The sequence below is a fragment of the Ambystoma mexicanum genome, chromosome 4q (assembly GCF_040938575.1).
Source record: "Ambystoma mexicanum isolate Mex_15411 chromosome 4q, UKY_AmexF1_1, whole genome shotgun sequence".
NCBI lineage: Eukaryota > Metazoa > Chordata > Amphibia > Caudata > Ambystomatidae > Ambystoma > Ambystoma mexicanum.
Window position 1 is genome coordinate 1,047,632,232 of NC_090928.1, and position 144,179 is coordinate 1,047,776,410.

Here is a 144,179-nt window from a genome sequence, read left to right on the forward strand (position 1 = left end):
AGTGCTATTCTTTTTAGTTTGGGCAATTAGGTATAAGCTGAAACTATTGCATTAGAGTAAAGACAGGCAGAAATGGCCTATGAGGTGGCACACGCAGGTGTTGTTTGGTTATTTACCCACCCATTGACAGCCCTTGCCCATGCTAATCTTTATGGCCATTCCTGTCCAGTTCCTGCCCCTTCCTGCCCAAAACACCTTCCCACGGGAACTCTGAGCTTGTTTAAATCAAGCCTTGCTATCAAACTTTGCACTCAAAGTGCCTGCAATTGCTCTTTCAAAACAGTCTTCTGAGACTTCATTACATAATTGGAGATGTAAACGGGCTACTGGTGTAATAAAAAGGTCTTAACGAGGTCTACCTTCAGCCAGTTGATTTATGAGCACTATGCGTGTTCTTGACTGAAGTTAAAAGCAGGCATTGGCAAAGTGAACACTTTTGGCTTGCGTAGAAGTATTAGGATTTGCCAGGCACTGCTATTAGTTGGCCAGGTACACCATTTTGCACCTGCTACCATCAATGGACAGTTAATGCAGCTATGACAGTCACTGTCAAGTGCCTTTCCCGTGCCTACACAAAAGTCCAAACTGTTGGCATTGCCAACACTTATTTAAACGTATGCTGCATTTGTTTGCATGTGTCTGTACCATTGTGAGGAATTCGACCATCCACACGGTGGGTGTGCGCTTGCCTGGGTTTTTTCATATTTTAAAAGAAATTGAATGATGGTAGCCCCTAGTCCAGTTCCACATACTCCCGAGTTGCTTATTCCTACAGGAGAGGGGCCAGTAGCCACTGAGGACCCTACTTTGGAAGAAGGGGACTCAGTGACTTCAGAGTGGTCTGGCGCAGCACAGGAACCTGAGGTGGAGTGTTGTTTTTTTTTTACGCGGTCACACTCAACTCAGGGAGTTCCTTTCCCCCCAGTGAATGTTGCGCACAATAATGCACTATTAGTTTGTTAAGGTTCACTTTGGTAAGGCTTTCAACAAGTCTCACACCCAACCCCAACAAATACCTGGTGCCACAATGGACTAGGAACCAGGCCTGTGTGTAGTACCAATATAGATTAATTTATTTAAACTAAATTTGACAAACAGATGAACATCAGCCACCAATGCCTTAGCAACACAAGAACAAAACAGACTTCCGTAATGGCACCAACACAGAGATAATACTGAGATATGCAGTCACAATTTCCCAAAGCTTTATTTTCAAATCCCACACCAATGCACAAAAAAATCAAAACACACTGTGATTGCTGATTTGGTTATAATACTTTTCTCCCAGCAACCCCCACCTTCCAAAAACCAATTAGATTTGGCCCTTTTGACTTGAAGGTCAGTGGCACAGAGTGGGAACACAATGAGAAAATCGTTTTGGGATTCTGATCAAATGCACTTTTTGGAAAAAGGCATCCAATGGACAAGAACAGGCAATGGTTTTGGTCAGAGGAAAATGGGAACAAAGGAGGAATTTTGTTTTGCACCCTACACACTCACGTGGAAACAGGGTTTTGTGATACATTTTTTGGGCAAATCTTTATGTCTGCACCAGATCAAAATACAATGGGAAGAGCTTGTTAGTTTTGAATGCCAACAAAACACATCCTGTGATTTCTATGGGGGAATTCATTGATTTACTTTAATTCAATATGCTAAGGATCTACACAGACAAAGAGGATATTTTGCTAAGGGGAAATAGCTAGAACAATACTTGAAAAAGGCAGGGTCTATACAATCTGTGGCTCTGGGGACAGCAAAAATCTCAGTCCAGGATAGTCCCCCCTGGCTCCTCTAAGGAGTCCCAGTCAGCTCCTAGGTTTCCTGGTGCCTGTCTCCAAGATTTGGGGCCTCTCTGCTTGGATGTTTCTCACAAGAGTTCAGCAACAGGTTACCTCCCGGAATAAGTCGAAAAAGCCCAGTTCTGATGCAAACTGGTTTACTTATATTGAAAGATCAAAAGAAATATCGAGGCTTAATACCACCAAAAATGAAATGCGCCAGTCATGAGTTCAAAAGTACATGTACAGCTTATTAGTCAGATAGCTATCTGGCTCTCAACGCCTTGCAGTGTGTACGAGGAGACACTGTGAGAGAAGAGAGAGCTGGACATTACAAAGACACAGGTTTTTATATTTTTTCCACAATCCTGGTTACATTGTCCACCCCCTCTTCGTGTTATTCATTAATTTTAGGGTTCATATCGGAAACTGTGGAGCAACAACCTTATTAATGCCGCACAAGTCAGTAATGAAACGAAAAGGAATCACAATATCCCCTTTCTTATAAACTGGTAGAATCAGACTATTACACACACTCCCTGCAATTTCCTCAATCACACCTATGTGTACAAAATCAGAAATAATACTCTTCAAAGCCTGTTCACCTTCAACCAAAATCTTATACTGCGGAATACGTGGCATTTTAACACCTGGTTTCAGCACAATTTTAACTGTTTCAATTTGTAAAATTCCAATGTCATTATCATTAACTGCCCATAAACATGTCAGAACCTTATTCAATTCAGTTGGTAAAGGTCTAGACAAAAAGTGTGTAATGGAAGTTTGTTGAGGCAAAATCGTTAAATGCACTCCATCCGGAGAATAGTTATTCACAGCATTCAACTTCTTTAATAAATGTAATCCCAACAAATTTTCGCCACAATTTGTGGTCGACAGAAATGGACAAGAATCAGTAAATGGTCCCTGTGAAATCGGTACCGGCTGAGAGACCGGACTAACCACTGGCATACCAGAGAACCCTACAGAAATGTTTTTCTGCCCTGACAGTGGAATATCGTCAACCCGTGAATGGTCAATAGAACACTTATGTGCTCCTATATCTATCAAGAAGAGATGCTCACTATTCCCCACCTTCATTTCAATGTAGGGCCTTTTGTGATCGAAGGGAATAGGTACTGGTTCCAGACCTTGCTTCGGGCTGTCCTGATGGAACATTATATCGTCAAATGTAAGATCCTCTGAAAAATAGACAGTCGAAGGATTATTGAAAATGTTCCCACTATTAACACTTTGTTGCTGATTATCTTGCAACGGTGCCTGTTGATTCTGTGCAAACTGACTTTTACCAGGACCGCCTATCCCAGGACCGCCTCTGGATCGTCTACCCATGGCACCATACGTGCTATTTGATCTCTTTTGAAGGATCGGGCATTGTGCTCGCCAATGACCTTCCTGTCTACAATATGCACATTCGTTAATGTGTACAGGAACCAGATGTGCAGTACCCTGTGGTGTAAATTGGCTTCTAAATTGTGTATTCCCACCTCTGGCTCTTCTAGCTATTTGATGCAATAATACTTTAGATTTCAAGTCTCCCTTCTTCTTTTCTGCCTTCTCCTTCTCTGTATTAACCCTATTTTCATAGTACTGAGCGATATGTAATACTTCAGATTGTGATTTCGATTGCCAAGCACTCTCAGAAGTCATAATCTGTGATTGGATTTCAGGCAACATTCCGTGCACAAACTTGTCTACAACAACCTTTTTCCTGACTCTATACTTAAATCTTGACCACTAAAATCTAAAAATACTTGCTCAAATCGGTTAAAATACTCAGTTGCACCCTCTGACTTCAATTGTATGCAAGCCGTAAGTTTATCCCATATGATTCTTTTCTCAGAGTTTTCAATTTAGTCACTATTCTGTCTGGCAACACTAGTATTACTTGTGGTGGTTTCTCACCAGCATTCCTTTCCCCATCTATTCGTACCAAGGCATCCCATATATCACCCATCCCTGCCTGACTGTCTACAGTTCTAATCTGCTTCCACAAATCAGCAGAAAGGATCACGGGAAACAACAAATCTATATCACCCAGCGTAAAAACTGATGAATGCAAAACAGATTCAATTTCTTTATAAAATCCTGTTGGATTATTCCTAATATCTGGAATTGATTGCCTAATGGTATTCACTTCCTGTCTAGAAAATGGTATATGAACAAACTGGGAGACATAATGTGCTTCAATAGAAGTGGCAGGTGTACCTGCTTTGGCATTAGCTGGAATTTCTACTTTCGGAACAAATGTCGGAGGAACCTCCCTCATCGGCAATTGTAATATAGGCAAATCTCAGCGTCTATTAGGCAACAAAGTTAAATCAAGCGGCAAAGTAGTCAAAGCAGTATCGGGCTAAAATGCTCTGTTACAAATGACCATTAAATCTGTGGGACAACATACCTTTCTCTTCATAAACTCATCTTGTAGATACTCTACTATCACCTGTAACACTTTCCTTTGCATTGCCAGAGCATACTGACTAAACGTGTCATGCACTTCAATGGGAGAAATTGAAACATCCGAAATCCATCTAGGAGCATCTCCTGTGCAAATACGCAATTCTTCACTCATTGGTTTCAATGGAGGAAGAAATCGTTTCTGCACATATGAAGCTTTCTGTCCATTATCATCCATTTCATCTTTCTGTAACCGATCTAGCTCCCTCTTAAACTCAAAAACCTTCTATACATGCTCATGTACTTTCTCCACAGTGTCCCTTGAGCGGGCAAGGACATTCAAATCCCTGAACCCCTGTGGGACATTCATGTCTGTTAAATCACTCCATATATCAGCTAAATGCGTTCCCATCCGGTCTTTCAAAATAGTCTGTTCAGGAATATCCCCTTGTATAGAAATCACAATTAAAACAGCCAATTCATTGCCCTCTTCTATGTACTTTTTAGCCCACGAATACAATTCTCTTATTCTAGCTTTAGATACTGTACCACAAGTCACTATTCTTGAATCAGCTCTCGCCCCTTCAACCACTATAGGTGGGCAGAACCACTTGGTAAAGTGAGTGCAGACAAATCCTGTTCAATATGTAGCAGAGAAAATACCGCTGGCGGTGCAGACGGAATCAAGGAGACAGCAACTGTCGGTAAGGGTGGAGGTGCAGGAGGAGGAACAACAACAGAAAGAGGAAAAACAATGGCAAGAGGAGGAACTACAACAGGAGGAGGCACAACAATGGGAGGAGGCACATAAGGAGGTGGTGCAGTTAAAACAGTTCTACGTTCATTCAATAATTTATTAAGTAACTCATCTGATGTATGAAAATCCTGAGAGGGATATATCTTTTGCACATCAAGTTGAAAAGCCATATCCATACCTCTAATAGATTCTGACCATTTCTGCTGATCATGCAATAATGCTTTTTCAGCATTCGTCATGTGTCTACATGCAAGCTTTTCTTTACTTCTGAGTTGCTGCATAGCTTCCTTTCTCCAGTCTTTAACCGCATCAAATGCTGCAGGCCTAGCCTTTTTTCTCAACAATACGGGTTCCAAATGCTGTAGGTGGGCACTTTCAAAACTACCATAAACTGGCCACTGAAGTTCGGAAAAATGTGTATTCTGTCTGTGTCAAATATCCTTAAATACGATAACTCCCTGGCCGTACTTACAATACATAAAAAAAGCTGGTGACCCGTCTGGTGGCGCTGGTTGGCCTTTTCCCAAAGATTGTCTATCTCTGCGGAATAACACCCTGAAACAGGATGACAATTTCCCAGGCATATCAGAACACTGGTGTTACCTGGCATTGTTTGTATTTGCAATTCCAAAGCTGCAACCAGTATCAGGATTCTTAGGAATCGGGGCACGACTCACCAGATTTCAAAATACTAAGGGTCCGATTGGATTTCAAAGGATCGTCGTTGCTGGCGATTTCGATAAACAGTCCTTGATGTGGGGACCGTCATCAAGATGTCCTCCTAAATGATGCTCACCCTCTAGAGATTGGGTCGTGCAGTACTGCGGAGGAACGCGTCTCACTTTGCAGGGGCCCCGTCACTCTTCGATCCCAGTCCGGTAGCCTTGTCTTTGTCTAGCAATGTGACATCAATCTTGAGGGTCCCTATTCGGGCGCCATCTGAAAGATCAAAAGAAATATCGAGGCTGAATTCCATCAAAAATGAAATACGCCAGTCATGAGTTCAAAAGTACATGTACAGTTTATTGGTCAGATAGCTATCTGGCTCTCAACGCCTCGCAGTGTGTACCAGCAGACACCGTGAGGGGAGAGAGAGCTGGACATTACAAAGACACAGGTTTTTATACTTTTGTCCCACAATCCCGGTTACATTGTCAAGCCCCTCTTTCTGTTATTCATTCATTTTAGTGTTCGTAGCCAGTTCACATAACTAATACAGATTCAAATAACTATACATTGTTCAATGTTTTCCTCAAACACTAGACATGTTTTTCTATACATAAAACACAATAGTAACAATCTTTGCTTTACTTGGTCATGTCGGTTTTTCATTTGTTCTCGAGCTTAAAATTATTCCAGTTTCAAGGAACATACACACAGATTTCTGCAAAGGCACACGGTTTCAGCTATTCAACATTCCGTTCCATTGTTTGAACGAGGAAGATGCTATTTATACAGACAATCATCTAAATTACTGTTCAGATCAACTCTAGTTTAGCTCAAAGGTTTCTTAGTGCAGGACAAACAATCCACTTTCAGCAGCCTCAACATGCTTATCTACGTTGACACAGTCCAATGTTCATTTTGCTCGGCTTGAGCTGAAAACACTAATTCTGGCATGGGACAGAAAGCAGGAGGTAATCAAAATGGCGTATAATTTAAGATGGCGGCATAGACCGCCTGTTTTCAGGTTCAATCAAATACGATTTACAGTACGATGCGAATGCGCTTAGGCCAATGTTCATTATCAGGCGGTATATGTGAAATATACTTTAACAATAGTGCAGACTACATCACAAACCTGTCATGAATCCCGCAAAAGGGATTGGTTGGTATTCTCTACCCACCTCCCACTGTGTGCTAATAGGACAAGGAGATGAGGGGTTTGATTTAGGAAAGCTGTGGGAGGAGAAAGCTTTGTCTTTCCAAACTGAAATGTGGACTTGGAATGTTCAAAACTCTGAAAATCTATCAATATGGCAAGTACCGTAATTTTTCAAATCTTTCTATGTATGGACATCTTTTTAAGAACTCCATTTAAAGGCAAATCAGATGATGCTAATCTGAAGTCAGCACGTCCTTCCTATGCATAGATATGTTTTTTCTTCATTTACTCAGGAGCCGTATCAGTGAACAATAAGCCACTTCATAGTTCCCATGTTCATTTTGTCCTTCACCCTCACACCAACTTTCAAATCTCTCGGAATCAAAGGAAGGTCCTTATCAAATTGTCATTAATAACTTTAGTTATGTTTATCACACAAAAATCATGTTAGCATGCTTTAAAGGGGGGTGACTGTCACCTTTAATAAACATCTGGAATGGCCATTGTAGCATATGCACTGCCCCTTATATGCAATGATATGTATTTTTCTGTTAACAAAACTCCATTTGTTTTCTTTATTTGCTTTCGGTTTAATTTTCCCTTGAGCATGTGATCATCCAGAGGCTGGCTCATGTCTACCTTCACCTCTCCCTTCATGGCATGCGATGGCCCTGGCTGCAACTCTAATGGACATGTTATGGGAATTGTGACCCCAAGGCCACTTCTGATGAAAGAACAGGCGTGGCCTTATCTGTTTCCACTGTGGTTTATATCTAGGCAGTATATTTCTTTCTATATTTTTAAGCAATGGCCCTGATTGATGGTTGACCACCAGACCACTCTCTCCAGGATAAGCAGAGGAAAGGTCTTGGAGGTCAAGTGTCATCTTTAGGAGAAATGACTGGCTGCATGTAACATTCTGCAAGCATTGACTTTTAAACTTGCCTACAATACATTTTACATGACATTTTATAAGAGACCTGGGCCTTATATTCATGTGTAATGTTCTTCGTTATTCTCACAGTTTCAAAATACATGAATATCACTTCTGGATTGAACTCTGAAAGTGTAGTGAGTACGTCTCTTAACATACTTTCATTTGAATGAGGAAAAAGGAAGTTCTTATATTTCTTATAATTACAATGAGCTCGGTTTCACTTGAGACTGGAGCACAATCTGGTATTACATTGAGGATAATGTACACAATGCTATCTGTCTCTTTAAGTAAAAGTGCAGCCCTCCATGGATTTAGTAAAAAAGCATTGTCAGCCACATGTCTTTCTTTTTCTTGCTGAAATGCATTGCACATATCTTTACATTTTTTAGATTCAAGCACACTTTCTTTCCTTTGAGATTTAGGCCTGTTTTGGTTCAATATGCCTCATGTCTGACATAACCATTTTTAAGCTGGCCTTATACTTCAATGGGACTTCCCAAATCACTCTGGCCACTTTATTTCTGGCATTCAGGGGCTATATTTCACCCCACGGGTCCCCCCTCCTGGGTCTTTGATTCCAGTGAGACAAAAAGAAGAACAAGGCGAGAGTGGTGGTTTTGTTTCCTTGTGGCCTGGGTTCATTCCAGGAATCTCCATTAGAGGATGTCTGCTATTTTCCCCACCCTGAGGAAGTTGCGCTCTGGTCTGCACCCCACTGTTTTCGGATTTTGGGGTTTTGGTACTGAACCCCTCCCTTTCCGGTAGCTCCACCTCTGGCCTTTAGAGGAAAGGAGATATTTAATCTGCCGAGAATAAAAGGAAGGTTCAGTATTTCATACAGTACTAATTTCCCCGGTATGATCGAAAAGCAAATTGACAACAAAACAATGAGTTACACTGTACTTTTCACTTGACATCTACAATTCAGAGAATAACAATTACTCTTGATACATTCCTGATAAGTATAAATTGTTCTACTCCCGTAAATATGTGATTTTCTCCATCCGAGTTCACATTCTTTACTTTTATTCTTCGGATGGTTCCTGGGCTCTACCCTCACTGGGTTCTTCAATCAGTCACAAAGTCTGTTTGGGATGACAGCTTTTCAACTGATTAATATGGATCCATTTCTCTTCCGTCTGTTCTCCTTTAGGGATGCAGATCTTATAGGTGACAGGTGAGATTTTGTCAACAATTTCAAAAGCACCTCACCAAGACGGGAGGAACTTCTGCTCTTTGGTCTGGTTCCTTTGCAAATTGTACAGGTAGACCCTGTCTCCTATTTCATACTCTTTCTTGGTGGTCTTTAAGTCGTAGTGGGTTTTCTTCCCCTCTGCCGACTTTTTTAAATTGCACTGAGTGTAGGGAAAAGTGTGCTGAAGGTGTTTTTGTAAATGTTCAATGTACTGTATGAGTCGTGGACGTGTTAATCAGGATCTGCTCTTGAGTTCTATGGAGCACATGCTGAGGTAGCACCATTTTTCATCCAGTCATGAGCTCGAATGGAGACATTTTGGGGAAGGCAGAAATGAGACAAGATGTGATTGATCATTAGAGTGGCAGCTATTTTCGCCTTGCAATCTGGGACCAGAAGACATTCCACCCACTTGGTAAACAAGCACATCACGGATCAACATGTCCTTGTTTCCTCTAGAGGAGCGAATCACTGGCCCGATGAAATTGACTTGCAATTCCAACCAAGGCAATGCAATTTCCCTGTTCTGTAGGGGGGCTCAATGTGTGAGGGTACTTTGCTGAATCAGAGCACACTCAAGACACCCCTTTAAGTATAGGTTGAGGTCCTGACCAATGTGTGGCCAGTATGCAACCTCTCCCAAGATTTCTAAGGTTGCATGAAAATCCCTATGACCGGCACTGGCCGCGTCATGGGTGTTATTTTACATCAGGCTTCAGAATGCGGTAGGTACCACCCACTGGTCACACCCAGATATGGATCTCCGTACCAACAAACTGTCTTGGATTCAGAACATTTTGGAAAACTTCATCAACACCCAGAGATCCTCTTTCCTTATATAATCGGATTCTGTCAGAGGAAAATTCACGGGATCTTCAAAATGTTGATAACATTTCCCAATAATCGGATCCTCTTTTTGTGAAGTAATCAAATCTGCATTTGGGGTTTCTTTACTCCACTATGCAGTTGAGAGTTCATTTTGGGCATGTGGTTTGGACCTGGTGACAGCAGCGACCTGGATTTCCCCCAGTAGAGATTCAGTTTCTATGAGATCCCTGTGGATGGCTCCAGTTTTGACCAACTGGTCAGCCAAGTCATTTCAAGTTTTTTCTGGTCCCTCTTTTTTGGAGTGACCTCAGATCTTTTTACAATAGATGATCATCTCATTCAAGGTGACCAGATCATCAATTGCTTGGATTAATTTCCTGTGCTTGAGCGGTTTGTTATTGGCACACATCATGCATCCATTTTTTCAATTAATCAGATGCTCCATGAACCCATTCCTGACATAAACTGAATCCGTGTTTATGACCAGTTCTTTGAGTTTATGTTGCATGGGGGTGAGGATAGCTTGATGTACCACCATCAACTCTGCCACCTGACTACTTCAAGGACCTATTTTGTACCCAACAGAGGGCTCTGGGGCATAATTCACCCGGGCATTCCCAATGCCAGCCACTAGTTATTTTTCCCCATTATTATCACCAAGGTAGGAGCATGCATCCACATAAACTGTGGGTATCCCCTGGCACGTGTCTTCTTCATAGATTTTGTGTAGGGAAGTAAGGTACACCTTCATATTGTCTTTGGTATTTAGATTATCATCCTCAAGACAGTTTTCTTGAGCACAGTCATGCAAGTCAGCCACGCCTTGCACTTGGGGACTTTTTTTGTGTTGGCCATATCTGACCTCCACAGAAAAGCCTTGCATGTACAGAATCCAGGAAGTCATTCTAGAATTACTCACATTCCCTGTTCGTATTCGGTCACTTTGGAGATATTGCAAGGGCTGTTGAGGATTCTCGACAATGATGTGCCCCCCTGGATGAATGAGCAGTAATTCTTCAACACCGACACCATTGCCATTTTTCCTCCACAGAGGACAATGTCTTGCTCGTGTATGAGATTACTTTGTTGACCTTGTCCTGCTTTTGGTATAATACTGCTGTTAAGCAAGTATTTGAAAACCCGTCTCCAAGAATAATTCCTTGTTCTTTATGGGGTAAGCCAAACAAGGCACTTAGGAAAGGCTTGTCTTTAGTTGTTTTACTGCCCCAGATTGTTCTGGACCCCACTCCCACGTGACCTGCGTAGTCTCCAATGAACCTTCTACCATAATTGGTGAGTCCAAGAGGGCTTTTTAGTTCTCGGAGAGTGGTAGGGTCTTTTAATTTAAATAATTCTTCCACCTTTTTCACCTGTGGACTGAGCCCCTCAAGAGTGATTTCATAGAAGTTCACATGGGTTTTATACCACTGTGCCACCTGAAAGGACAGTTTTGCTCTGGCTTTCTGCAACTGGGTTGGAACATAGCGTATTTCAGCTATATGTTCCTCCACAGTTGAGCTCTTGATTAAGACATAATCTACATAGGCTTGGTTTCCCCTTTCGCCTAAATCGGGCATAGCCTTATGTAGGAAGAAATTACATTTGTTGCCAGAGTTTATGTATTCAAAGGGGGTTTGGGTCCACATGTACTGCTGCCCCCTTAAGGTAAAGGCAAGCTTGTACTGGTCTTCCCTACTCAGGGGTACGGTCCAGTAACCGTTGGTCAGGTCAATGGCGGTATACACCTTTGACCCTTGGATCTGGGCCAGTTCCTGATTGATGTAGGGAAGGGGCCATCTAGACATGTGGGCCCATTTATTTAACCCCCTATGGTCTGCGCAAAGTCTCCATTGACCATTGGGTTTGAGTATCCCCAGTACCTGGTTGTTAAAGGTACTGTGGACTGGACAAGATATCCCACAGAATTTTAATAATCTCAGTGAGTGACTCCATAGACAGGAGAGGCAACCAATATTGCTTCACAAACACTGGAGCCATCTCAGGCTCCGTAGGTATGGTGGTTGAATGTATCTCTGTGCATCCACAGTCTTTACAAATCCACGACAAAGATATCCTGAAAATCCCAAAACACCTGTTTCAGCTTCTGCTTTTGTACCTCGGTCTCACAGGCATCAGCAATATTGAATTGTTCTTCGGCTGTCTGCTGAAAGCCCTGAAAGACCTCAGATTTGACAATTTCGGCAGTATCCTCCAGTTGGGTGGAGAGATCTCTTGTTATGGTGTTGGCCTGGACATGAGGTTTCAAGGATGGGAGCTAGTCACTGTTGACTTGAAATACCACCTCATCATTCCTTATGTCACAGGTCACCTCCTCCCCAGCATTAGGGCAGGAGGAGTACATTAAGAAATCCCCCTCTTGCCGGGTGAAAATCTTTTCGTGAGGGATATCATCATAAAAATTGTAACAGTCATTTGGAAATGGTCTGATGATCTCTTTACCTAAGTGAATAGAATAATGTTGGGCATCAACCGCCATTCCAATAAAGGTGTCTGTACCCAAAGTGATACTACTAGGATTGCTGTTATCCACCAATATGCTGAGTCAGCTAGGGATGTCTGATGCAAATACAAACCTTGCTGTTGGAGGTGATAATTCAAATTTATGTAAGTATCCTTGTTTTTGAGGTTCTGTCCTCGTTTAATGTTTAGGGGGATTGTAAATTGTCGCACCTGTCCTGGTATTGTGACCTCTTCTCCCATTTGAAATTCAACCACATACGGCAGCAATTGAGCTGACCAAAATGCTTTCTCAGTGTTGTCAAAGCCCATGGGGTTGACCTCCAGTCGGGACCGGCTTTGTAATGAATTTTGTCCAAATTAATTGCGAATCGATTGAGAATGTCACTGCCTAAGTAAAAGGCGGAGGGGGCATCTCTCACAACCCAACAATTATGTTCTATGCTTTTGTTGCCAATGGAAATTCTTGGATTGGCCGGTTAGATCCAGAGGTTCTTGTTCACGCAGTCAATCAGGGGTGATAACCTCCAAAGGAGGTAATTACACAGTAGATAAGGTGTGCCCTCTGGAGTGACCACTATCACCGGGTGTTTCACTATATGTCGACCAATTTTGATCTCGATATCCACAGTCCCTTCGACGGAAATATCAATCCCATTGACATTTTTGGAGTTGTCCAGGAAGAGGTGTGAGGGAAATTTGGTGACTCTACCCCCTTCCTGAATTCATTTAGTGAAAGGCCTTTTTGGACAGGAGGGTGTCTTGGGATCCAGTATCCGCCAGTACTGATAATGCACAATGACCTTGCACCTTGATGGATGCATACAATCTTCTTTCTCTCTCTTCAAGGGGACAAAGAAAATGTGCATTTTTTGCCAGCTTGGCAGTTAAATCATTTTATATTGAAATCCAAATCTGCGTGATCTTGGACAGTTTTCTGTGTCGGAGTCCAGGAATCTGTAAAGAAGATTTTGCACCCAGATATCTGTAGGATTAGGAAATCCCTTTTTTCCCCCTGATTCTTTGCTGTCCCCCTTTTCAAGGAGACCGTTACCCAAACCTGTTTGGGGGGAGGATCCCTTATTACCTTCAGGGTCATCGAGGTGACATTGTTGGGGTTCAAAAATTGGTTGTTCTGGCTAAGTCTCCATACGTACCCAGTCTAAATCAAGTTATTTCTGGACCAACCTTTCCTTGGGAGAGATGCCTCCATCCCTGAAAAAGAAGATTTTCTTCCTTGAATCCTCCAGGGATTCTTCCCCTTCGAAAGGGATGATGTGGACTTCCTCCACAAAGTGGGTTCTCTTTGGCTCTTGATTTCTCCTACTTACCCTATGTTCCCTAGGTTCCAGCTTTTCGGGGGTAGAAGATTTGTGTTCAGGTTTAGAGGTTTCCAGGGGCTTTGTTCTGGTGAGAAAGGAAGCTTCCTCTAGGGCTTTTATTTTTTCATTTTTATTTATGTGTGTAGACAGTTATCAAACTTTTACACATATTCCAAACAGAATAACACAGAACAAGAAAACAAACAAAAGAATTACATATTCAGAAAATGTAAGTCAAATCATTAACAGTTAAGATTCTTGATGTACAAAATGAAGATAAACATATTCAACTGAGTATCAATAAACCACAGAATGCAATTATACAATATATACTAGTATACAAAATACTCAATATAAAAATTGTCAAAAAACCCTACAAACTATCTAAAAAGAATGGCAAAAAGAAACATAATTTTCAGCATTACCTAAATATAAATTAAACATCTGACATAATCTTTACATCTTCCTAAATTTCAGTAGGGATCATTTCACCCTTTTCCAAACCTGTGTAATAGCAATTGTTAAACCAAGGCTATAGCCTGACAAACATCTTAGCCAGAATATTTTGCTGGAGATTAATTCAAAATTCTCCACATGGTTGATCAGACAACATTCATAGACTGGTCTCATAGTAGGACATGAGGCCAGAACATGCCTAGCTGAATCAATTACTTGCACATCATTACAAATTCTACAGTTCCTGCCTTCAATCGCGATACCCATCCAAGCCCCTTTGACCTCTAAGATATCTAGGCGATTAAGCCTTATATTCATAAATATTCTGTAGGATGGTAAAAGTCTAAAATAGGCGTGTGTTTGTTTATAGGAAAATAACATCTTAGAGAACATATTCAGGGACTTCATAATGGCAACCTTTTCATGGCTCATCACCCAATCCCATTTTTCCACACACACAGTTTTTAAAGGTTTTTAACACAGTGCCTTTGCCATACTCCCAATTGGGTTCCCAGCCAATCTTAACAACAAATGTCTCATTTTTTGTTTTTAATTTCTGCGAGGTAACACAATTTTACCAGCTAAAGAGGATTTCAGGATAAACAAGAGAGAATTGGGTTCAGCATACAGGATTTTGATATATCATTTTCCTCTATTCAACTCAATGAGGGTACACAGCGCTATTAGCCCCATCTCCAATTGTACAACTTCAAATTGGGTGTAGTTAGTAATTCCCAATATCCTTCTCCAAATTAACCCCTCCATACGATCAGATCAGTTAGACCAGTCTTCGTAAGATGTTTCTAGGGCATATAAAAAGGCTGCAGATAGTTTCTGCTTATATATATTCAAAATGCCAAGCCGACTGTACCCAGCAGTCCTCTTTGAAAATGACATGACAGAAGCCATAGTTCATAATATTCTAATTCTCTTATTTTGCTAAACTAAATTATTCTCCTTTGTTCTTCCAGATGTAACTTCATTGCCCAAATACTTATACCAGACGACCCTTTTGATGTTGCCAAGAGGACAGGCTTTGTCATCTTTTTACATAATTTCCATCAACAGCCACGAATTGTGTTTTTTCCAGATTTATCTTCAGGCCATTCAATTCCACATAGGTGAATACAGCCATAACACTATGACAAATGGCACTAAAGGTATTATCTAAAATGATCAGATCATCGGGATAGCCAATCCATCCCACTTTATTGCTTCTGCTTTTTGCAAATGCATTCATTTCTTTAACGAAGATACTGCTGAAGTCGGCAAGGAACAGGTTAAATAATATAGGCGCAAAGGCGCAGCCCTGTTTGACTCCCTTTCTAATAGGTATCTGTCCGGACATCAAACCTAGTTTATTTAGCCTGACTCTAGCAGTCTTACTTTCATACATCATTTCAAATGCATACAGTAGGTGTTCAGGCATACCCATCTTTTATAGTTTTGCCCAGAGTTTTGATCTATCAACCATATCGAAAGCGGACGAGAAGCCCACAAATAATAGGTAGAGCAGCAACTCAACATAACATTTGACTTGCTCAATCAGGGCGTTTATCATAGAGATGTTAAAGCTAGTAGAGCAGCCCCTTCTAAAGCCTGTCTGGGATCTGTCAAGTAAATTATCTGTTGCTATCCAGGCATTGATCTCCTCCAGAATAAAAGTGCAAAATATTTTACTGGGGACATCGGTTAGAGCCAGTAGGTGAAAATTCTCAGGGAGATCTCGAGAGCTTTTTTTAAACACGGATAAAATATGTGATGTACTCCACGAATTAGCTATCACACCAGTGTCTATTATCTTTCCAAAGAGTGTTACAAAGATGTCAGACCAACACTCCGGTCTATTGTAAAATGTGAGATTTTTTCTTTTTCTACAGATATGATACTTCACCAGAGAACTTATCAATGAGATACTTTTCCCATGTTGACCCATCCATACTGCAGATGAGTTAATGCTGATCGTTGTTGGTGACTCTCTTGTAATTAGTCCAGAATTTTGTAGCATCCCCATCAAGCAATATTCTTACCATTTTTGCCAATTTAAATTGTCTTCAGAGGCACAGTGTTTTCTAAGCCAATTCCTATATGCATTTTTTATTTTTAGCTTCTTAGGAATAGCTACATCTGAATGCATATTAATGTGATCAATCACTCCAATTTCACTACACATGTTTTTCTTTTTTAAACATATCATTTTATCAGAAAGACCCAGACAATACAAGACCTGATTCCTGGGTAGGAAATGTTTTCCCGTAGGCATAAAACCATACATACAAGAGTATAACCAACTAACTATCTCATCTGCAGTTGCCATAGACGTGTGTTCACCACTCAGGCCTCTGCACCAGATTCTAGCTTTATCCTAGTTTTTATCAGTCCAACCCAATCTATTGCCATTAGGCATCACAGTTACCTCACCAATATTATCAAAAGCCTGTGTCTTGTTTATTGCTAAAGCAAGTCTACAAACCAGCAAAGCATGATCACCAAATTGATTAGAAAAGATTTGGAAAACCATTATCAAAGAATATATTTTTTCACTGACACATATATAGTCCAAAGTAGATGAACATACACAATTGGTCCATGTAGTACCAGTAGATGGATTATCCTTTCTAAACCCATTCGCAAGCTGTAAGTCAGCAACAAAAGTTTTCCATCTCTAATTTTTTAGATATCCTCTAGTGAGAGCATCATTATTACCATTGGTAAGTTAGATATCACCAATATTATTAGCATTCAGATCTCTTCCAACTATAAGTTTGACGTTTCCACATGTTGCGTAATTGTCAGTTACACATTCAAAGATATTAAGCTGTATTTCCACTGTGGAGTCATCACCAGGAGGGTCATAAACATTCACAAGTAACATTTTGAAATCTTTTTCCAACTGAATTTCTACCATTAGTACATTATAGTTGCTCACTAGAGAGATACACTCTTAGGAGTGTATATCGTTGGCAACCAGTGTAGCTAGGCCCCCGTATGCTCTACCTTTTTCATCTTTATTGGTGTGACTGAAATAAGAGGTATATCCATCAAATCGGACCGAATCCAGCAACCAAGTTTCCTGCAGAAATATGATTTCAGCTTTATCCAGGAGACTATAGGAGCCAGTGTTGCCAAAAAGATGTCTATGGCCACGCGTATTCCAAGAGATGATTTTTATATTACCTCATTTATGAGTGGTTATGGGAGGTAGAAACGAACTGAGCCACTCCCAGTGTGACTTCACAGAAGCATTATTTATAGTGTTGCAGTCAATTCTGACATGTTGTTTGGCATCATCTTTCTTCTTACTATTCCATTTGCAGGCTCATTTACAGTACAACTCCAGTCCAAGTCATAGCCACTTTTATTCAACTCCGGGGCAAAATCCGTAATTAGAGCAACAACTGCTTCTGAGAAGCAGTGTACCTGTGTTACAAGGTTTGAGCATTGTTCAATGAATTTAAAATCACTGCTTTTAATGATCCTTAATGGTAGATGATAATTAAGAATCTCCAATAGTTTGCTTCTATTTATGGGTTTTTTCCTTCTGTTAATAGTATTCGAGATGGTAAACAATTTTGTTGGTAGATAGCAGTACTTATCACCTAAATGTTTATCCCTTTCCTTAGATACATGGAGATTCTTAGACGGGACAAACTGGGCCCAAACTGCCTCCCGTCACTAATTACTTTTGGCACAGGAGATTTAATTGATATTATACTGGTCTTGAATGTAGAACTAGTACAATCGTTAGAACTGATGCAGGAATCCACTTCAGCAGCTTGGGGGTTGCACTTTGGCTTTAACTTTCTGTGCCGATGATCCAATCAACCAAGTTACCGGATTTAAGCACCCTTGTTTTTGCTCTTCGAGCCGCTTTCTTTCTTGCTCGTTTAGAGAGGCGTTGAATGATAGGGATTTGCAAGGAGTCATTCTTATCCTTGGCTCCAGCATTTAAGGATGTCTTAAGAATAGCACCAGTTTTTAATTACAGCTTCCTTCGTCGCTCCCTATTAGTCAACAGGCATTCATCATTATCTTAATTTTCACTTTGCGCCAGAACCTCCACTTGAGTGGATTCCAAGTTCTTCGGTTCACAAACCACTTGCTTAACTTTTGGTGGCACATCCTTATTGGACATCTGTATTTCAGCATTCTTGTCGGGAGCTTTACTAACCCTAGCGTTAGTTTTTGCCATTTCTATTAGTAGTACAGTTTTTTTCTCGACTTGACAAGAAATACTGTGCGACAATTTTAAAATTATTTTTAGGGAAAAAACTTGCGGCAATATTGTGGGTTTACAGATCTTTAAACTTTCCACCATACGTGCAATCAGCACAATGCTGATTATCCAGTAAAGTTATCTGCTTTTGGCTTTCTGTACTCCTACTAGGAGTTCCGTCTACCAACCCTATTAAACAAGGGGAGCAAGATAAATGCTCAGATACAGGTAGATTGACATTTACAGATGCATCATTAGAGGTAGTTCCCTCTGTATCAGACGTCTTGTTGTTACACACTGTTGCCTTAGGAGGCAATGCACTTTCCATATTTGAGATTTGCCCCTCCAAACTATAGCATAGATTCAGAAGGGAATTGTCAAATTCAGCAAGAGTAGATGCAGCATCATTAAGAAGAACAGCATTCTCCCATGTACTTGCACGATCTGAATGTCACCTGGCCTAGTAAGATCGTTGCCTGTCTTCCCTCTGTTCCCCCTCCCTGGCCTCGTCACGCCTTGAAACACATGTGTATAGGCGCGTTATAAATGCCATATCATATCATATCATATCTTTTCATTAGTGGCAGGCTCTTTGTGTATTTCAATAACAGCATACTGACCAGCGAAGAAGTCTGTGATCTTATTAGCCCTAGCTCTTATCAAGTGTGGATTCACTTCTCCCGTGGCAGAAGCAACTGTTCCAGAGCCTTTGTTTTAATTTACTCTTAATTTGCTTCTTAACTTCATAATGGTAGAAACTGTTCAATGTTGTACCAAAAAAGATCTGCCACCATGCAGGGCTTGATGAAATTTCACAGGCAGCTCAAAGATATAGATCCGCAGTCACTGCGTGTGAAATAATGTGAATAGAATCAAAAGCTGGACACGCTGTCGTTGGAATAAGTTAATTAGAGACAGTTTTTGGAGATCACTCACTCGGCGGTCAGGCTCCGTGAAAAAGCAGAGTTACAGACGTGCCTTTTAGTTACAGTAAAGATATATCAAAACTGTGTGAACAAAGTGTGTTCTTATTTACTTCAGTGTGCTTGTGAATAGCACATGCCACGTTATGGAATTTTCAAAAAAGTTCAGAGCACTACAGTCAGGGTTCAAAGGGATATGCCCGCAGTCACCCCGACTGTTCATAAGAGAGACTCGGTCTTTAAAGTGCAGTGACCAAATGCAGTCCAACCGCAGTGAAAGGTGCGGGTAAAAACAAACCCAATTGAGGGATAAGGAGGGTGACGTTGAAATCTAATAATTGAATGTGATGAGACTTATTTGTGCAGTCGAACACAGCCAAACACTTCTGTGCACTTCAATACAACGCAGGTCCCCTCTAGCACCCCCAATGGACCACAAGCAAGCCAACGCTGCTTCAAAGCACTGCTGCTATGATGCAGCGCACACAGAACCAAACGCCACTAGAGGAACGGACCTAGAGATGTGCAAAGTATTATAGTAAAGTGTGTCAAGCCGCACTGTATCCCACAGCCACTTCTGACACAAAAGGATTATGACTTCAAAGGTGTAGGGCTTTGCATCTCCCTTCCCCTCTGCCCTCCCTGCCCCTCTGCCCCTGTGGAGCCTGTTGGCTGTCGGAGGTTTCTTCTTGTCATTGCTCCGGGGCACTAGACCCGGATGTCAAGCTGTTCTGGGCAGCAATTTCCATTTGAGGGCTCTGGTGGGCCCTAAACATGCAACCCAGGTCTTGTGTTAAATGTTGGACGTGGCGCTCCAGTTGAGACATTCTTTCTGGTTGGTAGGGGGGTCTGGATTCAGACTTTTTCTGCTCCCGGAAATGGTAGCTGTCCCGCATGAAAGTAAGTGTTAATGAATGTTAGGAAAGATTTCGTAATTGTAGGTAATTTTCCTTCCATGTGGCAACCCCTAAACTTTTTGCTGTTGTTTTTCACCTTGTTCTTGACTTTGCCAGAGAAGTGCAGCCTTCTGCCGCACTCCTCTGGGCTTTCGCTCCTTTCTTACGGGGAAACTGACATGCCCTTAAGACAGTCAGTACCGGGGAACGCTGTTTCCCGTAGTTTCTTTTATCATGTTGCGGCTTTCGTGCAACATGACACAAGAGGGCACTGTAAGCTAAGTTACAGCTCTCTTGGGTCTCTAGCCTTCTACAGGCCCTAGATACTCGTTTAGGATGGTATCTGATCGGTGCAAGTGATTCAGGGACGGGAATGGTGGCAGCGATCGTTTCTTGTGTTTTGAGCTCCTTTTGGCGTTCTAAGCGCGTTTTTCGCGCTTGACCCAAAAGGGTGGCCTGGCTCCCAAAATGGCCAGACCACGAGGCTCCTTTGTCCTGTCCGCTGTCCGTCTTGCTCCCTTCACCTTCCCCGGGTCGAGCCGACCCGGGGCCTTCCTTATTTGGGCATGTACTTTCCCGCGAAACACGGATGCTTTCGCGGGCTTCGACATGTCTTGTGGGTGCCTCCAGGATGTGGGCTGGGATGTCTGGTCCCAATACACATCCTGGGTGCCAGAGAGTCTAGGGTGGTGTGAATGCCTGGGACCACCGTGGTTCGTGATTGGTCCACGAATGGTGTGAGTGTTGATGAGCGGATCTCCCATTGGGTCCCCTCCGTTTTGGCGCGAAGGGAACCGTGGATAAGAGGGGGCTGGAAACACCACTACCATGTCGATCTCCTGAGTTCTCACGAACGAAGGAATACAGGAGCCAAGTATCCTGCAACCACGAGGCTGGACCGAGGAATCGCTGGTGACCCGCTGAAGGACTTCTCCTCTGCACTGCTGTCGCCTTGTGAAACCCTTTTCACCTTTGATCGAACCAGAAGGCCTGTACTGGTACTTCGACCCTTGGAATAGCGGGAACAGCTATTCTCGGCATCTTCACCATCTCCTGCCAGTAAGCCTTCGGAAGCGTCTCTGGGCCATCCAGCTGACTGACCAGCTTACACGGGAGTCTTGCTCTGTAACCGCCGCCAGGTTGTGTAGTATTTCGAGTCCTTGTCACTCTCACACGCTTCGTACACTTGGCGTTCCCAGGTCTGAAGTGAGTAGTGTACATTTGGCTCAGATACACACGGCCGCTCCGTTGCCCTGCTGTGGTAACAAACTGTGCGGGTTTCTTCGATTGGGACGTCTTTTTACTCAACACGACGACGAGGCGTCCCCTGCTCTTCTGAACCTGCCAGCTGCTGAAACTGACGCGGAGAAGCCTGGGTCTGCTTGCATCGGGGACCGGTGAGTAGCATAGCTAGGATCTGGTCGCCCTCCTGCAGGAGCCCATTGCTTTTCCCCGCTGTATCAAACAGCACCCTTGTCCGTACTCGCGCTCTGCTTCTGCCCAGTGTGGAGGCTGCGCTTTAGTCGCGGAACTTGTTCTTCTTCTTTTGTGCACTAAACTGAACTGCCTGAATCCCCTCGAAGAGCTTCTTCTTTTGCCCGTTGGCACCAGCGCGTGCAGGTACTTTTGAGCACAAGGCTCCACTCTTCGCAGGGCTCGGACTTCCATCTAGTTAGGTGCCTCTGAAGGCGAACTGGGTCTAAGCATTATTGCGCACTGCCTGTTTTCCTTCCCTTTTAGGTGGACTACCCATTTCGTGCATCTAACGCTTGAGACTGACGTATTTGTATATATATTGTGTTGATATGGTATGTGTTGGTTTACTATCGTTATATTGTGATTTTCTCGCTACGGTCATTGTTTTAAAGGCCTTGAAATAAATGTGTATATATTTTTTGTATAACAACTGTTTGGAGTAGTTTGTAAGTGATCTTGCTTTGTGTGCTCATTGCGGGCTTTCAGTCACCCTCACCCCTCTTGAGACCTAGTCTTGACCGCCGCGATCGCTACCTTGATTGGTCTGGCTCGTCCAGAGGTTACCCTGTTCCAAGTAATTAGGTTTGCCTTCTGAACTTCTGCACCACCAGGACAGAGTTCAGAAATCCGTCTTAACAAATTGGTGTACAGCGGTGGGATACGACTGAAGGTATCCAGTGTTGCACACGAACTAAGGCATTTCAGGTTATTCCAACCAGGACACGTAGTGAATTGTTGTAGTATAACTTTAAACAGGCCATAGTCCTATCTAACAGTATGGAAACAAATACCTTGTTAACTTTAAATGCTTCCAAATCAGAAACATTGAAAAAGATGTGTGTGGAGAGAGGTGTTTCCTCTCAAGGCACGAAATTGGAAATGATCCAAAGAATCGTGGCGTGGCAAGAAGCGCAGCTTGACGCTATAACTTCTGAGGACAGGTCGGAAGGAGGTGGGGCTGCTCTCACTGGTAGAACCGACGGTTCTGCCGCCGCACTGATCCATCGCGACCACGAGGACAGGGAGGACGAGATGTCTAATGTTTCCTCTGCCAGTGCTGATGGGGAGGCTATGCTTGAATTCAAGAAGCAAGAGCTGCGGTTTAGGCTGCAGGAGCTTGAATTCAGCATAGCCAAACTAAAAATCGAACAGGCAGAGAAACAAAAAGACAGGGATCACCAGTTGGAACTGGCCAAGCTTCAGTTTGCAAATGGGTCCAAGGGTCCTGGACATGGGTCTGGGGCCTCCTCTCATCCACGGTTTCCGAAAGATCTGCTCAGTGTATATGAAGAAAGGAATGACATTATGGACTGGCTGAATGCGTTTGAGTATGCATGCGAAGTTCAACAAGTTGACAATGCTGATAAGATTGCCTGGTTACTCAGTAGACTGCCCCATTCTGGCTGTAGTGCCATTATGGAAATGTCGAAGGCTGAGCGAGCTGATTTCGCAATGTTAAAGCAAACTCTCATTTTAAAGTTTGGGAAGACTCCGGCCCAATATTTGAAACGTTTCAGAGAGTATAAGAAAAAGGAAGGTGGTACTTGGGTATCTTATGTCACTGAATCCTTGAAAAACTTAACTGGCTGGGTCGAAGGTTATAAGGTTTCTACCTTCGAAGGCATGATAAATCTTGTCATGCTGGAACACATTTTTGCATCTTCTTCCCCGGAGCTTAAGCAGCATTTGGCCGATTCGAAGGAGATAGATCCTAAGAAGCTGGCCATTGCAGCCGACTTATGGGTGTCACATCGAGTATCCCATAAGGACAAAACTCATCCTGGTAAGCAGGAGGAAGGGAAAAAGTCCAAAGATATGGAGGGTGGAGAATCTGATAAATCTTCTCATAAGGGCCATAAAAAAGAAAAGTAAGGGTAAGACACAAGAGAACTCACAGGGTAGTGGAGGTCAGCCTCCGAGACAAAACTCTGGTTACAATAAGCCTCCCTATGTAAACAGACCCAATGGATCTTGTTTTGCTTGTGGAGCAACTGACCATGTGAAGGGGGATCCCCGGTGTAAGGTTAGACCTTTGGGGGTCCACTCCGCTAATCTGGCCTTCTCCTCCTACGAGGAAGAAGAGATTACAGGAGCATCCTTCTCCTCAGACTCATTTCCCAGCGGGGTAGAGGCTGAGGTAGTTTTAGTGTCCCTGGGTTCCTGGGAGCCTAAAGTCGCAGAGGTTTATGCTAGGATTCCGGATAATACCAAGCACTACTTTAAAGACAGTGTGCTGATCAATGGAGTAGATACTCCAGCTCTTAGGGATAGTGGGTGCAGTCGCACTGTAGTGGATTCTACCTTGGTAGACTCAGAGGAAGTTGCCAGAGCTACTCTGATGCCCACTAAGTTGGCTGACGGCCCACTCCGTATGTTCCCAGTAATACCTGTAAATCTTACTTTAAATGGTACAGCAGTCAGGATTCCAGTGAGCATTCAGAGAAACGTCCCGGTAAAGGTCTTGTTAGGTAATGATCTCAGAGCTTTAGGGCTCATAGGAGACACTGCTGAAAGACCCTACACATGGTCTCAAGCACGGGCAGCATTGGCCAAGACCAATACGCTGCCCCAGCCGAAGGGGAAACCCAAGGCGAAAGGAGTCGACAAGTCAAGACGAGGGAAAGAGAATATTCCCCCGAGCTCGCCTACCACTGCGGTGGAGGAAGTTGGTCAATCGCCCGGGCCTGACGAGGAGGTGGCGATGCCTGAAGTATTTGACCCCAACGATCATCCTGAACTAAAAGACTTGTTAGTTGAAGGAGGTCCTGATAGGGACGAATTCAGTAAAGGCCAACGTGAGTGCCCATCTCTGGAAGGCCTAAGGAGACAGGCCTGCTCCCAGCTTGAGGGTGAACCTCCTGGGACGCATAGGATTTATTGGGAATGTGGACTCCTGTATAGTGAGCCCACAGAGTCTACAGAAGGAGACCATAGGAGGTTGGTGGTTCCCCTTGCTGTTAGGCCCTTCCTCCTGCAGTTGGCGCATGAAGTTCCCCTTGCTGGTCACCTTGGTATGAAGAGGACCAAGCAAAGGTTATCCATGCACTTCTACTGGCCCAAGATGGGGGTGCAAGTAGAAAGTCACTGCAGGAGTTGTGCCTCCTGCCAGTTGTCTGGTAAGGTTGGCGCGACAATCTAAGCTCCGTTGGTACCGCTCCCAGTTGTGGGGGTACCATTTGAAAGGGTAGGGATTGACATCGTTGGTCCCCTTGACCCGCAAACATCCTCGGGCAATAGGTTTATCCTGGTGCTGGTCGACCATGCAACCAGATATCCTGAGGCCATCCCATTGAAAACTGTAACTGCCAAGTCAGTTGCAAAAGCTTTACTTGGCATATTTACTAGGGTTGGCTTCCCTAAAGAAGTTGTGTTGGATCGTGGCAGCAACGTTATGTCGAGGTATATGCAGGCTATGTGGAAAGAATGTGGGGTCACCTACAAGTTCTCTTCTGCATACCACCCCCAGACCAATGGTCTGGTGGAACGTTTCAACAGAACGTTAAAAAGCATGATTGGGGCTCTGGAGGAACCTCAGAGAAGAAAATGGGATCTTCTTTTACCATGCTTACTGTTTGCCTACCGAGAGGTACCACAGAAGGGTGTTGGCTTCAGCCCCTTCGAACTTCTGTTCGGTCATCCCGTACGGGGACCCTTAGCCATTGTCAAAGAGGGATGGGAGATGCCCACTCCCCCTGTTACTACCAACGTAGTTGATTATGTGCTAGGGCTCAGAAAACGGATGGTACTTCTGATGGGCTTGGCTAGTGATAAATTGAAGGCAGAACAAGCGCTGGTGAAACATTGGTACGACCAGAAAGCTTCCCTCATCAACTTTACACCTGGTCAGCAAGTCCTGATCATGAATCCCATAAGGCCTCGAGCTTTACAGGACAACTGGTCAGGCCCTTACACAGTGGTGGAGCCCCTGGGTGAGGTTAACTATTTAGTGGACCTTGGAAGGCCTGGACAGGCTCCAAAAGTGTTTCACGTGAATAGGCTGAAGGCTTTCGTCCCAAGAGTCGAAATCGCAGCACTGCTACTGGCTTCAGATGTTGAGGAAGAGGAGTCTGAACCTCTCCCCGACCTGTTCCAAAGCGGTCCTTCAGATAGCTCCTTTGAGGGTGTCCGAGTGGCCCCTCACCTGACTTCTGATCACCAGGCTGAGGTGAAAAGTTTGCTTAGGCAGTTTTCCCCCCTGTTTTCACAGTCGCCTGGTTTGACACCTTGGTGCAAACATAACATTGACACAGGAGACAGTGTACCTACCAAAAGTAGGGGATACAGGATGTCAGACAAAGTACGGTCTTATATTAAGACCGAGGTCAACAAGATGTTAGACCTTGGGGTGATTGAACCCTCTAGTAGTCCTTGGTCCAGCCCCGTGGTTTTGGTTCCAAAGGCAGGCACTTCTGAATTGAGGTTCTGCGTGGATTACAGGGCTCTGAATGCTGTCACCAAGACAGATGCACACCCCTTGCCTCGAACAGATGAGCTGGTGGATACTTTGGGTGCCTCCAAGTACCTCAGCACGTTTGACCTCACTGCTGGCTATTGGCAAATAGCTTTAGCAGAACATGCCAAGGAGAAGACAGCATTTTCTACTCCAGACGGCCTTTACCAATTCCGGGTAATGCCGTTCGGGTTGAAGAATGCACCTGCCACTTTCCAGAGGCTTGTGAATCATGTGTTGAATGGGTTGGACGAATTCTGTCTTGCATATCTGGACGATATAGCAGTTTTCAGTGCCACCTGGGAAGACCATGTGAAACACCTCGGGATTGTGCTCCAGGCTCTTCAGAAAGCACACCTGACCATAAAGGCTAGTAAATGCCAGATTGGACAAGGCTCAGTGGTTTACCTTGGACATGAAGTAGGTGGAGGGAGGATACAGCCTCTTCCCAGTAAAGTACAAGCAGTACAAGACTGGCCTACCCCCACCACGCAAACCCAAGTGAGAGCCTTCTTAGGACTCACGGGGTATTACCGCAATTTTGTGGCAGACTATGGCACCATAGCTGCCCCTCTGACTGTCCTCACAACTCCGAAGAAACCCACGAAGGTAACTTGGACCGACGAGTGTGAGAAGGCCTTCAATGGCTTAAAAGACTCATTGTGCCCGGCCCCTGTCCTCAGGGCCCCTGATTATCAAAGACCTTTTATCGTGCAGACGGACGCCTCTGACACTGGGATAGGAGCTGTACTATCACAAGTAGATGAGAAGGGTAAAGAACACCCTATTGGTTTTATTAGCCGCCAGCTTAAGGACAGAGAGCTCAGATGGTCCACGGTAGAGAAAGAATGTTTCTCTGTTGTGTGGGCCCTAAGGAAGCTGAGGCCCTACCTATATGGGACCCACTTCACTGTGCAAACTGACCATAAGCCCTTAAAGTGGCTAATGAACATGAAGGGGGAGAATCCAAAGTTGCTTAGGTGGTCCATAAGTCTACAAGGCTTCAACTTCACTATTGAGCATAGGCCAGGTGTCCAACATAGCAATGCTGATGGGTTGTCCAGAATGTTTAACCGACCTGAACAAGAGACTCATCCAGGGGTGGATTAGTTCCCCCTGTCCATAGTCTGGGAGGGGCGAGTGTTAGGAAAGATTTCGTAATTGTAGGTAATTTTCCTTCCATGTGGCAACCCCTAAACTTTTTGCTGTTGTTTTTCACCTTGTTCTTGACTTTGCCAGAGAAGTGCAGCCTTCTGCGGCACTCCTCTGGGCTTTCGCTCCTTTCTTACGGGGAAACTGACATGCCCTTAAGACAGCCAGTACCGGGGAACGCTGTTTCCCGTAGTTTCTTTTATCATGTTGCGGCTTTTGTGCAACATGACACAAGAGGGCACTGTAAGCTAAGTTACAGCTCTCTTGGGTCTCTAGCCTTCTACAGGCCCTAGATACTCGTTTAGGATGGTATCTGATCGGTGCAAGTGATTCAGGGACGGGAATGGTGGCAGCGATCGTTTCTTGTGTTTTGAGCTCCTTTTGGCGTTCTAAGCGCGTTTTTCGCGCTTGACCCAAAAGGGTGGCCTGGCTCCCAAAATGGCCAGACCACGAGGCTCCTTTGTCCTGTCTGCTGTCCGTCTTGCTCCCTTCACCTTCCCCGGGTCGAGCCGACCCGGGGCCTTCCTTATTTGGGCATGTACTTCCCCACGAAACACGGATGCTTTCGCGGGCTTCGACATGTCTTGTGGGTGCCTCCAGGATGTGGGCTGGGATGTCTGGTCCCAATACACATCCTGGGTGCCAGAGAGTCTAGGGTGGTGTGAATGCCTGGGACCACTGTGGTCCGTGATTGGTCCACGAATGGTGTGAGTGTTGATGAGCGGATCTCCCATTGGGTCCCCTCCGTTTTGGCACAAAAGGAACCGTGGATAAGAGGGGGCTGGAAACACCACTACCATGTTGATCTCCTGAGTTCTCACGAACGAAGGAATACAGGAGCCAAGTATCCTGCAACCACGAGGCTGGACCGAGGAATCGCGGGTGACCCGCTGAAGGACTTCTCCTCTGCACTGCTGTCGCCTTGTGAAACCCTTTTCACCTTTCATCGAACCAGAAGGCCTGTACTGGTACTTCGACCCTTGGAATAGCGGGAACAGCTATTCTCGGCATCTTCACCATCTCCTGCCAGTAAGCCTTCGGAAGCGTCTCTGGGCCATCCAGCTGACTGACCAGCTTACACAGGAGTCTTGCTCTGTAACCGCCGCCAGGTTGTGTAGTATTTCGAGTCCTTGTCACTCTCACACGCTTCGTACACTTGGCGTTCCCAGGTCTGAAGTGAGTAGTGTACATTTGGCTCAGATACACACGGCCGCTCCGTTGCCCTGCTGTGGTAACAAACTGTGCGGGTTTCTTCGATTGGGACGTCTTTTTACTCAACACGACGACGAGGCGTCCCCTGCTCTTCTGAACCTGCCAGCTGCTGAAACTGACGCGGAGAAGCCTGGGTCTGCTTGCATCGGGGACCGGTGAGTAGCATAGCTAGGATCTGGTCGGCCTCCTGCAGGAGCCCATTGCATTTCCCCGCTGTATCAAACAGCACCCTTGTCCGTACTCGCGCTCTGCTTCTGCCCACTGTGGAGGCTGCGCTTGAGTCGCGGAACTTGTTCTTCTTCTTTTGTGCACTAAACTGAACTGCCTGAATCCCCTCGAAGAGCTTCTCCTTTTGCCCGTTGGCACCAGCGTGTGCAGGTACTTTTGAGCACAAGGCTCCACTCTTCGCAGGGCTCGGACTTCCATCTAGTTAGGTGCCTCTGAAGGCGAACTGGGTCTAAGCATTATTTCGCACTGCCTGTCTTCCTTCCCTTTTAGGTGGACTACCCATTTCGTGCATCTAACGCTTGAGACTGACGTATTTGTATATATATTGTGTTGATATGGTATGTGTTGGTTTACTATCGTTATATTGTGATTTTCTCGCTATGGTCATTGTTCTAAAGGCCTTGAAATAAATGTGTATATATTTTTTATATAACAACTGTTTGGAGTGGTTTGTAAGTGATCTTGCTCTGTGTGCTCATTGCGGGCTTTCAGTCACCCTCACCCCTCTTGAGACCTAGTCTTGACCGCCGCGATCGCTACCTTGATTGGTCTGGCTCGTCCAGAGGTTACCCTGTTCCAAGTAATTAGGTTGGCCTTCTGAACTTCTGCGCCACCAGGACAGAGTTCAGAAATCCGTCTTAACGTGTATTTCAATAACAGCATACTGACCAGCGAAGAAGTCTGTGATCTTATTAGCCCTAGCTCTTATCAAGTGTGGATTCACTTCTCCCGTGGCAGAAGCAACTGTTCCAGAGCCTTTGTTTTAATTTACTCTTAATTTGCTTCTTAACTTCATAATGGTAGAAACTGTTCAATGTTGTACCAAAAAAGATCTGCCACCATGCAGGGCTTGATGAAATTTCACAGGCAGCTCAAAGATATAGATCCGCAGTCACTGCGTGTGAAATAATGTGAATAGAATCAAAAGCTGGACACGCTGTCGTTGGAATAAGTTAATTAGAGACAGTTTTTGGAGATCACTCACTCGGTGGTCATGCCCCGTGAAAAAGCAGAGTTACAGACGTGCCTTTTAGTTCCATTAAAGATATATCAAAACTGTACGAACAAAGTGTGTTCTTATTTACTTCAGTGTGCTTTTGAATAGCACATGCCACGTTATGGAATTTTCAAAAAAGTTCAGAGCACTACAGTCAGGGTTCAAAGGGATATGCCCGCAGTCACCCCGACTGTTCATAAGAGAGACTCGGTCTTTAAAGTGCAGTGACCAAATGCAGTCCAACCGCAGTGAAAGGTGCGGGTAAAAACAAACCCAATTGAGGGATAAGGAGGGTGACGTTGAAATCTAATAATTGAATGTGATGAGACTTATTTGTGCAGTCGAACACAGCCAAACACTTCTGTGCACTTCAATACAGCGCAGGTCCCCTCTAGCACCCCCAATGGACCACAAGCAAGCCAACGCTGCTTCAAAGCACTGATGCTATGATGCAGCGCACACAGAACCAAACGCCACTAGAGGAACGGACCTAGAGATGTGCAAAGTATTATAGTAAAGTGTGTCAAGCCGCACTGTATCCCACAGCCACTTCTGACACAAAAGGATTATGACTTCAAAGGTGTAGGGCTTTGCATCTCCCTTCCCCTCTGCCCTCCCTGCCCCTCTGCCCCTGTGGAGCCTGTTGGCTGTAGGAGGTTTCTTCTTGTCATTGCTCCGGGGCACTAGACCCGGATGTCAAGCTGTTCTGGGCAGCAATTTCCATTTGAGGGCTCTGGTGGGCCCTAAACATGCAACCCAGGTCTTGTGTTAAATGTTGGACGTGGCGCTCCAGTTGAGACATTCTTTCTGGTTGGTAGGGGGGTCTGGATTCAGACTTTTTCTGCTCCCGGAAATGGTAGCTGTCCCGCATGAAAGTAAGTGTTAATGAACTCCCGGCTTTTGGTGTTTACCCGCCTAGAGGTCTGGGCAAATGCCTGCTTCAGCTCTTGCACAAACTCTCTAGGTGCTTGGTCTTCCCCGCACTGCAGGTTGTTGGCCACCTTGCAGACCTCCTGAGGGTTCCTGTGAACTGTGACATTTTTCGGGTAGCCGCCTTATAGGTGGACCAGCTTTTTTGATCTTGGTCCTCCAGCCCTGCAAAGAAACTGGAGTATTCTGGGGATAGTGTCAATTTCACGAATTTCACGAACTCCATGGAATTTTGATCGTTCTTGATACCAAATGATGTCATCATTTGGTCATACAGTTCTAGATGTTCCATACTGAGTATTTGGCATTCTTGTGGCAAGGAGTCATAAAACTCTTTATGGCCTTTATTTGCCAAATTGGGTCTTTTACAAGACCTCTCTTCTGTTTGGCAGCATTCTTTTTCCGCTCGCTTTCTGACTCAGAGCTGCTACTATTGGTGGTCCACTCCCCGTCCTGTAGGTGCTCCCTACCTCTATGAGACTGGGAATCCCTCTCAGAATGACAGGGTTTGGTATCTTCTCTCCTGTGGTGCTGTGGGCTCTCAGGGTAATTTCCCTTGTACTCGCACAGGGGAGTATTCATCTTCCTCATCCCTTCTTCGGGGTATGGTGGAGAATTCCCCCACCTCCCTGAATGTTTGAAGGTTTTTAAAATACGCTTCTGAGGCCTGGACTCTGGTTCTTTTCTGTCTGCAAAGCGGACTAGGTGGTCCCTTTGTAACTTTAGTTTCTGCCAGCCTAACTACCTGATCCTTTCATCATAGGAGCCCTCCTGGTTAAATGTACATGCTAGGGTATTTTTAAATCTGGGTAGAGATGAATACCGGTTAATATCTGATAAGAACTGGCCTTCCGGCTCAGTTGGATTAGGCCTGGTTGAGTCCAGCTGGCTCATATTTCCCTGTTCTTGAAAACTGGCAGGCATGACGTTAGCAGCACCCTCTGCATATAAGGTAGTGAGTTGGCTTGAGGTCCCTGGTAAAGAGGTCATCACACTATGATCGGAGGGGGAAATTCCATACTCTAACTGGTCGGGGTGCCTCAAAGCTTGTTTGTATTAGGCTATTTCCTTTTCCAATCTCTCAGATTTGTTTACCTCAGCCCCTATCATTTGGTGATCTATAGAGGTCTGAGTTTTTAATTCTAATACCAGTAATTGAGTAGCTTCTAGCACTTTATTTTGTGCCAATACTTGGTCACTGAGTCCCTTGTTCTCTTCAAAAAGGGACCCATTTTCCTTCTGTGAGGCGTGTATTGTCTGGGCATATTCATACTTCTTCTTTTGCAGGAGACTATCTTCTCCCTTTGTGCACTTTTGGCCTGTGTTGCCTGCTCTAATGTCAAGCTCTGCTTGCCTCACATGGTCCATTACATTTTCATGTTCTTACCTCATGTCAGTCAGTTCCTGAGAATATAACTCACTTTTTTCCATGTCCATCCTTAACTTACATACTTCCTGACACAGGGTACTTTTCTCCAGACACAATTTGCTATTCTCTTCCCTGAGCTGATCTCTCTGTTGTTTCAGAGTGTTTAGATTTTGGCACATCTGACAGAATTCCGCCTGGGAATTGACATCCCTAATGATCAACTGACTATTTTCATCTTTCAGTTGTTTAATCTGTGTTTGAACTGCAACAATGTCCTCTAAACAGGCTCTATTGTGAAGAACCTGCTCGCTTAATTTGTGTTGACTCACTTTCAGGTTTTCAACACCTTCTTGATACTTCTCTTTCAGTGCAGAAAATAGAGCCTTGTTCTCTAAATTCGCTTCCTGTTGTGTCACTAACTCATCTTTTAGCTGCTGAATAATGTCTTCTAATTTCAACTCTGAATTTTGGTTCTATTGCCCTTCTTCCTCTAATTATTTCAACTCTCTCTGTGCTTGATCCAAAAGCTCAGAGGCTACACTACCATTGTTTCTTTCTTCCATGATCATCATATTTAAATACATATATGCCATGATCTGAGCCATTTTAATTTGCTCATCTCTGCTGGTTTGTGTCATATAAAAGTCTGTCAGGGCCTGATGTAACAGCCCATTATCCTGCCACATATCAACATTTGCACAGGTAACCTCCTGCATTATTCTAGCTTGCCACAGTTCATGCTCCTGTTCTACCCATTCACCATTAATAAACAATTTGGATAGAAGTTGCTTCCTGGCCATATTGATTTCTACGGTGCTCACTCTGAAATGTGTTCTGCACCTAATATGCTCTGTAAGGGCAAAATCTCAACTCTGTTCCTGCTTAGTTTGTACTCACAATAACAACTAAAATCAACACTCTTTTATCTATCCATCGCTCTGAAACCCAGGGTACAGTTCTGAAAGGTGCCTTCACAATGCAACACAACTTTCCAACTTTCCAAAAGGCCAGTGTCTAGAAAGAAGTAGCAGAGGAAGACCCAACCACAGAATGTCTGTTTTGTCCACATTCAGCCTCAGTCAATTTTGATTCATCCAGTTTCCCACGAATTCCAGGCAGCAACACAAAAAAACTGCTGCGTCAGCTGCTAACAGATTGAGACGTACACCAATTTGAGTATCGTCGGCATAGAAATAGTAGCAGAGCCTGTGGGAATAGATAAGCTTGGCCAAAGGCTGAATGTAGACATTAAACAGAGTAGGAGACTGAGCAGAACCCTTGGGAACCCCACAGGAGATGGAAAGAGGATCATATTGAATGAGGCAGTTAGAAAGTGTTTGTGAGTGATCAGATAGAAAGGAACCAAACCAAGCAAGGACTGAGACGGAGACACCAGCACTGGACAGTCGGGAGAGCAGGGTGGAATGGTCAATGGCATCAAAGGCAGCTGACAGATCTAACAGGGTCAGCACGCCCACCCCACCCTGGTCTGAGAGCCATGTAAGATCATTTACAACTGAAGCCCGAACCGACGCTGTACCAGACCCGGACGAACGCTTGACTGGAAAGGATCAATGAAAGAGGAAGCCACCAAGAAAGAAGAGAGTAGGGGGGGTAACCAGGGATTCCCAGAGGTTCATCAAGAAGGGTAGTAAAGAAATAGGTTTAATAGTTTGCAGGCACCGAGGGGGCTAGAGGGATTTTTCAAGAGAGGAATCACCTTAGCATGTTTGAGAATGGATGGTATCAAAGCTGAAGAAGAAGACTGATTAACTGCATCAGTGGCTGCAGGGGGAATGGCAGGCATCATAGATTTCATCAGAGAAAGAGGGTTAGGGTATACCGGGGAGGCTGACCTCACCTTCTGAGTAGCGTTAACAATATCAGCCTGGAGCTAATGTGGAAAAAACCCAGAAGAACCCTTCCTGTTTACTGGCGAGACAGAATCCTCTGAGGGAATAGGCATGTTGATAAATGCAATTTTCTGTTGAATAGCCAGAATCATATCAACAAAGTAGACAGAGAGCGAGCTGTACAGGGATTGAGACAGAGCAGCTATTGAACTGTCATCAGTGGAGGTTGAAGATAGCAATTTAACTATGTGGAAAAGCTCTTTAGGCTGATTCAGAGCAGCTTCCACACAGCTGGTAAAATAGAGGCACTTTGCCTTAATAGCCTAGTGATATTTAGAAAGGAGTTCACGAAACAGAGCCCTCATATTTTGGAAGCAGGCTGAGCACCATTTCCACTCTGAATGCCAAGCTTGTGAGTTGGCTGATGAACCAGTTGCAGGAGGTTTAAGTCCTACATAGCTGTCAAAATAAAACAAGAAATCAGTAGCCTGATCATTAGGATGAAAGTTAAAGTTAAAGTTGCCAGTAATAAGGACATTGGCGTAGCAAAGCTTTAAGTCAGCAGCTAGCTCAGCAAACGCTGGGCAGAAAGAAGGGTCAGGTGCAGGTGGGCGATGAACTAATAATGCATGTAGAGTTTGGGAGGCTTAGATGGACACACGAATCAACAAGATCTCCATTGAAAGAGTATAAGACTGTAACGCTCACCTGACTCCCACGGGGGGCGCTGGCCTGGTTCGCGCTGCTGTGACCTCGTCTAAGGTGATGCGCAGGGTTCGGAAGACGGACTGGACCGGGCCCCAGATCTGGCTTGTCTGACTCGCAGAAGTATCCTTCTGTAGGTGAGAATAGGGGGTTAACTGTCTGCGGGGTAATGCAATCGGCCTCCCACTTACCCCTCTCACCCTCCTCAAAACCCTTCTGTGCTTCCCCGTAGCGTCTCACCTTAGGGTCTGGAAGGATGAGCTCTCCATCCTGCTTCTGATGCAGGGGCGCGTTGGTATCCAGTTACGTCACTGGATTTTCGGATGGGTGAGAACCAAACTTGCTTGGCTTCCAGGTAAGTTTTTCTATAAGTGGTTCCCCTTGTGTCCATGCATTAATGTTCTAATGCTAGTGTCTTTTTCCCCATAGGGGCCGGGGTACGGAATGCCGGGGAACAGGCACCGACCCGAGGTGAGCGGTGAAATCCTTGTGGAAATCAGGTAAGTCTTTAATGAGTGTTTTGGTAATGTCTTTTCATTCACTCATTAACGCTGATGTCTTTTTCCCCTTAGGGGCCGGGGTCCGAAAATGCCTGGATGCGGCGCGAACCCGAAATGAAAAGGGAAAGACCCAGCAGGTAAGTCTTGACATGGAGTTTTAGCTTCCCTTTTCCCTTCTTTCTCTCACCTTTGTTCTTGTCTTTTTCTCCCTAGGCGCGGGGGCGCGACTGCGAATCCGGATGGTCGCTGCTGAACATGGAGGCGCCCTGTAAAGGTGAGTAGAATGCGGCGCTGCAGCGATTGATGCGATGTGCTTTTAAAAATAAATGTCTTCCTTTTCAGGATTGTCGGCGAAATGTCTCTGGGATGCAGATTTAGCAGGTGAGGCCTTTTCCTTCTTCTGTTCTCTTGTTCCCTTCCTTTGCAGGTGATTCAGGATGCTGGCAGGTGTGGCAGAAGTCAAGATGCAGGAGCAGACACGGTGAGCGTCCAGCTGCTAGATGCAAAACAACGTGAAGCACGTGTGGCTGATCGGGTGTGGTTTAAATAGCCTTGGAAGAAGTTCCTAGAATGTGTCCTTCCTCCAATCAGGTATGTATCCTTCCCCGACCACGCCCGGGTGGTAAATGAGTCCCAGAGGTAAAGTAGTTCCTTTCAGGCCTCAAGGAGGCCGGGGTTCTGCAGCATGGTCTGCATCAGGTAAGTGCACCCAAACACTTTCATAATGAGCCTGGCGCCTATGGCGCCAGGACTGACGTTTTCTATGAGCCTGACGCCATAGGCGCCAGGACGCTGTCCAAAGGGCCCCTATAAGGGGTTGCTGGGACCTTCCCCGGGGACTAGATGTCCGCTTTCAGGGACGCAGTGCCTGAGCCGGCTCCCCGGGAGCGGGCATCATGACAGCACTCCCCCCCAAGGCCCCTCCCAAGGTTGTTCCCTTCGGGGTTTTGGTTTGTTTGGGAAGAGTTGGTGGAATTTCCTGACTAATCAAGGTGCATGCACATGGTCACTGGGTTCCCACGACCTCTCCTGAGATCCGTACCCCTTCCAATCAATTAGGTAGAAAAGCTTTCACCTAAACATTTTTGAATCTAAAATGTTCTTCACTTCGAATTCGGGTTCCCCATCTATTTGAATAGGTTCTGGAGGTTTGAGTAGTCGGGTTCCGGGGACCACTGGTTTCAGAAGTGACACATGAAAAACAGGGTGAATTCGCATATTAGCTGGTAAATCAAGTTTAACCGCTACTGGGTTAATTATTGCCGTAATAGAATAAGGTCCCAGATATTTTGGGTTAAAAGTTCGAGGCCCTTTGAGCGGTAAATGTCTGGTAGCTAACCACACTTGATCCCCAATCTGATACGGAGGTGTTTCACTCCGATGTAGGGCAGCATTCTCCTTGTATTTTCTCTTGGCTTGTTGTAAATGCGTGGTTGCCTCTTTGAAGGCTCGGGTAATGGTAGAATGCAGATGTTCTACTGCGGGCACTCCGAGGTTCTGAGGTGAGTCGAGGTTTGAGGTTCGAGGGTGATGTCCAAACAAGGTATAAAAAGGACTATGGCCAGTTCCAGAGTGTACCAAATTATTATATGTGTATTCGGCTATCCAAAGAATGTCTTTCCAGTTGCTTTCAGATTGCTGTAACATACACCGTAAGTACTGCTCAAGGGTCTGATTTTTCCTCTCGGTCTGACCATCGGTCTGAGGGTGGTGACTGGTCGATAATCTTACGTCGATTTGTGCCATTTGACAACATTTGCGCCAGAAGTGGGAAATGAATTGGCTTCCCCGGTCAGAGATTAGTATAGATGGGAATCCATGTAGCCGAACAATATTTTCGAGGAATTCTTTGGCTAGGACAGAAGCTGAAGGTAAACCTTTCAAAGGAATGAAGTGGGCCATTTTGGAAAACAAATCCACAATTACCAGAATGGTATTGTATCCCGAACAAGGAGGCAAGTCCGTAATAAAATCCATTGATAAGGTGTGCCAGGGTGCTGGCGGTATGTCTAGAGGTTGAAGGAGACCGGCTGGTCTTTTCTTTTGACCTTTATTTTGGGCGCAAACACCACAGGACATCACAAAAGATTTAACATCTTTTCGCCAAGAGGGCCACCAGAATTGTCGTTTCACCTTTTCCATTGTCTTGGCAATACCGGGGTGTCCCTCTATTAATGTATCATGATAACCTGAAATAACTAGTTCGTGTAAATCCTTGTGCGGCAGGAATAAGCGTCCTTGGTAATAAGGTAAACCATTATCTATGGTAAAGTCTGATCCCTTTTGTATCCAATCCTGTAGGACTGTAGGGTCCAGGAGTTGTTTCACTCTGACTTGAATGTCTTCAAGCGTCTGTAACGAAGTCATGCCTAGAATTCTCTGTTCGGGAATTATTGGTACTGGTTCTGAGTTTGTATCAGATTCTCCCATTCCAATTCGGGATAAGGCGTCTGCTTTGCCGTTCTTGCAGCCAGGTCGATAGGTAATCACGAAATCAAATTCAGCGAAAAACAAAGCCCATCGGAGCTGCCGTGATGACTGAGCCTTGGCGGTTTTCAAATACTGTAAATTACGGTGATCAGTGATCACCGTGATGGTATGTCGAGCGCCAAGCAGGTAATGCCGCCAGGCTTTAAAAGCGGACTTTATGGCTAACAGTTCTTTGTCAGTGATTGCGTAATTAATCTCTGCTGCCGAGAATTTTCTGGACCAAAACGCTACGGGATGCAGTTGGTTGGTTTCAGGATCTCTTTGAGACAGAACTGCTCCCATAGCTAAGCTGGATGCGTCAGTTTCGACGACATACGGGTGATCTGGACGTGGGTGTTTCAATATAGGTGCGGAGGTAAACTTAGCTTTTAAATCCTGGAAGGCCTGCTCGGCTTCTTCAGACCATTCAAAACGTTTATTTTTCCTCAAGAGTGCAGTAATGGGTTGTACTATGCGTGAAAATTCCGGGATAAACCTGCGATAGAAATTGGCAAAGCCGAGCATGCTTTGAACCCCTTTTACAGAGCTAGCGGATGGCCATTTGAGGATGGCATCCACTTTTCTTGAGTCCATTCGGACTCCTTTGGGTGTCAGGATGAAACCGAGAAACTCAACTTCTGTGGTATGGAAAACACATTTCTCCAGTTTAGCAAATAGTTTGTGTTGGCGCAGTTTTTCCAGAACTGCCCTAACGTGTTTTCTTTGATCAGATTCCGAAGAGGAGTACACTAGAATGTCATCGATATATACGACAACACAAACATCGATGAGTTCCCGAAGGACATCATTCATGAAGAATTGGAAGGCAGCAGGCGCATTGCACAACCCGAAAGGCATTACCTGGTATTCGAATAATCCATATTTTGTACGGAAGGCTGTTTTCCATTCGTCGCCTTCTTTTACTCGCACCAGATGATATGCCCCCCGGAGATCTAACTTGGTGTATATGCAAGCGTCCTTCACCTGGTCAAGGAGTTCAGGAATCAGAGGCAGAGGATAACGGTTTTTAACCGTTATCTGGTTCAATGCGCGGTAATCGATACAAGTTCTAAGGTCGCCTTCTTTTTTAGGCACGAAGAACAAAGCCGAGGATGCCGGGGACTTTGACGGGCGAATAAAACCATTGGCGAGGTATTGATCCAAATATTGTCTCAAATGCAGGTTCTCAGGTTCGGTAAGGGCATAAATCCTGCTACAAGGGGGTTGTGCACCGGGCACCAGATCGATTTGGCAATCGTACGATCGGTGAGGAGGTAACGTGTTGTCCTGTTCCTTTTGGAAGACGTCCTGAAAGTCCTGGTATTCCGGAGGTAATTGCATGGAGGCAGAGGTTACAGATGCTAGATTAATCTTCAGGTTTTCTGGGTAGCATGTTTGTGCACAATCCGGGAAGGTTATTCTCTTAGCTCGCCAATCAATTCGAGGATTATGTGTCTCTAACCAAGGAATTCCAAGAATAACCTGAAACTGTGGAGCCTTGATTACATCAAACACAACTGCCTCCCGATGGCCTTCAGGACCAATAAGAGTCACCCCAGTAGTGGAATGTGTTACCGGTCCAGAGGCAATTTCAGTTCCATCGACTGTGGTGATGACATCTTTGCTGGTTTTAGGACGGAGAGGGAGGTTAATCCTAGAGGCCAATTCACGATCCACATAGTTTCCAATAGCCCCACTATCGATGTATGCCTTTATTGCATGCAACCGCTTAGGCTTTTCTGGATCTACGAGAACCATTGGCACAATGAAATGCGAGGTCTGAGAGTTAGTTTTCAAGCTCGGCAAGCGGACCCCTATGCTTGTCGGGCTGAGTCGTTTCCCGAAACAGAGTCTTCATGGTTTTTATCAGCGGGTCCTACCGCTTTTCGGGCGGTTTTGCCGGGCAATCTCGTAGAAAGTGTTCAGAGTTCCCACAATAAAGACATAATTTTAACTACCGCCTCCTTTCACGTTCCTTTTGAGTTAAGGGTTCTTTAACCCCTCCAATTTGCATAGGCTCAGAGACATCAACTCCTTTGGGGTTAGCGTGGGTCTTGACCAACACCCGGGTCTCAAACCTGGACCGATCTTTTTTTCTGTTTTGAAGTCTGTGATCCAGTTGGACCACTAAGTCTATATATTCTGTGCATCCTTGGGGCGGATTTACAACTTGGGCCAAGACATCTTTAAGTTCTCCGCGTAGACCTCGATAAAATAACGTGACTCTTTTATCCTCTGGCCATCCCGTTTCCACAATTAGTCTATTAAAGGTTGCAATATAGGATAGGAGGTCCTGATTGCCCTGTCGCAGGGATAGAAGTTCGTCATCCAGAGCCTGCCCCTGAGAGTATCGAGCAAATAACCTTTCCATGCTTGCTTGAAATCCTTGAAAATCACAGAGAATCGGGTCATCTTGAGTAACCAGTGGAACTGACCAATCGGCAGCGCAGCCGCTGAGGTATGTCAATACAAAGGCTACTTTGGTCTGATCATTAGGGAAGGCCCCAGGTCTGCATAGGAAGTGCAAACGACACTGATTCATGAATACGGCGAATCGTTTGGGGTCCCCAGCAAAGCGTTCAGGTGGGGCCAGCGGCATGTTACCAGGTAGATTAATCTGCACAGGGTTACTGGGAACCACAGGAGCGTGGTTCCCTCCGGAACAGGGTAGAGGAGTTTGTCCAGCTTGACCTTGCAAAAGCTGTCTGGCCAGGTCATCAGTTCTTTCCTTTGATATTATTAATTCCCTCTTGAGGGCATTAGTCTCTTGACGAGCGGCATGTACTTCGGCCCGTAATTCCCCCAGTAATTGGGCCAACTGATCAGTCTCAGAAGTTTCCATAGCGCCTGGGTGGGAATTTGTAGGAAGGCTTCGCGTTCTGTAACGCTCACCTGACTCCCATGGGGGCGCTGGCCTGGTTCGCGCTGCTGTGACCTCGTCTAAGGTGATGCACAGGGTTCGGAAGACGGACTGGACCGGGCCCCAGATCTGGCTTGTCTGACTCGCAGAAGTATCCTTCTGTAGGTGAGAATAGGGGGTTAACTGTCTGCGGGGTAATGCAATCGGCCTCCCACTTACCCCTCTCACCCTCCTCAAAACCCTTCTGTGCTTCCCCGTAGCGTCTCACCTTAGGGTCTGGAAGGACGAGCTCTCCATCCTGCTTCTGATGCAGGGGCGCGTTGGTATCCAGTTACGTCACTGGATTTTCGGATGGGTGAGAACCAAACTTGCTTGGCTTCCAGGTAAGTTTTTCTATAAGTGGTTCCCCTTGTGTCCATGCATTAATGTTCTAATGCTAGTGTCTTTTTCCACATAGTGGCCGGGGTACGGAATGCCGGGGAACAGGCACCGACCCGAGGTGAGCGGTGAAATCCTTGTGGAAATCAGGTAAGTCTTTAATGAGTGTTTTAGTAATGTCTTTTCATTCACTCATTAACGCTGATGTCTTTTTCCCCTTAGGGGCCGGGGTTCGAAAATGCCTGGATGCGGCGCGGACCCGAAATGAAAAGGGAATCACCCACCAGGTAAGTCTTGACATGGAGTTTTAGCTTCCCTTTTCCCTTCTTTCTCTCACTTTTGTTCTTGTCTTTTTTTCCCTAGGCGCGGGGGCGCGACTGCGAATCCGGATGGTCGCTGCTGAACATGGAGGCGCCCTGTAAAGGTGAGTAGAATGCGGCGCTGCAGCGATCGATGCGATGTGCTTTTAAAAATAAATGTGTTCCTTTTCAGGATTGCCAGCGAAATGTCTCTGGGATGCAGATTTAGCAGGTGAGGCCTTTTCCTTCTTCTGTTCTCTTGTTCCCTTCCTTTGCAGGTGATTCAGGATGCTGGCAGGTGTGGCAGAAGTCAAGATGCAGGAGCAGACACGGTGAGCGTCCAGCTGCTAGATGCAGAACAACGCGAAGCACGTGTGGCTGATCGGGTGTGGTTTAAATAGCCTTGGAAGAAGTTCCTAGAATGTGTCCTTCCTCCAATCAGGTATGTATCCTTCCCCGACCACGCCCGGGTGGTAAATGAGTCCCACAGGTAAAGTAGTTCCTTTCAGGCCTCAGGGAGGCCAGGGTTCTGCAGCATGGTCTGCATCAGGTAAGTGCACCCAAACACTTTCATAATGAGCCTGGCGCCTATGGCGCCAGGACTGACGTTTTCTATGAGCCTGGCGCCATAGGCGCCAGGACGCTATCCAAAGGGCCCCTATAAGGGGTTGCTGGGACCTTCCCAGGGCACTAGATGTCCGCTTTCGGGGACGCAGGGCCTGAGCCGGCTCCCCGGGAGCGGGCATCGTGACAAAGACAGAGGCAGTATAGTACACCTAAGCGCAGATCGGAAAATCACAGCAAGTACGCCACCAGGGGGGACGAGCCTCTGTGTTTACAGAGGATCTTATAATTATGAGGCAGAGCTTGAACAATATGGGGTCCAAAGGAAACATTTAACCAGGACTATGTCATGTAAACCATATCTGGCTTGTGTTCATGTAATAACTCATAGCAGTGACTGGTATGTGCTGGGAGGGATCGGGCATTAACAAAAAAGCACTTAAACTGATATATCACCAAAGGGGGAAAAGCCACAGAGGTTGCTAATGCAGTAATACAATCTTTAGGATATATTGTCTTTGGGGGAGCTGAATGGGAGTAGCACTAAGTAGTACATACCTGCACAAGGGGACATGAGGTTCATGGCCTGTCAGAGGCACGGATGAGCACAGATGAATCTGACCAATGCGCAACTTTGGCACATGAGTCTCTCATCTGCTGCACCCGTCCACTGTGCTGCTGGCCAACGGCAGACCCATAGTGGCACAGGAGTGAATCAGGAGCCACTGAAGAAAGACTCAGCCGGTGCGTGGAAGTTCTTAAATAAATATGAAACAATGATGATTGCCGAGCACGAGTCCTCTGGGCACAGTGGGAGTCCAGGCACTCTCCCTTCAATCAGAGATCAGCTACAAGGTAGTAAAATAGAATAAAAATAAAATAAGAATAATACAAATAAAATAACCTAAAAGATAAGATGCGTGTGTGTAAGCGGCAACCAGTCACACGCCCAGGCACAGGAAAACATGATGCCCTAAAAGGAAAATAAAAGTGCTTCAAACAGAAAAAAAAAACACACCAAAGATGTCCAATAGGCAGAAATAAAATAAAAGTAAATGGAACAAGCAAGCATGTATACAGGTCAGTCAGCAGCTGACCTTTCGCAGCACAATGAGGAAGAAGAGGGTCGGCAGTCTAGAGACCCAACTCAGGCCAATCAGGATGCTCATGGCATACGGCCACCAAAGAACGACTCAGCTGGTGCATGGCAGTATGCAAATACATCTGAAATAATTGTGACTGCCGTGCATGAGACATCAGCTCACCGCGGGAGTCCAGGCAACCTCCCTCTGATCGGAGATCAGCTACAAGGTAGTACAATTATGTGCTTGGCCTGAGATCCAAGATGGCCAAGTACACAGAACAGAGCACTCGAATCTGAAGGCAAGCCAGGATCTCATGAAGCACTGGTATGACCAGAAGGTCACAGTGCCAGAGTGTACTGCAGGACAGATGGTCTGGATTAAGGAGCCTGTCAAACCCAGTGCCCTTCATGATAAGTGGACTGGGTCCTAAGAGGTGCTTGAGAAGATCAGTGAGGTTAACTACCTCATTGACACAAAGACCCCTAGTCAGAGGCGCAGAGTGTTTCATGTCAACTGGCTAAATCCTAATTATATTTGGATTGACTTGGTGATGGCTCTTGTGACGGACAAATAGATTGAGGAGGAGACCGATCCTCTCCCAGACTTCCTATAGGCAGAGTCCACTGATGGGTCCCTCGAGGGAGTTCAAATCTCCCCAGACCTGAATGATCATCAATTGTAGGACTGCCAGCAGCTGCTGGGCTAGTATGCAAGTCTGTTCTCACTGACTCCAGGCAAAATTGATTGGTGCACCCATGATATTGACACTAGAGAAATTAAACTGGTGCAGAGCAGAATTCACTAGATGTCCAACAAGGTAAAGGACACCGTCATGGAAGAGGTCTCCAAGATGATGGATTTAAGGGTGATTGAACCTTCCCACAGCCCCTGGGCTAACCCAGTGGTACTGGCCCCTAAGAGGTCTAACTGTGGAAAAACTGAAGTCCACTTTAGTGTGGACTACAGGGGGCTCACTACTGTCACAAAGACTGATGTGCACCCCATACCTTGGGCAGATGAGTTGATTGACCGCTTGGCACTGACAAATTCATGAGTTCCTTTGACCTCAAGGTAGGATTTTGACAGGTTAGCCTAATCAACAAAGCAAAATATAGGTCAGCATTGTCCACACCAGAAGGTCACTGCCAGTTTACTGGGATGCCCTTTGGCTTAAAGAATGCCCCTGCAACCTGTCAGGGGATGGTGAATCAGGTCCCATCTGGGTTAGAGGACTTAAGCATTGCCTATCTTGATGTCGTTGCTGTCTTCAACCATACCTGTGAGGACCATCTATGCCACCTGAAACAAGTGCTTTAAGCCATGTAGAAGGCTGACTTGAATATGAAGTGCCAGAGAGCGCAGGGGCACAAAGTGTGTGGCTGTAGGAAACAGCCTCTCTAGGCCAGAGCTGGGCAATGATGGATTGGCATATTCCCACTACCCAGACTCAGGTGAGAGCCTTCCTGGGCTTCACTGGATACTACCCACCTTTCATCAAGGGTATGGAACTCTTGCCCTTCCCTTGAATGACGTAACCTCTAAGGAGATGCCAAAGAAGGTCTCTTGGACCTCTGCCTACCAAGACTTCTTCCAGAGCTAAGGACTGCTTGTGCCAGGCTACAGTTCTGATGATCCTGAATTATGGGCAAGAGTTCATCATACTGACAGACACATGTGAGTTCCGAATTGGTGCAGTGTTAGAGCAGCTAAACTTGGGGGGGTAGAGCAAACTTGTGCATATCTTAGGAGGGGCTTGACCAAGTGAGAGTGCAACTGTGCCTCAATTGAAAAGGAGGCATTTGTGGTCATGTGTCATGGTCATGAAGTCAGGGGCACAGGCATGCAGGGGTCGCATGCACAGGATACCTGGGTGGACACTGTCCTGGCGCCTTTGGCCCCAGGATCATGAACAAAAGTAAAAAAGAACATCCATTTAACACCAAAAAGCATTTATTATGGACATTGCCCCTCTGATGCATTAACCTTGAACATTCCATCCAATAGGCAGGATGCATTAACCTTGAACATTCCATCCATTAAGCAGCCCCAAGTGTATTCTTGGGTGTGGCTGCTAATGGATTGCCTTCGCAAGTGCTCACTCTCTAGGAGTGGCAGGGTGTGGCTGGTAAGCCAGCCCTAATGGGCGTGTCCACGATCTCAGCTATATAAGCTGCCCCGATCTACAAGACAGATGCTTTGCGTTATTCTGCACTTGCAAGCAGCGTAATGCTCACTGTTGCCTGAGGTCAGACTTATCTTTGAAGATCCTGCTTCCTGGACATCCTGATTCCTGCCAGCATACTTACCAACAGGGGGAAGCTGTTCTTACCTGTACATCTCTTCGGCAAACCAAGTATTCATCTTGACACTTTCCGGAACGCTGAAATCTTCATCTTGGCACCGGAGAACGTCACGCTCCATCCTCGATAGCAGCGCCTGCATGGAAAAACAGAAGGCAAGGTTAGATATCGAAAAGATAGTCAGTTTAAGGTTGCGCTTCGCCATACTTCACGCTTTTCCTTAAACCATCACTTACCTGCTGTCGAACATTGCGGTAGCATCGATCTTCCATCCGGCTGCCTCTCGCGTCTCACAGCTGTATTGAGGCTGCATTTCCATCTAAGGGAAGAAAACAGAAGAGAGACATTATTGCGGGGATAAATAGGAGCAACATATAAAGACATTAAACAGAACGAACAGCATCACAAGAGCTCAAGAAAGACTTACCAATCATAAGGAGAAGCATAGTCGCAGCTGGACTGGACTAATCCTTATTAGGGATCAGTGAAGGAACTAGATCCCATTCGACGCACCCCTGCCAGAAGTAGCAGGACAGAGAGGCCGGCGCATGCTCACAGAAACCGTACTTTGGGGTGAAGGGTTTGAGTGGTACAACAATCACAGATTGGCACACTCACACCCCCTTATCTCCACACATGAGCACTATCACCACATACCACCGCTCACAGCTTTTCTACTGAGGGAGAGGCCTGAAGGGGGTGATTCAAGTTCAGGGAGAGCTGCAACCATGCCCCGTCGCCTCCGCAGAGACCAGGTGAGCGTAACATCATGTGGATGGTTCGTAAGATGAAACCCTACATATTTGCATCTCATTTTACCATTCAAACAGACACAGAGACCTCTGAGGTGGCTTATGGTTATGCAGGGTGAGAATCCCAAGTTGTTGTGTAGGACCATATCCCTACAGGGGTTGGACATGGACAGCCAACAAAAACCTGTAGTCGCAGCACCCCAATGCAGATGGCCTCACTAGATACTCTTGCCTTTAGGATGAGCCAGAACCTTAGCAGGTGAGACCCAACCTTTTTGGATGAGGGATATGTGATGAATTACCATCTGACAGGGTGTAAAAGCCCTGGCTTTTTTGATTATTTGTATTAAGTGATCAAATGATGCAGGTAATTCCATCTCTGAAACAGAAATCTGCTAATCAGACTCCCCTGCCATTAAGTCCATGCCGAAAGTATAGCGTGTACTTGTGCCCTGCTACATCCATATCCAGATTTGCAGCACCTGTTCTACTAGTGGCACAGAGCAGGTTCAGAGGTCACAGGTACCCTCTAGGCAGCTGCAGTGACATCCAAGTCTCTGCAGCACAGGGACTGCACTTCAAATATGCACCCCTCTTCCAAAAACTGCATAACACAGGAGTTCTTGTCCTGGTGGCACAATAAACTGTAAATATAAGCCATACCTTACCGTCTTCTGCTTACAGCAGTATTCTTTCGCACTCTATTCCTCTCACATGCCTCGTGTGTTAGTTGACCGTTATGCCCCCCCATGTATGTGACGGCAGATCCGTCCATGTAAAGGTCAGCTGCAGTGGGCGTGCCTGATGCGCACCAACGGTGCGCCAAAGGCAAACCTGTCTGTGCCTGCCCAGGCCTCAGACGGACCATGGGCTCATCCTAACCTTCACATTCTGCTATATCCACCTTGCCTTCTATAACCTCTCTATCTCGTGAGAGCATACCCGGCTTGGCCCCACCTGAGACCTGTTTGCCTCAGGGTCTCTCCTCTGTACCTTTGGTAAGCTCAGTGGCTGACCTGAGTTCAGCCTTCTTGTTAAACTGTTTGCTCCTGAATATTCGTTTCTTGTTCGCTCATGCAGCTTTTTGTTTTAATATTTTACAAGATCTTGCTCCTGACTGTCTGTGTATACCAGAAACCTGGCTCTCTGAGACATCTGGCCCCTGAGTAGTTCAATCCCTTCCTGCTGAATACTGTGTACTTTGTGCTGATTGTATTGCTGATCACCTAGGAGGGGGTATTGCCCTTATTTTAAAATCTCTTTTCAAAACTTCTATTGTGCAGCTTTCTTTTTTTTTGCCAAAGCAGAACTGATATTAGTGCAGATTTCACTTGCGTCCTCTTTCCCAGTGCATATTTTGATTGTCTATCTCTCCCCTCGTTATTACTCTTTGTTGACTCCTTTGTAGATTTGGTGGCCAGTCTTCAGCTACAGTATGCCCATTAAGGAATAGCTGGTGACTTCAATCTTAAACCCACTGAACTCGAAGACCTTGTAGCCACTCAATGTATTCCGGCTGTGTTGGATTTGAGTGTTCTTCATTTAGTAACTGAACCTACTTATCAGCTTGGTAACACGTTAGACCTTATTTTTTCCCAAAACACCATTACTTCTATTTCTCCGGTACTCACAATAGCCTGGTCAGATCACTTTGTTGTTCCGTTTAGCATGCCCATTGATCGCTGCCAACCCAAATCACCTGCCCACAATGTTACTAGGCGGAGCTGGTGCTCTTTTGATTCCTCTGTTATTGGATTCCATATTCGTGAGGCCTGTGGCCCATTGGGCTCTCCTGATTTGCCCATGCTAATACATATATTTACTTCTACGCAGACAGTTTGTCCTCGTTGAAAATCTGTAAAACTTGTGGCTGACCTTCTGAGCCCTAGTTTAATGAAGTCCTGAAGCTGCTATGGCTTAAACGTATACAAACAGAACGTAAAGTGACGCGTTTCCTATTGCCCTTCAGATAAGGTGCTATTGCACCAAGCTACAAGGTTTACCACAAAGCCATCCTAGAGGCTAAAGGGCATTTTCTACACTCAACGTATTGAGACTGTGCTGAACCAGCCAAAATAACGTTTTCATCTTGTTCAGCTGCTGTCTGCGCAAACCACTTGGCAGGCATCTGTTCACTCTCACAGTTGCTCTGCGATTCTTGGCCAGTTTTATTATTCTGTAAATTGCAGATATCCGGGATAAGATCTTGCTGTCGTTTTTGAGAACTGGCAAATATGCTGTGAATACAGTGACTCCCTCTTCTAATCAGCTATGGGCCAATTTCCCCTCCTTTCCAGTGACTGCTACCAATAAAATGAAGTCTGCCTCCCCTATCGATGTTCCTTTGTTCATTTTGAAGGAGATTATGCCTTCTATTGCTACTGGCCCATGAGGTTGATCTATCATGTTCCTCCCGGGAGATTCCTCTGGCATTAAAACATATCCCTCTCCTCAAGAAGCCTTCTTTGAATCCCACTATACTGGCAAACCTTCACCCTATATCTCTTTTGCTTTTTTTGATGAAGCTTCTTGAGTAATTGATTGGCCCTCTGCTTGGCAAGCTCCTTGATGAGACTCACTTTTTTTATTTCTGTCAGTCAGGATTCCGCCCTGGGCGGATCACTGAATGTGTGCTTGTCTCTGTTGTAGAGGATTTGGCCTGTCTCCTTGACCAGGGTGGGCTGGGTGCACTGATTTGATTAGATCTATCATCTGCATTTGATACTATTAACCACTCCACCCTGCTCAATCGTTTATCTGGCTCAGGTCTTACAGGCACAGTTCTATCATGGTTTTTGTCTTTTCTTACGGATCGTACCCTGTCCCTTTTGATGCCTCCTTTTCAATCTGATTCAGCCCCTCTGACCTGTGGGGTTCCCCAGGGGACGGCCCTGTCCCCTGTTTTGTTCAATGTTTACATTCCACCATTGGTCGCCCTTATCCACTCCCATAGCTTCCAGTGTTACTGCTACACTGACGAGACACAAATTATTGTTCAGTTAAATCCTTTGGATCATGATACTGCAACTCCGCTCAGGGGTTGCCTGGACGCAGTGCGCTGTTGGATGGGCAACAACTGGCTTAAGTTAAACTGTGATAAGACAGAGCTGTTGGTGCTCAGCTCCTTGTCTGCGTCATCTTTGTGGTCTCCGGCCTTTTGACCCTCCTGCATTGGCCCTTTGCCTACTCCTGTTTATGTAATCAAAGATTTAGGTGTGAAACTCTCTGCATCATTGTCAGCTGCATCTCAGGTTAGTACAGTTTTTTCAGACTGGACACTTCCAGTTGAATGTTCTTCGGAATGTCATCTGCTTCCTTTCACAGCATTTGAGTGCCCCGTGGTGGTTTCTTTGGTGCTCAGTATCATTGACTACTGAAATTTGTTGTGTTTAGATCAGTCAGGTTTTCTGATTAAGCGCCTCCAGGTCTCACAAAATTCAGCTGCTGGAGTGGCGACAGGTACTACCTTCAGAACCCATATCTCCCTTGTCCTTCGTCCTTTGCACTGGCTTCAATTTGCCAAATCAATTAATGTTACATCCCTCTGTATCGTACACCAAGTATTCTAAGGCCTGGGTGCAGAATACCTGCAACATAAATTCTGCCCCTATGTTTATGTGTGACAACCACTCCACAGGATGCTGGCCTGGGAACACAAACCAAGAGGTACACCCATGTACAGAGAGCCAGGCCTCACACCAGGGTGCTGAATTTCTCCTCTGGTCTTAGAGAGCAGGGAAGGGGGCGGAGTTAGAGTAGTCAGGATAATTCTGTTCAAGGGAAGGCACATTCAAGCACTTTGAATCTCTCTGCCTTTTTCTTTCCTGTCCCCTCAACTTCTTCTGGAGCAGAGCACTTTGGGTGTGACATCAAAAGGGAAATGTCCACCCATTTCAAGAGCAGGGTTCGGACCCCCTAAAGCAGGCCAGCCTTTGTCCAATCACCTTGAGACTTTTGTCTATAAAAGAAGGATTCTCCCACCACTTCTTTGAATAATACTGAAGCATCTTTGGATCATCACTTGAGAAGATTTCGTTGGTACCTGCTGAGAGATGAGTCCTTTCTAAAGTCATCTAGTTGTGAGAGAAAGGTAGGTGCTCCAAAGTGAGAAGCAAGCTCGGTCCACTAACCATCCCCAGGGACAAATGGAGATTAACAATGCTGAGGGACCATAAGCATGCCTCTCTGACAGCCACCCTGTTGCCTAGGACCTCACAGTGCTGCAGGTCGCCTGAAGGTGTGTGCCAACCTCCCCCATGTTTGGGAGCCTGACAAATGGGCTGACATTGGCCCTTGAGACCATGGAGTGGGGCTCACAGCACTTAGAAGCCAGTACAGCGAAGACCCCTGTTGTGGACGACACCATGCTCCAAGGCGTGATTTGAGCACACCTCAACATTGAGTGATTCAGCAGGACTCTTCAACGCTGGTCTCCGAACCTATGTCTGCTGTTCAAACCCATTTGCCACCACTTCACGTCAGTTGAAGCTCATCCTTGCTGTGGCTCGAACTATGAAATACTGCTGCATTGCCTTGCTTTGCTTGAGTCACCATTTGAAATGCCAGTTTCTTTTTCGTTGCTCCTGGGAGTCGTTCCACCCTACTCTGGTGCTCCCTTAACTGTGACCTTCAAGCCTGGGCATCGAACCAACTCGCCTGAGCATCTTGGTACCAGCTCGACTGCAGTCGACCTCGACCGCCAAACCAGTCCTGGTAACCACCCGATCTGCAGCGCTTGAGTTGATGCTTCAAGACTTTATATCCCCTTCCATTTGGCTGTGACTCGACCCAGCTTGGCACTAGGGCATTGCGACTGCTGTATCTGCGATCCGAGCTGACATTGCGGTTGATGCCAAGAAGCCTGAATTGATGCTGTCAAACCCCCAAAACATTTGCATAGGTATTATTTAGATATATCTGTGCCCCTGGTCTATCTTTGGTCTCTAGAGATGGTTAGGTTATTTTAATCCCTTTTGCAACCTCAGGAAATTACCATTTTGATCATTGTGGTCTTTAAAGTGCCTTTTCTCTCCTCGGTTACAAAGTAAGAGTGTGTTACTCATGCGCAAGCCTCGTTCGGGATCACGCATGCACATTTGAAATAAACACGGTCGTGACGGCAGTTGCCGCCGGGACCTTATAGCCAACAGACATGTCATCTGGTCTCACTGAGTGAATGCATGCGTGTTGTGTGAGGCGGCCCGAGACACACTGCTAACCATAACATTTGGCGACGAGGAGCAAGGGCTGCATAGAGGTGAGGGAGACGGTCCACATATCATAGTGGAAGCGACTTCTCCTCATGCTGCGTAGCTCCGAACCCGACGCGTTGGTTGGCGGCCATCTTCAAACTTCACACTCGACAGTTGCAGCCTGAAAAGGTGCTTGTGCGCTGTCCGTGGGAGAGTTGATTAATCATTTCTGGAACTTTCACAGCTTCGTGCATTGAGAAGCTATGATATCACATCAGTGAAGGTTCATGTGCCTATTGACAGACACAAAGTTGATCCAGGAAGCTGAGGAGGCACAAGACAAGTCTGGCCCAAGACTGGGGCCCATCTATGAGGGAAATGCATATCTGGGGCATCTGTGGCAGAATACAGGTGGATCAGGGGCATAGAAGAGCGCTGTAGCGCCAACATAGTTTACTTATCCAAGGTTTGCGGCCTCACACCACAAGCTCATTACACAGAGTGCTGCATCTATTTAATACTTGCCTATTCTGTGTTCTTCGCACAAGGGTGGGTTTTTACAGTACTAGCTTGTTATTATTGTACATTGTGTTTTTTTATTAAAGTATTTATTTGTATAGACCCATTATTGGACATTCCTTTATTTTGGAATTCTATACTTCGCTGTTTGGGTTGCTACTATAGCACATTCACAACCCTCTTAATAATACAGCATTCCTTCTGCCCACGTTACCAGAGAAGGAGAAGGAGGTATATCTCTCTTGACTGTGTCTGTTTTACCTTTATGATTGTGTTGGCTCTTGGTTTGTAGAAGTGTGGGAGCTGACGGGGCATTTTAGCCCCTACTCATCCATGTGCTCCAGCAGGACAGAAGTCAATCTGTCGGAGTACATTTACTAATTCACTCATCTGATCCTGATTTTGGCTTTTGGGGCTAGTTGAAAAATGATGTTAAGCCTCTCCCTAGGCTCAAACCACTATAGGGATCTTCTAACTCACTGACTCCCACTACCATCACTATGGCTCCTTCACCTACCATGGCACCCTCTTCCACAGTAAATCCAAGCACAGGAAGACCCTTAGGCACTCCACTGCCACCCACCATCGAAAGGAACCCTCATCTCACTACCTAGTTGCCCACGCCTGCAATATTGCTGACCTCATCTCCGCTAACCACCTGGACTTTCTGGCCATTACCGAAACCTGGCTTCACCAGGCAGCGGACAGAGCAATCTCCCTAGCCCTCCCAGAGGGATACACTATTATCAGGGCTGATAGAAATTCAGGCAAAGGAGGGGGAGTGGCCTTCATAATAAAAACACACTTGGACCTCTGAGCTACCTCCCAGACCATCCTTCCTGCTGCTGAACTCTTATCAGTCAAAATCGCACTCACACCGACTCAAACCATTCTAATGCATCTCATCTGTCGTCCTCCAGGACCCATCTCCTCCTTCAAGGACGACATCACAGACCTCCTCTCCTCTAATACTTAACTTGGCTCTCAAACTATCTTATTGGGAGACCTTAACTTAGGGTTCCAGGACCCTAACGATACACATGCCAACTTGGCTTCAAACACCGAATCACAGTACCTACACATATCAAGGGCCGAACCCTGGACTGGGTGTCAGACCTCAATTGTTCCACAACAATACTCCAGAATGAACCTGTCGCCTGGTCTGACCACCACTTTATATCTTTCACTATCCAGGGGATAACACCCCCAGGCCCTACTATTGCACCCCCTAGTCTCTCCAGGAACTGCCAAAATGTCACAATATCTAGCCTTATGCCTTTTATCAATAACATCCTGGATGCTTCTAATTATAAAAATCTAGACTTCAATAATTTAGTTGAGTTGTATAATGATACACTGAATCAGCCTTAAACATCTGTGCACCACTCAAGCTAAAAAAAGCCAAACCAACTGCCCACCTCAACCACCGCAACAAGTGGTTCACGCCTGAATTAAAAATCCTAAGGAACACCAAAAGAATGGCAGAAACCACTTGGCGAAAATCGCCCACCATTCATAACAAAGCCTTGTTCGCTAAATCGGCTGCATCTTACAAATCTGCTATCTTATCCATAAAAAAAGAATCTTACAACACTAGAATCCTTAACGCTAAATCAAGCACCAAGGAGATCTTTAGCATTTTAAAGGAACTAGAATCACCAGCACCTCCTACTGACGACTGCACAAAGGATGCGGCCTGGTGCACCAAAATCCAGCAAGCCCTGGCTGACAAAATAGCGCTTTTTACAAAACAAAATAGAATCTGAAAAGAGCAGCCTCACGAGTAGCCATTCCTCTAAACCGGTGCATGAGCAAAGATTCCCTCAATGCCTGCATTTTCTCTCAAGTTACACCAAAAGAAGTGGAAGATATTATTAAAGGCCTAAAACCCTCACGCTGTCAAGGAGACACTTGTCCAGCCTCCATCATTAAGGAAGGAGCCAAAGAACTGTCCCCATTTATTGCCACCCTGATAAATTCATCATTCAAGTCAAGTCTGGTCCCTAATAATCTTAAACAGGCCTGGTTTATGCCTCTTTGCAAAAACAAAAAACTTAGACCCTAACATTCCAACGAACTATAGAGCTATTACTACCATCCCCTTCCTCTTAAAAATCCTGGATAGAGTTGCATACCAGCAAATCCAGAAACACCTGGAGGAAAACAACTTACTTGGCCTTAGACAACCTGGTTTTTGGCCCAGACATGGAACAGCGACAGCACTCCTGGATTTGAAAATCCAGATGGATGAGGAGAAGGACAAAGGCAATTTGGAGATCTTACTGCTGCTAGACTTGTCTGCGCATTTGATATAGTCGACCACCAAATCCTAACTGGACATCTGACCACAGCAGCAGCCTTCTCCACCAGCGCTTCCAATTGGATCAAATCCTTCTTATCCAATCGAATCACCAGAGTCTTTTCACCTACAGCCTCAGCAGACCCGATCCCTATATACTGTGGGTTCCTCAGGGCTCCTGCGGTTTACCAATGCTATACAACATATTCACAAAGCTCCTCTTCGATCGCTTGGACAACATGAGTGTCATCCACACTAACTATGCAGATGACACCAAGGTCCCCATCCCGCTTCCAGGTCGTTATGATGAGGACTCCAAGCTAATTAACTAAATCTACTTAAAAATCCAGGCTTGGATGGCCACCAACAGTCTCTGCCTCAATGATGAAAAGACTGAGCTCTTGATTGTCAGCACCCAGGCACGCCTAAATAAACTAGACCAGATGTACACTTCCTTTAATATTGATGGAAACATGATCAAAGTCTCCAAGGAAATAAAAACCTTGTGAGTTTATCTTGATTCTACCTTGTCCTTTAAGAAACAAGTCAGCTCTGTGGCGTCTTCTAAAGCCTACACTGACAAGCTAATATACGGCTGTAAATCCTTTCTGTCAACTAGCAGTTCATAATGCTAGCCAGAGCCCTAGCGTTGTCAACTATTGATTATTGAAATGCACTTTTCCTAGGATCCACTGAACGGAATCTCAATAGGCTAAAGGTCCTACAAAATAACTCCCTGAGAGCAGCACTTAGCATTCCTAGATCCAGCCACATCTCAACTCTCAGACAGAAAGCCAACTGGCTATCAGTTCGCAATAGAATTATTCTTCGCACACTGGCAAGCACACGCAAATGCCTATCAAATTCAGCTCCCAAATACCTGTCAGATAAACACCAACCATCTCGGCCTACCAGATCTGTCCATGCCCATTGCATCTCAGTACCAAGGTTGAACCTAAAAACTGCGGGAGGAGCTAGCTTGCCAGTTCAAGCAGCCAAGTGTTGGAATTCCCTGCCTCTCACAATCAGACTGGAACCCTCCTTCCTTGCCTTCAAAACCGGAGTAAAAAGCTGGCTTAATGATAAGCCTATCAGATAAGGCCACTGTCTTTATGCTGATGTTCCTTTATGCTCTCTACAAATGCCTAACTCACCTACTCTCACTTGTAATGTTTGTCGCTAGGCCTAACTGTAACCATTGGTCAACCTGACTGTTTGTTAATATCTATATGTATGCCTTTAACACTCAGGTTTTCCAGCGCCCAGTTACCTCAGGGTTCGAAGCACGATAAAAATAATAAACAAATACAAATGCAAATTGTTCTCCTAGATCGGGCATCTTTGGCTTCCATATGTTTTGGTCTACAACTCCCATTAACCCTACACAGCATATTCTATGATGGGTATCATGGGAGTTGTCCAGCACATCTGGAAACCTGTGAATTGCAGACCCCTGTCCTAGGTGATGTCATAAAAATGGTGCACTATCTTAAGTCATCTACTTCATCCATTCCAGCATTAATGGTGTTAGTTCCATCATGGAAGAATAAGAAATCAAATAATGTTTCTCAAATGCACTGCTTTTCTATTAAATCAGGGATGTTTTATGACATTATCCAGAGGTCAAAGTGGGCAGGAACAATGTTCCCTTGTATTTTTGGGAAATCAGTGATAGTTTCCTTACTTTATCTAACCCTGAGCACCATTCCATGAGGGGAGAGATGGACACCTTTTTTAATGTATTTAGTAAATTCTTCCCTACTGGGGGTTTGAACCTGGGTAGTGTGGGTAATACGCCAGTGGCACACAATGCTGAACTATTGTTTAGGTGCTGGGTTGCTGTTGTACCTTTGTATGGACTGCCTGGTGCATAACATTCATTGTCAAGCAGTCATGAAACCCTGTTCTCGACACTGTCATGAGCCTTCTGTAATTATCATGGATTGCTGCAGACACAGTGTCTGTACAGATAGTGGGCAGGGTTGTGTGGCTTTAGCCCTAGGTGTTTCCCTTAACAGGTGGTAATGGTGGCTGATTGGAAGGGGGAGGCTACTTAAAGCTGCATACTGTGGGGCGCAATGACCAACTAATGTTTCTTATTTACATGCTGCAATTTGTAGGGGACAATGACCAACTAATGGTTGTTATTTCAATGCTGCGTTTTCTTATGTTGTGTTCTTGTCTGTCTTAATATTACTGTGTGGGGTGCAGCAGAGAAAAGGAAGGTATGGTGTTTGCATTGTGGGGGTGTTGAGTATAGGGTCACTGAGGAGTGGGGGTGGCTCGTGCAGGAGTAGAACGCGTGGGGCATGAGAACATATGTCCACAACTTTTATGTTACACTTCGATCGCTGATTATATCCAAGGGAGAGTGCCATATTTGATTTTGTTGCGTTAGATTAGGTTATTTTATATTATCTTGTTTGGTAGAGAGCATTACTGGCCTTCACGCATGATCACTGTGGGAAATCTGTTTGATGCCTTTATTAAAGGGGAAGGTCTCTCAGGAATTGAATTGGCCCGATCGATCAGGCATGTATTTTTGAGCATATATCAATCAATCCGAATTTTTTTCTCCAATGCATTTTACATTTAAACATGCGATCGCACGGGTCAGGAACTGTCACCTTGTGCTAATCTTATCCGTTGACCCATTGCCCTAACTTCAAGTGCCCTCACAGCAGTAAATTGGATCACCGGCCTCTCAAGTTCACAGTGATATGGCAAAATGATATGCTCCACCTATTCACATGACATTAGTGGATACCATAGGCACACATACCCTGTCATCACCTACATCATAAGGTTCCCTAACACAAATCTAGGAAGGTCAACACACACATCCACACACAGCGTAAAAGTTCACTTTCTTTTCACAAAAAGAAGAAAACAACTTATACTTTCAAAAAAATACAAATAGTTGGGAATGTAACAAAGTCATTATATTTTTAACACGATGTGCAAAATAGAAGATTCCATCCACGAAAATATTTGCGAATAAAAGTGATTGCCAGAAAGCATGGCATGCTTAAAATGGTGTCCTAAACTGTCAACTTCCATCACATCTTGCTGATTGTCTTAATTGATCTATTAATCCCTGTATTTGCATTGTAAAGTCAAAGTTCTGTGTGGTTAAATCTCATGCACTTATGATGTTTGATCAACGTGCATAGTATTCCATTTGTGAGAACAAAGTACACCTTTCACTTTGAAATGCAACACTTTGCGATCCACACATATTCATACCATAAAGAATGGCATGTTTCTCCATACAACTGCCAGCAAAATTGGACAAACTGGTGCCTGACGATCGTAACAGAAATTGGATATTACAGTTCCGTTATTGATAGTTATTATCCAGCTTTGGGTTAACAAACCCATCCACAGGAAGATTGTATCCATGACAAATGCACATCCCAACAACATAGCTATGTAAATTAAGGAAGGCAAACATATATTTCAGTATCCATTTTCAAAAATAATATATTAAGTACATTAATATGTTAGTTAACAATGTTCAGTATAATGTACATCTACGATGTCTAGTCTTTGCGTCAACTTGAATATCAATGCAGCACATGGTTAATCATCAAGCATACGGCACACATGCCAACATCATTCGAATAAATATTATGTAAAAGTTTTCCTACATTTTATTTTTCCATTCTACCTATGTAAAGTTGATGCACTGTCTAGATCGAGAGCTCCTATTAATAGAAACTTCACTTTCTTATGTTAGGTTTCTTTATGATGAATCTTATCAATTCTTTGTGGTTATTCACCACATTGTATCCTTCAAATTGTTAGCACTAGGGATTTAAGGACAAATAAGGACAAATGGCAAAGAGACCCTGTATTGTGTGTTCACATTGCCAAAGGAAGGTTTTGTTTTGGCAAAAATGCCACAAAAAGGAAGAATATTATCTTCCGCTTCCAATTACAAACTATGCAGTGAAAATAAGGAAATATTTCAACTCTTTCAAAGTATACAATATTTACTTTGTTCTTTAATATAAACATACCCCTTCACAATGTAACCTTTTCAAATTATTTTTATCATCTTAACATCCAGGAATGCATGCAGAAAAAGGAATTCAGCTACTTTTTCAAGGCAAATACATAATACATTTTCTTCCAAATCAAATTTACTTTTGGTGCAATCAATAACGACTAACTTATTTCAACCCAATTCTAAAATTGTCCTACAGAAAGAAAGAAAATTATATGCACTGTTTCTTGTGAAATTCAGCAGGAGCCAACGACAAACAAGTGTCCATGTTATGTGTTATGTGATGTTATTGTGATTTATACCCTGCATAGATTCCATTTGAATGGACTCCAGGCACCCTGTCCCACCCCGCTTTGGGCTACTGCAGCACCTGCAGCCTAGGGCAGTGCAGGACATGGACATCACACATTGCTTTGCGCTCAGGGTCACCACCAGGCATGTGACTTTTGTGTGTTCATGACAAGCGCCACTATTGCAAGTTGTCTGTTTGACTGCTAACTGTTTCATGAGTGAGGTTTTCTTCTAGGCATCTCAATAAGGTTTGTTATAGATGTCCATAAGGGAGACCATCTTGCAGCAGTGGGTGTGGGGTGCAGCTCTTTCTGTCCCTATGGTACCAGTCGGGCTAGGTGGTGATGGCATTATTATCGAAAGTGTTTTTACAACTAGATGGCAGTCTTTCTTCAATGTAAAGTCAAGCATCCCATCACTACAAAACCTAACCGTATCACACCTGGACACAGCCAACCCATATCCACACTTTTCGAAAAACAGGAGCTGAGTCAAGAGCAGTACAGAGTATAAAATATGCAGAGACTTCGGCAGGAGGAGTTACTACACATACTCCAAACCAGCATGGAGCACCAAAGAGTCAGGAGCTGAGCCAGGAGCAGTTACTGGCAGTTAGCGGCAGGTGCAACAATTTTCAAATGTATCCTTCCACATCTAAAAGTGCCTCCTTTGAGCAGTGGTAAGGTAACCTCAAATGTAGAGGGGGTGCATGACCCCTACCTGCCTCTTGAGGGGGGACGTAAATAAAAGAATGCCACTGACACTAAGAAGTAAATAGATTAGCAATAAGAATAACGATATCACAGCGGATTTGCGGGTGATGCTGAGATCAGAGACTGTTATGATGTCGGATTTACACGCTCACCCGCCGTCGCCAGCATTTGTAAGTACGGCCCTGACAGCACCATGAGGAAACAGGGGCCTGTTTACAATAGGAATTCTTGGTTTCTTTAACACTGATTCAAGGAGACAACCATTTGGTGAAACCCTCACCACCTAAAATCATGGCTTCCAAAATCACTGCCTATTTCTCCAAACCTATGGTGGAAACTCTGAACAAAGAGCAAAATGTTGTACTATCGTATGATACACTTATGATAGATGCGCAGACCCAGGCAACTCAGGGGAGTTCGATCAATGCTGGTCTACCCCCCCAATCTGCCACAGACCGAATCATTCAAGATACTGGGCTGCTAAGACCTCAAATTGAGATACAAGACTGAGCAGAGGTGCTTGGAGGTGAAGGGTAGAGAATGACTACGCAACAACTTGAGGTCAATGAATTGGGAAAGCATAGTGAAAACAATACTGAGGAGAAACTGAATTCACGTTTAACATGCGCAGCGACAATAAGGGACCAAGTGATCTCCCTTTCACCCTTTCTGATTCTTTACCCTTCTTCTGACGATGCATACGCTCATGACTCTTCTTCAACAACAGAACAGTAAACACCTGGACAGAGGCCCTCCAATACTTCACAGGAGAAAGTATTTCCGATCACCCCTTCCCTCCAATTGGCCATGTCTACGTTGATTAAATTGTATGACTCTTTGAATGTGAAAATAAATGATCAAGTCTCCCTATTAGCAACATTAAACACCAAAATGTCATATATCGAGGGGTACATCACTGAAATGAAAGTACAAAATGCTCCTTTAAAACAGATACACTCTGAATGTCTGTGAACTGCCTGTTGCATCTGAACAGGAAAGTAATAGAGCTGGTATAAATCCTGTACACCAGGGAGACAACAAACATAGAGAGGCCTGAAGCAACCTGCCATCAGTCGCAAGGACATTTACTCTTCACTGCTGTACCAGAAGGAAGATGAGGTTGTGATGGGTTGACCGATGCCAAAGCAAATTGGCCCTTTATTTTGGAAGAGATAGACCAGTACCAAAACCATATACCAAGTGCTGCGTCAAGTCTGGTTGTAGAGAGGAATAGGGAACAGCTTATATACCCTCTCTTTCAGAATCAGAACCTGAAAAAAGTAAAATCCTGATCCTGAGGGAGGAAAAAAGACCTTGTCAAATAGAATAAAATGAGAAAGCCACTTGTAAAGTGCTAAATAAAGGCTTGAGGAAATTCCTTTGTGCATTACCGACTCCAGAACACTCCTACAGGAAAATCAATGTGGGGAAGGGGCGAAGGTAAATAAAAACAGGTCTAAAGAGGCAGAAGGTCGAGATCTCATTGCAGACGTCAAATGAACCCCAGGCCTCATGAAGAAAAGGTCCATGTGATGAATCCTACGGGCACCTCACTAATTTCCTGCCTGAAGTCTTGTATCAGGTGGCCAGGCAAAAGCAGACACTTCCTGATCCTGAACTTGGGAGTGGTGTTCTGCGGGAGGATCACTTGGAAGCATAAAAAGCACAGGGGAGGGAAAGGAATCTGTGGGATGAAACACAGTATTTTTTTTCTTTTCTTTTTTTTAACTTGCATTTATTCATTACAAACTTTTCAAATACACAGGTATCTTAATTCCTTGTCCCAAACAAAACGGGAAGTTTCCTTACTTCAAACTCCAATACCCCAATAAAAGAAAGGAAAAGGAAAGGAAAATCAACAAGTAGTCATACAGTTTCCCCTTGCTTTCTCACTGTTTAAAATCTCGTTCATAAATGTCATAGCCGCCAATACCACTGACACCTTTTCCCCCCGTATCAGCAGAGCCCACCAGACTTCAGGGTCCAGTTATGTTACGTCTTGCAGCAATTTCCCAAAGTGTTTTGCCCTTTCATCAGTCAAAGCTGGGCAAAACAAGAACAGATGCTTTAAGGTTTCCACCAGTCCTTTCTCCCTGCATAATCAGCCTTGGTTGTCTTTTGGTGCACTGGTTGGCAACCTTGCTGCAGTTATCTCATTCGCTGATGATAAATTCGACCTGATCCTGAGAAAGTGGTCTCTATGGTATTTACTCGAGAATGCAAGTAAATACCTTGGTAGATCACCTAGCGCCCTGGCCTCCAGGTCTAAATGATGGTACAATTTATAGCTACTTGCTTCATTCAAAGTAGAGATCCAATCACATTCCCCTTACTTGGCTATAACTCTGCAAGCGTTTAGTTTCCGGGCTCCTTCTGTTGATCCGATTTCCTTCAACTTACACAAGTTAGCATTGACCCAGGACTTCAGTGCCCCATTAGACCCCTTCAATATTTAATAATATATGATCTCCAGGGTTCTAACATTCTACCACAGGAGACATTTCCTGAATAGGGCCAGTCCTTGCCATTACACTCGGGCTCTTAATGATAGGAGAACCATTTCTCTGTGAAGAATCTGGATGGGGACAGACATCGGGACTCTCAAAACTCTTTTCCAGAAGATACCCTCCACAAATGGCCATACCTTGTTAGATAGTTTCAAGATTGCCTCTGAGACATAAGTCAGGATTGGTACCGCTTTCATCTTATAAAAGTCCAGAACCAGGACCAATGAGAAACAGCCAAATTTCCTGTTTAGAATACTGGCTTGAGTCACCAATGTTTTCGCTTTTGGCCTAGTAAGTCCACTGTTGGAGATTCCATTCTGCTGTTATTGATTAATTCTCCCAGATGACACAACCTGGTCAATTCACACTTTCCCCAGGTGCTACACAGGTTTAGATTAGATTTTTTTTTAAATTTTCCAACACCAACATCTTAGTTTTTCTTGTGTTTATCTGGAGGTGATGTGCTTCCACATACTTACGCAGTTTGTCTAGCTGAAGTTGGAGTCCAAGAGGCTTTTGGTCTATTAATACTAAGTCGTCAGAATAAAGGAGACGGCTTAGCGGGACCCTGCGCCACACATGGAGGGAAGCAATTTTCTGTTACCAATGTCCTGAACTTACGCAGTTTGCCTAGCTGAAGTTGGAGTCCAAGAGGCTTTTGGTCTATTAATACTAAGTCGTCAGAATAAAGGAGACGCCTTAGAGGGACCCCGCGCCACACCTGGAAGGGTGCAATTTTCTGTGACAAATGTCCTGAATAGGACAGCTAAAAAAAGACTGAAAAGGGCAGGGGAAGGTGTGCATCCTTGTTTAAGACTTCTGTACGATTTTATCGCCTGTGACAAAGGGAGTTTTGTTCAGTCTTACCCTCATACTGGTGTTAGAGTGGAGCAAGACCAGTGGTTCCAGAACAGACCTCGGGCAGTTCCAATCCAGCAACTTGTTCCACAATCTTGAACGGCCCACCTGATCAAAGGCCTGGACAAAGTCAACGAAAGTCGGGTAAATCTTTGGTTTGGCATCCCATACCCTCCCCTTCAGGATATTTAGGATCAAGATGTTTTCCCCCCGTTACAATCCCATGGACAAATCTGGTTTGGAAGGGGTAATTACATCCTACTAGACCAATCATTCAATCTAGACTGTGGGTGAAATATAGCTCCTGAATGTCAGAAATGAAGAGGCCATGTCAGGCCAGGATTTAAGAGTGAAGCTAGCTGGTGATATCCATTGTAAAATGCAGGCCAGTCCAAAACTGTAATATTAAAGAAATACATTACAAATGGACAGATGTAAAAAATGCAGCAGTGTACATGGGATGAAAAGAAATAGTTGTGCATTTGGAAGCTAAAAAGGAGGAATAATGCCTTTTCATTTACAAAATAAAGTTGAAGGACTGTTTGCATTCATCAGGAAGAAAGAGACTTAATTTAATTATATAAAATGACAGCATGGACAAAGGAGGGCCTATTTTGTTTGGTGTAGATTTTAATACTGCTTCCCTATGTAACTATGCGCTATCTGTGTGGATAGAGTGAACTTATTTCTGTGTATGCGGTATGTAAAGAAAGATTGTATTTATGAACAACAGGCTTAAATGTAATCCGAAATGCATCATGTTAAACATACAGTGCCGATTAAAAATGTTATTCCTTTAGGACCATGCAGGCAACTGGCTGCTGTTGTTTTTCTCCACTGATCTGCTGGGCATATGGAATTGTGACCCCGACCTTTGTTGGCTTTGTTCACCAAGACAATGACCTGTAATTTCAGTAAAAATATAAAGAAACACAAAGCCAGGGATCTAAACTGTGGGTGATGTAGATAAAGCCAACCAACAGCAGTGACCTAAAGGTTAAATCTTCACATAAAATGTGCATTAGCTCTGAACAAAGACTCTTTGAAAAGCTGAACCCCAGGACCACAGGAGAATAATGTCTGGTTGTCAAGTTAAATGCTAAGATATACAAAGAAATAGATTGAAAGTATGGGAGTTGCTGATAACATGTCCTGCAGAAGTGACCTTTAAGGCCAGGCTCTGCAAATAAAGTGCATTAAGCTCTGAACAAGGACCCCTTTGAATCCAAGGAGAAAAAGGGTAAGATAAACATGGATAAACCAGATGGCTGGTCACATGTTTTAAGAGAAATGGAAACTGGGGGTCAGGTCATGCCCTGCCATTGATTAAACATTGAACACAGCTTTCTTAAATAAAAAGTGCAGAGGGGTTCCCACCAAGCTCAAACTGGGCTTAGATTAAACAGAATAAAAAGCCCATTGGGACCCTGTGAAAAGAAAAATTGTGTAAGGTACACAAACTTAGTTATGGGAAAATTATGATGCTGCCATTTTCATAGACCTGAGAAATGGGAAAGTTGCCAATTGATAGATCAGTAAAGTGTGGTTAAAATTGGAAATTGTCCCATTTTTAGCTATTTCGGCACGGCAGAAACCGTGAAAAAAACAATAGCTCCACCCAGGAAGGGTGTGTCAAAATATGATTAGTATTGTCCGACTCGCCATAAAATATAGAACTCAAAAATATCTATGTTCTTATGCTTATCTGAAAGATTAAGGGAGTTGTCACATTATGAGATTTTTCAGAGCACACAATGTTAATCTCTCTGTCCTTTTGAAATGATGTATCTTACCTCCTCCCCAACCTACATCATACACTCCTCTCAATTCCTGGTCCTATCAGCAGGCAGGGGGTGCAGTGTGGGGAGAGGAAGGGAGTGAGCTAGCCAATCATGACCGTGCAAAATTATGACAATGTTGGAGTGTCATCAGCGCTATAAGAGGGCAGGTTTGCGCAAGAACAAGGCTTTTTGACTTTATTCCTGGAGATAGGCTGCTGCTGGACTCTTGTGAGGAACAACTAGGAGAGAGGCAAGGAGAGCTACCAAGGCCATCAGGGTAAACCTTGCCTGGAAACTTGGTAGCTCTATCTGACAGAGGCCTATCTGGAGGGACCTTGCTGTGGGAGAGGCGTGGTGTGAGCTGACTATCAAAAGAAGGTCCTAAAAATCTGTCTGGCTTCCTGAGCAAAGAGCAGAGATCCCCATGTAAGTACACCCATCCCAAAGCCATTCATTGTGTGGGAGTGACCTGCCTTTATCCCTTTCCATTAGTGGGTAAACATGGGGGGGTGAAACTGGGTGGGCTCTTTGCACACATTTATTAAATCTCATTCCAATTATTTCCCCATAGAAAACCACCCTTTCTGTTGAAATTGAATTGTGCTGGGAACTACCTTCCCTAATCCTTTCCAATAAACTGTGTGGTAAGGGGGAGACACCGTGTAGACCCTTAGCACATTTAATTAAAGTAAATCAATGAATTCCCATATAGAAAATCACAGGAAGAGTGTTGTTAGAATTCGAAACTATCAAAGCTCATGCCTATTGTGTTAGCGCCAGTATAGTGCATAAAGACTTGGTTGACTATTTTCTGAAATCCTTTACTTCTATACAAAGGGGGGGCGTGCTGTATCCCAAAAGAATTAATCAACACAACACTGCCTTTCAAGTCAATGTGGAGGGTACAAAATGAAATTTAACATTCGTCTCCATTCATTTTAAATCAGGATTACAAAGCCTTGCATCTCATCTGTATGTGTGTTGCAAAACAAAGTTTCTGCTTTGTTCCCATTTTGTGTTTCCAATTAAAGCTAAAAACACATTTTCCCATTTATGTCCTTGCCTCCCAAACCAGAATCCCAAAGCAGTGTCTGTCCTTTAAATGTGTGCTGCAGAACTATTTTTCCATCGTATTGTGAATGTTTTCCATTGGTTAAACTGAAATTAAATTGGTTGTAAGTTGGACTGCATATTTCAAAATTGTACCTCTGTTGTTTGAATAACAGAGTTATTGTTGTGATATTGGATGTTGCCACAGCATTGGTGGCTGATATTGGCTGCTGGTTTTCTTTGTCAAACCTTAAATAAATACATATTGTTACTATACACCGGTCTCGTTCCTAGTCCATTGGTGACGCAGGGTATTCGTTGGAGTTGGGTGCGAGATGGGTTGGAGGCCTCAGGAAAGTGAATCTGAAATCAAAAATGCTTTATCGTGCGCCACCTTGCTTGGGAGGCGGGGGAACTCCCTGAGTTGAGTGTGACTGCCTAATAAACTGTGACAAAGCTGGGGGCTTGTGGCCGGGGATTGGTAGAGAGTCTTCACTTGTGACAGAGCAGTAGACTATTTATTTGGGTGTAATTGCATTGCAGTGGATGGAAAATTGTGTTGCATTGTGAAGGTGCCATTGAGACCTGTACCCTGGGTTCCAGGGCAATGTATAGATAAAACAGTGCTGATTTTGAGTTACCATTGTGAGTGGAAATAAAGCAGGAACGGAGTTGAGATTTCTGACCTTGCATAGAGAGTATATCAGGGGCAGAACAGATTTCAGAATGAGCACCATAGAAAGCAATATGGCCAGGAAGCACCTCCTATCCAAATTGTTTATTAAAGGTGAATGGGTAGAAGAAGAACATAAAATGTGGCAAGCTAGAATGATGCAGGAGGTTACCTCTGCAAATGCTGATATTTGGCAGGATAATGGGCTGTTACATCAGGTCCTGACCAACTTTTACATGACACAGATCAGCAAAGATGAGCAAGTTAAAATGACTCAGCTCACAGCATATGTTCTTCAATAGAATGATCATGGAAGAAAGATATCAGGATAGTGTAGCATCTGTGCAAAATCAGTCTGAGCTTTTGAATCAAGCCCAGAGAGAGTTGGAACAATCAGAAGAAAAAGCGAAACAGAGACAAAATTCAGAATCAAAATTAGAAAATATTATTTAGCAGCTAAACGATGAGTTAGCAACCCAACAGCAAGCAAATGCAGAGCGAAAGGCTCACTTTTCTGCACTGCAAGGGAAATATCAAGAATGTGTTGAAAACCTGAGCGCAAGTCAACACAAATGAAATTGCGCAGGTTGTTCACAATAATGCCTGCTTAGAGGACATTTTCACATTTCAAGCACATATTAAACAACAGAAAGCTGAAAACAGCCAGTTATCATTAGAGGCGTTAATTCTCAGAGTGAATTCGATCAGATGCACCAGGATCTGAACACCTTGAAACAACAGAGAGGGCAGTTGAAGGAAGAAAATGACAAATTAAGTCAAGCGAGTAGTGCCCTGTTTCAGGAAGTGCGTCAGTTAAGGACGGACCTGGAGAAAAGTGAGTTATGTTCTCAGTAACCGAATCACATGAAGCTAGAAAATGAAAAATTAATGGAACATGTGAGGCAAGCAGAGATTGACATAAAGCAGGCAACACAGGTCAAAATGGCACAAGTGGAGGAGATTAGTCTCCTGAAAAAGAAGCGGTCTGAATACGCACAGACAATACAAGCTTCACAGAGGGAAAATTAGTGCCATTGTGACTCAGAGACCAATTCATGGCACACAATAAAGTGATAGAAGCCTCTCAAACACTGGTGTCAGAACTGAAAACTCAGGCCTCTGTATATCACCAAGAGGTAGGTACTAAGAAAAACAAATGTGAGAGCTGGCAAAGGAAATAGCCAAATACAAACAGGATTTGAGGCCCTCTGACCAGTCAGGATATGGAAAGGCACCCTCTGATCACGGAGTGATGACCTCTCTACCAGGGACCACAAGCCACTCAACACCTCATATATACAGGGTGCAGCTAACCTCATACCTTCTAGTTTCCAAGAAAATGGACACATGTGGCATCTCGACTCAACCAGGCCTAGTCCAACTGAGCCAGAAGGTCAGTCCTTATCAGATATTGATGAATATTCATCTCTACCCAGTAGAAGGGAAGATGGCTAGACCTGATAATTTCGAAATACCCTAGCATGTACCTCTGACCAGGAGGGCTCCTATGATGAAAACATCAGGGAGTTGGACTGGCAGAAAATAAAGTTACAAAGGAACAACCTGGTCTGTTTTGCAGACAGAGATGAACCAGAGGCTAGGCTTCAAAAGAGCATCCTAAAAATCTCCACACTTCCAGGGAGGTCGGAGGAATTCCTCACCATATCCGGAAGGAGGGATGAGGAGGACAAGTACTTCCCAGTGCCAAAATGGGAGTACAAGGGATATAGCCCTGAGAGCCCGCAGCACCACAGGGGAGAAGAGAACAGACCTTGTAATTCGGGGAGGGATTCCCATTCTCATAGAGGTACAGAGTGCCTAGAGGACAGGGAATGGACCACCAATAGTAGCAACTCTGAGTCAGAGGGTGAGTGGACAGCAAAAAAGAAAGTCTGCTATACAGAGGAGAGGTCTTTTGAAAGACCCAATTCGGCAGAAAAGGCCATAAAGAGCTTTATGACTCCCTACCATAAGAACACCAAATATTCAGTTTGGGAGCATCTAGAGCTTTATGACCAAAGGATGACTTCATTTGGTATGTACAATGATAGAAACTCCATGGAGTTTGTCAAATGGACGCTTTCCCCTGAATACTCCAGCTTCTTTGCCAGGCTGGAAGACCAGAATCACCAAAAACGGCCCACCTACAAGGTGGTCACAGACTATAGGGCACTGTGTAAACAGTTTACCGGGTACTGCCCTGACTATAAGTTATTGTAACACAAAAAGGGGGCAGAACACAACTATATATAAGTTTGTTGCAGCATAAAACAATTTCACAGTGAATAAGTGGAAAATGGAGAATAGGGTTGTTGTTAGAAGACAGAAGAATAGTATGATTTTCTAACTAACCTGCCTACTCCCAATCTGAATCTAGTGTGCGCTGATGGGCCACTTATCTAAAAGGGAAAGAATAAGGCGGTAACGCAAAATTATTTGGAATAATACTTCATCACCTTGTAGATGTAAATGGCATCATATTCATATATTCATATATATGTATACATGAAAGAAAGTATTGTTAAAAAAGCAACACCTATGGCATCACTTCAGCTTTCTATTTGTGGGTACATAATTATTTAATATCCCAATGTACTTACTGATTCAACCTAGGGAAACGTTGGTTAAAAACAAACACATAAGTCAAAACACCCAGCCAGGGAACGCTGCAAGGTGGAATGGCGAACCCTGTTTGGGAAAAGACAAAGACACATAACACACATCCACACTTACTGTTCTTGTTACTTAGAAATAGGGCAGAGCATGGGAAAGCTACAAGGTTGTTCTGAGTAGCCGTAGGGTTAGTGTAGCCTCAACTCAATAAAAGCCATTGTCTCCCTGTTTCAGTGGTACAGGTGTGAATCTGACCACTTTCATCAGGATAGTCTTCAAGGATGTCCAGTGCAGACAATAATTCAGTGTCCAGAACACCAGGGTGAGATATACTTTACCCCACTTCAGTTGCCAGGCACTGGAAAGCTCAAGAGTGAACCTTCCATTGTTCAAGGCCAAACCTCGGGGTCCAGGTGGTCTGAAGAGGAACATATTTTATGTAGTACTGTTCTTTCAGCATGTACCAGGTTTCTGCTGCTGTAGGGGAAAATCCCATAGAGTGAAAATCGCTCAGCATCAGATCTCAGAGAACTTGAGACCAGGAACACCTACAAGGTGGCCATCTTAAAACACTTCTCCATTCGCAGGAACCCTCAGGAGGCCCGCAACGCAGCCTCTAACCTGCAGTGGGGGGAAGACCAAGCGCCTAGAGAGTTTGTGCAATAGCCGAAGTGAGCATTTGCCCAGACCTCTAGGTGGGTAAACACCAATAGCTGGGAATTCATCAACACATACTTCCATGCGCTCCCAAAATACATTATGACCCAACTAGTAAGGGATTTCTATGAGTGTAGCACCGTAGATTGGGTGATTGAACAGGCCATCCAGATTTATGAGGTCCAAAAGCCCTCTGAAAACAAAAACAACCCTGAAAACCCCAAACCACCACACCTGTTGCTGCAAAGTTAGCGGAGGTGAAAAATACTCTCATATTGGACTTGGAAACAGGGAGGCCCAAAAATGCTTCTCCTAATAACACCAACAAGCAGAATGAGAGGCAGAGGAGACCCTTAGATCCAACCCAGTCGGGTTGTAGCCAGGCATTGTATCAGACTAACGATCCATCTGACCCTGTCATCTATGTCAGTCCAAGAAACAAGGATAACAGACCCATCCTGGGGTATGTATGGCCTGCCCCGGCACAATGTGGGGGGTCAATCAGGTAAGTACTGCCCCAGGAAACCTTCCTCAGAACTTCCCTCAGGAGGGAAGACATACTCAACCCCCCAACCGAAGTTTCTTTCCCAGATACCATTCAAACCCCAATGTCCAGAACAATCCTCCTCTCTCTCCCCGCTTTTAGGACAATAGATTCACAAATCAGGGAAAAGGGAGACGAAGGATAGAAGGTTATCAGGGAAACTCTCAATACCCGAGCTAATCTGGGAGAAATGACAGCTACCCTTTTCGGGAACAGCAAATATATGAATCAGGACCTCCCTACCAACCATAAAGGATGTCTCCACTGGATCGACAAGACCTGGGTTGCATGTTGAGGGCTCAGCAGAACCCTCCACTGGAAACTGCTGCCCAAAATAACTTGGCATCCGGGTCTGGTGCCCCGGAGCAATAATGGGGAGAAACCTCTGACAACCAACAGGTTCCAGAGGCGGGGGCCTGGGCGGAAAGGATATGCAAAGACCTAGAGCAATGGTCTTCAAACATTTTTGGACTGGGCCCCCCCGAGCAAAATTCTGGCAGGCCGGGCCCCCCCGAAAAATGCCAAATGGACAGTATGTACAAATTGCTATGAACTATTGCATGCCGTCACCACACCCTACTCCGAGTATAGTCCCTGGGCTCCCCCACCTGCTCCCATCACAGTCACTGGGCTCCCTCATCCTGCTCCCACCACTATCCCAGTGCTCCCGCCCCTCCTGCTCCCACCACAGTCCCTGGGCTCCCCCTCCCCGTTCCAAACACAGTTCGAGGGAAAGTGGTAACTGGTGAATTTTTTAAGTGTAGGGGCATAAATATTTCCCACAAATATACCATAGTGACTGAGCGCAGCGAGGGAGCCCGAACAATCAAGGGCGTTTGGGGGGATTTCCTGTGGTGCATTTTTTAAAATAATGGGTTTTAGAGCATTCTTAAAAATAAAATGGGTAAAAAGCCAAACAGTTTGCAATTGGCGCTTTGGGGCCAAGGGGCAAAGCATGGTATTTTTGACTGGACATCTATGATGGAAATCCAGTAAGAAAATACCATCCCTGTCCCCTGGGCTTCACAGCACCTCAGAAGGAGAGCTGATTTTGGCATGTGGGTAGGGGGATTGTGCAACAAAGGTATTTTTAAAATGCCTTTGTTGTACAACCCTCCTTCCCCTCTCTAGCCCCCACTCACCAAAATCAGCTGAACTGACCAAAACAAACAAAAACACACACACACACACACACACACACACACACACACACACACACACACACACACACACACCAATCACTATCATTCATATGAACACCCATCACCATGCACTCACTCATAACACAAGCATACACGCATCCATACACATATTTATATAAAAAATAAATGAACATAAACGTACCTTCTGCAGGGGCCTGCGTGTGGGTGCTGAAACAGCTCGCTCCAGGCTGCTCTGTCTGTATGTGCGAGGAGGCCCAGGAGCTCACCCTCACACATACAGACATGCAGTGCCCCAGCCAGCGTTTCCAATGAGCTATGTAAAGCTAGCGAAGTAAAATGCCCCCAGCCTTGCATGGCTCAGTGAGCATTTTTGGCTGGGGAAGTGAACTGTCAAAGGGAAACATTGTTTCCATTTGACAGTTCAACCAGCCCAGGCGCACTCCCTCAGATGGAAAATGCAGCTAATTAGCAGTGCTAATACTTTCTTAGACGTGGTAGCTTAGCTAATCGATCAGAGTCTATGTGACCCCTCTGTCATGTCCATTACTATTTGTGGAGACCTAAATATCACATGCGACCAACTGGATATCCAATATCCAGCTCAGCTAGCATGCCAAGGCAACATGCGAAAACGGCGTCAGCTGTGGAGTGATTTGTTGTATTCCAGAGGATTATTCCTGCTCAATGGAGCGATTGAGGTTTATACCTTGGCGAGGCCGACATTGTCCAGGTTGACACAACAATCAATCTTGGACTATATGTTCATATCAGGTTTTATACTGGTGAATGCAATGAAGCTAAATGTTTTGGCAAATAAAGAGAGTGACCATAATATCTTACAAGTCACTTTGAACTTTCCCCATAATGATCGGCATGCAAGATTATAAACCCGAAAGTAGGAAATAGAATTGTTTGGACCAAATCTCTAACAAGTAAATTAAAACACATGCTGGTAAATTGGTCAAATGAATTATCAACTGAAGGAGTGGTGCCGGGTGATAGATATATAGCCATACTAAACTCCTTTGTAGTAGTAGGTGGGATGCATGTTTTTGATCGTTGTGTGCAAAAGAAAGAAAGAAAGAATTAAAAGCTGCCCTTCGAGGATTGAGGAAGAAAAATTATTTGATTTAACACACTGAGGGAAACAACAGTTTTAAAGAATTCAGGAATTGGTTAAGAGAATTGGGTAAGAGGCGACAGATCCTACCTCATCCAGAAATATTTGGAGACTATGTTAAGAACTTTAGCCTCTAAGATCTCTTCAGACGTCTGGAAACTACTTTGAAATTATGACACTCCACAGTGAGCTTTGCAAACAAATCCGACTACGGAAGGAACTTGGACTGCCCATTTGACCAACTTATTCAAATTGCTGAACCCAAGAAATCAAACTGAGGTGACAACTGGAGAAGAAGAGTGGCCCTTGGTCTTTGATAACAAAGATATACAGTCTCTAATTACCAAATGCAGTGGGTCGCAAGCCCCAGGTTTGGATGGTCTCTCGAATTCCATTAAAAAAAATATCCTGAGATTTTTGCAAGCATATTGGTTACGATATTTAGAACTATTATAGAAAGAAGATTAATACCATCTTTATGGAAGACCTCAGTAGTCATACCTATTTTTAAAAAGGGATTGTGAACTTTGCCTTACAATTATCACCCAATCGCTTTGCTAGGCTTGCCAGGAAAACTGTTTTCCTCCATGGGGGTAGGTAACTTAAAAGAATGGATAGCGACATCCGTTCATTATGACAGAAACCAGTCACAGCGTGGGAACAACCCTTAATGGTTTTCTGTTAAATTACTCATGGATGAAACTCCCATTTATCTAGCATTCATTGACTTTGCTGTCGTTTTCGACAGTATAGAAACAGCCATTTCATGGTCAAAATTGAAAAATGGGGCTGCCCTTCAGGTCTGCTAGAAATGATTATACAAATCTACACAAACATGTAACTATGTGTGAGATAAAATTATCAAGGGAAGCTTTAAGGGAGAATTCTGACATTCAGAGGACTCAAGCAGGGGTGCATTCTTGCCCCTGCTTTGTTCAATCAGTTTTGGATCTAAAAGAAACTATGACTCTCGCCAGGGCTAACCCCCTCCAGAATTATGGGCGAGGGAATCCATTGGCTGGTTTATGCAGATGATTTAGTGCTGTTCGATAAGACACCAATTGGACTGCAGAAGTCCCTGGACGCCTTGCAAAAGTATGCTTCGAAGAATCATTTGTGATAAATACTACAAAATCAAACATAATGGTTATAAAATCTGCCATATCTCAAAAAGAAGTGAGATTTACCTGGTGTATTGCAGTGTCTGTGTTGTCAAGAGTGAATCTTTACCATTGTTTGGGATTCAATTTCAATAACGATGCAAGGGAAAGGAAAAATATTGAATCCTTAAGATTGAAGGTGGAGTCATTGACTGTTCAAGGACTACTAATCTCAAGGGAATTTGAAAATTCACGTACTTAATGGTACTCCAGTTTTACAAATTAAAAGTAGTTCCCATCATAACATACGGACCGGACATGTATACATCTAACTCAATAAGGAATTGGAATATACTCAAAGGTCTTTATTGGAAGAAATTCCTGGGCCTGTCTAAAAGCACTCCAATACATTTGATTTGATATGAATTAGGGCTCTTGTCATTAAAGGTCATGGTGTATTGCAAAAGGTTTGTATTTTACTGGTGGCGGATAATTCCTCTCTTATTACAGTCATAGCAAAGGTTTTAAAATGTGATAAATGTGCTATAATATCAAATTGGAAGGAGGTCTGTCTGTAGAGCTTGAGGGAGGTGGATTGCGAAGTGGAAGGTCTGATTGTGAACCCACAAGAGGTGAAAAAGAAACTGTGCCAATGTTAGGAATTAGTGTAAACCATAATCAGTTACCAACGAAATTCCAAGATGTTTCTCAGAGAAGAACCTTTATGAAAATGCACCTAAATCTGCCACGAACAAGAGTAGTGCTAGGTGCAAGAGCCAAATGGGACGCCGATATGAGAGGCTGTTGGTTCTGTAATAATCCGTTCGAATTGGAAACAGTAAGACACATTCTAGTTGAGTGTCAATCCTTGGCAGAGAAGAGAGGTCTTATATTGGACAGATACATAAAATATTACAGACTAATGACCCCGGATAGATGGTGGGCGATAATATTCAGTGGCCAATATCTCAGTCTCTCCTTCACGGTGGCGACATTTTAAAGCCAAGTTCTAAGTTAGATTTCTTTAGATATCAGTATGGTTTTAGTGTGTGATAATGATGATTTTTCTTTTTTTCTTTCTTTTTTTCCTTTTATAGCAGTCTAGTTATAAAAATGTATTTTAGGAAAGTGATGAAATTGTGTCTTTTTCTTTGTAAGAATTGTAATGTTATTTGAATTTTGTAAATAGCTAAAGGTTTGCCTGGTGCAAGCTAATAGCTAAATAATATAATGTTTTTAAAAACACACTTTGACCGCCTCAAACCCAATACAAGCTAGACACAATTTTGAAATTCTGTCCATCAGTTAAATCATTTCACCCTTGTGACACTTCCACCTCTTGCAAAATTACTCAATGCGCCTATTCCCTCACCTGATAAGTATATGTTTCTGTTAGCTACCTAGCCAGTACCTACCCACGTTCTGTGCTGAGTAAAAATGCACAAACTCATTTTATAAATCCTTTCTTTGTGCCTCCCATGACTGAGTATGGTCCTCAAAAGGCTGTTCAAGTAGACAGCGGTTCTTGGACACACCAAAGGGATTTTAGATCATGCAATGAATTCCATACGGTTGAAAAACTCAATACTGCACACAGAGAAAGTTAAAGACAGATATATGCACTTTAATTAAAACGTGTTACACCTATTCATAGCTGAAGTCTAACAAATCATCACCGCATACACCAGAGAAAACATATATAAGTGTTTAATAGTTAAATCTGTTTTTATATCAATATAACAGAATTCATGTAGGAAAAACACAAGATAAAAATCATAAAGCACCTAGTAGTTAATGAATGTCTTGAAAAATGATAACAAACATCAATGGTGGGAAAATTGTGTTTGCACCCAGGGGTTAGTACACCAACTGTGTATCTATATACTCTTCAAACACTACCAAATCAAAACAATTGTTTCAAATTGCAAAGATATCTACCACACGTGTCACACCTTATACACAACCCAATAAAAAAATGTGATGTTTGGTATTGTTTAACCCTGCTCATGGCTATTCAATATTTTCACAGTATAAGGGTGTGGTATGCTATGCATCTCTTGAACGCAAACGAGATATGATCCAATAGAAAGATCTATCTCGATTTTTTTCTCTCGCTCCCTCTGATTTTTAACTTAACATGACTCATTGAGTGTGAAAATTGGCGATGAGAGACAGTTTTCTCTCTCTATCCCTATTAGATAGGCGGCTCACCACCGGCCATTTAGGGAGAGCATTTCCTGATAGGGTCAGGGTGTGCTTCCTTTAGGGACAGCCTGTGTGTGTTTTTGTACGGATGAAAATGTTAACTTTTATGAAAATACTTGCTCCTCAAACCATTCTGTTGTGTTATACACGCTATAGGAAAGGAACATTTTTGTCCTTTTTAGGAAAAGACTAGTGACCAAGCAATGGCTAGTCAGATGGTAGGTCAGCACATTCATTCCTTATATAGTGAACCTCTAGATGGACCATTTCGAATCTCGCGTATTGATCGCAAAAACAATCCTTTCAGAGAAATGATTGGTGTCTGGCACTGCTACATTGATGATGTCTTCATGACCTGGAAAGGGGCATAGAATCATCTAGCTATCTTCCTGACATTGCTCAACACCCAGGATGAATACATCAAATGCACCTTGTAGTATGATTCTACCACCATGGCTTTCCTGAATCTAAAGATCCAGAAATCATCACACGACATGTTGGAAACAACATTGTACAGAAAACCGACTGATATAAAAAAGACTTTGCTAAACTATGCTAGTTTCCATACACTGAGCCTGAGGGACAATCTGCCTGTGGGCCAGTTCATAAGGATTTTCAGGAATGTTACAACTCAGATCGAGTTCGATTTTCATAGTAAAGATCTAACCACCAGACTAAAACAACGTGGGTTCCCACGTAAAGTAATATGGGTAGCAAGAAATAGAGCTTGGAACACTAACAGGGACACTTGGTTAGCTAAACAAGAAAGAAGTCATGTAGCCAAAAGTACCTGTATCACCACGTTCAGTTCAATGAGCAATGATTTTAGGAGAATTAACCCCTGCAAATTGGCAAATGATGAAAATCCCGGATTTTAATACAGGAAAGCCCAGATTTGGGTTTAAAAGACAAGAGGCCTCATCACAAGTTGGGTGGAAATTCAGCGCAATTTCTGCCGTGCACTAATAGCGTTACCACTTGATTGTGCAGTGGAATTAGCACTGCATCACAACCTGGCATGAGCGCACCACCGACTCCAGCGGTAACGCTATTAGCACCCATTGCTAATAGCATTGGAATAAGGGCTACCGCCAAGTAAGCAGCGCTACCGCCACTCAAACCCGGAGTTATTAGCATTGGCGCAATTAGTGCTGGTGGAAATTACATCACCGGCTGAAGAGGAAGGATCACGGTAGCCATTTTGAAAAGCACAATCCAATAATATAAATAAAGATTTCAATTAATAAAGTATCACAGTGAGTAATTAAATCATCACATAGCTTGGAAAGGGAAACTTTTTTTAGAGTTTGAAAAATGCCCTGTAACCTGGTCTAACCATCCTGGCGATCAACTTAGTCATAAATCATTGGTCTATCAAAAGAAGAAATGTATTAAGGTACAATGATCATCCTTTGAGCCACTTAAAGAAAACATACATTGAAAACATGGATTACAAAACATTACATTTCTAAACAATACACTGTCATGTGATGTGTTAAGTCCAGAGATAACAATAAATAGAAAGGTTGATAGTGGTGAAGTCATTGAGATACATGAACATATTGAGTAATAAGCACTAGAAAACTACTGAGCTGAAAATGATGACACTCAAAAAACCAAGAGTTCACTAACCTGTACTTGGAAAAATAGATGAGCTGATTCAGCAACCAAGGTAACAAGCGGCACAATGACGATATCCGTTGTAGACTGCATAGATGTTTTCTTGCTAACTTTGAAGGTGTTTATAAATGCTTAGAAAAGTGGGTATGTATGTGAATGTGTAACGTGTGCATTTCCATCCAGCCAGCCCCCTTGCAAGCGCATGGTCATAGGTGTGAACTTCCATTGATACCAGAGGCTGATGGATGTGTATGAGGCGAGTGCAATAGGGCCCGGAACGTAGTCGAAGGATACAGATATGCTGGTTGCAGGGATGTGGTCTTTAAAGAGGAGTCTGGAGACACTGTGTCTGGGTGGCCATGTAGCCAATGCTCCCCATGAGAAAGACCCCTTTGAAGCGCACATTGTATTTGGCACCTTATTGCTTCCCATCCTCCCAGCCCCCTTGTGAGCCCATGGTCATAGTTGTGAACTGCCATTGATACCGGAGGCTAGTGGATACGGATGAGGTGAGCGCAATAGGCCTGGAACCTAGTCAAAGGACACAGAGATATGTTGATTGCAGGGACGGGATCTAAAAACAGGAGTCTGGAGACACTGTGTCTGGAATGGCCATTTGGCCAATGGTCCCCATGCGAAAGACTCATTTGAGGTGTAAATTGGTTTTTGGCACCTTTTTCTTTCCCATCCCGCCAACCTCGTTGCAAATGCACGGTCGCAGGTGCAAACTGCCATTGATACTGGAGGGGGTTCGATATGGACGGGGCAAGGGCATTAGGCCCAGAACTTAGTCAAAGAACACAGAGATATACTTGTTGCAGGGATGGGGTCGTCAAAGGGGAGCCTGGAAACATTGTGTTTGGGGTGGCCAACGGCCGCCATGCGAAGGAACCCTCCTGCAGTGTATATGGTATTCGGCACCTTCTGTGTTCCCATCCACACACCCGTCTTGCGAGTGCATGGACCCAGGTTACAACTGGCTTTGGTAAGGGAGGGGGGATGGATAAGGATGATACTAGTGCAACATGCCAGGAACCTTGTTAAAGGACAACGAGATATGTTCAGTGCAGGGACATAGACTTGTAAGGTGGGTATGTAGACAGCAGGTCCTAGGTGGACAATTGTCGGTAAACGTTAGTGCACATTGAGTATTACATTCACTTAGACTGCTTTGAGCCTGCTGTCTCCAATAAAATAAATGGCATTGACACAAGTGCATTATGAAGGGATAATTGTTTGGTTAGAGTATGATATACACAGAAAGATATTTAAAAATTGTTGATGGAAGTAACTACTCTTTCATGATCTTCATGGTATAGTATACATTTTTTATATTATCTGCTTGGAGGTGTTGGTGACTTACAGTTTAGTTTTAATCACTTGTGATATTACTTTGTTGATTTTATTTAGTATGTCAGTGAAAGTTTGACGATTGTTAATTTTTATTGAAATAGTTTATTCTGAAATAGACTGTAATATAACATAGAGCACATGTAGGCAAAAAGAAACATGTCAATGATAACATTATGATTTGAAATTGCTCTTTAAATGCAAGTACTTTTAAATTTTATTTTCACAATAGCGTTACAGTTTGAGATTAGAAAGAACATTTTTTTACTTTAAATGAAAGACATACTGAATTGAAATAATTTTGAAATATACAATGTCCAATTATTAAATACATATATTTTTAAAAGAAAAATAATTCGTTTTGTAAAAAGCCACTTCATTAAGATAAGGTGATGCCATTGACAAACTACAAATTATACTGCTGTGGTTGAGGTACTGTCTGTATAAATCATTTGTATTGTCCAGAGTCACTAGGGAATTGTTCATGAATGGCTTGAACCACACAGGCAGGTATTACTTGTTGAACGTGGAATCCTAGTCTTCCATGAGTCAAGCATGTAAATGCTTGATAGGCCATAAGCCTGTATCATCTGTGTAAGAGATACAAACATTGTTTTTTTGAATGATTCCAATAAATGCATTTATCTTGTTTGGACTGTCTTCTAAAATAGAAGGCATTGGTATGCTTAATAAAAGTACATTTGCAAGCATAATACTGACAGTACTATTGTTTTCAAGTAGGGATGATGTAGAGGTTCGGAACACAGGGAAATCATTTTTTTACTTTAATGTAAAAGAAATGGTATTGTTAAGTCATTACATATATCGTTGAATACTTTGGCTTGAGCTAAGAACGAGACCTTTAACCATCGAATTACAATGTATTAGGAGGACAAGATACAATGTTCGCATTCTAGGTTCTTAAACATACTATGTATAAACAGGAAACATACTCATTGCCTGGATTACGAGGGTGAACTGATTCTCTTAGTTTGTGCATCATTATTCGCAACACAGATCTTGTAAGGCAGGCTGCCCTGAAGTCATGCAGCTGGGTAATGCAAAGTGGTGGTGTATTTTCTTCTCTGTGTAGGACAAGCAGCCAGAGTTTCCTCTGCAACAGCTGTTCTCCACCAAAGTTGGTATAACCTCACATTGATGGCAGGTACACAACATGAAAACATCTTCCATGCGACTAGCATCAGGATCCGGGATTGACTGCCACAACTTCCATCAGATTCCCCATCATTTCAACTTCTTCCTCTCTCAACCATTTCCTCTTCTGTATACTCCGGCTTGCACAGGTAGGGGTACATTGTTGCCATAATTCCTGAGTATTGAAGAAACATAAAATCAACAGTGAGAAAAATAAAAAAGTGGGGGGGCGCTGTTGAGCAGCCAGCAAGATGGCCGCCTAGCTCCAGAGCTCTGTGACCCACAAATTACTATCTGCAAACAACGGCGTGATCCTGCCATCCTTGGTCCCAGAAGCTACCCTGGACTGTTCCCCTAAGCACGTAGCACATACTGTGTGAAAACCGCCGCCTGCGGTTCATCTGCGGCCGAGATATGTCCAGCCTGGCCTGCTGGCCCAATACACCAGCTGGGCCTGCCTCCTGTAACCCGTGAGCCGCGCTGCTGAGACGGACTTGGAGCGCTGCCGCTGCCACAGTGAGAATCCAGACAACGAGCCCCCGGGGTCCTGCCGGGGCGGCCCGTCGCAGAGAGACGTGGACCCCGCTGCTGCCCTGCGACGCCACCCGAAACTCCCTGCACCTTGCCGCCACGGGCCCTGCCGACTACGGGCGACTGCGGTAGGTGCCCCCCTGGGGGTGTACGAGCGGGCCTGCTGCCCCATTGTACCCTTGCTGGGCTCTCCCTGGCCCTGCTTCGCTGACGGGGTGACTGGAGCTTGCCCCTACCCCCCACCAACACCAACAACACTCGTCGTCCCCTTCTGGGCGCGGCAGCGATCCGCGACGGCCCGGGCCCAGGATCCAATCTCCTTAGTGACAGTCGCCGTGGCCCGCCCTCCCGCCCCTGCGGCGCTCACCGCCCTCTGTGCGCGCGGCGGCTGTGTGGCGGCCGGCCTTGGACCTGCTGCGGGATGGCTGTTGTGCCTTGGCCCGGGTGACAACTAGTGCGGTGGGAAGCACTGGTGGCCCGATCCCGGGCGCTGGGGGGTGAATGACTTTAAAAGGAAGGGGAAGGAGCAGCAAATACTGCGGGCGGCGCTGCAGTCCTCCATTGCGCTCAGTGGTCACTTCGGGAGGAGGCCCCCACAACGGAAGGCTTCTCCCCCCCACTTGCCGGGGATCTACTGCTGGATGGACTTGCAGCCTAAAGTAACAGCGCTTCTTAGCCCAGTGGACCCCCCACACCTATCAACTGTGTTTTTCTGCCCAGAGAGCCTAAATACAATTTGAAGTGAGGTGGGCTACACGGGGACCCTCCTGAAGCCTTACAACTACCTTCGCCTGCTGGTCCTGAGGCCGGAACCTGCTAAGCCCACCGGCATACAGCCCCTCTGGGTGCCCCTGCTTTACAGCTTGCCCAGCGCCGCTCCCCTGCCTGGACTGGCCCATTCCTAACTCGTCGGGGCTAACACTTGCACTACTAAGCGTGGATAGCTGCACGCTAACCAACAGACCAGCTATTGATCCCACTACAGAGCTCCTGTCCTACTGTCACCATCAAAACCGGCTGCCTTGGTGCTCCTTCCCATCACAGCAATGTCCAAAAGAGCACGCAGAGCCAGCAAGGTGGGCGCCATGGATAAGCTCACCAAGGCAGCACCCAGGGCGGACCAGGCGTCCTCCTCCGCAGCACAAGAGGAGGGCGATATCCACCCGGAACCCCCCCAGCCTGACTTAACGATTATGATGGAGTCCATGGCCAAAAACTTTGCAGCCTTCCATGAAAAACTGGACGATATCAACGCGAATGTGGCCTCCCTGAGAGCTAAACTAGACCAACATGGGGCCAGAATCACGGAGGCAGAGCAGAGGATTGGCACTAACGAGGACAATGTTCATTACCTGCAAAACACAGTCACGGAGCTAGTCCGTGACATGAAACAGGTCAAAGCCAAGTGCGATGACCTCGAATCGAGGTCGCGAAGAAATAATATTCGCATAGTGGGGGTTCCTGAATCCGCTCTAAAGGGTTGCATGGAACTCGCAGTTGAACAACTTCTCAGAGACCTCCTGGATAACCCCGAGCTGTCGCCGTTCTTCACGGTGGAGAGAGCACATCGTTCACTGGCCCCCCGGACTAAACCAGGAGACTTCCCCAGACCAATAATTGCAAAACTGCTAAGCTATAAAGACAGAGACCGTATACTCCGCTTGGCTAGAGAGAAGGGGGAGCTAAGGCTGGACTCGCAAATTATTAGGATCTTCCCTGACTTTTCCGTAGGGGTACAGATGGAACGACGCCAATTCGGAGGTGTTAAGAAGATGCTGAGAGAAAGGAAGATTGAGTATGCAATGCTCTTCCCAGCCTGCCTAAAATGTACTTACCGCAACAAGCTGTACTTCTTTACGGTCCCAGACGAAGCAGTTAAATTCATTGAGGCACAGATCCCGCTGGCGGATCCCGTGGATGAACCAGTAGATGACGACTAGGATCAAGGCTCTCATGGCCCCCTCGGGAGCCCCACCAGTTGTGCCACACCTTAAGCCTGCCCCCTCCTGGGGCGTATCTGTCCCCCCTCCTCTACTCCTTCTCGGGCCTAACATAGCCCTTACGACTGGACCCAGGAGCGTTTGTTTTGGAGGGGGTACATTCCTTAACATCCTGACCAGAATGGCACACACTGGGCCCATACCTTGATACTTAAGCCTTACGGCCCGGCACCATACTGGGCCGATGTTTGATCAGTCCTCATTACCTAAGAACATACTTGCTACCTCGTAATCTTCAGATATGCTAGCCGTTCAAAGATTAATGATGTATTATATAATATGTATCATCAATGTGGGTCAACGGCAGCGGTAGCCCCCACTGCAGCTGCAATGCCTTTAAAGGCGGAGTGTTTACGGTTAAGCCCCTGTTGGGCTATTAGTCAAGTGTTGCCCAGTTGGGATTGGCACGCAGTTGGGCACTCCAAGGGTGGGTACTTATGCACTGCTAGTTGGGTTCGGGCGGTGAGGGTGGGGGGTGGGGAAGTTGGGGAATGTTATCATAAAATCGGCAGGAAAGGAATGACTGGTTTTGTTGAGAGGCGCACTTGCGTCACCGCTGTACACATCGGGTTAGACAGAGACAAATCCTTTGGTTGGGATGTCCCATGAATTGTCAGTATGGCTATTAAAATAATGACATGGAATGTCCGGGGATTGACAAATTTCACAAAGTCCCGCAGGATTGCAGCATATGCACAGAGACACGGGATCAAGGTGCTCCTGTTGCAGGAGACACATGCTTTGAAACACCTACCATCCAACCTTGCACAGTCCTGGGGCCCTAACAGATTCTACACCCAATTCTCCACTCAATCCAGAGGGGTCTTGACCCTCATCCACAAATCGGTAAAATTCGCACTCCACACATCGCACATCGATACAGAGGGCAGATATGTTATTCTCCATTGCACTCTGGCTAACAAGGAATGTTTGCTCGTGAACTCATATGGCCCCAACACCGACTCGCTTGAATTCATTGATGCCTTGCCCGCCATCCTTATGAGATATGTGGAGGTTCCCATTATATGGGGGGAGACATGAATCTCATATTTGACAATGTCCTGGATAGAACGTCAATGACCCGCAGGGTCACGCCTCAAGCCGCCAAAAGACTCCTTGCATACATGGACTCCCTCAATCTACATGACGTGTGCAGGACGCTCCATCCCCAAGTTAGAGATTACACCTTCTATTCTACAGTACATGACAGCTCCTCGAGAACAGATGTGTTCCTCCTTTCTGGGTGCCTGGTGGGTAGGGTGACAAATGTCGAGATACTCCCACGCACGCTCTCTGATCACTCCCCCGTGCTATTACAGATCCAACTTGGAAACACTCTGGCCCCCCGGCCCGCCTGGCGCTTTAAATCCGAGGCCCTATCCGACATTGTCTTTAAAGCGGATATTCTGTCGGATATACACACTTTCTTCGAGAACAACAATGCGAAAGACACATCTGAGGGGACCCGATGGGAGGCATTCAAGGTATACATCAGGGGAATGTGAATCTCGAGGGAGGCGGGGCTTCTCAAGGCCATAAGGCAGGCCATGGGAGTGGGACCAAGCATGATCTCCTATATAAAACTGCTATACACGGGTCCAATGGCCAGAGTACTAGTCAACTCCATCGCCTCCTCTCCCTTTCAGTTACACAGGGGTACCCGCCAGGGATGTCCGTTCTCCCCCATCCTCTTTGCGCTCGCCATTGAACCCATGGCTGACCACGTCAGGGATCGTCACACCCACAAAGGAATTTGCTTACAAGATACACCGGAAATCATCTCACTGTACGCCGATGATGTACTCCTTTATGTAAGGAACCCCTCCACACACTTGGACCCGATCATCCGAGACATAACTAAAATAGGCACATACTCCGGCTTTACTATCAACTACTCTAAATCTGAAATATTCCCTCTAACTGCGACAACCCAACAACCATCATGCGAATACCCCTTACGCTGGTCCCCAGGGGGCATCAAGTACTTTGGGGTGCAGGTGTTGCTTTCAAAAGCCTCTCTCCTGGCTGAGAACTACAAGACTACGGCGCGACTCATTGAATCCAAGATGCTTAACTGGCGCAACCTCCCACTGTCCCTGGCAGGCAGAATGTCCCTAGTTAAGATGATTGCGGTCCCCAAGCTTCTCTACATTTTTGCCAATGTACCAGTGTGGCCCGGGAAGCAATACTTCAAAAAGCTCCACTTGGCGTGTGCCCAATTCCTCTGGCACTCCGGAGCCGTTCGCAAGAAGTGGCAACATATGACCCCTCCCTACGAAAAAGGGGGTTTCACGGCCCCAGATCTGACCCTGTACTGGATATCGGCACAGGCCCAACATGCTACGCACTGGTACGCACATACAAACCCGCCCCCACATGTCAAACTGGAGAAACTGGTGGGGATGGGACCAACATCATGACCCTGGTACTACACCATACATTTCAGACAAACGCCCCGGCAGACCCTGTGGACACCACAATCAAGGCATGGAATAAGATCTTGAACACCACACAGGACCATCATCCATATTATAATTGGCTTCCCATATGGCAGTTCCGGGGACTTTCCCCCACGCACGACCAGCATTTTGTGCGACACTGGGATGCTCTGGGATATCGAGCACTAACCGACCTATTCCCAAATGGTAAATGTATTACCCCCCAAACATGGCGGCCCGAACACTCCAACTCAGCGATTGAGCTACTGCAACACTTCAGGCTGAGAGCGGCGGTCCGTGCAATGTGGCCCTCCTACCCAGATGAGCCCCCAGACGCACCGAAACTCCAATATATAGCAAACTCTACAGGTGGCAGGGGCATAAAATCCTCCTTGTACAAAATGCAACTGGAAAAACGAGTGAATACATCCCTCAAACCACGGGAAGCTTGGGCTAGGGAGCTAGAAATGGAAATCACTGAAGAGATGTGGGACAAAATGTGTGCATACACGCGCAAAGTCTCCCTTAGCGCTAGATTCCGATGCATACAATATAAATTTCTTAACAGACTTTACTACATGCCACATAGAGTGGTCGAAATTCACACACGACCCTTCCCACACCTACCCGAGATGTAACTTTGGGGAGGCAGATCACGTGCATATGTTTTGGTCCTGTGCTGCACTGAATACGTTCTGGCTGGAGGTGACAGGGGCTCTCTCGGAGATAATTGGGTCACCAGTAGACCCGGACCCGCTGGCCTTGCTGTTTGGAATGTGGTCCGGAGAAAATGCGAAAAAAATGTCTACATTTTTTAATGTAAGTGCAATCATCGCTAAAGGATGTATATTGCAGAATTAGAAGCGCCGCTCCCCCCCTACCTTTGAGATGTGGCTGAAGACCCTCACTTGGGTACAAATGTGCGAGGAGGAATATATTGGACTCATGCCTGCATCATCTTGCCCAAAGAATGTGTGAACCGATTTTTGCAGCTATTTGAACAATAAAGACGAGGTGGACTGGAGCTCCACCCCCTTGTCGGAGCCGCCCGACCCAGCACCATAAGTACTGAGCACCTAGCTCCTCGGGGCTGTCAAGCCCCCCCCCCACTCCGAACCGTTTGATTTATGCGCATGATGTAATGCCCGCATGGGACAATGCAATTTCTGTTTCCCTCTGTGTATGATGTACTGTACCTGTCTTCACTTTCTGCCAATAAACAAAAGTTTTAAAAAAAAAAGAAAAAGAAAAAAGTTGTTTGGCTAAAGTAACAAATAGAGGTTTCACTTTTAAATGCAATGTAAGAGAAAGATAATAGAAGATACATACATTTTGCAAAAAGCCATAGTGCAAAGACAAGAGGAATAGTACCAGACGTTGAGATTTCGCATTGACACATGTCAAAAAGAAGTCATGTAAATATAGAATTTTAATATGGTTTGTTGAGGACATTTGTAAAGTACAGAAACTTTTTTTATATACAAAGCGCTTACAAAGTTAATTTGTTATAGGTAGTGTAAGTTACCTGTTCTCAATATGCAATTCTGAACAGAGCAAAAATAACTTGTGGAGGCTCGGAATGAAATACACTAAGTTAGAAGAAGCTCCAATGGTGTCTGATCAGAAAGGGTTTGTTGATAGTTATCGTGGTAAGAGGCGTCTTGACATTTCCATGGAGACAAATCAATAGATTGCGCATAGCGGACAGTTACATGAGACGTGCATTGGTGTTGTGACAAGGGGTGTAAGCATCTAGTGATGTCAGTTTGAGGGGCGGGTCATCTGGGGGCACTTGAATTTAGGGCGATGTATCAATGAATAAGATCATCAAAAGGTGGCATTTACCATTCCGTGAGTTTCGCATGTGTAAATGTGAGCAAATTCGGATCATTTGATTTATGCTACAAAATACATGCCTACTCGATTGAAACAATAAAATTCGTGAGAGAACTTCCCCTTTAAATCCAAGTTTGTTTTCATAGGATCCTCTGGTGAATGGTAGTTGTCCCCTAGAGCGTGCTATATTGCTTTTAATAGTCAATCGGAGATAATATAACGATGCGTGGAAAGGTTTTCGACACATCCAATTGATATTACCTACTGTTCAGAAACCTGTAATACATGGAAGACGTGGGCAGAACAGATCGGGATACCCTTTTACAAAGAGTCTGCTATGGTTGACTTCACTTTTTGCCAGACTTTCTCTGCGTCTGAGAGTAGAGGGCTGATTTACAGTCACAGCCATGTTTATGGGAGGTAGGTGCAGACAGTGTACACTCCTGCTAATCTTTCTCCAATTTACGACACCACGCCTAGCCGTTCTCCCTATCAAGGCCCGCCATTAAGTCATTGCACCCAAATGCAATTTAAACAAATAAAGACCATGAATTCTATTAGGGCCTGTGTGATTTATTCTGAGTTTGCCTGACCTCTAAATATTTACCTTCCATGGTTCGTGACACACCAGCAAGGGAAATGGCCTCTCCGTGATTTGTGGGGCTGCGTCCCTGCTAGCTCGGCTCTGACCCCACAGGAAGCGGTACATCACCTCGTGCAGCAGAGATAGGGGCGGGGGAGGGGGAAGGGGGGGCGCCGTGATAACAGCAGTGCCTTCGCACCCTGACACTGAGCAGCAGTCCAGAGTCTGGCATTTTCGGCTCCTCCAGGGAGGAAAGCATTGTTATTAAAATGCTGAACGGGAGTTCTACTTTATGTAGCGCTTTGGAGAAAGGCGCTATATAAATTACACTAAAAATACAAACACAAAATATTTGCTCTCGTGAAAAATAAAAATGTTGCAAACGCATTGTTGTTATTTTTTAAATTTGAATAAGTATTTGCTGTAGTGATAATTGCAAATGGTTTGCTGTTTGTCTAGTTACAGTGCTCTCTGATAGGACCAGAAAGCACTAGTCCTCTGCAACCATCCATTAGTACACTCTCAAACTGGTGCTGGCAGTGGAAACTTAGGCACGTATTCACATGGTGTTTTCCCATGGGGTTGTGCAATTATAAAACACTTCGGTGAATTAGGCCCAGAGTCTCTGCCTCTCACTTCCCCCACGGCAAATCTGACGCCATGTCAATAAGCTTCAACTGTTTCACTGGAGAGTTGTGTTTGTTAGCACACAGCTGGTAGAAATGCATGCGTGTCCAGTGGCATGGGGGGCGCAGTGTGTGATTGGAGTGTGACTTCTGAGGGTAATATTCAATTTCATGTGTGAGGGGCAGGGATGTTATCCGATTGTGGTGCTGTGTTCTTCTCAATTCAATGTGTCTCTTATGCATCAGTGTCTTGGGATCAGTTCCTAGTCGGAACGAGCAGCAATTACAGGGCAGATAGAAGAAGAATTTGCAAGTTCTTCTTAGCCCATAGCCTTGTAAACGAGAAAAAAGTCCCTTATTATCAAATTTTTTTACCAATGAGATCATGTCAGTGCCTCCCCAAAAGGTGCATGGGTTTTGACGGTAAGGTTAAAAGAAGTGTTTATGGGGACCAATCACAGACTAACCAATCTGCATTTTGCCCTGGACCTAGCACTGAGACTGCCACACTCACCATCCTCAACTACCTCCATTATACCACGGACAATGGCCTGACTTCCTTCCTGGTACGCCGCAACGTCTCTGCTTCACTTGACACCATCAGCCACACCACACTCATCACCATCCGAGTCAGCAAGATGGGACGCAGTTGTATTGTTCTCAACCTGTTCTCTTCCTTGTTGCAAGACCGCAATCCCTTTTCCTCTCTTCCCCCTGTTCGATCTTCCTTCACCTGTCACCTCTGCTGTCCCCAAGATGCCTCCCTCGCACCACTCTTCTTCAACCTCTATGTGGAGCCTCTGAGGCACACCCTCGCCAACCAAAAGATCACCTTCCTCCGGTATGATGTTAAAACATAGCTCTACCGCTGCACCCCTCACTAAAGACCTACCCACTCTAACCATCTCCCTGATTTCCAACGGGATGAATGGCATCCCACTTCCTTAAGCTAAAGCCCGCCAAAACTGAATATCTCCTCTTCCTGCGACCCAAACACTGCTAGACTGACTCAGTTGAGAGCAATAAGTTTCACGAAGCAGCACGCCCACACCTGTCTCCAAACCAGTGAAATCTCTTTGCTTCACACACCCTCTCTCTCGGACTACACATTGCCACTAATATCAAGACCTCCACATGCCACCTCCACCTCCTTAGACACCTTAAACCCATTCTACCCCACTACGACTTGCGCACTGCTGTCCAGGGGTCACATCCTCCTCAGTCTGGACTACAGCAACTAGGTAATCCTGTTTCTCCATGCCATCAGCCTCCAGAAACTACAATCCATTTAGACGGCTGCAATCAGGCTGATCTTTGTTGCCTTCAAACTCACATATATCAAAACTACTCTCACTCCCCATCAAGGAGAAGATCCCGTTCAAAGGCATCTGCCTGGTTTAAAAAGCTTGCAGACCCCATTGACCCGCATACCTCCATCACAAACGGCTCCGTCTCATCAGTAGACACTCAACCCAAGAATACAACCTCGTCATACCCACATGCAAACTTTCCCAAACTAAAAACAGGGACGTCTCTTAATGGGTTCCACAATTCACAAAACATACTATCCAGCCACAATGGCGATGTCCCATCCCTCCGCACCTTTAGGAAGACACTGAAAACCCACCTCGTACCCCCACTGTTAGTTTTCTCTCTCCTAGGTGTTACCTACCTGCCTGCACCCTGACATCGGGTACCGCCACAGACCTCACGGTCCAGACACTCCATTCACCCTACGGACTTGTTGACATTGGACTCTCCCTTTCGGTCTCCTTGCAATGGTCCATCTGTGGCCCCTACTGCCACCGTGAAGCTCTCCTCTTCAGGACCCCACCATTGGAGACCTCAACAACCTCATATAGCTGTCCAGCATCCCTAACCTTGTTCTTCTTTCACGCCAGTCTTTGTAAAGCGCTTTTTGACTTACTGCACAAAAACCCAGACTCGTTTAGAGTGGAAAAGATTGCTTTAATGTGACAGGTCAAAGCTTACAAATAACTGCTTACCTGGCTCCCTGGCCTTAGAAACTAACAAACTATTTTAAACAAACCAATTAATAAGTAACACTTTCATTTCCCCAACAATTAAATAAATAAATAAATAAATGAATCCACTTCCTCCCTAACCATCCCTTGGTCCCTACCATCTCCTTACCACTTCTCAAGGCGGCCCCTTTTCTCCCCGGGGCCATGCCCCTTCAGGTTCAATACCTGTTCCCCCGGGGTAGCCCGTTTGTGCAAACAGCACCACCCCCATCCTTTCCCGTGCCATTCCCCCATTGTGCTTCCCATCCCCCCACATCTAAAGGGGCCATGCCCCCGGCACCAGAGAAACCCCCCACTGAGGTATTCTTTCTGCCCCACCCCCCACCAGTTCACCTTACTTCCAACTCCTTAACATCTCTCCCACCAACGAGCTCAAGTCAGCCAGATAATGACTATTCCCAAAAACCGACAAGTGGACACCATCCTCTCTAAATATCATGAACACTTCATAAACTATTTCTTTGTGGTCCAAAACCTGTACTGCCACCGAGGCACAACATTTTACCATCTCTCTGTTTATCCCCTGCCTTGCCTGCTCTATCGCTCCTTCACTTCTCGCTCCCATCCAAACTCTCTGCGGCAACAACTTAGTCCAAACTACAGATGCTTGGGGCCACATTTCTCGGACCCATAACAAATCCCTCTTCATTTACCTCAGAAGAGCCACACCTGTATCTCTTGCCAGGTCATTTTCCCCAGCATGAATAATCACCCCATCTGGAGACCCATAGCGTTCCCTCAACCCAGCAAACATAGGAAGTAACTGATCCCATCGAAGCCCCCTCTAAACCAGACCATTTTACCACAACATTTTTATAGCTGGAAACCAATTGCCTGCCAAAACTCTTTTCTCAGCTTCTTTCCCCGCCCACTTAACAAAGAATGACCCACAATCCAGATCTGTGACATCCACCCCGACCTCCGTGCAGCATCTGAAAAAGAAATTACAAAATCACTTACAAATAAACAACAACCTACTAAATGCAACACTCCTGCTTACCTCAGAGAAGTTCTTTCAAACATCCCGTTTGCCCAGGTCCCTGACATACCCTTTGTATCTCCCTGATTTCCAGCGCCACAAACTTTTCACCTTCTCCCCTGTATAGCCCAGCCTGCTACCTTCAGATGCTGTACTCATCCTAAATGAATGAGTTCCAGACTCCTCTGCCTTTTCCCCTAGTGCTACCAGAACCTTTCGAAGTACCCCCAAAACTTGTGGCGCTGATACTGGCTAACCATTCTCATGCTGAAAAACCAAACCTGTCCTCCCCCCACAAGGCTCCTTTCACAACAAACCTGTCTGAACCGGGCATAACTCCTTACTCCCACGACCCAACAAAACCCAAGAGCCCTTTCCTTTTTGATCCGTCTTAGACCTCCTGATCTTGATGTCCAAACCTAACTCGGTAAACTGGACATCCTCCCATTGCAGGCCACCTATCCCACTTCTCCCCCCACCAGCTCAGAAACCCTAAAGGCCCCAAAAAATAACCAAGTAAAACAGGTTGCGAACAATTCTCCTTCCCAGGCCGACCAACAAATCCCCCCCAGCGCCCGACACAACCTAGTTAGTAATTCCGCCGATACCGGTCTCCTCTTATCTTTTTCCCTCTTACTTTCCCTTGCCCATCCTTCCAACATCCTGTTTGCCATTTCTCCACCACTCGGCTGAAAACCCCAAAACCACTTCCCATAGAAAGCAATCCCTGCCATTTTCCCCTAGACCAGCCCCTATCCATGAACCTCAAGATGAAATTAGTGACATTGTCCCTTCTCCGTTCTTCCGCATCCCCCCACCCTTTCCAACAACAGCTCACCCTCCTATAAAATCCTCCCAAGCCCTCCTGTAGGCCTCTCTAGATGCAGGAGCAAGAGAACCCTCCACCAATGCAAGCGCTCTCAGCTTCCTATTTTCCACAGCTCCTCCAGAATCCACTGCCCCTCCTGATCTGCATCTGGAGCCAATCCACGGAATCTCTGCCATTGAAAACGAGATAATGCATCAGCGATGCCATTATCCTTCCCTGGCACATGTGTTGCTTTGAAAACCACATTCCACTCCATGCAACGCAAAAACAAACTCTCTCATCAGCCTCGCCACCCTTTGATCCCTTGCTGACTGCCAATTCACTACATGAACCACGCATTTGTTGTCAATATTGAAATTCACTTTCCTGTTTTGGAACTCCTTCCCCCACAACTCCAATGCAACCAACAAAGGAAAGAATTCCAGGAACGCAATGCTCCTTCCCTCTCTCAACCAAAGTGATGGCCACTTCTCTGCGAACCACTTTCCTCCCCAAAACACACCCAAACCTCCTGCACCTGCTGCATCTGAGAAAATCTGAACTTCCCAAGACAACGGATCTCCCTGCAACCACATGGATACTCCGTTAAAGCTCTCCAAAAAACGCAGCCAGATTCTACAATCTTCCCGGACTGCACCTGATACTCTTATCCGATGATGTGAGTACTTTGCTCCTGCCATAGACCGCGCCATGTTTCTGCAAAAGGTCTGCCCTGGGGCCACCACCTTGCATGCAAAATTCAAGTGCCCCACCAAACTCTGCATTTCCACTAGCATCAATTTCTTGGCCCGCTTTCTCCCGCAATCCTACCAATTTCCTCACCTTGTCGTGCGGCAAGCGTGAGGTCATCACTACTGAATCCAGTTCATTCCCTAGAAATGTCAACACCACTGCAGGCCCTTCTGTTTTGTCTTCCACTAGAGGCACACCCAAATCCCCCATCAAATCTTGGAACAATGTTAGCATCTCTGCGCACTCTCTTTCTCCTTCTGCCCCGCTAATAAACAGAAAATCATCTAGGTAATGCAGCACACTTTGACAACCGGACTGTATGAAAAAACCCACTGTAGGAAGGAACTGAAATGCTCAAACAAGGCGCAGGAAATTGCACACCCCATTGGCAAAGCTTTGTCGATGTATATCCTGTCCTCTAATTGCAAACCCAACAGCCAAAAACCCTCCGGGTGCACCAGCAACAACCTGAAAGCCGCTTTAATGTCACACTTGGCCATGAAGGCCCCACGCCCTGCGTTCCTCACCAGATCCACTGCCTGGTCTACACTTGCATATACAACCCCGCATTCTTCAGGAGCATTGAAATCATTAACAGACATGCCCTCGGGCCATGACAAATGGTGTATCAAACTGAATTCCCCCAGAGCTTTCTTAGGCACAACACCCAGTGGAGATACAACTAAGTCTCCCGACAGATCATCAAATGGCCCTATTATCCTCCCTGCCGCTATTTCCTTGCCCAATTTCTGTCTTACCACTTCCACATTTTCTTTGGCTGACTTCAAATTTTCCGCCCACCGGCGCACCCTTAGACCCTGATAACCCAGCCTGAAACCATGACAAAAACCCTCACTCAAAATCTTAGCCCCTTCCCTGTCCGGATAAAAATCCAACCACTTCTCCAGCACATCCAACTTAACTAGCGTAAAAGCCTTTCCCCACAACCCCTCTGCCAGCTCCTCTCCCCCTCACCCCCTGTCTCCTTGTTGGAAACACTGAGTGAGATAGTGTTTCCCTGCACATTTGCTACATTCATGTCTAAACCTACAGAAATTCCTTGTGCAGCCGTCCTTGTTAAATGCCCAGCACGCTGCTGAGGTCTGACCTCTGCCTCCTCCCCCTGCCCCCTCCTGGGTGGGGCGACCAAGAAAGGGCTGGAAAGGCACAGGTAGCCCACTTGCTGTGTGCAACGTAGGGGCAGGCCTCGTTGGCGCCATCCATTGCATCCATAAATCCATGTCTATCTCCCCCCAAACAGCCTGACTGTCCTCAGCCATTCTTGCTCTGAATTCCTCATCATAACGTACCCACGCAAAACCCCCAAAACTTGTAAATGCCTTCCTGATCACATCCATATATTTTAACAGAGCCACACACCGCTCCGGAGATTTCTCACAATATCAATTGTCACCGGTACTCTTGGGCGCGAGGCCAACTCTCTCTCCTCTTCTGTAGAACTCTCCTTTGCTCTCACTTCCCTATGAAGCAGTTTAAACACGTCCACAAATTCCCCTGCCTGAATCTTATCCTTAGTCGCTGCCATCAAGTGTGCCCCCAAAGGTTTCGTGATGCCCATGTAAGGCAGCTTTTTCTCTTTTCCCTTCCCTTCAGCTTCCTTTTCTTTTGAAACCTGTACCTCAAGCACCAATGGCTCAACCTCCTTATCTGTTTGTACTTCCACCGAGCAATTTCCCTTTTCACCCACCAAGGCTCCAATAGCCTGTACACCAATCTCCCTCCTTACCCCTTGCAGACCAGACCTTTCATTTCCTGCCCCTGTTCTCTTATCCCCCCCTGCAATGCATTTGACCAGTCCCCTTCCAGCTCACCTCTTTCCAACCTGCCATCGCCTGCCTGCGGTCTGGCCTCCACTCCGATGCTCCTCATCTCCTTTCTTACTCGGCTCCTACTGCGGGGACAAAACATGTTTCACCCAGCCAATTGTTCCCCCGACCTCTTGCCCCCCAAACCCCTTGCTCCTGTCTTTCATGATCCCAACTGAAACGCCATCTCCCATTCCCCCTCCTTCTTACCTCCCTATAACCTTCATCCTCCCACTGCCCCACATATTCCTCCAACCCAACTTCATCATCCCTGAAATACCGTTGCTGATGCGAGCTCATGCTCGGGTTGATTAGCTCCTCCTCTTGAGAGCCCAGGGCATCCTCCCCACCACTCCTTTGTCGTCATTCTTGGTGGGGCCGCAGAAACCCCTTCCTCATCCTCTTCTCTCGGGCGAGGTGTACTATCCTCCACCCTGTGGTCATCGTCGCTAGGGGCTGTGCTGCGCCCTCTAGACTGTCCTCGCGGCGACCGAGGAGGGGCTGTTCCTAAACCCACTCCATCCTCATCCTCAATCAAAGCGGGGGCTGCTCAGCGCCCACCGCCTGACCTCTTTTTTGCCAGGGGGGCCATTCCGCGCCCCTCTCTAACCTCACTAATTGATGGGGACCTCTCTCTCCTTCTCCCACCTGCACTCTTCCGCAGGTACTTTCCCCCATTTTCCCTCTGGCCTGATGTCCCACCTTGCCCCCCATCACCCCCAACATCCCTGCCCCCTTGTTCTACCCCTTTTTGAACACTCTTGACATCCCCACTTCCTCCCTTTCATTATGCAAAACATCACTTACTCCTTCCCCAGCCAAAAACATTTCTCCCCTAGATGCTCTCCTATCAATCTCCCTCCTCATCTTCCTGCCCCTGAATTCCCAGTCCTCTCCTCTACCTACCGAAGGGGTACAAGCCACCACTGCCACGAGAGCCCCATCGCCGCTGCTCTACGCTGCGCCTACCCCTAACTACTTCCCCCTCCCAATGACCTCCACCACTGCCCCTTCCAATTGGGCCTTAGATGCCCTACTAATGATTTCAAGGGCCTCCCTCAAAACCTTTGCATCTACCACAGTCTTCTTACTGGCTCCTAAACCCACCATATTGCGCTCAATGGTATGACAGCGCAATAAAATAAAAATGCCCCTATTAACCACCTATGTAACCTAATGCCCCCGAGCCAGAACCTACCAGAGGGCGCTAATCCCGATAAATGCATTGAATGTTTTTTGACAGCAGCGCACAATATAGTCCTGGTGGAACTGCTATTTACCTAATAAGTTAATAAGGCTTAGAGGCAGTTATTACATTTTTTTTTTAAACTGGTACCCCAAAAGGTAAGACCTCAAATAAAAACACCAAAACAAGCTGCCCTTAACAAAAAGAGGGGGACAATTCCGAAAACACACTGCACAATCAGCCCGGTGAAAACCACACAGATATATAACACAATTCAAAATAACAGTGCGGTCCCTTTAAGGGATCCGCACTGCCACCTGTGTCAGGCGATTTCTAACGTGCTGTATAGCTGCGTAGCAGCCCGAACCGGGAAAACAAATTACAAGACGTTCAGGAAGGGAGCAGCAATAGCGGTTTCCTAATTACTTGAATATAATACACTGAGTGTGTGTGGACCCACGGCCGCCCCTGCACAGGAGCTCCCAAAGAGAGCTGTAATTGGCTCAAAGATACCGCCGACGTCCACACAGCAATTCGACACGCTGGCAAAGAAAAAAGAAAGAAGCCTGTATGATAAAAATGCCGGCACACAGATCCCTCCCAACAGATGCACTATGGATGGAAAACCCAGCCAATAAAGAATTATGAGGTAATGGAGGTACCTCCGTATAAACTTTCTTTTTTTTTATATGCTAACTGCTAACTGCCCCAAAGCTAACCTAACCAACTCCTCGCCTCAACCCCCCCCCCTAACCAGGCCCTAGATCAGGGAATGCTCGGGAAGCAGGCAACCAGGACTCTTCAATCTAAAGTCCCCAACCGTCGCCTGCTTCCCGAACCTTTCCCGCCCCTTAAATAGCCCAGGGAGGGCGCTCTGCGCGCAGGCCACCCCGCTGGCCTGTGCAGCGTCAAAATAACCCAGGGGGGAAACGCTTTGCGTTCCCCCCACCCCCCTCGCGATCCGTATGTGTGATTTAGCAAAAATGTATAATAAATAAATAACCCCCTCAACCAGTAAGGCAAAAAGGCGAGAGTTTACAAAAACACAACAATCGGCAAAATAGTATTGAAAAACAATGACTTTGTAAATTCTTTATAGAGTATATTGTGGCTAACTTTCCTGTTCTGTTATAGGTCCGATTTTACTGAGATGTTTTGCAGCATCCCGAAATCACATCCAAGGTGATAGGTGGGAAGTCATTGATCAGTAAATAGTAAGTAAACAGTATGGCCGACTTCTTTCAAGGAGGAGGTTGCTATTGAGGCAGTGTTTTTCGGTCATGTACTATGGATCGATGAGTTGACAGCGGAGTTCTTGATTTGGGGTAAATTTACATATTGTAGAGGTGTTTCGAGGCAAAGTGAATGAAGTGAAGAGAACATTGTAGTTAGTAGCATAAAGGGTTGGGGTGAAATGTAGGCAGTATGGGCTAGGGTATATGGGAGGGGATGTCATCAAAAATGGGGTTGAACATGGTTTAGGACAGGTGCGGGCTGGGGGCTTCTGGGGGGAGGAGGTATAGTAAAATTAACCCACAAAGGGAGGAAACAGGGATATGACTGGGTGGACGTTAGGCAGGGGTGATCTGGGATTATTGGGCTTGTCATGCAGAAAGTATAATGGGGTACGGTGGTCAGGAATGTTCTCTCACAATGTGAAATTCTGAAGCTGGGATGGCAGAATGTGGATGGATCTCTGGGGGTAGGGGTGTAGGTGGAGTGACAGAATGTGGATGGTTCTCTGGTGGTATGAGTGTAAGTGGAGTGGCAGAATGTGGATGGATCTCTGGGGGTAGGAGTGTAGGTGGAGTGACAGAATGTGGATGGTTCTCTGGTGGTATGAGTGTAAGTGGAGTGGCAGAATGTGGATGGATCTCTGGGGGTAGGAGTGTAGGTGGAGTGACATAATGTGGATGGATCCCTGGGGGTAGCAGTCTAGATGGAGTGGCAGAATGTGGATGGATCTCTGGGGGTAGGAGTGTAGGTGGAATGGCCACCATTAACCAAAATGGGGGTGTCCTAAGGACACTATACCTGTTCGAATTGGCCATAGTTAAAATGGGGGTGTCACTAAAGACATCCGTCCGCATGTTCGTATCTATGGAAAATAAAGTGTCCTAAGAACATTCCCCCTGTTCGCAATGTCCGTAACCAGAATGAATATGTCCGTAGAACACATAGCCCATCCGCCTGTATGCAAAGTTGTGATGCACTTTTGTTTTGTTCGGGGACCTGAACACTGTCCGTAGAACACCTGAGCGCATGCGTAGCACACCCTTTCCCCTACAAACATCGTGCCTGTCTGCAACTGTCCGCCGCATGTGTGTCACACTTGTAATTAGTTCGGGGACTGGAACACTGTCCGTAGAACACCCGTGCGCATGCGTAGACCCGACCCCGTGCATTTGTTGTCCTACAGACAGCCGTCCCATTCGCCAACGTGTCCTCGACATCATCATGTTACTGCACCCGCACTAAGTATAATGAACACTGTCTGGGTGCCCAGACACCTAAAAAGTGTTTTTTTCAGCAATCCAAGGTATTTTCCTGGGAAAGGTCACCCTTGCACATGTCCCACACTGTGTCCCTGGCGGTCTGCATACTTTTTGGAATTTTTTGAGTCCTCTCTTGGTGTTTGAAATGTTCGGGGACAGTGCGGGTGTCCGCGAAGTGTGCCCAGCAACCTTATAAAAGACAACACCCCAGAGCTGTTCCTTACTCTGTTTTTGGGGATCTCCTTGTTGCATTGAATTGCTCTTGCTCTTTGAAATAGCTGTCCTGATGGCATCCATGGCTGCTGCTGGTGCTACTGCTGTCTCAGCAGCACCTCCACCCCCTCCACCACCAACACCTCCCCGAGGGCCTGCAGAGGGGAGTAGGCATCAGGATACAGAGGAGAGTGATGAAGAGGATGAGGAGGATGAGGTAGTGGAAGTCCCTACTACTAGTTCTCACTGTAAATGTTGGGTGTGGAGGTTATTTAGAACTGTTGATGGAGTACCAAAAGCATGTGCACACAAGGTGACCTGCAATCAATGCAAGATGGTGCAGAGTCGGGGGAAACCGGGTTTGTACAGCTATGGTACTACCTCAATGAAGCGACACCTAAAATTATTCCACGGTGAGGCTATTTGTAAGGTTGTACCTTGCGATAAACATTGTAAGTTGAGTTCCCCTGCAGCATCCCCCGCTTCCGCTCCTGCCACCACAAGAGACACTCCTATGGGGCAGCACATCCCTCCAGCTGCCTCGCAGGCCATGCATGATGCTGTTGATCCTTACCTTTCGAGGGTCACAGTATTGTGCATGTACTGCAATGCAGTACTCTGCAGGGGGGAGAACCTTTGAAGTGCTTTCGAGACTCTGGTCAAGGAGCATTAGAAGAACTGCTACCTACCTGAATAAGGCCCACCCTACATCTTCCTCTCTCCACCTGCCCTTTCTTATCCTCGTGGTTGGTGTCCCTTCCTTAACCTCCTTTCCCTTCCTTTCCATGTGTGTCATGTTTAAAAAAACAAAAACATATAAAAGAACAAACCCCCCCCAAAAAAGGCTCTTTTCAGAGCCACCTTTCACAGTTCAAAAAGAGAAGTGTCACTGAAATGCGCAGGGCCCTGTGCATTTTTAGAAGTTCGCGGACATCTAGAATCTGTGCAGCGCTGCCCTGTCACAACCATTGCACTATTCGCTGGGAGGATGTGGTAGCTTTGAAAAGAGCCTTTTTCTGGTGTTTTTTTGTGTTTCGAAAACTTCAAATGGTCTACACATATTGCAAAATGGATTGCTGTAATTCCAAAAAAGGTTGCAATGAATTTTGTATATTTTGCATAAAAATCTGATTGCCGGCATAAGTAAGATGTACTCCATCTCTGCGAAAAATGTGCGTACTGCGAAACATAATGTTTTCATTGTGAAAAGAGGACATACCAACATCTCTCAAAAAGGCACAGACAGCCTTGTTAACATTGCGCCTTGCTTTCTCCATTTGTGGACCAAATGAAGAAGAAAGCAACCACATTTGTCTGTGTGCAACATGGGACAAAATTGCTCTGGAGTTTGGATACATGTCCATGACTTTCCCAAGTCCTTCTTTCATTGCAAATTGCAAAGAGATTCCAGACACATGTCCTAAACTGTTCTCTCCACAATTAATAATATTAATGTCTGGATGACACTGTGTCACCAAAGTAGCACAAAGAGGTAGCAAATACAGCCACTTCATTCCACGCACTCCATGCCAGTGCACTTCCACATGAGGGAATCCAAGATGTACAGCCACTCCGCAAAATCCAGACAATCTGCTTTCTGAAACACACAGCATCTCCTCTCCTCTCAGGACAAAGACTTTCTAACAAACCCTCTGCTCACACATCACACCCAGTAAACCCTATTGACCACTCCCTCGGTGTGCTAAATCTCATTTGCATCCCTCTCAACCTCAAAAATCTCATATATGTAATATGCGTTGTGTCCGTGGACACATTGAAAAATCTGAGCGTGGGGAATTAAAATTTAAATAATGTTCCCCATTTCCCCTCTGAGGTTGGCTCTGAAAAGAGCCTTTTTTTAAATTTGTTTTGCAGATGCTTCAGAAACACCTTTTATTTTGTATTTTTGGGGTTTTTGTTTCCTTATTTTCCTCCAAAAATCTTCACATTAGCTTCTCCAAAACAACCCTTACGTTCCTTTATTCTTTAAAGTAATCAACATTACCAGAGTCAATGTTCTCATTGTTGCAAAAGAGCATTCCAGCTCTAGTCATAAAAGCAAACATGCCTCGGTTGATTAAGCACCTAGCAACATTTTGCTGAGGACAAAAAGCAGAACTGTTGTCCCATATTGCCCTAGGAATCAAACCAGAAAAAATAATCTTGGCATTTGGAAGTAGTTTCATTACTGCCTGAACCAACTTTTGCAGATCTTCCAACAAAGTAGGGGCACTGACATAACCCAAATGCAAATCACCACAGTACAGGACATCCACATATGGACTTCTAACCCTAGCCATATCTTAGCAAACGTCTACCATTGCCTGCAAATTGAAACCAGGCATAGTGCTCCAAACCACCTCCACCACCTCCACTCGTTTTACATCAAAATTCTGTCCCACATTCCTACATTTTGCATACTGCTCCAAACCATTCACAAACATATCTCCAAGCACTACCACCCTGACTTTCTCCACCTCTGCCATCTTCACTACACACAGCCTCTCTCAATACGAAGCAGTACCTCAACACCTGATTGGCTAATCCTCAAAATACACTCCCATTTCATGCTCTGAAGCCCCGGATGTGGCATGTCCTGTCTGCGAACAGCCGACCGCGGAGCATGTAAGTAACACTGGGGCAACCCTTCTACCCTTTCCACTTCACTCTCTGCACCATTCCCTCATTGGCTACTGTTAAGCAGTCACACAACCATCCACCAATCACATGCAAGACCTCTACATCTAACTCCATCATTACTATTCAGCACTTTAGATGTACTGTTGATCACTCTGAGTACAATTGCGCTGTGACTGCAGAACCCCTACAGCAACTATCAGTAAACTCTCCAACATTTCTACTTGCAGATTCATGCACATCCACATGCATGAACACAAAGTACAGATATGAATATTTTTTGCACAGTACATCATACATACCAACATTCCGACCCATCTCGGAGGACATTTCCTCTGAAAAATCAGGAGATAACATTTGTGTCATAAGAATGCATTGGGCTAAGAGGTATTTTCGGCGGGAGAACGTGAAAAATAACACTATTTTTCACAGACAAATCAAGAGTCTCCTGCCGAAATCGGGAGGATTGGCATGTATGGTACATGTACATCTCTTGTATAAATGCATATAAACAGAGTAACTGCCACTTACCCTGTGCAACCTGTAAAACAAGCTTGCTGTAATTTCTCCCATCCACTATGTTCAAGTGGCACTTGCAAAGTTGTCTGCTCTCCAAATTTCTATTTACCCATAGTATTAAATGCAATGTGCAAGCTGTTATTTTCTTCATTCTATCATTTCTGTAACCACTGGCACATATTTAACCACATTTCAACCATGATAGAATTGAATGCATTATAGTGCATAAGATATACATACAATTTCCTTTGTATACATTCTGCATATTTCACATACATTCTATCATTTAAACTTCCTTTACAAATGACTATATTAGTAATCAGACACAACACACACAGCTATCTAACAAAGTGTCATTTCATGTTACAAGATGGGAGAAATAACAGTATAATTATGGAAAAAGGCTTTCTACTGTGTTATAAAATGACACTCAGCCAGGATGAGTGCATGCATCTTTATTTATGCACACAGATAGCCAATATCATTTGAAAGGCTCCCAGCTGAAACAACACCACTGCCTCCACAACTGTTCTTCCAATCTAGAGAGCTCTCTCATTCCAGCTGGTTGCCCATTCCGTACTAGATTTCACAACAGCATTCAACTATGCACAAGTGCAGTCATATCTATCACATCATCCACAACTATGTACAGTGTTGTAAAGCAAGACATACAACATATCCCCCTTCCCTTCAGTCTGAAACATAACCGCCAAGTCCTTCCTTGCAACCCTTACTTTAGTTCAGACTTTCCCATCTCCAAGCACCACAGAATCACCCAGTACTTTAGTAATCACCTACTGAGTAATAAGCTGCTGACCCCATCAAATCCTTCTGATTTATTTCCCAAACCTTCACAAATACATACATTGCATACTTTTCCATACAGTTCCTGCCATTTACTCTGTAAAAATAGCAAACAAAGCATATGATTATTTCTTCTATCTCCTAACATCCAATAACACTGCCTTACAAAGCCAAGTGTGCTCTGTGCGCTTAGTACTGTACTAATTTCTAAAGCACATTAAAATAACAGATTCTAAATAAAATATACAGAATGCACATAGGCAAAGAAAAGTGCATGTACATGCTATGCACAGTTATCAGAAAGCACTACTACGGCAAAAACAAAGAAATCCATGTCTACATTAACAACAGTGCTATTAACACACATATTTACTAACTTCTTTCACAATTGCAGTGAAGAGCACTCTCCTGAAAAGCAACAGCGTCTGAAGTACGAATGAGAACTCATAAGAAACCTACTCTTTCCATCCAAAAAATGAAGTGCAATACTGCCATAATGTGCTAACTATTACCCAAACACTGTAGAACTCTAGTATTCTAGAACAAACAATTGTATTAACCCTGCAACATTAGATTCAGTATTAGTGCTTCCCCTCACCAGCTCCATACTTTCTATTGCAATCTGAACACCAGTATAGTAACACACAAATACGAGAATAGCCTTCCCAACCTGATGTAGCAGCCCATTGCACAATCACACACCTCTACATACATCCTTACCATCATACTCATACACTCATGCACAAAGTACACATACACTGCACAAGATCCCAACCCACACTTTCTTTTTTTCTCCAACAGGCCCCAAAGAATGCCTACCAAAAGCAGCTCTGTAGAAAACAACACAAATGTAAATGAAATCATACTAAAACTCTCCAAACTATGTATCCATCTCTGGCAGAAGTTGTACAAAAAGTTCAAACAAAACAGCTAATACAGTCATTAAGTGAAACAAAACAAGCTTCCAGTATAGAAACGTTGCCTCCTCTTTCAAAATGGAAAACAAAACAGAAAGTGATTAACAAGACTGCAGATACCACTAGTGCTAACACTGCACATATAAATCTTGATGCAGCGGCAAGTAAGCATACCAAAGAAATTATTTTACCAAACATTTTCCGCCTCAGAGTCCTTCAGAACCTTATAAAAACAGGAGAGAAATCACGCACAACCCTTTAAACCTACCGTAGGAAATTAATCCTAGAAGCTCTCATAGTCAGTGCAATCCTTCTCAAAAGGAAATCACTAACTAAACTACAAAAAAGACTTCTCAATAAATGGAATATCACCAAAGATAACTTCACAAACATATGTGGAGGTGAATGGAGTGACACCACGAGCACAGAACCATATTTCAATTAAGAAGCATACAAACAAAAGCAAATAAACCCTATTGCCATACATAGCATTGGATGAGGGTATGAAAAACGTAATAATACCATTATGGAACAGGAAACACTGCTCACAAAAATATCCCCAGAAAACTCAGTATCACCTGTCCATTCCACTGAACCAATACGTCCAGTCTACAAATGGCCGTGCACACAATGTGTAACATTGCCAAAAAATCTTTTAAATCTTTACGCCAGTTCCTCAATCAGTATTTGAAAGGCAAAGACAAATTCAAAATTAAACTACTACAAAATATGGACCTCTGTCTAGTGCGCAAATACACAGAACTACGAGAACAATCATTAGCCTGCATTTCTGGATCTATTTGCAAAAGCACCTTCCATCATATCAAAATGATATCAACACATCATTCAACTATAAGAAATCTGGTCCATAAACTGTACTGTACCAAAAGTCCTACTTTAGCAGTAGCCAACTTAAATAACAATCTTCTACATGGTACAGCCAAACAACTACTCGAAGAAATAGAGCATATCCAGAGAAAATATTTTGGAATTGAAAGCCACTTAGAAAATGTAATAGATTTACAACAGACTACCAACAACTGTACAGATGGCAACCTTCTATTACACACATCCAAAAAAGAAATACTAAAGTTTAAAAGTACATCTGCTGAAGTACCCAACCATTTGTATGTATGCTGCTGCAGGATTTTTTTTATAAAATACCACAAAAATCGTACAAAATAGAAGACAATGAAGATTCCAAATGGTTCCAATTAGCTCTCTATTTTATAGCAGAAAACAAATATGAAATTACTGACCCCTTAATACTTTGCAGTTACAGCACTGCAAAACTTGACAACAACCAAACACCTTCAGTGCTATCACAAATAACTTGAAATTATTTCCCTTACCAAACCCCCTGCAACAACTCAATTTATATCACAGCATCATAATTCAAACAGTGCATCCATTTCAAGCAATAATACACCTTCAACCAAAAACAGCAAAACTACCTCGCTTTGAATTAGTGAAAGGCATTTGTGACAAAGTATTTTATTTGCCATTCGATCTCAAAGAAAATGTACAGACTCTGGGATTGAAACGTCCAATAGATCAATCTTTAATTATCTTAGTAAATAGTGTACCTACAAAAGACAAAATAAATTGGCAACAACTCGTGGACTTACATAAAGTCAGACAAGCCCTGCAATATCTAAAAGACAACAAGGAATACTACAGAGAAATTAATATTGAAGAAAACCTGAGGGAAAGCACTGAAATAATTCAAGAGTCATCAGAAACTGCTCAATGTCAACTTCTAGATCCTGCTACAGAATCCAATATTTTAGACCATGACACAATTCACCCATTACACTCTAAAGACACCATAGATGATGCACTGGAAACATACCAAATTCAACAAGCCAATGGATCCTCAATCAGCATTTCGGAAAAAAGTATAGAAGCATGTGCCTTTCCTCTACTCTTTCCTACTGGAAAAGGAGGAAGGTACTATGATAGACCCACACAAATCACAGCATCAGAATACCGCTCTTTACGAATGTATATTGAAGACCCCAGATTCCAACAAAATGTGGAATACATTTCCACCTTATCTTTGAAACTGAACTAGCACCTCTATGCTACGGAGTTGCACACACATTGAAATCAGGTACCCATTTTCAAAATATGTCAGCTACGGAATTACTACAAAAAGTGCAAGAAAAAGATGAGATTTTACAGTCAAGCATTACAAATATTTTAGCAAACATGCATGGTACAAAAGAATACTGGTTCAGATGTCACGGAGATGTATGCTGTATGATAAGAAAGCTTGGCCCACCCACTTGGTTTGTGACATTAAGTTGTGCAGAAAATGCATGGGAAGATTTACACAATTTCCTATGCGTAGCAAACAAAAACAAAACAAACATAGATATAAAAACACTAGGAGAACTCTGCTCTCTAGATCCTGTGAATGTACAAGATATTTCCATCATTGTTTCATTGCTATGTTACACTCAATTTGTAATAAAACTGTTTCTCCCCCCAGAGAATAGTGCAACAATTATTTTGGAGAATAGAATACCAATCCAGAGGAGCACCACACATCCACATGCTTTTGTGGATTAAAGATGCTCCTAAATTTGGTCACGATAGTGACGCCACTGTTTTGCAGTTCATCCAGAAATATGTCACTTGTGAAATCCCTTCACAAACAACACATAGGGCATCATTACGACTTTGGAGGCAGCCATGCCCTTAATAAGGGCATGGCTGCCTTCAAAATCGTGTCTGGGTTCCCTGAATGGGGAAATACTGGGCCATTCCGACTTTGGAGGGTCCGGTATTTCCTCCTTCAGGGAACCCGGACCCAGTCCTCTCCCATTTCTATTATTTTTATTTTTTATTTTAATATTTATATTGCGCTGGTAGCTCGCGAGCCTCAGGGCGCAGATACAAGAACATGCGACAGTGGACAGTAACTATATGGAACAGGACTGACAGAGAGGATTCAAGCGGGAACTAGGTAGGAACCTGCAGGAGATAATTTATTTGAAGATGTGGGTTTCACCTGTTTGCAGAATCGCATGTAGTTGGTTTCCATTCTAATGTGGTTGGGGAGTTTGTTCCAAACGCCGTCTGCCAGTGTCGGGAAGGATCTGCCTAAGCCGCATTTGAGTTTGTGTGGAGCTACTATGATTTTACCAAGATGGGATGATCTTAATGTTCTGCCGGGTACATATGATTGAATTCCTGGATTTTAAATACGCCGGGACTTTTCCAAAGATGCATCTATGCACAAGTGTTAAACCTTTGAAGTGAACCCTATCCTCGATTTCCAGCCGATGTAGCTCCCTTCTGGAGTCACTGATGTGCTGTGATCTGGTTTTATGCTTAATGAACCTAACCGCATTGTTCTGGACAACTTGATAACTGCGCAAACACATTTTGGAGAAACCCAAGACCAAGGCGTTGCCATAGTCAAGACGAGACATTATGACGGCTCTAGCGATGGTGGCACTGTTGTCCTCTGATATGTATGGCTGGATGGATTTTAGTAATCTGAGGTGGTAGGCACAGTTTTTTTAATGTTTTGTGCTTGCGCGTTGGTCCCCACAGATGCTTCTAGCATCATGCCCAGGGTTTAACCTTGCTCACAACCTGTATGTGTGTATCTTCAATCTGGGAAGATTATAGGAGGAGGGTAGTTTAGCTCTGGCAAGAAGAGAGCCAAATACCATGAGCTCTGTTTTTTTTCCGTTGAGACACATCCAATTGGAATCCATCCAATGTTCCACGTTGTTGTATATCATGGTGAGCTGGTCACTGTCTTTCTGATAGTCTCCACTCAGCTTAAACACCAGCTGCGTGTCGCCCCCATAGGGCTCAATGGGAATGGGGAGGGAGCTAACAACGGGCCTGTTAATAACGGGCCCTTTGTTAGATCCCTGGTCCCCTCGCAGGACCCGCTCTGGACGTCAGGTAAAACCAGACGTCCAGAGCGGTCCCGCGAAGGAACCTCGTAATAGGGCGGATTTGGTTTAATGGCACCGTCACATCACCATTACCAGCGCCATTAAACCCATTCTGCCCTTCTTGTAATGAGGCCCATAGTGACCTTCATGCACACATTTTACAATTTCAAAGACACAAATGTGGGAAATATTGTCATCGCAAATATAAAAACAAAGGGAAATACTACACCAAATGCTGCTTTAGTTTCCCTAGACCAGTTTCAACAACAGGTCAAGTAAACTGCTTCATGTCTTCAGTTAGACATAGTGTCAAAGGTAAATCACCTAAGAACACATATTCCATAAAAAGAACAGAAGAATCAAAATACATCAATGATTACAATGCAATCATTGCCCTTTTATGGAATGCAAACATAGATGTGCAGTACATTGCAGACAATTCCACTGCAATTGCACGATATGTCACAGCCTACTTAACCAAAGCAGAGAAAACGGAGCTTCAGTACCTCTGGGATGACATATCATCTGACAAAACACTATCACAGAAATTGTACAGTTTAGGCATAAAAATGCTCTCTAATAGAGAATGTGGCTGCTATGAAGCTGCAGACTGTTTAACCGGTACTGCCTTGTATGAAAAATCTGACAATATCGTATGGGTAAGTCTTGGTCCTGCTAAATCTAGAAAAAGAGTTCTCAAATCATATGAAGACATAGAAACAATAGCCCACAATGATCCCAACAGCCAAGACATTTTGAAAAACAATTTACTAGACACATAGGCCCTCATTCCAACCCAGGTGGTAAGTTCCCTACTTTACCACCATGGTGTAAACTCCGTTTACACCATGGTAGATGGCGGATTTACCGCCCCATTCCAAGGTGAGTGGGGCGGTAAATCCCCAATCCCCATTTACCATTCCCCATTCCCATTTTTGCCCCATAGGGCATAATGGGAGTGGGGAAGGCACTAATTACGGCACCGTAAATTACGGTGCCGTAATTAGCGCCAAGGACGCTTAGCGCCTTGGTACTTAACGCCTGCTAAAAGCAGGCGTTAAGGTGGAAATCAGGCATTAAACCCTTAACGCCTGGGTTGGAATGAGGTCCATACTACCCAAACAGGAGTACCACTTTGGAAAGCCTCATTACACGGACGGCGGTAAGGGTTAACGGTCACCGTTAATGGCAACGGTGACCGTTAACCCTTACCGCCGTACTACGAGGTCCCTTTGCGGGTTGGAGGAATTAACGCCTGCTTCTTGCAGGCGTTAAGTACCAACCCGCTAAGGGACCTCGGAGCTAATTACGGCACCGCAAAATTGCGGTGCTGTAATTAGCGCCTTCCCCATTCCCATAGAGCCCTATGGGGCAGAAATGGGAATGGGGAAGGGCAATGGCGGAAGGGGGATTTACCGCCCCTCCAACCTTGGAATGGGGCGGTAAATCCCCTTTCCGCCAAGGCGGTGCCGGTAATTTACCGGCATGGTCCAGGGTGCTAATAGCACCCTGGATTACCGCCTTCCGTGTAATGAGGCCCCATGTGTCTATACCACATAGCCCAAAACTTCACATACAGAAATAATATTAAACCAGATGAAAAGAAAGGTAGATACAGAGTAGCAAATTGTGAAGGCAGCTTAGTGAAACTTAACAAACACAGCTTAATTAATCATATCAAATTGTCATTAAAAACTCCTCAACATAAAGAACTGTATTAAATGTCCCTGCTACAACCTTTTAATTCATGGAGAAAAAAAGAACCGTTACTGGATATGTATGACTCCTATGAAAATGCTTTCAAAGCAAATGAAAGCACTACAACAGACGTAAACTTTACACAGTACCAAACAATGTTGCACAATGAACAGCAACAAGAAGAACAACTCCAGTCCCAGCTAGATGTGGACACTCCTGACAGTAGTCAACCTTCTGTAACAGGAAGCCAAGAACCACTTGGACAGCCACCAATAGCAAATGAGGCAAATGAGGCAGAATTAGCAAATGAGGCAGAATTAGCCATGACAGAAGTAGAAAACACCATGTGTCAGTATGAAAAATCTACAGAACACTGCTGTACTGATATCACAACTAAAGAATGAGCAGCGTTTTCCAATTTCCAAGAAGTAACAAAACAAATTAAACATGGTGCACAACATGAAAGTATAAATTGTACCTGCCAAGATTACAAGCCTATACTGCTATACGTGAGTGGTCAAGCTGTCGAAAGAGAAAGTATATTGTGCCTCCTATTGTAATAAAAATATTAATATTGGCCTACGCCAAGCTGCTCCAAAAGTCGCTTGCGAAAGAAATCCGTGTTGCAAGGTCCTGACCTTAAATCCATGTAAGCCGCCATTTTAGGTCAAACCGCCATTTCAGGATTCGTTGTGTAAAAGTCCCCCTGTGAGTTAAAATGGTGGACGATGTCATTCCAGAATACAACATGGCCATCTTGACCTCTGTACATAGCTAATGTGTAACTTGCCTGCAGGCCACTTGTTGAGGTCATGAACTGAGACCTTGTCCTTCGTTGACCTATGTGGAGAAGGATTACTCGTGCAATGAAACTAATCCACGAGCATATGTTGAGACAATGTATTCAAATACTGAACGAAGAACATCTGTTTAACTACATTGGGAGTCATTACGACCCAGGCGCTAATTGCGCCAACTTTACCACCATGGTGTAAACTACGTTTACACCATGGTGGATGGCGGATTTACCGCCCCATTCCAAGGTGAGTGGGGCGGTAAATCCCCATTTCCCATTTTCCCTTCCCCATTCCCATTTTTGCCCCATAGGGCATAATGGGAGTGGGGAAGGCGCTAATTACGCCACCGTAAATTACGGTGGCGTAATTAGCATCATGGCAGGTTAGCGCCATGGATTTTAACCGCTGCTAAGAGCAGCCGTTAAAATCAGAATAGGCGTTAAGGGTTAACGACGGCGTTAACCCTTAACGCCTGGGTCGTAATGAGGCCCATTGTATTAATGTTTAAGAAGGCCTACATGGAAAATCTTAGTATACACAGTTATTGCATAGGCTTGGCCTCTCACTTCATCTCTAAAACTCAGGACATCCTGTCCTCGCTCTCCTCCTTTCACCTCCCTCCCTCCCTTCCCGGCTCTTCCTCTGGCCCTTCTGCAGTCACCCCTCCTCCCTCTTTCTCTGCCTTTCCACTTTTCTCTGCTGACGAGGTTTCCAGACAAGTCCGATCTATGAAAGACTCGTCTAAACAGGTTCACCCCTGTTCCTCCAAAACTATCAAGGACCACATCGACTCCCTGGCTCCTGCCCTGGCTGACTTTTGCAACCACTCCTTCGCCTCTGGAGTCTTCCCTTCCCCTCTCAAGCACTCTGTTGTGCACCCTCTTCTCAAGAAACCCTCTTCCGACCCCTCCTGCCCAGCTAACTATCGCCCTATCTCCATCACTCCCTTCCTGGGCAAGCTCCTGGAGAAACTGGCCATCTCCCAGCTTAACCTCCATGCTGAATCTGTTGGTAGTCTTCATGACCATCAATCTGGTTTCAGAGCTGCCAGAAGCACGGAAACTGCTCTCCTGAACATCCGTGAAGACCTGCTCTTGAACCTCGATTCCAAAACTCCGTGTGTTCTCATTCTGCTCGATCTCTCCTCTGCCTTTGATACTGTCAACCATGCCATCCTGCTCAACCGTCTCCGTGAAAACCTGGGTATCACTGGTCAGGCTCTGGCGTGGCTGACCTCTTTCCTTTCAAATCGACCCTCCCAGGTCCAACTGGGGTCCTTCCTCTCCGACATCTTTTTCTCCACCTGTGGTGTCCCCCAGGGATCTAATCTCTCTCCCTGGCTGTTCAACCAGTATCTGGCACTCCTTGCCCACCGCATCGCCGCTCTCTGCCCTAATTTCCAGTGCTATGCGGACGATACCCAGCTCATTTTCAGGCTACCCTCAGCCTCCCCCTCTCCTTCCCTCATCTCTGACTGTCTGTCTGCTATCCAGGAATGGTGTGCCGCCAATGACCTCTGCCTTAATGCCAGTAAGACTGAGATTCTACTCATCGGTACACCCACTCCCTCCTTCCCTGCAGCTCTCTGACCTGCCTCCCTTGGCCCCCTCCCTGCTCCTACCTGCAATGCAAAAAACCTTGGGGTCATCTTCGACTCCACACTCTCCTTCTCTCCTCATATTTCTGACGTCGCTAAGAAGTCACACTACCAGCTGCACCTCCTCAGAGGTATTCTTCCCTTCCTCTCCTTCCCCCAGAAGCTCACTGTCTCCTGAGCCCTGGTTCTCTCGAAGCTGGAGTACTGTAACAGCCTCTATCTTAATCTGCCTGCCTCCACTCTCCGCCCTCTGCAACTCATCCAGAACAGAACTGCGAGACTTGTCCTTGGCCTCAAGCCCAGGGACCGTATCTCTCCAGGACTGAAATCTCTACACTGGCTCCCAGTGGCTGCGAGGATAAAGTTCAAAACCCTCTGCATTGTCCACAAGGCCTTCTGGGGCCTTGGTCCTAAATACCTTCAACTCTCTCTTCCCAAATATCTTCCTTCCCGAGCCCTTCGCTCATCCGCCTCCAACTCCCTCAGGGTCAGCCGCTTCTCGAAGCAACGAGCTGGGGGGAGATCTCTCTCCGCGGCAGGGGCCTCCCTCTGGAACAGCCTTCCTGCCTCCCTGAAACTTGAGGAGAACCATCTCCGGTTCCGGAAGCACCTCAAAACCTTCCTCTTTGCTTCTGCTTTCTCTCTCCCTCTCCCCTGCTGAACAGCTAATATTCTTCACTGAAACTGCACTGATTCTGCAACTGGACCACTCTTAACGGCCTCGGTCCTGGGCCCAGCCACTCTCCACTTGCACTGATGCCCTGGAACCCCTCTGCACTGCGGGACTGTCTCTGTATCCCTACAGCCCCCCCCCCCTTTTCCAGCACTTGTTCTGCACTTACCTTGCACTTGCCACCAGCTGGCCCTATTTATTTATTACTTTACGCCACTTACCTTGTACTGCACTTCTCCCCCTCCCCTTCCCCTTGCACTTTTCCCCCTCCCCCACTCCTGCACTTGCGCGATCTGAATGACACCTGGCCTAGTAGGATCGTTGTCTGTCTCCCCTTGTTCCTCCCCTCCGTGCCTCGTCGCGCCTTGAAACACCTGTGTATAGGCGCGTTACAAATGCCATATCATATCATATCATATCATTGTTGATACATGTATTAAAGGCAAACCAGTTATATGCGGTTGTTTGAGACTTGGCACGAACCCTAGATCGGTGATGTATTCAATGGAATATTAACCCGAAGTGGGGCTGGACATCGCGCCCACCAAGTGTATAAAAAGCGAATGCATTCTAATGTACAACGTCTCTCACTGAACACACTGAACCCCGCTGGAGTTCGTTGTGTTGTACTGAGAGCCGATAGCTATCTGATTTTGCTCTGTTTTTGTAACTGGATTCAGTATAAAATAAAGTACTTTGTATGTTCCTTTGTAACCCGTGTTCAGTGTAGTTCCTTTTGGGGTACTCAGCCTCGATATTTTGATTCTGTTTTCACAAAGCTGGTTTAGGCAAAACATTCTTAATCAAAATCATCTGCAAGTCCTTCCAACAATTGACAAACAACAAACTGTTAACTGTTGTAACTGCCCCCACAGGTTTAGCTGCCTACAACATAGACGGTGTCACTTTACAACGATTACTACTCCTTCCAGTAGAACACCAAAATAAATGAGACTATTATAAACTTTCTACAGAAGCTGCAATGGAACTACGCAGAGTTTTCCGACAAATAAAATGCTGCTAATAGATGTGGTGAGCATGGTCTCCAACCTAATGTTGGCTTTAATTCACCTCAGACTACAAGAGGTCCTGAAAACAGACTACGGAGAGCTCTTTGGAAGAAAACACATTGTTGTTTTCGGAGATCTTCTTCACTTAACACCAGTGAAAGCTGAACCTATTTTTAAAACCTTAGGGCACAAACTGTAAAAACAAGTATTAGAGTTGGTGTACTATCTCAAGAAGCACATACTATATTAAAAACCAGGCACATCCATTCACTCCTTGGCCATAACTCATGTGCTACTGATGTCATAAAACAATTAGCACACAAAAATGTCAATTGTATGTCCTTGATGCCAACTCTTGCAAGCTGTTCAAAATTTAATGAAACAAGGGTCTCATTACGAGCCAGGCGGGAAGGGGTTAATGGCGCCGTAAAAGGTGTCGGCGCCGTTAAACCCTTACTGCCTAATTACGAGGTCCCTTTCCGGGTCCCAACCTTAATGGCTGGTTATACCAGCCATTAAGGAAGGAACCCGCAAAGGGACTTTCGAGGTAATTACAGTACCGCAATTTGCAGTACCATAATTACCGCCTTCCCCATTCCCATCGAGCACTATGGGGTAAAATTGGGAATGGGGAAGGGCCAATGGTGAATGAGGAATTACCGCCCCGCCAACCTTGGAATGGGGCGGTAAATCTGCCATTCACCATGGCGGAGTTGGTGAAATACCGGCGTCAACCATGGCGCTAATAGCGCCATGATTAACGCCAGGGTCGTAATGAGGCCCAATGTTAAAAAAATAAATGAAACCAATAGTGCAAATTGCCTCCACAGACAAACTGGACGTACATGGTATGACACTACCCATGTGTCAACAAGCCACAACAAGGCTAAACACTTTAGAAAACTCTATCTCTAATACAGCTGGTTTGGAAAAAATATTCAAATTATAGAGTAATGCTTAAATATAACTTTGACGTGGACCAAGGACTAGTTAATGCAGCACTTGGTACAGTTGTTGGCTTTCAAAAATACCCACGTGACAACAATATTCAATTTGTCAATATTCTCTTTGACAAACTATCCGAAGTTAAAAGGATAGGACGCTCAACTGTTTGCTTCCTTCTTTCCAAAGACAAGTATGTATGCAGAGAACAATTTTCTTAAACTCTGGCATACGCAGTCACCATTCACAAATCACAAGGTCTTACCCTAGATAAAGCATTGATAGATATTGGTAGCACAGTCTTTAAAGAAGGAATGAGCTACGTAGCATTATCACGCTTACGTACACTTAACAGACTATTTCTAATCAACTTTGATGCAAGTACATGCTGATATTTCTTGCATTCTAGAATACAATAGACTGCGTTCACTCTACACCCCCATCTAAAAACCTATCCTGTTCCACAAAAAGCAAAACGTTGTAAAAGAAAACTACTTCAAACTCAATCTATGCAGGATCTCACAGCAATTCCTCCAAATAAAGTAAAATAATGTAATACTTAATCAAGGACCACAACCAAAGAAGAATCTACTGCTCAAAGTAACTCAACTACTTCTTCAATGAAGCAACGCACACTCCTGACTTGGACACATAACTGTCAGGTCCATTCAGATTTTCAAATACAACTTGTGTAAATTGCTATGCAAATGTAGCAATAAATATTCTATTCCAATTGCCACCAATTATTGACAACATTTACTTACACTGTACAGACCAATAGTGTTTGCAAATGTTAGTACTTCATAGAAATGCAACCAGCAATCCTGACAACACTTACAGTGTTTCTGGAATAAGGCAGGAATTGGACTACTGTGCTGGAATGGTGAAATTCACTATCAATTCACAAGAAGATTCACAAGAATTTCTAATGTACTTGCTATAAGTACTACAAAACAAAAACATACCTATTAATGAAATCTTCCAGATTTCATACATGTGGAAACATACATGCACTCTTTGCAGGCATGTAGTACATGGAGAAGTTCCTAATGAACGCTTTGTGTATGTATCATACCTAACTGTGTATCCATTCCATTTCAGAAACTTGTACAAAATGAAAACCATGGCAGATTATGTACTGCCTGCAATTACGATAATCGCTCCACCTTACAAATAAAGACACATAGTAAATACGTAATAGTAATGCTTTTACGTTATAATGCAAATGGTACCAAAAACAACTGCAAGCTGACTGTATTCAACATGATCAAGTATCACTTGGTAAGAAAACTTTCACAACAATAGGTATAATCTACCACGCAGGAGCCACAACCAAGGCAGGTCACTACACTGCATATATAAAAAAGAATTGTGGATGGCTCGAATGTAATGATAGTACCATTACTCTAAAGCACAGATCACCAGCAAATCTTGTAAACGCTTACTTAATCTTCTTAAACCCAATATTTAATAACTAATCTGTGTATGAACATAAACAAAACTTGAACTTCAAAACTATGACCAGTTAGAATACGCCAACAGGTATGTAACTTCCCCAAGAATCTGCAACAAAGAAACAGATAAATGAATACCACTAAAATTAAACAGGAAATAAACAGTTAGAATACGCCAACAGGTATCTAACTGTCCCAAAATCTTCAACAAGCCAACAGATAGATGAATACCATTAAAATGGAAAAAAGAAATAAACAAGCAGAATACACCAACTGCTATCTAATTGCACTAATACTACCACCACTTCAAAATGAAAAACCATACACCTATTCAATTCCTCCTATTGAAATCAATGAAAGAAATATATTGTACCACAACGCAGAAAGCGTTTTTTTAATCCAGCATGGATTTTTTTCCCACAGACCCAATGATTTAATCAACAAACACAGGAAATGGGCAAATTGCACAGTACACTGGTTTGAACTATAGTACTTGTAAAGGTTCCAACTATGAGGGTCAACAAAATACAGAAATGTCTACTATGCAATGAAATACTCATTAGAAACTACCTACACTAACATGTGATTTTTTTCTTTCATCACATTGATTGAAAAGAAATGTGTGCTCCAACTACCCATGTCATGAAAAAACTTCAAACAACCACAAAAACGCAAACAGTAAGTATATAAGGATTGGACTCACAAGCACCACAGGATAACACACCCATTCAAGCAAACACCTGACCATAAACCACAATCCAAAATAATTGCTTCCATTGGTATATTATGCTGCAGTGCTTGTTGCCAAACACTACAATCTTGACTTCCTGGCCTGTCCAAAACTCTTCAAACAGCCTCAACAAAGGAAACAGTAAGTACATAATAATTAAACTCAAAAACACTGCAACATAACACAGCTATGCAAATGAACACCTCACCAATAAATACAACCCAAAATGCCTAGTCTTCAATACCAACAATCTAAACACAATCCAACAAACAAACAAACACACATCATCTTACTATCCTATAAACACTATTACAGTACTACCAATCAGTATTCACATTTTTGAAAACATATCCCCTAAGCAGCCCACACACCACAATCAAAATGTTTGGTAGCATTGTAGAGTTCTGCTTCGGTGGTTGTGGCCAGGGCCTAGAGTCTTGGGTGCATGGCCACAACCACCGCGGCATAACACACCCATAGAAACAAACACCTACCACACGACCACAACCCAAAAATATAATACATCCACCTCAAAACTGTGCACTTCAATTAACATTATAAAAAATAATTACAACCAACATGCAAACTCTTCAATGCATACCCTCTTCACCCAATGCTCTTCTAACAACCCAAAACCAACATCATACTAAACTAAAATAGCCAGTAGTGCGCCCAGTGTCTAGTATGTCCGCGGACAACTGTGGTGACTGCGAACACATCACAGCCTTCAACCACCTAAACAAAACAGCATTTGACCCATCTCTTACTCCCCCACCCTCTCCAAGCACTCATACACACCAACACACTCCCCAAAATTGGATTTATGCTCACTTCCAGCGCATGTCCACGCATCCAATATGGCGGGCGCATCGAAACAATTTGACGCACCTGACGCCTCATCCCAGCCAATCAGCGAACACGTCGCATTTCCACGGACATGACACAAGTCGATTATCCAATCGGAGCCCTGTCCGCGGAGCGAACAGGGAAGTGTGTCCACGGAGCGGACATAGATATCACAAATGTTTTGAGACCTACTTTTTGGTCATTTAAAAAAAACTACTGGACAGATGTTCACCAAATTTACAAAAGCACGCTTTCGGGACCAAGCAGCCCACTCCTGCCGCAAATTTTGTGACAATCCATCCAGCGGTTTGGGCTGTAGGCTTGACAGAAATTGTTTCTCCATTCAGTCTATGGGAAAAAAAATAATTTTGGGACCCCCCTATAACTTTTCCCCCCCTGGACCAACCCTCACCAAACTTTGCAAAAACATTCAGAGTGGGCCACATACTTTTTCGTCCAGGGGGAGCTAAGTCATAAGCCACCCAAAAAGTGCTCTTCCTATGGGTTTAGAAACTTAACCATAACTACACGGCCACTACCGTGGGCCGTGTAATATATATATATGCACCTTCACTCAAAAGGTTAGTTTTATTCTTGCTTTACCCAAACCCCCTTGTTCCTCATCTTGTTTCTGCTCTTTTGCTCTTCTGGCATCCAAGCATTGGAACTCTTTACCTGTTGATATAAGATTGTGTTCTACACTTTCACAGTTTAGTTTATATCTAACAAACACTCTTCTCTTTATTGTCCGCTAATTATGTATCCTTGCAGAATTGTTTCAAAATTTCTAGTGTAACGTTTGCTTTTGTGCAGCACTTTGCTGAAAGAGCAATATGAATGAATAAAATACAAATGATAATACAAATGAATTTCACTTGATTTAAAAAAAAGGTGTTCTGTCACTCAGACAGCATTCTTACCCGTATGTTGCATTACCAAAACCGTGTTTAGAATAACATTTATATGGACAAGTGGTAAATTGCCAATTGCTCCTTTGCTTAGTCCTAGTTGTTGTGTGCCAGATAGAAGTTTGCATGCCTGGACTTGTAGTCATGCTTTTTTTATAATGTGTGTGCTTGCAAGTCCCACACACAAATCAATGTTGGCTAAAAAGAGTTTACTGGATAATTGGGATTCCGATGACATGGGACCAGTTGACAGTATGGGGATTCATGAAGCCTGTTGCAGAAAACCTTGGTCCATCCATAGGCTATAGTTTTCAATCTTCTTTGGGGGGTGGGTTTCTTCACCAATCCATAATTCAATTTAGTTAAAGTATTTTTTAAGCCCAAACTTTATCATGGAGACCTATTGGTGCTAAAATAGCAGATCCAGATTGGGATAGGGCTGAGGAGAATCAGGGATGACCATGACAAGCTACATAGCAGAGAGAGAGCCATATCTTCAGGGCCTTATGAAGGACAAGTAAGTATTAATTAAACTAATTTTGATAGGCAGGATATTCCACATTGGGGGGATAATACGAAAAAGAGTGACAACACAACCATAATGCAAGTAAAGCTTGAAACCAATAGTAAAGGTAGGTGAGAAGAATGCACACAATGGATCATGTTTGTGAAATTCGGCCATGAGAAACTGTGATCCAATTTTAAGGTAGGCTCTGTGTGCGATGCAGAGGGTTTAAAATTCCACTTGTCCAGCTACCAGAAGCTATTACAGTACTCTGGGTGAAAAGAACATGTAATCCCATTTTCTCAAGTCAAAAATGACTCAAGCTGCAGAATTCTGAATAGGCTGAAGATTTGCAATATGGGCCTTGGAGAGACCAAGGTAGGGAGACTTGCCTAATCTTGATGAAATAAATGTGTTGATCATAACAGTTCTTTGCTCAATTGCAAAATATCTCATTGGCCGTAGAAGGAAGCAAAAGTGTAAAAATGACATTGTCAGACAGTGCTTATATGGTGTTAAAATGATAAATAATCGCTGCTTTTACCCCTAAATACCAAGCATCTGCCACCGCCACTGGAAATGGGCCAAACTTGTCTGGGCAAATGACAGAATCCTGGAGTTAAGAGCTTTTACCCCTAAATTCCAAGCATCTGCCACCGCCACTGGAAATGGGCCAAACTTGTCTGGGCAAATGACAGAATCCTGGGGTTAAGATTTAAAGCTGAAGGCAACACATTTGCTCTCATTACATTTAAATGTACATTTTTTTTCATTCGTCCACCGTATCACATCCACCATGCATGCCCTAAAATTGGCTTTTTCTGCACATAGCCTCTCCCCTAGTCTAAAGAATGTCTGTGTGTCATCAGTATAAATGTACAAATGTAAAATGAATAAGTTCAGCAAAGGGCCTTACATAAAAAATGAAAGAGAGCTTAGAACCCTGTGGTACTCCACGCAGTCATTATCTAGATTTGTATTTTTATTTATTGTCTATTTATACTGGCGCTACTACCCAAAGGGTTTCTCAGCGCTCGACCATTATACCAGGGATAATATTAAGCACATCAAGCAACAGACTAGAAAAAAGGTTTTCACTTTTTTTTCTAAATTTAAATAAAGCATCTGTTTCTCTTATGCCCAGTGGTAGACTTTCACGCAGTTTAATACCTATATTAGTGCAGGAGCGGCCTTAAAGACCACATCTATTCCATCTAGGAACTGCTAATGTGCAATTAAATCCCAGAGGTCTAGAAGTCGCATGTCATACACATCTCTTTTTCAAATACTCTGCCCTTCTTTGCTCCCTTTCTTCCTCCATCTTTCCTCCTTCTTCTTCCATTTCTTTCCCCCTCTCCCTGTCCCTCCATCCTATCCTTCCCGCCCCAGTTTTTCCCTTTTCTCCGCTTGGACTTCTATGCCTACTGTATGTTGACTTCACCTCTGGCATCTAGATGTGACACATGTCACCTGATGCCCCGCCACAGCCACAGTTCCTTCAAAACCGTGGCCGTGGAAGAAGTAGCACAGAAGCTAAGTCGACCCCCAGTGAGTACATGCCCTTAAGATATGATGTCATTATTTTAAAGCATCCATTCCCAGACACATACAAGTGGCACTATGGAATGCTCGAATTCCGTTACTCAGAACACCTAGAGCGATCTGACCTTTATCGTAGTACAGCGACTATCCCAGTGTTCTCAACAGATAAACTAAGCCCCCTTGCCTCCATTTTGAACCATTTGCACTACTCTGTCTACTGATCTATACCCATATGGGTCCCCCCGATCATTCTTATGACCATATGATAATAAAAAATCATACCAGGTCTCATCCATATGCATATAGATAGACCCCTTGCGATATCACTGCCAAACTATATATATATATATATATATATATATATATATATATATATATATATATATATATATATATATATATTCACTACAAAAAAAACTTTGTTGAGGGGACGTTATGGTTAAGTTGCCCTACAAAAAACCTGTGCACTTCACAAAAAAAAAAATGTTCGCCCTCCCCATTATGGTTCAAATTAAAACCGAAAACCCCTTGAAATTCGCCAGTTAGGGTAAACTAAGCCAGAACATGAAAGATGGCATCACAAATGTTGTTGATGACATCACTGATGACATCACATGTTTAGCCCCTTTGTTTTCGTTCCCTGCCACATACATATATGTACATTCAGTAGAAAAAACTTTGTTAAAGGGATGTTAGACTTCACAGTGAAACCAAAAAACACTGCACATTCCCCCATTATGATAAGCTCAGCAACCATAATTCCAAGCATCTACGTGCACTGCTAAGACTAACACCCAGGACATCAAATATGACATCACAAATATCATTGATGAAATCACTGATGAGATCACATGTCTGCCTCACTTATTTTGGTGCATTGAAAAATGTAGGCCAGGTGGTTTTATTCAGTGACAAGCACAATATAAAAATTGAAAAGGTGTTGTATATCAAAACGGTAACCTTGCCGTGTGTTCTTAAAGTACTTTCCTTAGGGTCTGGTTTGAGCTCATGATGCATATGCATGGGGCAATAGCAGGCCTCAAACTCACAATTAATTTGTATGCAGGAAGATAAACTTTCTCATGATGCTGTTTCTTTCTTCCCTGCTTGAGTTTCCATGTATGTGCCTCTGATTTATATTCATTGGGTCATCATATGTATTGTTTGTACTAGCACAAGTGTGTATTAAGTCTTGAATTGTTAGGTAGTTATTACATTTTTAACATTACACAATCACCCCTGACATCTTACTACCAACATAATAGAAAGAACCCCTTGTAGGTAGGGACTTTTCGTCAACATTATTTTCACATGTGATGTAGGAGTGACTTCGCTCAAGTGATCATCTCACGTGACTTTTTGCAGCGTGATTCACCACGCACCTCCCCTTTCTTAACTCAGGGCCTGTGTAGCGTCCATCAAGCTAGAAACCGGGACGCCACCTACACGCGCCAACTGCAGGACGAGACGCTCTTAGGTTGCAGCTACAACTTACACAGGTCAGTGCTTCACCTTCTGAGACAGAATGGTTCTTGCAATTCCCACGCACCCTGCCCCCGCTCTCATAAAATGTGCACTAATACTTAGAACCCCTATCCTTTCTTTTCTTTCCATACTTAGCGTGCCATCAAGTTAACTTAAGCGGAACGCTACCAGGAGACCACCATGCCGCAATGTATGGTACACATGACGAAAGTTAGATTTTTAACCTATCTGCCTACAACCATTAACATAATCTAATTGAATTGAATTTAAGTGTCATATACCAGACACGAGAGAGCCCTATATGTGTGTGTGTAGAGGGTACAGCACCCTTGTGTTCTAAACGTCACTATGAACATATTTTTAAATATTTTAAAAGTTGTCATAATATTCTTGTCATAGAAGTGTTTACCTAGATTAATTAAAACCATATATGGTTTTCATAAACCATATACGGTTTTCATCTAGGTTACCCTGCATGTGGCTGAGTAGTGTCAGCACCTGCAGTGAGACTGAAGCTATACAGTCCCACAGAAGGACCACCACGACAAGGGAGGATACCTATGTCCAGGGTAAGATTCAACATTACCGGGAGGGCCAACTAATAGACTTTACTGACCTAGGCCTTAGTTGGAGTGCACCCATTTATGACTGCTCCTCGCTTTTCTCCTCCCAACCCGCTTTGTCTGCTCTACAGGCAGGTCCTCTTAAATACACAGCCAGATCAAGCAGCAATAGAAAATACCACAACGGCGTACTACTTACTACCATCTGTTCAAGCCCTGATGAAAGTGGTCTCCATACCACTGAAACCGGTCGGCTCATCTCTACACTGTATCTGTGCGAAAAAATTGGACTGAAACTTCCACGCCAGACTACAGCTTGATCTTTCCACAGAATATAGGATAGATCAAATTTTTAGGAACTCTGTTTGCATTGAAGTTCAAGGGACAACTTAAATGACAATTCACGCATGAGGATAGAAAAGAATATTCATTAGAACTCTGGTCCACAACCTATTATCTACACCCACCTACATATACCATGGTCGCATGATATGAACATTACGATACCAACCAGGGAGCCCTGGGTTTTTAAAGAAAATCTGTCCTTTAGAGAAACCGACTAAAAGTTACGAAGTGTTTCACATAGAGGACAGTCTTTTATGACTAAAAGGCAATAATACATTACCAAATATTGGGTTTTCAACAAATCACTGAAGAATAAAATCACCTAAATCACAATGTGGAACATTCTTAATTCAATGACAATGCGCCTTCTAAAAACACATAAACAGCATGAGCATCATCTTTGTTCGACATTAGGCAGAGATATTTAATCGCTACATTAACTATTCTGCATTTGTTTCTCTTAAGTACCAGGATTAAAAACCTTAACCTATAGTTATATGATAATGGGGAAAACAAATAAAAAATGTATGAGGTCACCCAGGGTTTTGTTATTACATGGACAGAGGACACTCAAATAAAGGCAATTTTTATCAGTGCATCGAAGTATTGGTAGGCAACCAGCCCTTAGACTAAATAATACACTCTCTTTATGCGGGCATAAGAACCAGCATACATAATAAGCTTTTGACTCATGGAAGCCATGTGCAGAATAATGGGAAGCTGAGTGTTTCATTATCTCCACATTGTAAAGCTGAACCTTCTCTGTGCCATGAATCTCAATCGGAGCAGGGGTATGTCCTATTTGATACGTTGGCAAAGGAACTGTATCATTTCAGGAGGCCAAGGGAACTAAATTCCTTCTTCAATTGATTTTGCCTGAGGATTTTCAAGCAGATTTCAGACACCAGTATTTCCTTAATAATATTGTGTGTCAAGTGAGGCTTTATGTTTGATCATAGTGTAGTCCAGAATCATAGTGGTTTGAGATTGATTAAGTCACTGGCATAATCCAGACCTAATTCCTGATGTTGTAGACATGTCAGGCCCTTTTTACAACCCTGACAAAATGTTGCAAATGTTATTTTTTTTAATCTGAATTAATAGCACTGGGGAAAACCCCAGCAACTCAGCCCCGTACATATTAAAAGCAATAGACCTGGCTCTGGTAAATAGTGAGTGCGGAATCAGCAGACAAGCCTCCCAGGTCTCTGTCAAAATTAATAATGGCACCATTGCCCAGTGCAAAATTATTGGCCGTGCTGTTCGTATGATCGTCCCAGTTTGATCCACTATGGAACACTATCCCAAAAAAGGTAAATTTCAGAACCCACTCTAGTATTCTTCCAGACGCAGAAATACAGGGTAGATTACAGCTAGGCTTGCCCACACACATACGTTTGGATGTGTCCGCGTTCAGGTACAGATTTCTCGAATCCATATTTTGGGCTTACTGCACAAAAACACCCAGACTCGCTTCAAGTGGAATAGAGGGCTTTCATGTGACAGGCCAAAGCTCACAAATAATGCTAACCTACCTCTGGCCTTACAGACTAAAAACTGTTTTAACAACTTGCCAAACCATATTCAATAATTGAACACTTTAAATCCCCACAACAAATAAATAATTAAATCAATTCAACTTCCTCCCTACCTATCCCCTGCTCCCTACCGTCTCCTCACCATCTTCTCAAGCCTTCCTTCCCGCTTTCTCCCATCATTTCCTCGGGGCCATGCCCTCCATCCTCAAGACCTGTTCCCCCTCTTTGCACCCCCGGGGTAGCCTGTTCGTGAAAACAGCACCACTCCCATCCTCTCCCGTGGTAATCCCCCATTGTGCTTGCCTCCCCCCTCATCCAAAAGGGGCCATGCCCCTGGCAAACAAGCATCCTCATACCCCTTCAACTCCCCTCTACACCAAAATCCTCCTTCCTATGACCTGTAGCCAGGCTGACCTGTCACATCAGTAATGAAAACCTTACACATAATTCCCCAACTAATGCCCCGGCCTGTCACACGAAAACTACCAACCTTCCCCTAGACCCGATAACCCAAACCCAAAACCGCAGAAAGAAACAGCTGACTGGGAGAAAATGAAAAGCTTCCCAATAAAAACCTCATACCCCACAATTATTTGACCCAAAAGGACCCTAACCAGGGGGAGGGAGGGTGGGGACAAAAGCTCCTCCTCAACCGTCATCTGCTCCCAAACCTTCCCTGCCCCCTTACATACCCCCAGTAGATGTGCTATGCGCAGGCCAGCACACTGGCCTGTACAGTGCCCAAAACCAACCCGGGGAGAAACGCTTTGCGTTCCACCCGGGGCGCCCCTTTGGGATTACTGCACAAAAACACCCAGACTTGCTTGAAGTGGAAAAGTGGCTTTAATGTGACAGGCCAAAGCTCACAAATAACGCTAACCTGGCCTCTGGCTTTACAGACTAAAAACCATATTCAATAATTGAACACTTTACATCCCCCAACAAATAAATAATTAAATAAATCCAACTTCCTCCCTACCTATCCCCTACTCCCTGCCGTCTCCTTACCATCTTATCAAGCCTTCCTTCCCACTTTCTCCCATCATTTCCCCGGGGCCATGCCCTTCCATCTTCAAGACCTGTTCCCCTCTTTGCACCCCCGGGGTAGCCTGTTCGTGCAAACAGCACACCCCCATCCTCTCCCATGCTAATCCCCCATTGTGCTTGCCTCCCTCCTCATCCAAAAGAGGCCATGCCCCCGGCATCAGAAAAAACCCTCCCCTGAGGTGTTCTTTCTGCCCCACCCCTACCACAATACATCCTACCTCCAACTCTTAGTTATGCCCTCCACCTGCAATTCAAATCTCCTAGTAGTAGCTATTCCCGAAAACCGACAAGTGGACATCCTCCTCCCTAAAAACCGCAAAATCCTTGTATACAATCTCCCTGTGTTCCATGACTTGCACCGCTACCAAGCCACAACACTTTACCATCTCCCTGTTTATTTTCTTCCTCGTCCGCTCAACTGCCCCCTGACTTACCGCTCCCCTCCAAACTCTCCTCGGTAACAATTTAGTCCATATTGACTTACCTTAGGCCACATCTTCCTGAGCCAGACCAAGTCCATTTTCATTTTTCTCAAGAGAGCCACACCCGTGTCCCGTACCAGATCATTCTCCCCCGCATGAATGATCAACCCATTGATATTGTTCAAAAAACTCCTAGAAAAGGGCTGTCCATGGCCCATCCTGCGATGGATAATTCAGTTTCACTCCAAAACAACCATTCAGGTTCGACTTCGCAGGGATGGACTCCTATCCGGCTATATGCAAACAGACCAGGGTTTAAAACAGGGCTGTATCTTGGCCTCGGCTATTTTTAATTTTTTCATCTCGGACATAGGTATCGTATTTAAAGATATAAGAACTGATGCCCCTCGCCTCAAGGGAACGCCCATAAACTATCTGCTTTATGCGGATGATATGGTTCTTATGTCTAAGACCCCTCAGGGACTCAAAAGTATGTTGAAAGCTCTTGAGGGCTATGCTCATTCCAACTGCATAGCCATCAATACTTCCAAAACACAAATCATTCAATTTGGGATCCCTAAACAAAGATGCAGAACCTACTCATGGATATTACAGAACAGCTCCTTAAGCATTGTTTCAACGTATACCTATCTAGGTGTTTTAATAACTAACCACCCGACTGATTTACCCTTTGAGGAAGCTAAGAGAGCAAAACTTCACAATGCAATTTCCCAAGCAAGAATTATCAGGGCAAAATTTTGTAAATTTTCGATATTTCCAATCATAACTTATTATAAACAGAAAACCTCACCTATATTATTATATGGGACAGAAACCAAACACTGGCGACCATACACCTATTGGGCTAAGATGGAAGGAGCTTTTTGGAGAAAAATGTTGCATCTACCTAGTTCGGAACCACTACCTCTAATTCGCTATGAATTGGGATTAATATCACTTCATGCCAGATATAAGTGGCTCTGTTGCTCCTTGTATCGCAAACTTGTAATGGGTAACTTGGAAAATGGCCTAACTCGAATTATGGCCGACTATGCTGCACAAGAAACCCATGACGTATTTATAAGAGTTTGGAGACAAAGAGTGTTGAAATTGCTTGATGATGCTAACATAACTATCCAATTGCTAATTGATAACCCCTGCAAGGCCAAAGAAAGCATGTGGCGGTATGATTGGATTCTCACTATTGCCCAGTGTGCACAATATAAAAAATTTCAGGAGAACCCATTTGAGCCAAAAAGATTTGGCCAAACTGCTCAGTACTTATTGATCTCCCCAAGTCCTCAGCACCGCCAGGCATTCATGCGCTTTAGACTAGGATTGTGCTCTACAGCTGACCTTCTTTATAAGCGCAAAATTCTATCAAAGGAAGAAAACAAATGTAGGTTTTGTCATCATATGTTGGAGACTGTGCGCCATTTTTTGGTTGATTGTGACCATTGGACAGAATTAAGAGCTAAACTGTTCAAACCGTTCTTTGAAGGGCATATCAATGTAACCTATGACCAACTATGGTCTACACTGTTTCACACGAACAAGAAAGCGATACAGTATGCGATTGTTAATTTTCTGAAAATTATGAAGATTTGAATATGTTGGGAAAAAATTTGTTTTAGAAATGGAAAAAAAAGCAAAAGATTGAATTATATACATTATGTTTCTTTTCTGAAAGCTCTGACTGTTCACAGGGGTTTTAATTCAACTCTTAATCTAATTTTTAATAGAAAATTATTCTGTTTGTAATGTAGATTTAAATGTATTGTTGAAAGGTGGAAAAATTTATTTTTCCTTGCCAAAACAACAACCAATAAAAAAAAAAAAAAAAGAATGATCAACCCATCTGGGACCCCATATCTCTCTCTCATCCCTGCCAACATGGGAAGAAGTTGATCCCAGCAAAGCCCCCCAAGAACCGACCAACTCACAATCGCAACCTTATAGCTGCACCCCAATTGCGTGTCAGATATCCTCCTCTCAGCCTCCTTTCCCACCCACTTCACAATAGTATGCCCCACAATCCAAATCGGCCGAATCTGCCCCGGTCTCCACGTCGTATATGCAAAAGAAATCATAATGTCACTCACCATCCCACAACCCTTCCAACCACCGCCCTCCCCTAAAACCCCCCTGCCCCATCTCATCCAGAGCCTTTCCCAAGATCCTTAATGTATCCCTTGTACTTCCCTGACCTCCATCGACTCAAGCTCTTAACCTTGTCCCCTGATAGCCCCAAACAGTTACCCTCCGATGCTGCACCCATCCTGAACGAATGAGTTCCGAAATCCCCCGGGTTTTCACCTACTACCACCAACGCCTTCCTCAGCACCCCCAACACTTGCACAGCTGATACCACCTCCCCGTTCTCATGCCGAAAAGCCAGCCCTGAACCACCCCCACAGAGCTCTTTCTACACTAAACCTGACCTAATAGGTCACAGCTCCTTACTACCCCACCCTAGAGATACCCAACAGCCCCTTCCTTTCTGATCCATCTTCAACCTCCTGATCCAAATATCCACCCCAAAATCCAAGAAATAAATATCCTTCCACTGCAATCCCCCTGCCCTTCCCTTCACACCCACTAATTCTGACACCCTAAATGCCCCAAAAAACAACCATGTAAAACAGGCCTGAAACAAGACTCCTTCCCGAGCCGACTAGCAAACCCCCTCAATTCCTGGCATAATCTGACCAACAACGCTGCTGATACTGGCCTTCTGCCATCCTTATCCCTCCTGCTCTCCCTCGCCCAGCCCTCTAACATCCTATTCACAATTTCCCCACCATTCGGCTGGAAGCCCCAAAACCATTTCCCATAGAAGGCTATTTCCTCCAACTTCCCAACTATAGTTGTTTTCGACCATACACCACAACAGCTAATTGACCACATCATCCCTTCTGTGTTCCTCAGCATCCTCCCTACCCCTCCAGCTATGTGCTCTCCCTTTTATAAATGCTTCCCATGCCCTCCTGTAAGCTGCCCTAGACGCTGGGGCCAGTGAACCCTCCACTAACGACAGCGCTCTCAACTTCCTATCTTCCACAGCTCCTCCGGGATCCGCTGCCCACTCTGGTCCGCTCCTGGTGCCAATCCACAGAATCTCTGCCATTGAAAATGAGATCAGTGATGCCATTATTTTTAACCGTCACGTGCGTTGCCCTGACCAGCACATTCCATTCCATGCATTGCAACACAAACTCTCTCATTAACTTCGCCACCCTCTGGTCCCTAGCTGACTGCCTGTTGACCACATTGACCACGCACTCATTATCAACATTGAAATTAACTTTCCTGTTTGAAAATTCCCTACCCCACAATTCTGATGCAACCAACAAAGGAAAGAACTCAATAAATGCTATGCTTCTTCCCACCTTTAGCCACCGCAGCGGCCACTTCTCCGCGCACCATCTGCCCTCCCAGAAAACTCCAAACCCCCCCGCACCTGCTGCATCCAAAAATATATGCACCTCCCATGCTACGGGATCCCCTTGTAGCCACATGGACACCCCGTTAAAACCTTCCAAGAAGTGCAGCCCATTCCTACAATCTTCCTGCACTGCCCCTGAAATCCTTACCCGATGATGTGGGCACTTTGCTCCCGCCATAGACTGCAACATGTTCCTACAAAAAGTATGTCCTGGGGCCACCACCCTACATGCAAAATTCAAATGCCGTACCAACCGCTGCATCTCCAGTAATGTCATCTTCCGTGCCAGTGCCGCCTTCTCCAGCAAACCCACTGAACGACTCACCTTGTCGGGCGGTAAGTGTGATGTCATGGCCACCGAGTCCAATTCAATCCCCAAAAAGGTCAAAACACCCGCCGGCCCTTCCGCTTTGTCCTCTGCCAAAGGCACCCCCAACTCCTGCATCAACACCTGGAAATTCCCTAGCATGTTCTTGCACTCTAATTCATTGCCTGCCCTGCTGATGAACAAAAAATCGTCCAAGTAGTGCAAAACACCTTCCGCTCCCGAACTATACGTAAAAGCCCACTGCAAAATCGAATTAAAACGCACGAACAATGCGCAAGAGATAGCACAGCCCATCTGCAGAGCCTTGTCCACATAAATGCGGTCCTCAAATTGCATCCCCAGCAGCCAGAAATCCTCTTGGTGCACCGGCAGCAACCTGAACGCTGCCTTGATATCACACTTAGCCAAAATTGCCCTGTGATCTGCCTTCCTTATCAATTCCACTGCCTGATCCACGCTCGCGTATGACACCCCACAATCCTCTGGGGCACTGAAATCGTTCACAGACAAGCCCTCTGGCCAAGATAAATGATGTATCAATCAAAATTCCCCTGGCACCTTCTTGGGCACTACCCCCAGTAGGGAAATCACTAAATCGCCCGGCAAATCTGAAAATGGACCTACTTAGGGAGCAACTTCTCCCTAACCACTTCCCCATTTTCCCTAGCCCATTTCAAATTCTCTGCCCATCTACGCACCCTTGGACCCTGGTAGCCTAGCCTGAAACCTTCCCGAAAACCGTCTCCCAAAATCTTCGCCCCTTCCCTGTCTGAATAAAAACAGAGCCACCTTTCCAGAACCTCAACCATAACTGGAGTAAAAGCCTTTCCCCACGACCCCTTGGCCCGCTCCACGCCCCTGCCCTTAGTCCCCTTGCTGAAAGCACTGTGTGACCAGGTGCCACCCTGCACATCTGGTGCACTCATGTCTGAACCTACACACTGTCCTTGTGCAGCCATCTTTATTGAAGGCCCAGCATGCTGCAGATTGCTGACCCCTGCCTTCTCCCCCGCCCCCTCGGGAGTGGGGCGACCAAGAAAGGGCTGGTAAGGCACGGGTAAGCCACTTGCTGTGTGTAATGTCGGAGCAGGCCTCGTCAGCGCCATCCATTGCAACCAGAGATCCATGTCGATCTCCCCCCAGACCGCCTGGCTGTCCTCTGCTAACCTTGCTCTAAACTCTGCATCATAACGTACCCACGCGAAACCTCCAAAACTTGTGAAAGCCTTTCTAATCACGTCCATATACAGAGCCACACACCTCTCTGAGAATTTCTCGCAGTAAACACTGGCATAGATGATAAAAGCGACGTCAAATTCTCAATTGTCACTGGTACCTTTGGCCGCAAAGCCAACTACCTCTCTTCCTCCTTAGAACCCTCCTTGGCTCTGACCTCCCTATGTAATAGCTTGAACACGTCCACAAATTCCCCAGCCCAAATCATGTCCTTTGTTGATGCCATCAAGTGCGCTCCCAGTGGTTTTGTAATGCCCATGTATGGCAACCTCTTCTCCTTCACCTTACCCCCTGCATCCTTTTTCTTTGAAGCCTGTACCTCGGGTGCCACAGGTTCAATCACTCTGTCTGCATCTCCACCGAAGAAACCTTCTTCCCGATCTCCAAGACCCTCGTAGCCTGCATGCCAATATCTTTCCTCACCCCCAGCACATCTACTCCTTCCTTTGGTGCCCCCAACCTTGCGTCCCCCCCCTGCCAATCCGCTCACCAATCCCTTTCCTTATTTATTTATTTATTTATTTATTTATTTATGTATTAATTTATATTTATATAGCGCGCAAGCAGCCCAGGGACATTGAGGTGCTGTTACTTGCAATAACTTAGTTACTTGGTACAGGCATGGTAGCGATTGTTGACATATTCTGAATACTACGAGACATCATACTGTTGTTACAGATATTGCATTTGGTCATATATTACAACATACATGAAAAGTATTCGTGCTGATGTGTCTGGCCTTATGTGAAGAGGGTAGTTTTCAGCGTTTTGCGGAAGGTGGTGAGGGAGGCCTCACCTCGGATAGTGGGTGGTAGGGCATTCCAGTGAGTGGGCGCGAGATAAGGGAAGCTGGATCCGCCCGTTTTTACTCTTTTTACTAGTGGCACAGAGAGCATGTTGGTGTACGGTGATCTAGTTGGCCTGGTAGTGGAGACGGGGTGGATCCTTTGTGAGAGGTATGCAGGAGCAGTGAGGTGAATGCACTTGTGGGTCAGTGTTAGGGCTTTGAATATGATCCTTTCCTTTATTGGGAGCCAGTGGGCTAGTTTTCTGGCCTCAGAGATGTGTTCTCTTTTAGCAATGCCTTGGGCTGCCCGGAGAGCATTGTTCTGTATTACTTGTAGTCTCTCTAAGTTTTTAATGGAGGTTCCTAGAAAGAGTATGTTACAGTAGTCTAGCCTAGAGTCGGTGATGGCTCTGGCTATGTTGATGCAGTTCTCTTTGGAGAGAAAGGGTCTGACTGCGTTGATAAGTTTGGCATGATATGCAGCTGCAGATGCTATTGCTTTGACTTGTCTGTCCATGGATAGGCTGGAATCCAGGTAGACTCCCAGAGTTTTGACAGAATCGGAGACCGGAATTTTAATGGAATCAATAGTGAAGTGGCTGAATTGGGCATCTAGACTTTTTAGCGTGTCGGGGGAACCTACCAGGAGGAGTTCCGTCTTGTCAGAGTTGAGGCATAGTCCATTGTCTGCAATCCTGCAATCCAGGCTTGGATGGTGTTGTAGAGGTTGTTGAGGGTAAGGGAGTCAGTGTTATAGTTACCTGTGAGAGTGAGGAGGATCTGAGTGTCGTCGGCGTAGTTGGTGTAGGAGATGCCCATGGCATCGAGGATGAGGAAGAGGGGTCGTGTGAAGATGTTGTATAGGGTGGGGGAGAGACAGGAGCCTTGGGGTACACCACAAAGTATAATGGTTGGTGATGCGGCAGCTAGGTCAGAGAATACTTGCATGGTTATGTCTTGTAAGAAAGAGGTGATCCAAGCTGTGGCCTGTGGGGAGAATTTGGCAGTGGAGGAAATGTTGTGGCATAGGACACCATGATCCACGAGGTGGAAGGCCGCTGATAGGTCAAGGAGTAGGAGAAGTGCTGGTTTACCCATGTCTCTAGCATCGTCCATCTGGTTTTTCAGGTCAAGTAGGGAGGTTTCGGTCCCGTGTCTGGGGCGGAAGCCAGACTGGCAGAGTCCAAGGAGTTTGTTCTCTTCAATGAAGTGTTGAACCTGCAGGTAGGCTGCTTTGTCCAATATTTTGAGGAGGAATGGGACAGTGGTGATGGGTCTGTAGTTGTTGGGGGTTGTTCCTGCTCACCTCTTTCAGCCCCGCCGTCGCACATCTGCAGCCTGGCTTCCACTCCAACGCTCCTCATCTCCTTCCTCACTGTGCTCCTGTTGCGGGGACAAAACATGTCAACAGTCTCACCCAACCAATATCCCCTCCGACCTCCTGCACCCCAACCACCCTGCTCCTGGCTTTCTCCTTCCCACCTTAACCCTCTATCCCCCTATCCCTTCTCCTCGCCACACTGTACCCTTCCTCCTCCCACTGCCCCACATACTCCTCCATCCCCTCATCATCACCAATGTAATATTATGGCTGTTGCAAACACTTGCTCGGACCAGGCAGCTCTTCCTCTGGTGAACTCGGGGCATCTGCCCTGCCACTCCGACGCCGTCTTCTTGGCGGGGCCGTGGCAACCCCTGCTTACTCCTCTCTTCTCGGGCGATGGGTCCTCTCCTCCACCCTTTGGTCCTCCGTGCTGGGGGCCATGCTGTGCCCTCCAGTCTGCTCCTGAAAAACCTGAAGAGGGGCCATTCTTAAGCCCTCTCCTACCTGCTCTTCCGGAACCGTGTGGGCTGTCCGATGCCCTCCACCTGAAGCCCTCCTAACTGGGGAGGCTGTTACGCACCTCTCCCTCTCCCCACTACTCTCTAGTGACTGCTCCCTCCTTCTACCCCTCGCACTCTTCTGTAGATACTTACCTCCCTTATCTCTCCGCACTGCTGTCACCCTCTGCGCCACAGCACCCCTTCCCTCCTCCCCCACCTGACCTGCACCCACTTGCCAACTCCTCTCACTTCCTTCCTCGCCGCACGATCATCCCCCAAAACCCTGCTTGACCTCTCTCCCCCTTCCCCTGCCCCTTTTGATGCTCTCCTGGGAGTCTCCCTCCTGTTCCTCCTGCCCCCTGTCTCCCAGGCATCCCCTCTACCCGCTGCAGGGCTACACACGACCACCACGGCATGCACCCCATCCGCCGCAGCTCTCCGCTGCGGCGTCCCTCCAGCATCCTCCTTACCCCTCCTTACCCCCCCGTAACCTCAACCACCGCCCCCTCAAGCTGTGCCTTGGATGCCCTGCTGATGATCGCCAGGGCCTCCCTCAGTGCCCTGGCATCAATGAGCCCCTTCTTGTTAGCCCCTTGGCCCACCATTTTGCTGCAGCAGCGCTAATACAATGCTAATACAATGCACGTTGCCCAACCAGGGGAAGACAAATCTCCAATTCGACGCAGGTAAAAGAATTCCCCTAGCTGACCGAAACCCTCAAATAGCTCTTAGATCCCCAAAGCTAGCTACCTGCTATAGGACACTGGCTGATATTTAACTCCGGCCTATTAACTTTTAATGTGCTTTAAATAAAATTACTACTATCCCAGCATAGCTCCTAATAAAATATGCACTAAAAGTTAATATCAGAGCTTACTGACTGCTAATGTTGCTTACTCCTGCAGAGGGAATACAAGGCCAATTTCCTTTCTCCCTGTATTATATTATCTTCCTTTTTATTTATTGTATTTTTTTTATTATTACAGCCCTGGCCCCCGGCTTGCACTAACCAAACCCAAAGAAGAGAAAAACCAAAGCGTCAGGAGAACTAGCCCTTCCTAAAAGCCGTGCGTGGCCCTTTAAGAACTCTGCACTGCCCTCTCCTGGATGATGCACGTTGGAGCGGAGTGCGGAATAGGGAAAGAGAAAGGACCTAATGCCGGGGACAAGCCGTTTCTCGGATAGGAACTAGACACTGGTCACAGTTGAGGGGCAGCTACTACCGGGGCGAAAGACCGTTCCAAGAAGACACTGTCTACTTCCGGGTTGCTGCCGGTTTCCCATGTGGGCGGACTCAGGCAGGGCGGAGCGGTGACTGGGAGGAGGCAGTTGGGCTTGAGGAGGCTGAGAGGTCTCCTTAGGCGGGAGCAAGGGGAAAGTGTGTCCAGAGGAGGAGGTAAGGATGGGAAAGGGGGACGGGAAGCCTGGAAAGAAAGGAGGGGTGGAGGAAAGGGAGAAGAGGGGAAAGGTGTCATCTGGGAGATCCTCATCCGTGGAGGAGGGGAAAGGGGGAAATGGGGGACGGCTTCGCAGCAGGTCTCCTGAGAGGAATAATGAAGGAGGGTTGGTTCAGGACACCTCAGGGTTGGAGTCTCAGGAAAAAGGTGGTTTGGAGGAGCTGGGGGCTTTGGGGAGCGGTGTGTTGGAGGCGGAGAAGATGCAGTGTGATAGTGTGTGGAAGGTGGTATTGAAGCCTGATAGTCGCGAAAAGACATTTCTGGGGGTGAATCCATTGGAAATTGCTAGATGGATAGAGGCAGCTGTGGGGGATGTTACTCGGGTGCTAGTGGTGGCTGGGGGTCGGTTGCTAGTGGAGGGAACGAATGCTGATAGCAAGGCTAAGATTCTGGAGGTGCATTGTTTGGGTAGACATGCGGTACATGCGATTGATCAAAGTGGTGTGTCGTGTAAGGGGGTGTTGTATGGAGTGCCGGTGGCTGTGAATATGTCTGAGATAGAAGATAAATTGGTGGATGTTGGGGTGGTGGAAGCGTGGAGGTTGGGGAGGAGAGATGCACGTGGGGATGTAATATCCAAGACAGTAGCAGTGAGATTTGCGAGGAAGGAGTGTCCGGAAATGGTGGAGTTGGGATATCAAAGGTTCCGTGTGAAAGCTTATGTAGCGATGCCAATAAGGTGTTATAAGTGCCAACAGTTTGGGCATATGGCGAGAGTATGCAGGAATGAGAGACATTGTGGGAGGTGTGGTGGGGATCATGATATTAAGGAATGCAAGGTGGAGACCCCGATGAAGTGTGTGAATTGTGGGGGAGGGCATTCTACTGCGTTTACGGGGTGTGAGAGTCACAGGGTGGCGAGAGAGGTGGTGCAGGTTAGGGCGGCGGAAGGTTTGTCATATGCGGAGGCTGTAGCAAAGGTGAAACCGGCACGGGTAGCAAGTGAGGTGAGTGCGAAAGAGCTGGTAGTGGAAGAGGGTGTGGGAAGGAAGAAAGTGATGGGTGAGGTGAAAGGCAAAGAAATGGTGATTGTTTCGAAAACTGAGTTTATGTGCTTCATAGTGAGTGTGCTGGAGTTGGTTCAGAGGAATGCCTCTATCAGTGTGTCGGATCTTACGAAAGGAGTTGCGGAAGCGGGAAGGAGGTATTTGAGTATTGTGGATGTGGTGGAAGAGGATGTATTTAAGATGGTTGCTAAAATGCGGAAGCAGAGTGGGGTTCCGGCATGAGGATTTTGCAGTGGAACGCGAGGAGTTTGTTGAGGAATGGACAGGAGTTGAAAGCGGTGTTGTGCGGGGAATTGAATGTTGACGTGGTTTATATTCAGGAGACGTGGTTGAGGGGTGATCTGAGGTTTGTGATTCCGGGTTTTGAGCTGTTTCGTAAGGATAGGTTGGAAGGGAGAGGGGGGGGTGTGGCTCTAGCGGTTCGAAAGGGGTTGGTAGCAAGGGAGATTGTGGTGGATGGAGCAGTAGAGGCGATTGGGGCGGGGATACGGGTAGGAGGATCGGAAGTATTGGTGCTGAATTATTATAATCCGTCTGAGGTGGTGGAAGTGGGTGTGCTGTCTGAAGTGATAAGGGGACATGTGGGACCTTGTGTTTTGTGTGGCGATTTTAACAGTGCTAACACGTTGTGGGGTAGCGATCGGACAGACACGAATGGGGAATTGTTGGAGGACATGGCGGATGAATTGAGTCTGGTTTTGCTGAATGATGGTTCAGGTACGCGGTTGGATGTGAGGACTGGGAAGTTGTCGTGCTTGGATTTGACCTGGGTGTCTGCTGCTATAGCGGGTGAATGTGATTGGGAGGTGCGTGTGGATGGGGACATGGGGAGTGATCATTCTGGTATCTTGGTGACTGTAAGGGGTGAGGTAGGGATCAGGCCACGGATGACTGGGAGACGCTTGAATTTTAAGAAGGCTGATTGGGAGATGTATAAAACAGTGTGTCAGGAAGTGATTGTTCCTCGAGGTAGAGATGGGGGGGTGGATGAATGGAATGAATATTTGGTGCAGGGAATGAGAGCAGCGTCTGAGGCGGCAGTTCCAGAGATTGAGAAGGGGAAGAGTGGGAAGATTGAGGTACCTTGGTGGACGGTGGAATGTTCGAGAGCTGTGGCGGAACGTAAGAAGGTTAGGGCCAGGGTGGTAAGGTCAGGAATGATAGTGGATTTGGTGACATATAAAACGGCTAAAGCTATGGCGCAGAGAGAGTAATTAGGGAACGGAAGCGTGGTTATTGGAGGGGTTATTGTGGGTCCCTGGGGAGTGATTCTGGTGTGGGTGAGGTATGGAAACAGTTCAAGCGGATGTCTGGATTAACGAGACCACAAGGTGGAATGTCAGTGTTGTTGAAAGGAGAAGAGGTGATTAGTGAGGATGGGGAAAAGGCAAATTTGATGGGGGAGTATTTTGCGCGGGTGCACAGTTCGGGGAACTTCCCAGAAGCGGTGAGGTTACGAATGGGTGTGGTAGAGAAGGAGATGCGGGAGGTGTTGGCGAATGTTGGGCCTTGGGAAGAGCAATATGAGGTCCCATTTTCGATGTTGGAGTTGGATGGTGCGATTCGGAAGGGGAAGTGGTCAAGTCCAGGGGTGGATGGTGTTATGTATGTATTTTTGGAGATGTTGCCGGTAGAATGTAAGTTGGAACTATTAGCTCTGATCAATGAGATTTGGAAGAGTGGTGTTTTGCCGAAGTTGTGGAAAAGAGCGATTGTGGTGGCGATTTTGAAGGGTGGAAAGGTTCCAACGGAGTGTAAGTCGTATAGGCCGATTGCATTGACTGTTGTGATGTGTAAAGTTATGGAACGGATGGTGGTTGAGCGATTGGGGTTTTATTTGGAGTCGAATGGGTGTTTGAGTGACTTTCAGAGTGGGTTCAGGAAGAATCGGTCGGTGGCTGATCCATTAGTGAGATTAGTGACTGGGGTGGAGGAGGCATTATGTGATGGAGAGTTGGTAGGAGCGTTCTTTTTGGATTTGGAAAAGGCTTATGATATGGTGTGGAAGAGTGGGTTGTTGGTAAGATTGTTGGAGATGGGTGTGAAGGGGAGGATGTTTCGGTGGATAAGGGCATTTTTGGCAGATAGGACCTTTCAGGTGAGAGTGAGGGGGGTGCTGTCTGAAGTTTGGAAGATGGAGAATGGGACACCGCAGGGAAGTGTGATTAGTGCAATGCTGTTTAATGTGATGGTGGATGGGCTGATTCGGGCTATGATGGGAATCGGGTGTCAGGTAGATTTCTTTGCGGATGATGGTGTGGTATGGGTAAGAGGGCGGAGTTTGTTGATGGTGCAGAGTCGGTTGCAAGCTGTGATAGTACGCATGGAGGAGTGGTGTGGGAAATGGGGCTTTTCGGTGTCTGTGGAAAAAAGTGTGAGTATGGTGTTTTCGAGGAGAAGAGTGCAGCAGGAGTTGAACTTGGTTTTGAAAGGTGAGAGGGTAAAGAGTGTGAAGGAGTTCCGGTACTTGGGGGTGATTCTGGATAGAAAGTTGAATTGGAACGTGCAAGTGGATGGAGTGATGGACAAGTGTAAACGCAGGCTGAATTTGTTGCAGGCGGTGACTGGGAAAGAGTGGGGTGCGCAGCAGAAGTGTTTACGAATGTTATATAAGGAATTGATTTTGAGTGTGTTAGATTTTGGATGTCAGGTGGCAGTGGGTTTCACAATGAGTCAGAAGTTGCGGTTGGATAGGGTGCAGGCGAGAGCATTGAGAGTGTGTTCGGGTGTGATGAGGTCCTCTCCAATGAATGCGGTTCAGGTACTTGTGGGGGAGATGCCATTGGGATTGAGAAGGGATGTGTTGAATATGAGGTGGTGGGTGAAGTGTAGTGCGAAGAGTGTGGCTCATCCTGTATGTGAATGTTTGCGGTATAATTGGAGGTTTGACTATTATGGGGATCGGTGGAGGAGGAAAGGGGGCACTTTGGGGTTTCACATGTGGGAGAAGGGGGTGCAGTGGGGTGTAGGCGAGTTGATGGTTGTGACAGATATGGATCTGGTGAGGTGTCCGATGTGGATGATGGGGTCTCCAAAGGTGTGCTTGGAGTTGACGAGTGTGGTGTCAAAGAAGCGGGGATTGCGGGGTGAGATCAAAGGTTTGGGTCAGGCATATGTGGCAGAGAAAGAAGGGTGCAGGGGGTTCACGGATGGTTCAAAGGATCCGGTATCTCGAAGAGTGGGAAAGGCGTATTATTTGGAAAGCACTGGGGATTATAAAGTGGGGCGTCTGACGGATGATGTGTCAATTTGTACGGCTGAGTTGGTGGCGATTGCAATGGTGATTGAAAGGGTATGTGAGTTGAGGTTTGAGAAAGAAGTGGTTTTTTCAGATTCATTGAGTGGGTTGCAGGCGATTGTGGCAGGGGATGGTGATAGGAAGGATGTGATTTTGGATATCAGGAGAAAGATTGATCGGTGTGTGCGTGGGGGGATGGATCTGGAGTTGGCGTGGGTCCCCAGTCATAGCGGTATTCTGGGAAATGAGTTAGTGGATCTGGCGGCGGGTGAGGGTATGAGAAGGGAAGCGGTTGATGTAAGGTTGCCTTTGAGTGTGGATGAGATGAAGGCAGTGATGGTGAGGCGGGTCATGGATGAGTGGCAGGAGAAGTGGGTGAGTGGGGTGAAAGGCAGGTGGATGTTTGGTATTCGTGAGAAAGTGTCAGTAAAGGTGGATCCGGGAAGTCTAGAATGGAGGAGGGGGAGGAGGTGATGCAGAATCGATTGAGAATAGGGCATATGGGGCTGAATGACTGTCTGTTTAGAGTGGGGAAGCGAGAGTCAAGGGACTGTGCGGTGTGTGGAGTGTCTAAGACTGTGGAACATTTTCTGTTTAGGTGTGAGAGACATGCTGTAGAGAGAGAATTAATGAGGGTTCGATTGTCTGCTCAGGGTGTGGCTGAGTTGAGTGGGAAGGCTTTGTTGGGAGGTGACGGGGTGAGTGGCAGGAGGAGGAGTAGTGTGTTGTTGGATTTTGTGAGGCAGACATGGCGGTGGGAGGAATTGTGAGTTTTACGTGGGTTGAATGCTGAATGGTGGATAGGTGCACATCATCCAATTGGATGGGGAAGCGCCTGCGTGGGTCCGCCCACACCTACACTAATTTAAAGAAAGAAGAAAGGATTATGCACGTCACCGCGTGCGTCTCCACGACAAAGGGCTGCAGGCACCACCCGCCCGAACGACGCTACAGAGGAGCTCCTTTCCTGCCACGCACTGCCCGCCAGCCCCACCAGAATACCCTTAGACTACACCAGGCCCTGGGCACCCCAACTACCTAAATGCCCCGAGCAGGCCCCCTAACGCTCAGAAGCCGCCCAGTCCCACAGAGGGAAACCCACCACCACGCAGACCACTCCCACAGACCTCGCTAGCGGAGATCCTACCGGAGCACACTTCGCCCCAACCGGAGCCCTGCCCACCACAGCGGCTCGCCAGCAGGTGAACCGCTGAAACCACCAGGTAAGAGGGATACTTTATCTATGGTACCCCCGACTATGCCAACTATATATACTTTTTAAAAAAAAAACAAATACAAACACGGCTAATCCACCCACCTGTACCCAACAACTCTAATGCCAACACCTCATCTCACTTCAACTCCATTAAACCTAAACCAAGGCCCAGAACGCAGGGAAGGCACGGAAGCAGGCGACCCGGACAAAAGCTTGTCCTCAACAGTCGCATGCTCCCAAACCTTTCCTGCCCCCTTAAATCCCACCAGAAGATGCACTATGCGCAGGCCAGCGAGCTGTGCAGCGCCCAAAACCACCCCGGGAAAAACGCTTTGCATTCCCCTGGGGCCCCCCATCTGACATATCCAGCAGTGGGTTGCTGAAGGGCTATTGGAGTGTGAGCCAGTAGAGCAGCATTGTCTGTGTAGGAAAGGACACCTATGTGCTTGCCTGCTATTCTAGGTGTGTCCGTTGAGATTTTGTTTATCTGTAGGGAAAGTGTGTTGACATATTGAATAATAATGGCGCCAGCACACACCCTTGCCTGACTCTGCGAGACACCTTAAAGGGTGGAGTGACTTTGCCCGTGCAATCCAATCGCATCACATTGGCGAGATTGTTATGCAGGGAAATCCGCTAATTTAACACAAGCAAGGGCATGGCCAGCGACTGACGTGAATGTCAAAAAGTTTGCCGATTCATGCTGTCGAATTTCGATCTCAGGTCTATAAACCCCAGGCAAACCGGGCATCTGAAACCTCAGACATACTTGTCCAGTACTAGCCTGAGGTTATGGACCTCCTCCAATGTCCCTAACTCCTGCTCTAAACCCATACTGCTCTTCTGATAAGATGTTATTGACCTATGCCTAGTCAATTATACACCACCCTGTCTAGCCATTTCACTGTGGTGGCAATCAAGGAAATTTGGTGGTAGCATCGTGAGTCGAGCTTGTTGCCTTTTTTGATAAAGGGTAATTTTATTCATTTTTTCCAGCTCAAACGGATTTGGTCATTAGCCATTTTGTAGTTATTATCATGTTCCCAAAATGTTCTTTGATTTTATGTACATTTTTAAGTCCAATCCTCAAGCCTGCCCCCTCCCCTTCGAGCCATGCTGCAGTGTCATCTGGTAACAGTGGCACGTGGCTCACTCTGCTTTTTTTGCTTTTCTCCTGTTTGCTATACCACCTCACCCTACACCTCCATGCCACACCACCATCCCACACAAACCCACTACTCCATCCACATCTCTACCACACGACACTCCCCACATCACCACAAATTCCACAACACTGCACCCCCACCCCTCCATGACACCATACCTATCAAGCTCACCACTTCACCACACCACAACATCAGCATGCCACTGCACTCCACACCACCACTGCACTCGACACCCCTTCACACCCTCACTATTCATCCCTTCTCTGCACCCTGACTCCACACCTTCACAACACACTATGACTCAACAACCCCACTCCACTCCTCCACTGGACACAACCACTCCACACCAACACTCAACACCACCATGCCCCACTCCTTGCCCTACTCCACACCACCACTCCACTCCTCCTCTCCAGCACTTCATTAACAACACAACAACTCCACACACCACACCACTACTCCACAGTACCACACCTCCATGACCCGACCTCACCATCACAGGCCACACCACTCCACCCCCACTCCACATCTCTGAACCATCACTCAACCCCCCACTCCACACCACACCTCAACACCAAGCCACATGCACCTCCAAACCACACCATACTACCACTCCAAGACACCACACAACTCAACATGATGATGCAATCTGCCCCACTCCACCACACCATTCCACTTCACACCACCAAACCAAACACCACCTCATCACTCCACCCCAACCCCACTCTCGACCCCCAATCTAACCTTCCCCACTCTATTCCAATACACCAACTCTACCCTGGCCTTCACTATAATCCCTGCACACACTCTATCTCCAGCCACCTCTATATCCATGCCCCATCCCCCACACTCTCTGCCTCAACTGTACCTCCTGTCCCCAATCCACACCCTGCCCCTTTCCACCCCTACCCAACCATCCTTAGTTACCCCTTGACCCTCAAACAACCCATTCTTAACCTCTCTACTGCCTGCCCACCCATACTTATTAACCTGTACACCCTCATTCATCTTTCTTTATAACTCTACCCCCAACCACCAACCATTGTTCACTCCCCCCACCATCTACTCTATAAGGGTACCTGGTATGGTCTTGATCACCCAGGTGGTAACTGTAATCTAGCACAAAAAGATCAAGACCATCAAGTGGTAGACAGAACAGATCAGATTGACTTCTAATCTCACTTCATTTTTGACGAAAAAATAATTTTATTTTTGAAATATAAATTGCCACCTTGTCGTAATGTGCAACATTAGAAATACATTTATATATCACTGTCACTTTTTGCTAAACTTTTGCCCGAGTACATACACACCACACTAATCATGCATCATCTTAGTCACTCATTCTCACCACAACAACCAATTGTAAACATTATATATACATAGGCTCTTTTAGTTGATCAGGGCTTTACACTAACAATTTGTTTTACATATTTCATTACATCTAATTGCTTTTTAACAATGTGTCTATTGCTTTACCACAACAAAAAAAGTTGTTGACACGTGTTTCAGCCAGAATATATGAGCCTTTCACTGTAGCCCTTTGGTGTTCCAGCCTTCTTCAGGACAGTAGTGGATGCTGTACTATGCCCACTGCTTAGACTCTTGTGTTCTTGGGGTTATCTATAAAGAAAACCCAAATAGCTTCCATTAAAAACAAGTTCTGTCTTCATGTCTCCATTTATGTCTAGAATGAATCACTGCACAATTTTGATCTCATATCTATGCAAAACATGCTACATACCTCAAATAATTGAGCTCTGGCCCTCGGATACTGGGATTTGTCATGCTCAGGTGACTGCTTCACTTGGAAATGAACACACCTAATGGCATAGGAATACAGAGAACAGAAGAGAAAATGCTTACGTTCCTGTATCTATCTTTGCACAAAGACAACACCGATCGCTACAGCTAGTGTCCTATTGTAACTCCCATTACTTACACAATACTGATGCTTAAATTGCCCCGTGTGTGGACCGCTTTCCGTCTTCTGTGCCGTGGATAATGCTTTGCGCCTATGTCAGGAGGATGTCTGGAAAAGGAGGGAAATGTGTCCCCTTATATTGATGTTCTACCCTTGCACTCTCTACATCTAATGTCACGCTAAGTGTGGTCCTCGCTTACCTCTATTTCAATGCTCTGGCACCCAGTGTCCAGATAGTGGACACTCAATGGTGGATTCTCTTTTATCTCACTCGTAACGCTGTAGAGGGGGACTCCACTGCATCTAAAGAAGCGAGAAAAGAATCGCAGGCTGTGTGATATTTATCCCACATGTTCAAGTTGCCCCCCTTGGTTTATTGTTACATTTCGGGTCTTTAAATCACGTTCCAAGACTCACTGATTTAGTCACTCTGCCCACTGGTTTAAATATAATTGTGTGCATTCCTACAGATTCCTTTTTCTACAAATATTCTACTCTGCCCGGATGGAAATATCTCGGGCTGAACCAGTGGCTTACCTCAGCGTGCAGACTGCAACTGGGGGAGTCATTATTGACACAGGTACTCACGGGTGCCGAGTTCAAGTGCCTGCATCTCTAGTCATGGTAAGTGTACCTGACATAGACAACAGACTAACTGCAACCGGTTAATGGAGATAGATATGATGTTCACACTAACTTGCCGTTTGATTAGACTGTCTCTTCCGTGCCACGTAAGGTCTTGAAGACATTACCCACTTAAGAAATCGGGACAAGATCCATTCGAGACGGCAGAAAATATACATGCCTACTCGCGCAAAGAATGTCATTAAAAAATATATGATGATTCATGCATGGACAAAATGTCAGTGACCAGCTATGACACTCTCATGCTGGTGGTGCAGAATACAGTATTCTGTTATCTCCCCTGGCAGAACCTACATGTCAGATAGAGCAACATGAAATACCCATGGAAAAGCAAATGTGTGGTTCTTTTGTATAAGGCCTAACTCCACCCAGATACTTCAACTGTGGCTTATCCCAGGCATGAGAGCTTCTCTGGTTATATGTCACACCTTACGTAAATATCAGGTTGTTCCACTCAACTGAAATATTCAGTCCTTGATTCACTGTGTTTAGATGATAAATCCATATTTGCTCTGATTTATACAGCAGTGACACTGTGGTACCACCTAGTGGGTTTGTTCTTATGGCCTGTAAATCATACCAACGCAGGTCTTTGTCTGTGTGTCCCACCTTGGTGTAATGCTTCACCAGTGGTTTGTCACACACCTTATTTCTGATGCACAATATATGCTCAGAAATATGTTGTTCAATGGGGCGGGTGGATTTGCACACATACATCAACTTACAGGGACACATGATGATGTACACTAGATTTGTTGTCTGACAGTGTGGTTTAGGTTCCTATTTGTAGCCATATTCAAATCTGTGCTTAATTTCCGTGAATTGGCAGGCAACACATCTGCCACATTTGTGATGGCCAGTGACTGGTGCTAGACCCCACATATTTAGTACCATCAATTCTTTGCTGGTATCTCGGTATGTATGGACTAGTTTTTGTCTTAAGTTGAAATTTTTTTTAAACGCTAACAATGGTTTCCTTTCCAGGGTTCCTTGTTGCTTGACCAGATGGCATTACTGATCGGGCTGAAAGTGGTGATACATATCAACCTCTGCATTTTGCATTTTGGTTGTGTAGTCAGGCAGATGTCTGTGTCGGGTTGGCTGCCCTCTTATAGTTATTTCTAACCATTTTACTTGGGTATCCTCTGTCAGTCAATCTGGTCTTCAGTTTGTCCGAATGAAGTTCAAAGTCTTTTTTGTGTGAACAGTTCCTTCAAATCCAGAGAAACTGTCCATATGGTAGATTCATTTTCAAACCCGCCGGATGAAAGCTGGTGTAGTGGAGAAGACCTGTCTACTCCACCCACCCTTCTTTAACTGCTTTATACCCAACCCTCCATCTCCACCCCACCTCAACCCACCCATCCTTTTCAGCTATTTACCCCACCCACCATTCTTCACCTTTCTACCCCCATGCCTCCACCCATCAAACCCCTCTGCGCCCACTACCCATCTCTACTTCCACCAATCTTCCTCATCCATCTTCTCCTATTCACCCTTCTTCACCACTGTCTACTCCCATGCACCCTTCCTCACCCATCTCACTGGCCACATTTCCTTGCCCCATCTCTAACCTAGACACACTTCCTCACCCTCTCTACCCCAATCACCCTCCCAACCTCATCCCTTTAACCCAACCCACTCACCCTTCCTGACCCATT